This window comes from Phyllostomus discolor, chromosome 4 (assembly GCF_004126475.2).
Source record: "Phyllostomus discolor isolate MPI-MPIP mPhyDis1 chromosome 4, mPhyDis1.pri.v3, whole genome shotgun sequence".
In the NCBI taxonomy this organism is placed as follows: domain Eukaryota; kingdom Metazoa; phylum Chordata; class Mammalia; order Chiroptera; family Phyllostomidae; genus Phyllostomus; species Phyllostomus discolor.
The window spans coordinates 126,243,471-126,387,649 of NC_040906.2; the positions used below are offsets into that span (position 1 = coordinate 126,243,471).

The window sequence follows — 144,179 nt, forward strand, 5'->3', positions numbered from 1 at the left end:
GGAAGTTAAGGTAGAAAAACACCCTCCCAGGCAGAGCAGCAAAAGGAAAAAACAACTTAAAAATTAAGAAGAGCTTAAGAAACATTTTGGACAATGTGAAGCATAAGAACACCCACATCATGGGAATACCAGAAGGAGAAGAGAGCAAGCAAAGGATCAAGAACTTATTTGAAGAAATAATGACCAAAAACTTGCCTAATCTGGTGAAAGAAAAAGTCACACAAGTCCAGGAAGCTCAGAGAGTCCCCAAAAAGCTGGGGACGTACCCAAAGAGACGTACACCAAGATACATCATAATTAAAATGGCAAGGCTTAAAGACAAGGAAAGAATTCTAAAAGCCTAAGAGAAAAGCAGGTACTTACCTGCAAGAGTGCACCAATTAGACTGGGACCTGATTACTCAACAGAAACATTCCAGGCTAGAGGGGAGTGGCATGAGATATTCAAAGTGATGAAAAGCTAGAAACTACAACCAAGGCTACTTTACCTAGCAAGGCTATCATTTAAAATTGAAGGAGAAATAAGGAGCTTCCCTGATAAGCAAAAGCTAAAGGAGTTTGTTAACACCAAACCAGTATTGCAACAAATGTTAAGGTGTTGCATGAAGAAGAAGAAAGAGAAGGAGAGAAAGAAGAAGAAGAAGAAGAAGAAGAAGAAGAAGAAGAAGAAGAAGAAGAAGAAGAAGAAGAAGAGAGGAAAAATAACAGAGGAAAACAGTCTAACAATAAAATGGTACTATATACAAATCCATTAATAATCACCTTAAATGTAAATGGCTTAAATGTTTCAACCAAAAGACAGAGGGCAGTTGAATGTAGACAAAAACAAGACCCATAGATATGCTGCCTCCAAGAAACCCATTTCAGATTGAAAAATACACACAAACTAAAAGTAAAGGGTTGGAAAATGATATTTCATGCAAATAGAAAAGATTGAAAAAGCTGAAGTAGCAGTACTTATAACTGGCAAAATAGACTTTAAAACCTAGAGTGAGGTTTTAAACCTAGAGTTGCTAGAGTGAGACAAAGAAGACCACTGTAATAATCAAGGGAAAAATCCAACAAGAGTATACCTTTATGCACCCAACATAGGAACACCTAAATATATAAAGCAAATCTTGTTGGACAAAAAGGGAGATATCAACAAAAATACCATAATTGGGGGTTTTAACACCTCATTGACTTCAAAAGATAGATCTTCCAGGCAGAAAATCAAAAAGGAGACAGCAGCCTTAAATGACACAGTAGATCAAATGGATTTAATTGATATCTTCAGAACATTTCACCCCAAAGCAGCAGAATATACACAGTTTTCAAGTGCACATGGATGTTTTCTAGGCTAAACCACATGTTAGGACACACAAGAAATCTCAATAAATTTAAGAAGATTGAAATCATATCAAGCATCTTCTCTGACCACGAGGCTACGAAACTAGAAATCAATTACATGAAGAACACAGAAACACCCAAAGACATGGGAGCTAAATAACATGTTATTAAACAATTAATGTGTTAACAATGAGATAAAGGAAGAAATAAAAAGATACCTTGAAACAAATGAAAATGAGGACACAACAATCCAAAATCTGTGGGACACTGGCAAAGAAATCCTATGAGGGAAATTCATGGCATTACAGGCCTATCTCAAAAAAAGAAAAAAAGCTCCAATAAACTAACTTTACACTTAAAGGAACTTGAAAAAGAACAACAAACAAAGCAAAAAGTGAGTATAAGGAAAGAAATAATAAAGATTAGATCAGAAATAAATGAAATAGAGTCTTAAAAAATGTAACAAAAGATCAGTGAATCCAAGAGCTCATTCTTTGAAAAAATAAACAAGATTGAAAAACCTTTAACCATACTTATCAAGAAAAAAAGAAAAAGGGCACAAATAAAATCTGAAATGAGAGATGAAAAATAAGAGCTGGCACTAAAGAAATACAAATGATTGTAAGAAAATATTATGAACAATTATATACTAACAAACTGGACAACCAGGAAAAAATGGTTAAATCCTCGAAACATACAGTCTTCCAAAAATAAATCAGGAAGAATCAGAGAATCTGCATAGACAGATTATACCTAATTAAATTGAAGCAGTAATCAAAAAACTCCCAACAAACAAAATCCCTGGACCAGATGGTTTCACAGTTGAATTTTACGAAACATTCCAAGAAGAATTAAGACCTCTCCTCTCAGAATGTTTCAAAAATTCAAAGGAGGTAAAGCTCCCAAACTTATTTTATGCCAGCATATCTTAACTCCAAAAACAGCTAAAGGTACTACCAAGAAGGTATAGGTCAATATCCCTGATAAACATAAATGCTAACATCCTCAACAAAATATTAGCAAACTAAATACAGCAATGCATCAAAAAGATCATACACCATGATCAAGTGGGATTTATTCTGGAGATGCAAGATTGGTACAACATTTCCAACTCATTAAATGTGATTCACCACATAAACAAAATGAAGGATATAAAGCACATGGCCATATCAATAGATGCAGAAAAGGCTTTTGATAAAATCCAGCATCTATTTATGATAAAAATCTCAGCAAAGTGAGAATAGAGGGAACATATCTAAACATAAATAGGCCATATATGACCAACTGACTGCCAGCATCCTACTAATGGACAAAAACTACATGCATCCTCCTTAAGATCAGGAACTAGACAGGGATGTCCACTTTCACCTCTCTAATTCAACATAGTATTGGAAGTCCTAGCCACAGCAATCAGACAAGAAGAAGAAATAAAAAGCATCCAAATTGGAAAGGAAGAGGTAAAACTGTCTTTGTTGGCAGATTGGATTTATTTGGTTTATGGGAGTACCCATAAACAAAAACTGTCAATGTATAGGAGAAGGAGGGTTGCTTCCCATTACAACTTGGAGTTAAGATTCTCTGTCAACCATCCTGCAGGCTGCTCTAGCCCCTGCTTCTGAAACAATTGCTTCACTCAAGTTTGCTGTAAACACCTGGAGAAGAGGATGGAAGGTGGGGAGAAGGTAAGCCTTGAAAATTACTTGATATAAGAAGAAAGAACTTTTCCTTTAATTTCTAATCAACAACTGATATTCTGGTTCATAACTATTTGTGTGTGCATATGTATGTGTGAACTCAATGTAGTAGATTTTATTAGGTTAACAAATGTAATTATTAGTCAAATTAACATATATTTCCCTGAACTTCACTATAAGAGAGCCATGATATAGTATTTATTTGCATCAATTATGTAGATTTTGGGGAAGTTTCATGGATAAATACATAATTTATATTTCAATCCTAACATTGATTCATAGGTATATTACAAATATAATAAATGAAAAGAACAAAAATAAAAAATTAACTTATTTTGTGAAAAAATAAGTATGCAATAGTTTTAAATATCTCCTAAACTGGTGGTTTCACAAATTTGCTACCTATCACTGCCTATTACAAACATCTGAGAATTTAACAAATTACAATGATCTGGTAAATATTATATAAATTAAATAAGAATGTCTTGCAATAACATCCAAATACTAGTATTTTTTCATCAGTAAATAGTTAGGATTTTTATCTGTTTACAACTGAAATGGAATCATCTTCTTTATTGAATACATTTAATATATAATATTGTATAAAATTTAAGATGTGCAATGTGTTCATTTGATATTTAGCACTGGTATTACATTACATAATTATATTTTCTTTTTAACGGTTGTGAAAATTAAGTTTCAGTCTCCCAGCAAGTTTGATGATTGTAGTACAAGTTTGTTGTCCTGATTCAGCTTACTGTGCAGTCAAGTCTCTATGGCTCATTTACTACTTGGTGCAAGTTGGTGCCCTTAAGGCACAAAAGCAATCTTATCCCCCATTCCCACCCCCTGATAACCACCATTTTAACTTCTGTTTTTTATGAGTTTGACTATTTTAGATTTTACATGTAAGTGATATCATTTAGTACTATAACCTATGTGCTCAAGGTCTATTCATGTTTTATATTGCATAGGGCAGGAATCCTCCTTTCTCGTGGATGAAAATGCTCCATCACATCATTTTTATCCACTCATCTGCTAATGGGCATTTAGGTTGTTTCCATATCTTGGCTATTGTGAATTGTGCTGTAATCAACATAAGAGTCCATATATATTTTCAAAATTCTGTTTGCATTTCCTTTTGGCCTATACTCAGATAGTGGAATTGCTGGATCATATGGTAGATTTATTTTTAATTTTTGAGAAATCTTTATATCATTTTTCATAGTGGTTGGACCAGTTTACATTCCCACTTATAATCTATATGTGTTTCCTTCTGACTACATCTTTGACAGCACCTGTTTTCTGTCACTTTCTTAATGACAGCTACTCTAACAGCTATGAAGTGACATCTCTTTATGGTTTTGATTTACCTTTTCTGATGATCAGTAATGTTGAGTATATTTTCATGTATCTATTGACCATCTGTATGTTCTCTTTGGAAAGATGTCTATTTAGTTCCTCTGCCCATCTTTAATTGGATTGTTTATTTTCTTGCTACTGGCTTATTTGAGTTCCTTATATATTTTGTATTTAATCTTTTATCAGATATATGGTTTATGAATATTTTTCTCCATTCAATAAGTTACTTCTCATTTAATTAACTGTTTCTTTTGCTGGGCAGATGCTTTCAAGTTGATGTAGTCCCAATTTATTGATTTTTGCTTTTGTAGTTTGGCATCAGTAATTTAAAAATTACTTTAATCTTTAAAAAGATTATCTGGTTATACCAATGTGCAACAAAATTTGGAACCACAGTCCTAAATTATCTCAACCTAAACTATTTTCAAGCCAGCAGCATTGGAATCACCTGGGAGCTTGCTAGAAAAGCAGAAACATGGGGGCTACCCTAGACCTATTAAATCGGAGTTTATATTAATAGATGCAATAATAATATCTCTATAATAGATATAAATGATCAGGCAATTAATATGCATGCTGAAGTTTAAAAAAGACAGACTAAAACTTGAAAGATAAATTAACCAAAATTCCTAAGCAGAAAAATATATGCCGAAAATAGTTTCAGCAAAAGTACTGGCATCAAACTTTCTGTAATAGTAATCTTAAGGAGAAAATAAAAATCTTTATTTTTTTTCACTAATTTTTACACTAAGCTAATATTCTGATTTTATTAATCCAACATTAGGTACTTTATTTGCAAGATTAATTATTCTAACTTCTTTTCAGTAAGACATTTTGCATTTTCCCAAGACTCAATTAGCATTTTTTAACTTAAATGTCAGTTTTGTTATAGATATGTATTGTGAAGATTAATGTCTGCAAGTCTTTTCAGTGCAATAGTAAGAATTCTATAACAATGTGGAGTTTTGTGCTATTATGTGAACAAATAGTTGCTTTTGCATTGATGCAAGTATCCTCAGGTTTTATAACAGCTAAACTAGATGTCTTACATTGAATATTGTTGCTTTTTAAGATAAATATTAAATATAAGCCCATTCCATACAAACCACAATTATTTTGTACTATTTAATAATTTTTGGCTTAGTATATTTTCTGCTTGTCTACTATGTACAAAAAAAATTTTACAGGGAAGTTTTTATAAAGTCTGTATAATTAATACCATATACAGTTTATCTTAAAACTTAGGCTCATATAAAACAAGTATTAACACATCTAAAGGGAGAAACAGACAGAAATATAATAAATGTAGAGCATTAAATACCCTACTTTCATCAACGGATAGGTGTTCCAGATAGAAAATCAGTATGAAAACATTGTACCTAAACACATGTTATATTAGATATACTTAACATACATTTACAGACATTCCACCAGAAAACAGCAGAATACATATTCTTCTCACATGCATATGTAACTTTTTCCAGAACAGATCATATGTTAAGTCACAAAACAAGTCTTAATAAATTAAATGAATTAAAAATCATATTACGCATCTTTTCCAAAGATAATATGAAACTAAAAGTCAATTACAAGAAGAAAACTGAAAAATTCACAAATATGTGAAGAATAAAAAACTTGCTACTAAAAAAATAATGGGTCAAAGAAGAAATCAAAAGAGAAATTTAACACAAACTTGAAACAAATGAAAATAAAAATATAACATACCAAAATGTTGAGATGCACAAAAGCAGTTCTAAGAGGATAGTTCAAAGCAATAATTTCCTGTATTAAGAACAAGGCAGATCTCAAATAAATAAAATACTGTTACACATGAAGGAACTAGAAAAAGAACAAACTAAGCCCAAAGCTAGTAGAAGGAAGGAAATTACAAAAAGAGTGAAATAGATAAAACAGAGACTAAAAACATAATAGAAAAGATCAGTAAAATTGAGTGAGTTTAAGATAAACAAAATAGAGAAAACTTTAGCCAGACTCACCAAAAAAAAAAGGGGGCAGAGAGAAGACTGAAATAAGTAAAATCAGATATAAAAGAGGAGATATTACAACTAATATCACAGATATACAAAAGATCATAAAAAATAAAAAGTGTCATATGAACAATTACAGGCCAACAAATTGAACAATCTAAAAGAAATAAATTTTTAGAAACATGCAAACTACAAAGACTGAATTGTAAAGAAAGAGTATTTGAACAGACCAACTATAAGAACACCAAATCAGTAACCATGTAAGTTCCAACAAACAAAAGTCCAATACCAGATGGTTTCATAGCTGAATTCTGCCAAATATTTAAAGAAGAATTAATACCAACTATCCTTAAACTTTTCAAAAAAAAAAAAAAAAAGACCAGGGAACACTTCCAAACTCATTTTATGAGGCTAACTAACATTGCTGTGATAGCAAACCAGAAAAGAGCTCCATAGGAAAAGAAAATTATAGGCCAATGTCTGTGATAAACATATAAAAAGAAAGAGAAAAAAACTTAAGTTGGGAAACATATAAATTTTTTAAAAATCAACATGCTAACTGCAACAGTAGGTAGAAGAACAGAGTGCTATAAGAGAGAGGGAACAATTTCCCTAATAATGGCTGTTCTTTTATGGAGGGATTATAATTTACATCATGAATAAAAGATGTAGAACTCTTCTGTTATAAGTAAACGGAGAGAGAATACACGAATAATGAACTATCAGAAAGTGAAACTAAAAAAATGATACAATTCACAATTGCTTTCAAAAGAATAAAATACATAGGAATAAATTAAACCAAAAATGCAAAAGACCTGGACTCAAAATTATAAGGCATTGAAGAAATAAATTGAAGAGCATACAAATAAGTAGCAGCATATACCATGATCATAGATAGAAAGAATTAACATCATTAAAATGTCCACATTACCAAAGGAATCTATAGATTTAATGTAATTCTTATCAAGATACCAACGGCATTTTTCAATGAAATATTCCAGAAATTTGTATGAAACCTCAAGAGACCCTGGATAGCAACAGCAATCTTGAGAGAGAAGAATTAAGTTGGAGGACTCACACTACCTTATATCAAACTATACTACAAGTCTATCATAATTGAACAGGCTGGTATTGGCATAGTACGCAACACCAAAACAACAAACAACCAAGTTAAAAATGTGCAAAAGACCTAAATAATACACTTCTCCAAAAAGGACATACAGAAGGCCAATAGACATTTGAAAAGATGCTCAATGTCACTAATCATTAGAGAAATGCAAATTAAAAGTACAATGAGATATTGCCTCATAGCAGTAGGAATGGCTACCATCAAGAAGTCAACAAGTAACAAGCACTGACTGGCAAGGATGTGAAGAGAGGGGAACACTTTTTCACTGTTGGCGGGAATGCAGACTGATTGAAACAGTGTGGAAAGCAGTGTGGAAATACCTCAAAAAATTAAAAATGGATCTGTCTTTTGACCCAGCAATCCCACCTCTGGGAATATATCTGAAGGAATCGAAAACACCAATTTGAAAGAGTATGAGTACACCTATGTTCATTGCAGCACTATTTAAAATAGCCAAGATATAGAATTAGCCCAAGTGTCTACCAGTAGATGAGTGGATAAAACAACTATGGGACATTTATACAATGGAATACTATTCAGCTGTAAAAAAGAAAAAAATACCCTTTGTAACAGCATGGATGGACCTAAAGAACATTATGCTTAGTAAAATCAGGCAGTCAGAGAAAGACAAATACCTAACAAAGGCAAAATAAACCTCGGTTTATCCCTAGGTATTTTATTCCTTTTGAAGCAATTTTGAACTAGATTGTTTTCTTAATTTCCCTTTGTTTGGTCATTTTTGGCATATAAAGTGTAACTGTGTTCTGGACATTAATTGTGCATTCTGCTATTTTGCTGAATTCATTTGTCAGATCTCATAGTTTCTTGGTGGAATCTTTGGAGTTCACTATATACAGTATCATGCCATCTGCCAATAAAGACAGTTTTACCTCTTCCTTTCCAATTTGGATGCTTTTTATTTCTTCTTCTTGTCTGATTGCTGTGGCTAGGACTTCCAATACTATGTTGAATTAGAGAGGTGAAAGTGGACATCCCTGTCTAGTTCCTGATCTTAAGGAGGATGCATGTAGTTTTTGTCCATTAGTAGGATGCTGGCAGTCAGTTGGTCATATATGGCCTATTTATGTTTAGATATGTTCCCTCTATTCTCACTTTGCTGAGATTTTTTATCATAAATAGGTGCTGGATTTTATCAAAAGCCTTTTCTGCATCTATTGATATGGTCATTTGCTTTATATCCTTCATTTTGTTTATGTGGTGAATCACATTTAATGAGTTGGAAATGTTGTACCAATCTTGCATCTCCAGAATAAATCCCACTTGGATTTATCCCAAGTAGGATTTTTCTAAAGTAGGATTTTTCCTACTTTATTCTTTATTTATAAAGTTAGATAATTTCAGGGGTGTGGAAAGTTAATATTTTTATTAAAAAATATTCACATGAATACTTTCAGCCTAAGGACAGTTATCTGGCTGATCACTCCAGTGTGAACTTAACAGGAGGACTTCATAAAAAGACTTCCCTGATAAGACTTTCAAATCCTTTTGTTCCCTGTCATTTCTTACTAAGTTTGTAATACTTCTAAAGTTCTGGTTTATTTTCTTTCAACCAAATACATAATTTATTTTGTAGGAAGAAAACACTTTAATGCTAAGAGTCCAAATCTGTTTGATAATAATTTTTATTTTATTTCAAAAAAGGTCATGAGTGCATCTAGTATTTAGACTAATGTGGGCACCCAACAAGCTTTATTACACAGAAGGGCCTTTCTCTGAAATATTGTAGATGTGGCCTACTATTTTTCAGAATCTTACCAACAAATGTAAGTGGACACAATTGAGAGTAGAAAATAAGGCAAGGAAATTGCTATTATGATTAATTTTAGCTGTGCTTTTGTTCTTTTTTCATCAAATATAATAAAAGAAAGATCAAGTGAGCATCCATCAAAACTTTCTGACAAAGCCAAACATGCCATCAATAAACAATAAATTATAAATTAAGTATAAACTCTTTAAACACAATTTTTAAATAAAGTGTGCCAGCCATCATTCATACTTTGGTATCATGACATCAATGTCTCAATCATACATGTAATTTTTAAAAATATTCTAATGATGAAAATGAGTTGAAAAGATTTAAACTATATTACGAGAAAAGAGGGCACTTACCTGTCCTGAATCTTTAATTATAGCCATATATAATTTGTACATTTTCAGAAATTGTTTGGATTACATTATTTAAGCAAGGCAAATGCACTTGGCTTTCTGAAGACTTCCATTTGGAAGTCATTTAGGTTATTTGATGAGGTTGGAACACTTTCATGCTACACTTTGCTAAACTTTAAATTTCTGAATTCTGAGCACTGTCTTTCATTAAAAAAAATAAAAATAAAAAGAAGCTAGTGATTGTAAGGACCCTGTCTTTGATAGAGGCACCAAGGAACTTTACCAGTCATGATGTCTCACTCAAGTCAATGCCAGTGCAGGGTGCAACCCAAACACATACTTATTAATTCACTTTGTAAAAGAATAAATAAACTCATTTGTATTCTGCTGGTGACACATTGACCACATTCCAATTCTGAGTCTCTTTCAAATTGACAAAATTGTATTTAAAAATGTTTTATACAATAGCATAAAAGCTAGTCAAGGGTGTCTAAATCAACTCCAATTCACATCATTACTGCAGATCAAAAAATAATTAGATCATGGCTTTGTTGTCTTTAGGGAAAGATATTCAGCTATTAACATTAAATGTTTTCTATGCATGCAGTGTTTATTTCAGAAGCACTTGTCTGAATTGCCAAGGCCTAAGAACTTTTATTGCAGAGGTGTGTGAGGATGGTAGTTAGACATTTTCAACATGAATATGTTAATTCTTCCCAGCTGTACAACAAAAAGGTTTTTAAAAAGTTAATTCTCAAAGTGATAGAAAAATTAGATTGACTCATTCTCATTTTAATTTAAATTGATTGGTTAAATGAGGAAATACATAAATTTTTAGAATAACATTTGAGTAAAATTTTATTCTTATTTACATAAACAACAGAACAACTCCAGGAGGAGAGTGAAAAATGACAGACTTTATGGGTATAACTCTGTTCTAGACTTAACTGATTTTCCATGGCTTCTGATCTGTGTGATCTTGGAAAAATTATCCAAACTTCAGGTACTATCCTCAGAAAATGAGGAAAGATAATAACATGTTCATTATGGTGTTATAAGGATAAAATAATATATGCCAACATCTTCAGGCAGTAGGTACTCAATATATATAGTGTTGGTAATATATTATTGTTGCTATATCATTATGCAGGGTGGGGAAAGTATATAGATTTACAATTGTGAGTATGTGAAACAGAGTTTATTCTTGTATTGTTATTTATTAATTATTGTATTATTTCCCATAAGAAAACTGCAAACCTATTTTTGTCCAACCCTGAGTTACAGTATTTTTATTAATATGGTTATTACAACACAACTAGAATAATGGTGACTCATTTTATAGATGATGTAATAAAGACCCAGAGAAATAAAATGTCATAATCTTTGTTAAGGTGCATATGTGTATAATTCTACCACTTCACTGGCTGCCATTATTCTTAACACTGACACCAGTTCTTATCACTTGATATAAATACTGTGATTAGCACTTTACAAAGCACACATAATAATCTTACTAAACCTTCACAACAGATTTGTATGGAGTTATTTTTAAGAGGTGAGTCTACAGCATTAAGTTACTGAATGACTACCTCAAAGAGCTGGTAACTAACAAAACTGAAATGAAACCCAGAAACCCTCTATGAAGTTCGTATTACTCTGATATCAAAGCCATCCAAAGATAAAACAAGAAAGAAAATGACAGACTCATATCGCTTTTGAATATAGATGCCCCAATTTTCAACAAAATTTAGCAGACTGAATCCAGCAATATATTAAAGGAATTAGATACCATGAACAAGTGGGATTTATCCCAGGAATAGGAGATTCATAAAACGTGATCAATCTATATAATATAGCATAGTGATAGCATAAAAGGGAGGGAAAAGCCATACATGATCATCTACCTCAACACACATCAAAAAAATTGAACAAATATCCAAAATATTTTTATTATAAAAATCTTCAACACACTAGAAATAAAACGGTTTCCTCACTTTCACAAAAGAACATCTTGAAAATCCACAGCTAACCTCATACTTAAGGATAAAATGGTAAGAACCTTCCCCTTAAGATCAGGCAGAGGACAAGGAGATCTACTTATTCTATTCAACATTTTACAGGAAGTTTTATCAAATTAGTCAAGAAAAGGAAACAAAAGACATCCAGATTGAAAAGGAAGAACTAAAACTATCTCAGGAAGATGACACAAACTTAAATATAGAAAACTCCAAGGACTCCAAACACACAGAAGCGCTAGAGTGGAACTCATTATTATGAGTTCCACAAAATTGCTAGATATAATATCATTATGGAAAAAATAGTTGTATTACTATACACTAGCAATGAACAACCTGAAAATGGAATTAACAAAACAACCTCATTTTACAATAGAATTTGAAAAAATAAGATGCTCAGAAAAATATTTAACCAAGGACATAAAACTTTACAGATGCAAAAATGTTGGGAACTGCCCTGCCTGGTTTCAGAAGCTGTAACTCCCACATTGCTAAGGCTGAGTGAGTGACCTTGGGACCATATGCCACTAAGGAGACAAAGCTTATCTCCTGGCAGGGGCACTACTTCTGCTCCTTTTTCTTCACCCAGCCTGGCCCCCAATGCTTGGTCGGTTAGCTAATGATGGGTAAGATTCTTCAAAGGGGGAATGACCTAAGACAGGCACGATCACAGGGAGACCTCAGGGAAGGACTTGGGGGACTATGGCAAAAGGGGGTGATAAACACTTGCCCTGCAGCTTTGACATAGCCTGAGTCCTCATTCTGTCTGCAAGAAGTCTCCTAATCTCTTGGCTGCCTGACTTACACCTGAAACAATGCTGGTGGTAGGTGCAGCCCTGTGCTGGAAAGGGTGGGTTCCCTAGGGTGATCAGACCTGAGAAAGAATATGTAAAATTCTGTGAAACCTGTTTTGTTTAGAATGCTCTCAATTAAATGATAAGAGTCCAAGTGAGAAGTGAGTTTGTTCCTCAAAGTTTTATGGCTCTTTAGCTATCTGACCCTGACTCAAAATAGGCCCTCAGAATTCTTTGTATGTTTGATTCTTACTGCCTGATAATGATTAATGAGTTTTACCTGTATTCTTGTGCAAAACAAACCCAATAAAAGCTTGTCAAGACAAGGGTCGCGGTGTCCTCCCCTTGAGAGAGTAGCCATGCCATCCCTTTTCCTCCACAGGACTCGGTAGTTCATGTGAATTTGTCTTGTGTCTCATCCATAATCTCTTGGACACTGTGGGCAGGTGTCTGCATCACAAAAATATAAAAATATTGTTGAAAGTAGTGAAAGGCCTAAATAAATTGAAAGACCATGTTTTTGAATTGGAAGAGTTAATACTGTTACTATTATAATACTGTGCAAACTGATCTACAAATTCAATGCAATCCTTATCAAAATTTTAACCACCTTCCCCTCCTCTTTTTTCAGAAATGGACAAGTAGATCCTAAAATTCACATGGAACTTCAAGAAATCCTGAATAACCAAAACAATATTTAAAAAGAAGAAGAAAACTTGTGGCCTCACACTTTTTTTTATCCTCACCCAATGACATTGTTTTCGTTGCTTTTTAGAGAGAGGAAGGGAGAAACATTGATGAAAGAGAGAAACATCAATTGGTTGCCTTCTGTATGCACCTGAATAGGAGGTCACATGCTTCCACACTGGGGATTGTAAGCACTCGGATGGGGGGCCAAACCTGCGACCTAGATATGTGCCCTGACTGGAATCAAACCTGCAAATTTGGGTTTTGAAAGGATGCTCCAATCAGCTGAGTCACTCTGGCCAGGGCAAGGACTCACACTTCTTAATTTTAAAATATACCACAAAGTGGGATTGTGTTGAATCTATAAATTGCTTTGGGTAGTATAGACATTTTTATGATGTTAATTCTTCCACTCCAAGAACACAGTATATGCTTCCATTTATTTGTGCCTTCCTAAATTTCTTTCTTCAGTGTTGTGTAGATTTTTGAGTACAGGTCTTCTTCCTCCTAGGTTAGGTTTATTCCTAGGTACTTAATTTTGTGTTATAGTAAATGGGAGTTTTTTCCTGATTTCTGTTTCTGATGTTTCATTGTTGGTGTACAAAAATGCCTTTGATTTCTGAATATTGACTTGTATCCTAATGCTTTACCAAATTCACTTATTAGACTGAATAGTTTTTTGGTGGAGTGTATAGGGTTTTCTATGTGCACTATCATGTCATTCTCACAATGATAGCTTTACTTCCTCCTTTCCAATTTGGATGCCTTTTATATCTTTTTCTTGTCTGATTGCTGTGACTAGGACTTCCAATACTATGTTGAATAGAAGTGGTGAGAGTGGATATCCTTGTCCTTTTCCTGATCTTAGTGGGAAAGCTTTTAGTTTTTGCCTGTTGAGTATGATGTTTGCTGTAGGTTTTTTGTATATAGCCTCTATTATGTTGAAGTATGCTTCCTCTATTCCTACTTGCTGAGTGTTTTTATCATAAATGGGTGTTGTACCTTATCAAATGCATTTTCTGCATCTATTGATATGATCATGTAATTTTTGTCTTTCCTTTTTTTATGTGATATATTACATCTATTGATTTGCAAATATGGTACCATCCTTGCAATTCCACTCCTGGGATTATACCATAAGAGTACTGAAACAACAATTTTAAAAAAACCAATATACTCCAATTGTCATAGCAGCACAATTTACAATAACTAAGCGCTGGAAGCAACCTAAGGGCTCATCAGTACAAGAGTGGATCAAAAAACTCTGGTTCATTTATGCAATGGAATACTACACAGCATAAAAGAAGAAGGAGATAGTACCTTTCTTGACAGCATGGATAGAACTAGAGAACATTATGCTAAATGAAGTAAGCCAGTCAGTGACAGACAAATACCATGTTATCTCACCTCTAAGTGGAACCTAATTAACAAAACAAACAAGCAAGCAAAATATAACCAGAGACATTAAAATAAAGAACAAACTGATAGTAACCAGAGGGCTGGGGGAGGGCAACAATGGGGGAAAGATGGGGTAGGGTCATCAAGGAACATGCATAAAGGAAACAAGGATAAAGCCAAAGGGGGGAAGGATTGAGTGTGGAAGGTGGGGGTGATTGGGATGGGAGAAAATGGTGATGGGAAAATGTAGACAATTGTACTGAACAACAATAAAATTAATTAATTAATTATACCACAAAACTACAGTAATCAAAACATTGTTATACCGGTATAGAAATAGAAATATAGACAAATGAAATTGAATTGAGATCCCCCAGATGAATTCATACATGTATGGATAATTGATTTTTAACAAGGGTGCTAAGGTAATTCAATGGTAAAAACAGGGTTTTAAAATAGTTTTAATGGTTAAATGGTTATAGACTTATTATAAAGCTATAGTAATTAAGACAGTGTAGTACTGGTAAAGGAATAGACAGAAAGATCCACAGGACAAACATAAACCCAAAAATAGACCCCCATAAGTATAGTCAACTGATCTTTGCAAAGGAACAAAAGGAATACAATGGTGAAAAATACTCTCTTCAACAAATGATTCTGGAACAACTTGACATTCACATGACAAAGAACCATCTAGACAAGGCCTTATGTCCTTCACAAAAATTAACTCATATCTTTCACAGACCTAGATATAAAATGCAGAACTATAAAACTTCTACAAAATAACATAAAAGAAAATCTAGATGACCTTAGGTGTGTTTATGACTTTTTAGATAGAACACCAACGGTGTGATCTGTAAAATAAGTTATTGATAGACTAAACTTTATTAAAATGAATTCAGTGCTGTAAAAGACTCTTTCAAAAGAAGGAGAAGACAAGCCAAAACTGGGAAAAATATATACAAAAGACACACATAAAAAAACCATGTTATGCAAAATATACAATAAAAACCTCTTAAAACTTAATAATAAGGCAACATACAACCTGTTTTTCAAAACGGCTAAAGACATTAACAGACATCACATAAAATAAGATATACAAATAGTAAATAAGTATGTACAAAGATGCTCTACATCATATGTTATCAATGAAATGCAAAGTAAAAAAATGAGATATCACTACACACCTATTAGAATGGCTAAATTCTGCAACACTGGTAACATCTAATGCTTGTGAGGGTGTAGAACAACAGAAACTCTCATTCACTACTTGTGGGAATACAAAATGGTACAAGCCACTTTGGAAGTTTTGTGGTTTCTTCTAAAACTGAGAGTAATTCCACTATATAATCCAGCAATCCTGCAGCTTGGCATTTATGCAAAGGAGTTGAAAACTTATGTCCACACACACAACTGCACATAAATATTTCCATCAGCTTTTTTCAAAATTGCCAAAACTTGGAAGTAACTAAGATGTCCTCCAGTAAGCAAATAGATAAACTGTGGTACATCCACATAATAGAATACTTTCCAGTGCTAAAAAAGAAATGAGCTATCAGCCATGGAGGAAATTTAAGGCCATATTCCTAAGTGAAAGAAGCCTATCTGAAAAGCCTACATAGTATACGATTCTAACAATATGGCATCCATAAAAAGGTACAACTATGGAGAAAGTATAACGATCAGTGGTTTCCAGGAATTCGGAGGGAGGAAATGCTAAAATAGATGGGGCACAGAGGATTTTTAGGGCAGTATGAATATTATGTATAATAATTTAATTATGGATGCATATTATACATTTATCCAAATCCATAGCATGTACAATACCAAGAGTGATCCCTAAGATAAACCATGGACTTTGGATGATTATGATGCGTCAACATACATTCATCAGTTGTAAGAAATGTACCACTCTGGTGGGGTTTTTAATGGAAGAGGCTATGCATGTGTGAGGTTGGCAATATGTGAACATCTCTGTGCTTTCCCCTCAATTTTGCTGTGAACCTAAACCTACTCTAAAAATAATAAAGTCTTTAGAAATGGAATTAAGTTAATCTTAGTAACACAATAAAATGGATTATTTATTTTATAGGAAAAATCAGATCGTGTGCCTAAATAAGCCCACTGCTTACCGCTAAGGGTACATTTCTGTTATCTTAACAAACATTATTATTTTCCAGGAAGAGCCCAGTCTAATAAGCTGAAGGAAAAATAATATTTATGGAAAGGGACACCTCAGTGAACCAAGGGTAAAGTACGGTCTCATGGGGCCAGGGACCAATCTTTGGGAAGGCAAGTATTGCACTTTCACTTTCCTTCTTGGGGGGTTATCCTTCAAGGTGGTTGAGGGTAATGTGCAGTTCTCAGGAAAGTATACTAAGAATGGGAAAGCACCCCAAAAGTTATGGTCTACACTTTACAACTGTATTGAAACCTATATTTTTCTACTCTCTATTATTACGTTTCCATTTTTTTTATTGTTCAAGTACAGTTGTCTCCATTTTCTTCCTGCCTCAGCCCCCCACCCCACCCATCCCTGCCTCCCACCCATGAACCTACCCCCTTTGTCTTTGTCCATGTGTCCATTATACATGTTCTTTGATGGACCTTCCTCTATTTTCCCCCATTATCCCTCTCCCCTGCCCTTCTGGTTACTGTCAGTTTGTTCTTTGATTCAGTGTTTCTGGTTATATTTTGCTTGCTTATTTGTTTTGCTGATTAGGTTCCACATATATGGGAGATCATATAGATTCCATGCACTATTAAAATACCAATGACATATTTCACATACATAGAACAAACATTTCAAAAATTTATATGGAACCATAAATGACCCTGAATAGCCATAGCAATTTTGAGAAAGAAGAGCCAAGTAGGAGATCACAATATCTGTATAAAACTATGTTACAAGACCACAGTAATCAAAATAGTCTGGTACTGGCATAAGAACAGACACATAGACCAGTGGAACAGAACAGAGAGCCCAGAAATAAACCCAAATCCCTATAGTCAATGAACATTCAACAAAGGGGACAGAAGCATAAAATGAAGTAAAAATAATCTCTTCAAAAAATGGGGTTGGAAGATCTGGACAGCTACACACACAAAAAAATGAAACTTGATCACCAACTTATACCATACACAAAAATAAATTCATGGTGGATAAAAGACTTAAATATTATGTTTCCATTTTAATCAATTAACATTTTAAAAAGGAAAAATAGCCTTTAGGTTATGGGAAGAACTCAATTAATAGATTAGCACATTAGATGAAGAGATGAAGTCCTTTCCTAGCTAAAGATTTAATAATAAGCAACGATATATACTTATATACTCAGAAATTCCCATGGTTTTCCATAAACCAGGGTGGCACATATTTATAGTTTTTCATAAAATATTTAACTTTTGAAAAGGAGTCCCTTCCTTTAATTCAGCTCGGGTCTGATAAAGTGACCGTGACTGACCTATAGATACGTGCAAATTGCTGTGCTGAGTTCCGGGATACAGAAGTGAGATGATGTTTACGCCCTTCGGTGCACAGCAGTGACAAAGATGCTTGTACCCAAGAGAACAGAAAGACACTGATTTGTTTTGGGGGACACATTGACTTGAGAAGTATAAAAGTTTCACCTGTGATTCTGCTCTTCAACATTACTTAAAATGTAATAAGAATTTTTAAATACATAAAATGTATATCATTATGCACATGCTTTTTAAGAATCAAAACTTGTAATATATTTACTACTAATAAAGTAAGCAGATGATCATACTAATATTGGGGAGTGGTGTTGGGAGTACTTTTTTTTTTTTTTTTACTGTGTAAACAGAATAGAGAATGCTCCCTCCCCCCCCCCCCCCACCAAAATCTGGAATGTAATCATGACTGCTCTGCTCAAGGACTCTGGCACTTTCTAGCTGTATGACCTTGGACAAGGTCTTTAACCTCTCCATGGCTCATGTTCTTCATCTGTAAAGTTGATACACTTCATAAGACCTCCTCAAGTTGTGAAGATTGATTTAGTTAATGCATATATAAGGTGCATTGCATGCATTAACTAAATGCAGAGCTTGGCCCATGTAAGCTCTCCATGAGTGCTGACTGTTCATGTCTCCCAAACAAGGAACTGGCTTTCAGCTGGTACCACCTACTTCTCCCAGCCCTTCCATAATCTGAATACCTTTCTCATTCTTCATTTCTGAGCTTAAATAATATGTCCTCTGGATAGTTTTCTTGACCCCACTTTGAAAAAGTAGATGGCTCTTCTTGCATTTCCAATCCTTTCAAGGTATACACCTAATGGCATTTGCTTTACTGAATTAAATTACTTGCCTACTTCTCCATGCTCTTCATGAGACAAAAAACTGAGTAAGAGAGGAACACTGTCTGTCTGTGCTCACCTTGAGATAGAATTAGAGCAGGAGTTTTTCATATTGTCAAACAGAAGCACCATGAGAGGGAAATGTCAGACCTTATAATACAGGATAGAAGACAAGAAGGAACAGAGAGAACCTTATCTGAAATAAGATATGATTAAAAGAGGGAGGGGGTAAAAGAGGAATAGAAAGAATAAGAAGCACAAAGAAATGTTCTGTAATAACTTGCAACAAATTAGTTTGTTAATTTCTGAGATTTTTAGGGCAGGAGGTTATTCATTCTCAGTAACCCATTCAAGAATCATTCCTGATAGTAACAAGTTATCAGAATCACTTTCTCTCCTTTTATCTGAAAACAAGATTTCTAGACTTCCCATGATTCAGGGACTTTTCCAGAAAAATTTATCTCAATGCTATATTGTAAGAAAATGTGGTATTTGATGCCTAGACATGTCAGATAATTTCCATGAAAACTAATGCGTTTATTCAGGAAATAAATAAGCTCAGTCATTACTGAGAGAGTTCAGGCTTGATTTGAGTTTCATTCTGACAGATAAGAAGAAAGGAAAACAACTTATTTTCAAATAACAGAAAGTCAACAGTGGGACACCTCTCTCTTTCTTTATTGAATGTATCCTTCAAAATAGACAGAGAAAGAAAACTAAACCTCCGCACACCATTTCCATGTAGTCAGCCTTCCTCATGGAAGTAATAAAAAAAGATGTCTGCATTCTAAATGATGCCTATTAAAAGTATTTGAATAATATCCACCTTCCCTCAATTCCCACAGCCACTACCTTCCTTCTGGCAGCAGAATCAACATATTAGCATACTACTTTGAACCCTTATCTCTTGCCTCACCCTTCTTTAATTATTCTCCACATTACTGCCCCAGGTTGTTGTAAAAGCCTGGCCTTGCTCACTTCGCTGTGCTTTCTCCATACACTTCAGGTTTTCTCCCGTTTCCACATCTCCACAAAATTCTGCTCCCTCTGCCGCCTCCCACCCTTAACCAGCTAGTGATCTCCTTTGCTTCAAGAGGGTCAGCTCAAGAGTGACTGTCTCTGAAGGAGAGCCATTGATTCTGGTTTTCTCCAGGCTGGGTTGGTGTTTTTTTTATTTTTTTTTAATTTTCTCATGACACTGTGCATCCTTCTACACTACAAGTTCACAGTTATTCTGTCACCCAGTTCACCAGGGGACTGTGAGATCACTGAGGTTGCACTACATCATATTGATCTTTATGCCCCCCAGTACTTAGCTAGACTCCTGGACACATAGAACATACTCCAAAATATTTATTGAAGTGCATCCATAAAGTTATCCATATTATAGAACTGTGAAAATATGGTCTCATACCAGGGATAAGAATGTAAAATCTGGGACAGCCCATATAATTTGAGATCTCGGAGCAGCCTAACTTCAACCACTGAAAGGAAAACACAATTAGTGTTGAGTTTTATTTTTCTTTTCTTTGTCATTTTTAATATATTTGGATTAGTGGGAAAGCTAAAATAAAAGTGACAGATAAACATTTAAGTTGGGTCATTATACAGAATTATGCAGACTATTGTAAACTACATTTAAAAATATTTTAACACTTAGAATAATTGGTATGTATGGCAAATAATATTCATGTCATGAGAGCATATAGTTTTACATTCATTCATCAAACATTTTCAGATCATTTTCTATGTAATAGACATAGTTCTAAAAGTATCAGTTCATTTAATTCCCATAACAATCTTAAGAGGTCATAATCAGACCAATCTGGAACTTAACTTTACTGTCTGGTGATATTAAGCTGACTCCTTTCCCCTACATCCAGCAGAAAGATTTTAAATTGAAGAGAATAAATATCTACACAACTAAAAATTCTTTTCAAATGTCCCAAATGACATCAAAAGATCTCAGAAAGAATGAGTGCTGCAATAGTTACCATCTCTAATGTACTAGCAAAAGATAAATAATAATTTGAAGTTTTGAGTAGGATTTTTGATGGCATGAGAGTGCCACATATTTAAAATAAATCACTTGATAAATTATGGACAGAAGGCAATGGATTAGTTTCAGGATCAAGATAAATCCAAGCTTGTCACAACATAAAGCAGGTGACAGAACAGAATCTTGAAAAGAGTCTTACTTCTCCTTATTTAACACATTTAGTAAAGAGTGATGATTAATTGCAGATAGAAGACTTAAAAAGAGCAGACCAAAGTCTAGACACATTGAAGTGCCACAAAATGAAAGTTAAGGGCACTGAGTCCTTAGTAAATGGCACACTGGGTCTGGACTTACGGACTGTCAACGGTGAGGAAGTTGCAGGCATTAATGTATATAGATTGGCACTGAAGTTGCAACAACCTTTCCAGTTTTGAAAGGAATAGTACATGGAGGTGGAAAATATAGATGTTTATAAATCATAGGAACACATACACCACAAGACAAAGTTAGCAGAGTTGTATCAATGAACATGAATAAAGCTACAGAGGGCCTGCTTGTCAAATTTACTGATGACAAGAGGTCTGGAGAAATGACTAATGCTTTGGGTAATAGGGTCAGCATTTAAGAAGATCTGGTTAAACCTCAAATTAATATGATTAAATTAATAATATGCATATATCATTTAGATATACTACTTACATACCCCTCTTCACAAAGGCCTCTTTAACCATCTTTTTCTAATATGGCCTTCGGGATTCTCCACTCACCATCACTTCACCTGTTTGGTTTTCAACATAGCACTTACCCCTTTCTAATATTTTTGTTATGTAATTATTAGGTGATTTGTTTTCTTTCTAACTTCATTGGAAAGGAAAATGCATGAAAGTAGTAACCTTTATTAACTTGTAGTATCATTGAGAGTATAACAGGAGCACTAAATAAATATATATCAAAAAAATAAATGCCTACTTATTTATTCCCTTCTCTTAAAAACAAATTTGGGGTCAAGATGGAGGCATAGGTAACCATGGCTCATCTCCTTGCATAACTATAGCAAAAATTATACTAGACTCCATCAAATATCACCCAGAATTATCAGGAAATCAAGCTAGATGGAAGTCCAACACCAAGGAATTAAAGAAGCCACATTCATCTAGAACTAGGAGGGGTAGAAATGCAGAGATGTATGGAGAGGCATGGAGAGGCATGAAGATGTGGAACAGGCAGTCCCACACCAATGTGTGGTGGATAAAAATCAGTGGGAATATCTTGGGAGTGAGGGATCGCAGCCCAGCACTAGACCAACCAGCCCAGGTCTCCAGTGCCAGAAAGATAAGTCCCCATAACATCTAGGTGTAAAAACCAGTAGGGGTGGGGCCACAGACAAAACTGCAGGATTTTCAGAAGTATCCTCTTAAAGGGCTCACAACAGACTTAGGGCTTTTGCAGACTCACTCTCTCTGGGATTCAGTACCAGGACAAGAGCTGGAAGGGTATCAATGGTATACGGGAAAAAATTGAAGTGACTGGCATCAGGGAAAGGGCTTCCTCCCACACAAAACTCCAAAGGTCAGGCAGTGGCATTGTCCCCTGTCTTAGCCTTCCCCCACACAGAGCCACAGAGTGACAACACAGGTTGCTCTGCCCTGGAGATTACCTAAGGTTCCATCCCATATAATTTACTGGTGTGCTTTTCTACAATAGGCCATGCTACTAAGGGAGTCTCAGCAGCTCTACCTAATACAGAGAAACACAGGGAGGCTGCCAAAAATGAGGAGACAAAGAAATATGGCACAGATGAAACAATAGAATAAAACTCCATTCATAAGAAAAACTAAATGAAATGAAGATATGCAATCTATCAGATGCAGAGTTCAAAATACTGATTAACAGGATGCTCAAGTAACCCACTGCATACTATAACAGCATAACAAAGACCAGGCAGAAATGAAAGTTACACTTAGTGAAATAAAGAAAAACATACAGGGAACAAACAGTGCAGGGGATGAAGCCAAGAATCAAATCAATGATTTGGAACATAAGGAAGAAAAAAAAACATTCAATCAGAAGAGCAAGAAGAAAAAATAATCCCCCCCCAAAAAAAAACTGAGAATAGACAAAGGAGCCTCTGGGACATCTTCAAATGTATGAATATTCAAATAATAGGGGCACTGGAAGGAGAAGAGGAAGAGCAAGAAATTGAATACTTATTTGAAAAAATAATGAAAGAAAACTTCTCTAATTTGGCAGAGAAACCAGATATACAAGTCCAGGAAGCACAGAGAGACTCAAACAAGTTCAACCCAAAGAGGACCACACCAAGACACATCATAATTAAAATGTCAAAAGTTAAAGAAAAAGAGAAAATCTTAAAAGCAGCAAGAAAAAAGGAGAGAGTTACCTACAAAGGAGTTCTCATAAGACTGGTAGCTGATCAAAAGAAAGTTTGCTGGCTAGAAGGGTCTGGCAAGAATTATTCAAAGTGATGAAAAGCAAGAACTTACAACCAAGATTACTCTATCCAGCAAAGCTATCATTTCGAATGGAAGGGCAGAAAAAGTGCTTCCCAGACAAGGTAAAGCTAAAGGAGTTCATCTTCATCAAGCCATTATTATATGAAATGTTAGAGGGACTGATTTAAGAAAAAGATCAAAAGTATGAATGTTAAAATGGCAATAAATTCACAGCTATCAACAATTGAATCTAAAAAAACAAACCAAGCAAATGAACAGAACAGAAACAGAATCATACATATGGGGATATTTAGACAGTTATCAGTTGGGAGGAGGAAGGGGATAAAAGGTGGGAAAGGTATAAGGATTAATAAGTACAAATTGGTAGGTACAAAATAGACAGGGGGTGTTAAGAACGGTATAGAAAACAGAGTAGCCAAAGAACATATATGCACAAACCATGGTCATGAACTAAGGTGGGGGGAAAGTGCCAGAAGGAACAGGATGTACTGTGTGGAAAGGGTGCAAAAGGGGGAAATTGAGACAACTGTAATAGCATAATCAATAAAGTATATTTAAAAAAACAAACTTGACTAGGAAAAATGGGTACATATAATAGTATTTGTTATGAAAGATGACATCTGTAGAATAATAGATGCACCAAGCTGGGATCAGAACTGGATGGCTTTGTGACTAGTCACTTGACCTTTGATAAATCATATAATTTCTTCAGGAACAGTTTTCTCATCTGTGAACAGGCCTAATAACAGCCCCCCCCCCCCCCCGGAGATTTTAAAGTAAAGTGCACAAAATAATTTTGTAAACTATAATGTACAAAACAAATGTGAAGAATTATGACTGAGGGTTGGGGTAGAAAGTGACTAAATGCTCAGTATGAATCCTCAATGTGTTGTGACTTTTGAAAAAATAATTAGGTACAAACATTGTTTGCATCTAAATAGTCATTTTGTAATGGCAAGACCCACACCATGTTCTCGAATTTCCTCTTAGTTGCATGTTATGCAAGGTATTGACAATTGTCTAAGGAAGATCAAGCAAATATAGGTTGTAGAGATAGTGACATTTAAAAAAAACAGTGGAAATAATTGGAGAAAAAGTGAATGCAAGGAGTATGGAAAGGGGAGGGAACTGTGGTGCTTATTTTGAATACGTGAAGAATTGTCTTGTGGAGGATTTATTCCATGTAGCACCAAGGTGCAATCTAGGAATTGGGGATTAAAGGCAAAAACGAAAAAAAAAAAAACCAAAACAAATGTTGGTTTTAGAGCTTGTTTCAATGTAAGGACCAGTTTTCTAAACTTTACAGCAGTCCTATAAGGGTGAAGATAATAAATTATGGTGGTGGCATCCAAATTAGGTAGGGACACATCAGCAATGTTATCAGGAGGCTTCTAATCTTTAGCTAAAAGTTAGCCTATGATTTCAAGGTCCTTCCCAGTCCAAATGCAATATTCCAAACAGACTCATTGAGAATGAAAGGATCCTGAGCAAAACCCAGACAAATCCCAAAAGACTTAGAGACCAAATAAATTAATGAGAGAATGACAGGTGATATCAGTAATGAGTCAATGAGGAGAAAGACCAGTGGGGTGTGGTATTCACCAGAGAAGGAGCACTTCTGCTTATTTCACTCCATCCTGCAGAGAATCTGTTTCAGGCTGTTGGGTATGTCTCCTCTGCTTGACAACATTAACTAGGAGCACACTTATGACCCTTAGTGTCCTTTAAAGGTTCGCTGCTGTATTTCATATGACATGCTGTTGTAAATACAAATTCCAACTAAATATATCTTATATAGGGTCTTATTCCCCAGCTCAGAGGATGGAGAGAGGAAGAGATGCCTTAAAGATTCAGCAACTGCTAAATTGGCAAAGCCAAACACAAATGTTAAAATACTTCTCTGAAATTACTTCTGCATAGTCCTGATGGAGGAACACAGTGGTTCCTCCCCATTACCTTTATATTTACATGAAGGAGACAAATGCATCAATAAACCCTGTGTTAATCATGTATTGACATGCGCGCTATGTCCACAGACCTACAGTATGTATGGTTTATACAAACTGCACGTGAGAAGTGGAGAAGAAAAAAGTAGAAACGAGGGAGAGCGAACCCACAGAGAAACAGGTTAAAATAATTTTCATTACTTTTTTTTTCTCCCACTTCAGCTCTCCGTCAGCACGGGAGGAGGCTGTGGGCTGCAGACTCAGTGTTGGAATGAGGAGTAATTGAGCTTGAGCACAGACTGAGGTAGCGTCTCCTCCTCTCGGTGTCATTGCTGCAGCCTCCGAGTCCCAGGGTGCAAAATCGTTTGCAAAGACAGCGAATGCGCCGCAGAAGTTGCCCAGCGTAGGACTCCGGAGGCATTGGCTCGATAACTTTTCACGTCATTTTCTGCTCTGGAGCCCCTTCTCGCCTCTCCTCGCAGCCTTTCCCACCGCGACTCACCAGTGCTCATGGGGAAAGGGAAGAGCAGCTTGCAGCACTGAGCCGACTGGACTCTAGCCCGTGATGTCCGGCACAGATTTGGAGGACTCACCTCCTTGTTGCAACTTGTCATCTGCTTCGGAGCTGAATGAAACTCAAGAGCCCTCTTTGAACCCCACCGAGTACGATGAAGACGAGGAATTCCTGCAGTACCTGTGGAAGGACTACCTACACCCGAAAGATTATGAGTGGGTCCTGATCGCTGGGTACATCATCGTGTTCGTGGTGGCTCTCATTGGGAACGTCCTGGGTGAGTGTAGTCTGGAGAAGCCCTCCAGAGGGCTATCACGTCCTCTTCGCCCCAGGCTGCAAAGGCTCGGAGACCCCTCCCTCGCGCTCAGACGCAAACAAAGAGGTCGCTGTTCTCGGGGTGGGGTTTTCTACTAAAAAAAAAAAAGTTTTTTGGTTTTTAGGAACCAGGACCAAGCCCTGGAATGGTGATTCCTTTTTTCTGCAGGGAGAAGCGGGGAACGGCGTTTCTTAGGCGACCACCTGGGTTACAAGTGCCAGCAGAGTGGCAGCGACGGGGATCTCCAGGTGGATTTTGAGTATGGGGAAATTAGTCATCCTTTTGTGTAACGTGGCTGTGTGTTTGGGGGTCTGGGGAGAAGTAAAGCTGGCAGAAAGCAAAGCTGTGCCTCTAAGGAGCAATCTTGCTTCGGCTTTTGAAGTCACAAAGGATTTGCAGACGAAGTAGAGTGCCCTTCGGCGCGGAGGTTTAGGCTCTGTCCAGAGGTGGTAATAAAAGGGTAGGGTGTAGAGACGGAGGAAAAGCAGAGGGTTCATTCATGCACTGTAGCTGATTTACACAGGAACCGTGCTGGGCTCAAGCAAGGAGGGGCCTCTGAGAAAAGTGCCAAAAAGATGACAATCATTCACCTATTCATTCATCATTCATTTATTCATTCACTCGACCAACACGGCCCAACCCCCCCCCCCCCCCACTACTGCCCCGGACGTTTGTTGCCACGCTTGGGGAATATTTGTAACTGATTTTTTTTTTCTCCAAAGATGAGACCAAGCTTAATGCTAGGCTCTCTCTATTTGTCTCTGTCTAGGTTTGAATGTAAACCTCCCCTCTCCCCACCTCTGCACAATTTCTGAGGTTTGGGGAGTAGGTGCAACGGTGATATGGTGGCTGAGGTGGTTGAGTTTATTAGGACAGCTGGGGAATCCACTTAAAAAGCAGCTTTGCAAGGGACAGGAGGACTTAGCATGAATTGTGAGTGGAAGGAGCCACGTACCTGGATGAATGAAGAGTAGGAGGCGTTTCCTATGCGGAGGGCAGTGTGGAGGGAATCTCTGTTGAAAATAACAGGAGGAAATGGAACTGTAAAGGGTGGACGGACTAGGAGAAGATGCTTTTGATTTTCAATTATAAAAATGGAAGAAGAGGAGTAAAGTGAGAGGCTGAGAGGCTTTGAAGCCCAAAGCAGAGAATTTGTAGCTGCAGTGGAGGATAATAAGGAATTTATCAGGCTTTCATCACTCACCTCATTTTTACCTTCTCTCCCCAAGTATGTCAGTCTGGTCAGGAGGCACTGAAAGCCTCTCACTCATTCAACAAGTGGAGTGGTAGGTAGTATGTTGATGGGCAGGTGTTCTGGGAAAGTTGGTAGAATAGTATGTGATAAGAAAAATAAGACTCCTCTGAGAACTTTAGTTTTGTTCATCCTGCATTATTTTGGACTATTTTTTGTTGGATTTTTAAAGATACACATAAGGGAATCTTTGGGGGATGTAAATAAGATGGAGAAAGGTGAAAATATACATGGTTAGGGCCCTTTGTTATAAGGATACATATATTAATATAATACCTTTCTTGTTTTCTTCTTGTCATCCTTAGTGTTACAACTTTTAAGACATGGCCACTAGTACAGCAACATTTCCCTGCATTATGCCAACACTTAATGATAAGTGAATATTCCAAATTGAATATCTGTTGAGTACCTAATGCATGACAGACCCCTTCATATACACTCTCTCACTTAAGCCTCAAACTAACCCACATTTGACAGAAGAAGAAGCAAGGCTTAGAGAAGTGAAAGGACTTATTAAGGAACATGATTCAGATTCGGTTCCATTTCATCTGACCTCAGATCCAGAATTCTTCATTGATATTCCACTCTATAGCTGAAACTATATAAGGAATAAATTCCTGACTCCTGATTGTCTGCAAGCCTATGAAACACACTTCCTGTTCTCTTCTGTACCTATGTTCACTGCTAATAAATTACCACAAGAGGTTAATGGCTCTGTCATTCTCTACAACAAAGACCTGGTCATAGAGAATTGTTATTGCAGTGCAGCAAACTTTTGACATGTCTTGCAGGAATAGCTACAAATCATAACGGTTTCCCTTCTCTGATTTTATTTCAGGCTTAATTTCTGTGATAAAAGTTGCTCCACTTTGCTGTTATTTCATTACAGCTTTGCACAGACCTGTGAGGCCTATTATATCCTAATTGAGTAGTTTAGGGGGGTTGGCTTACTAGCCTGGGGAATGCTTTAATCTCAAGAAGGAAACACCTCTACAGTAAGAGGACTTGTTTCATTAGGTAAAGGAAGAGAGCACTGTCCATAGTGCCAAGTGCTGAAATAGCCAATTGCATTCAGCTTAAAAAGAAATATTTACTCAAAGCACTCTGCTCTCAAGATGCTGACAGCTATTTTCCTCAGCATTGAATGACACTGAGATTGTCTCTGGCTGAACTGAAACCTATTCTTTGCTGACATATTCCCTGAGAGTTGATGAAGTTAAGTTTGACATTTAAACAAATGAGCAGTATCATTACTCACAGACAGCTTCCTGCTATTTGATGTCACTGTCAGATTTGCAAAATGGATTACATTGAGAATTGATTTTTCCTCCCTCTGGCATATGTAATTCTATGCAGAGAGTAATAGGATGTCACCTTATTTTGTAAGATAAAAAGGCAACATTAGGTTTGAAGGTGAAATACCACAGTGTAGGTAGCTTATGTAATCTCTGACCCTTTGGGTCCATTCACTGTTTGCACTTGCATGTAACTGAATACTTGGAAAATCTCAATCTTACTGAATTTACAAATGTAACACACTGGTTAGAAGGCATGCCCCCCACTGTCCTTTTGTGAAGTCATATAACAGGATGACAAAGTCTTGATCATTCCCACGTTATTTTCTTTACTCAACAGTTCCTCTCTTTCATTATATGCCCTCTCCACTATCAGGTGCTTTTTTCCAGAGATAGAGAGCAGTTTCCTGAAAAAAAAAGTGACAAAAGTCATTAAAAATAAGGCAAATACTCTGCTACACAGAATTTCACTAGTGTTGCATTCTAATAAAAAGTACATGTATGTGTAATTACAGAATTTAAGTCCTAGAAGACAAGGTGGGGCAGGGTTCTTTTTGGAAACAGTACTTTTCCCATATCTTTAAAATTATGCCCTGCAAAACCTATCCCCAAGTACATCTTGTACTAAATCCAAGTGGCTGCATTCAATTATTTAACCAGTATGCTTTGAGCAATATTATGTTTTTAAAATTAATGTGTTTTGGGGGACAAAGCTCTTGGGGACACTCAAAGGAAAATATTTAATTTCCTGTTTGCTATTCTTTTGAGTTGAAACTGGATGGAGAGATAAGTTCTAGTCAGTTCAAACATTAAACTTTGGAGGAAGTGAGCAATTCTCTGCCTTTTTTACTTCTGCATTTAAAGATATCTTCATTTTTACCTGGAATGCTTTTATTTCTCCTGTTGTTGTTTCATTATGAAAAATGAGAATATTCAACAAATGACATGAGTTCACCTATGCTTTTTGCTTCTTGTGTGACCATTAACAAGTTACTAACCTCTCCAAATCTGTTCTTTCCGACTTAAAATTAAGGCTGATAATATCTGCCTTATAGAAATCTGATGAGGCTATAATATATAGATATCTAGTATGTAGATATATAGAAAGGAATATATATGTGTATGTGTGTGTATGTATATGTAGGTATGTATACATGTGGACATACTAAACATGTGTGTATATTGTATATGTTTTCTCAACTCATAGTAAACACTAAATGCTGTTTTGTGTGACTTCATTCTAACTGTTGAATATCAGCCACTTTCTGTCTCTATGTCTGTGGTTCTGTAGCTCTTTATGGCCTCTGCTCTAGCCTTTTTCTGAATTGAATGCTTTACTAAAAGATAGTAAAATTGATCTTGCCTTTTCTCAATTGAGTATTTTGCTAACTAAAATCAAGTTGGCACATGTTACTCTCTTTTGTCACACCAGCTCTAACAGGTGCTTCGTGCCTTTGTACTGACTACTTAACATTGCTTTCCCACCTCTCTGTGAAAGTCATTCCTATCATGATAATTTTTTCCTCTGGCACACACACAGTTTCAGTGTGCCTGCACTGCATCCCATACACAGAGATTTGCATTGTTGGTGGGTTGGTCTACCAGTGTTAATGTTTTAAGCAGCACCCACATACACACAAATGCACACTGGCAATAATATGTTGGCTTAGCTCAGTTAAAGCACACTGCCTGTTAAGGATTTACCCAATAACAGTTAACCTAAGTTCAGTGGATGGGATAGGAAGAATGTCTGTAATAGGATTCCTTCTTATAGAGCTAATCTTATGCCCTGATTTTGGAAGTGGCAGTTACAGGTTCTCACTACTCCTCAGTCTAAGAAACACTTCTTTGATGGCTCTCCTAATCCCCAGTTCAGATCTGTCAGTATGTGCAAACCCTTTCCTATGCAGGAAGCAGAAAGAGAATAAAGATAATATATTACTCATGTCTTCCAGGACTCTGTAGAAGTCAAGAATAGTGACTGTAAAAGGTAATATAAATATACTCAATAAACTTTAAATGTGTGTTTTTAGTTACAGAGTGCAAAACATGCTTAGTTGAATAAGAATTAAAGTGATGCCTCCACATTTTTAGTAAAATCACAACCACTTAGTTTTACTGGGTAAAATAAATTGTGCTTTCGAGTTGCACAAAAGCTCAGTGATAATTTTTTAAATGTCTGTCTTAAATACAATAGCAACAATTATCATGAACAGACACTAATTAGATAACATGTGCTACTGATCATTTGAATGTAAGGGACTCTTTCTATATTTGAAAAAACATGAGTAAAGTGTGATAATATAAATAATACCAATTTCCAAAAGAGGCCAAATCTGACATTCAAACACAAATGTAGTACTCCAGGTTTTTAATTTTATTAGGGCATACACATGTATTTTATAGATATATATATTTTAATCATTGAAGAGTTTAGAATATATTTGCAAATCCTCAGGTACTGCAGCTATATTAGCATTCCAAAGTCTCTGAATTCTCACTCAGCTCCTACCATTTCAGGAGTATCCATCACTGGTGTTATTTCACTAGTGAAAGACGATCTTTCCATCTGTCTTCTTGCAGCATTCTGACATATTCCCCACCAGGAGTGATGTTGGCTTCATTAATTAATGGCTCACTGGTAGGGGTCAGTCAATGTCATGTGGTGGGTGAAGTGGAGGATATTCATCTCGAGTTCCTTCCCTCACTGCAAAGGAAAGCGAAGAATATTTATTGAGTACCATGTGCCAGGCTGCACAATAAATGTAACTATTTCATTGATGCTTTATAACAAGCTTTTAAGGAGGAAATTAATAGCTTTGTTTTACAAACAAGAAAACTAAAATCCAAAGAGCTATTTTAACTGATTCCAAAGTTTAGTCATACAGCAAGTAGCAGCACTAGGTTTCAAATACAAATTATCGGGTTCCATGGCCCTTTTGTGTTCCATTACTTTATCCTGTCTCTCTCTTTTGCTTCTGATTCTGATTGAGAAACACAGACAAACAGAAAGTGGAAATGATACTTAGGTGTGCCCTCTAGACAATTTACAGAGTTGTTCTGGCATGTTGCCACACCTTTTCTCTGACAGACTATAGCTGTGAGCTCATCTGATAAACTGATCAAGGTCAGGCTCGTGTTACCTCAAAAGAGAAAATTTCAAGGTAAAGTAGGTGCTGCCAAAAATGCTTTTGCCTGGTCAAGGGGTGAGTCACTGGATACATGTTAGATAATTCTGGCCAAGGATTACGTTGTCATTGAAGGTGCTATGTTTAGCCATGATTTAACACTGAGGGTGTAACACTCACTATCTCACATGATCTAAAGATCTTTTTTCCCTTTTTTTAAAATTACTTAATTAATTAATTTATTTTTAGTTGAATTTTTAGGGTGACACTGGTTAACAAAAATCATACAGGTTTTTGGTGCACAATTCTACAACACATCGTGCGTATACTGTATGCATGTTTACTTACTGCCCCAAAGCTACCCCAAGTCTAGTGTCTGTTCAACACCATATACGCCCCCCACACTTTCCTCCACTTCCCACCATCCCCCTCCACCTGCAGTCACCACACTGTCATCTGTGTCCATGAGTTTTTTCTTTCTTTTCTTTGTTGCTCAATCCCTCCACACCTGCACCCAAATCCCCTGACAGGTCAGCCTGCTTTCTATCTTTTCAAGTTTTCAATCCTATACATGCATTTTATTTTTTCCTTCCTGTGACATAATTAATGTTAACTTTGTAAAAATGATAAGTTTCTTTTGATTTGACTGAATAGGTCCATCTTTATATCGCACAATACATTACTAGAGCATAAGGGTGTTACCTTTAGACACTGACAATAGACCACTTTGAGATGCTACTAGATGAAATGTACAACGTATATGACCAGTATTTTAATAGACGGTTTGTGGGACTGAATTTGTTCATTTCACCTTTGTTTTGAAAGAGAGATGATCTCTTAACAAAGTAAATGTATTTTATATGTATATTTAAAATAGGTTATGTTTTCTCACAAACAAAAAAACAAACTTCAGAATAAATATGCACTTTATTCTTTAAAAATATTTTGGGATTGTTAACATTGAGTCATTTCCAGTAACCTGCTTTTAATATCAAATACGAATGAACAATATTCAATATTTACATGGCATTTCACTCTTCAGAAGATATTGTTACATATATTGTCTAATTTATTCTTCACAACAATATTAACAGGTAGGTCTTAATTAGTGAAGAAATAATTCAAGTACTTGAATCACCTTAAAAAAGTTTGAGTAGATACAAATATGAAAGAGTCGTGTGTCAGCCTGGGAGGAGTTTGTTAGTTTCCTATATATAAGAGGCCAGGATAGTGATGCTAACTATGCCTGTCTGGCCTTCAGCTGCGAAGTCTTTGATATCTGGTTTTTTTAACAGTATGTGTTCAAATGTATACTAACCAAACTCACAAACCTGGCAAAAAAAGAAAATAAGAGTTCTAATGTTTTAATTTAAAATAGGAAGTTACTCTCACGAGCTCTAGAATGCTCAAAGTCCTTTCAATCATCACAGCCTCTTTCTGTAGGCATTGCTTTATGAGAGCTTTATTGGTCTGAATAGCTAGACTATGCCATACTAGCAAATAAACCCTGAATTCTCACTGGCTTCGTGTCACAAAAGTTTATTTCTTGCTTATGTAATAGCTAAAGTGGGTTGTGGAGTCTGTTTTACCCACTAACTCATTGTCCAGGTGTCCTCCATGTTTTGTGCACCACCTTAACATGTGGCCTCTGTGGTGACCAGCCTCCAGGATGGCCTCACCTCCAGGTCTTCATGCCCATGTGTAGTCCCCTTGTCAGACTGTGCCAGGATTGGGCCATGACCAAAAACGTACAGCACAGGGGGTAGTCTGTCACTTTCAAGATTACATTATAAAAGGTTACAGCTTCTGCTTTGAGTCCCCACTCTTTCTCTTGCTCTTGGATTTCTTGTTTTGAAGAAAGTAAGATGTTTCATTGTTAGCAATGCATATAGTAAGACATTGAAAAACCCATCCAACAGCCATAGAGGAAATATAGCCTTCTGACAACCACATGTATGAATGTGAAAGCAAATCTTCCAGTCAGGTTGATTCTTGAGATGCCTGCAACAGCACCCTGAACTGAAACTTAATAACAGGCAGAACAGTCTAGCTGAATTTCTTCCTGATTCCTAACCCTTTAGAAGCTATGAGATAATATGTTTGTTGTTTTAAGATTTTTTTTAATTTGGGGGTAAGTTATTATACAGTCTCCTAAGTTGTCATGGTAGCAGAAATGTGAACTAGAAAAAGTATACTGGCTCTTAACTACCTTTGCCCAAAAGCTACACATGTCAACTGTACCCCTAATCATTTGGCCCAAACCAAACACATTTTATCACCCTACCTGCAAACAGGACTGAAAAATGTAAAGGAATCCTGTCTTTGTCATGGAAACCATACAATAGTTAAAAGTATTTTTAGCTTGTATAGACTCAGAATAAGGAAATTTAGCAATCATATTCTTAATGGCATAAGGCTAAGATAGCTGATAGCTATAACCACTTCACACTTTAGAGCTCTGCCAGTAAAAATAACTTATAATATTGGGAAACTTTTCTAAGTTGATTATCATCTAAGAATCTAGAGGAAAAGATAATAGAAACCATGAAACCTACACTCTAGGTGGAGAGACAAACATATTAATAGATTATTTCAATATAATGTGGCAAGTGCTCTGGCAGATGGTGATAGGATGTAGTGAAAGTATATAGAAAGAGTACTTCATTTCACTTGGGGGATTAGAGAAAGATTCAGGAGGAGATGACACATACCCTGAATTTTAACGCTTCAATTAAAGTTATACAGGTGAGGAAAAGCGGGTAAGGATGTCCTAAGCAGAGGAAACAACATGAGTGAAATCAAAGATGCGTGAAATAGCATGGGCTATGAAGAGAATGTTAAGCAGTTGGGTAACTCAAGTGTAACTGAGGATGAGGGGAGTCTAGAGATGAGGCTGGAGCATTAGTAAGGGTTGGGTTAGGGAAGGCCTGTGTACCTTACTGAAGGTCCTGGCTGGCTTTGATGCTGTAGTTTAAAGGGAGCCTTAAGAGGTTTAAAGGAGAGTGCTGCCATTGGTGTGCACTTTTCATGCGAGCATCCTGGGGTTAATGTAAAGAAAGTCCAAAAGGAGGAAGACTTGTGAGGGTTTTATACTGATGTTGGGGCTCATTAAATCAAGCTGGCTTCAGTAAAAAAATTGATAATAAAAGACAATAAAAACTATCTAAATAATTACTTCTATGAAGGTTTCTATATGCTGTATAAGAAAGAAAAGGAGAAAAGAAGAAAGTGAGAAAATGAAAAGTAAAGGAAGGAAAAAAGAAAAAGACTAAAATTAGAAAAAATGTTGGTATTTTTTGCTTTACAGAATATTTAAATTTGAGAAGAAATTTCTGTTTAAATTATTTTTATATTTTTCCTGAAGGATGCATATAAAAATCTTACATGCCATGGCTTTATTAATATTTTCCAATATTCTATATAGTTTTCACTAAAATCATTTTTATAATAAATTTTTTGGGAGGTTTCAAAAAGTTACTATATTCCTAGTCACCCATTATTTTGGCCTTTAGATAATTTTTTAGGCTCAAACTAATATCAAGAAGATGAAAAATTTGAGTTCTAATGAATTTTTTTAATATTGTCTTTTAAAATTTTTTTATTACTTTTAGAGAGAAGGGAAGGGAGGGAGAAAGAAGGTGAGAGAAATATCAATGTGTGAGAGAAACGTTGATCAGTTGGTTGCCTCTCCCAGGCCCCAGCTGGCATGTGCCTTGCCTGGGACTCTAATCTACAAACTTTTGATATTTGGGACAATGCCTAATCCTCTGAGCCAGGGCAGTCAGGGTGAACTTTTTTATATTTTCAAATGAAATCCCTATTTTTTTACTGCAATGTACTTAGAATTATCTAAAGATGCTCATTTAAAATTTATTCTAAATGGCATTTTTATCATTAAAATAATCAATGAGAATATCACATTGACCCCAGGTGAGTCATGAGGGAATTACAAGAAACATTTCTCTACAAGTTGACTTGACATTTCAAAATTTTTAAAACTGTGGTGGCTTAAAAAACTTTTAAACAGTGGAGTAGCAAGATGTTGTATCATAAAGTTCTACACCAGAAATTTACACATTATTAACAAATGTTACACCCAGTACATTTATTTTTAAAAATTAAAATAAAAGTATATAGGAAGTTTTAAAATGGAAAATAAATAAATAAATACTTTAAAAAAGCTTTATTCACTACTCTTAGTTGACAATAGGAATACAGTGGAGATTAAAAATTATAATATCCTTTTCTAGGTTTTCAGTGAGTTTTTTTTCCTCCTGAGACACTCTAAAATGAATTTATAAAGGACATGGTTTGTAACCATGTGAGGCCTTCATTTTATCACTACATTTCTAGAAATGGGGTCAAAAATGTACTGTCTATATTAATTCATTTCATCAATTCAGAATGAATTTGATAAGTCATCCACTTTGGTAGAGAACTATATTGCCTATAAATTCTATTCTGAAGTAAATTTGTCTTTCTTAAAATGTGCAAATTGTGCAAATATTTCTGGATAGATGTACAAAGATATGCTTAAGTGTTTATGAAACCATTTGTCATTGGGTAAAACTGAGTCAACTTTTCATTATGATAAAATAGCTTAAAAGTTAATCTTTCCAATTAGAATACTTAATATAAAAAATCCCTAATTTTAGAAAGCTTTAAAATACACATTAACAAATCTCACTAACTGGTATAAGAAAGGACTTCATAACTACTGGGACATTTACACGCTCGGGCTTTATTTACACCTCAGACACAGGAAGCCTAGAAAGACCTTGTTCTTTGAAGTCATCAGAGATGGTGGTGGTGACTCATAGATTCCTGAAAGTCCGTAACCCAAGTTTATAGATTTATGTGTTTTGTTTTTTCCAGGCATAATGAACTTTGCAACTAATCACTGAAAAGAAGCCAAACTATCTCAGTGGAAATTGAAGAGTAAGATTTTAAGAACTAAAAAACTCATAACTAAAAACCTGTGTGTGTGCACACAGACACATTTGGGGAACTGTCCTGGCTGGGGACTGAACCCAGGCATGTACCTTGACTGAGGATCAAATGGCAACCCTTAGCTTTGCAGGACAACACAACTAACTGAGCCACATTAGTCAGGGCCACCGGAGTTTTTTCATGCAAGAGTAAGAAGCTACCTTCTTTGAACGTTAAACATGCCAAAACTGGTATAAGGCCTTGACTTTCCTAGAGTTAAGAGCTATTTTCAACTACCAGATGCATAAGTCCTTGAATTAACATTCCTAAAAGAAGGAGTACCTCTTGTTCTCATTGATTGTTGTGGCATAAGTTCATTCTCTTGAACAGACAATATATTTCTGCTTTAGAGCCTTCACTGTTTCTAACCTCTCTGACCCTCTCATGGGTGGCTCCTCCTCAGGTCCCCTGTCACATCTTTTGACAAGGTCTCTATGAAGACCCAGTCTGAATTATCAGCCCCTTCATGTACCATGACACCACTTCATTTTATTTTGTCATAGAACTTACCACTTTTGAAAATATACTCTTGGTTTATTTGTTCATTTTTCTGTGTCTCCCTTAAGTATCATGTAAGCTCTATGAGGAGAGATCCTTTATTTTTCTCTTTTGTGGATGTGTCCTCACTGTCTAGAACAGTGGTAGGCATGCAGCAATTTTTAGCTACCAAATAAAGTATTAGATTTCCACCAAGAGAAATGCTTTAATTATGAGTACATTAAAATAGGCAATAGAGGCTTTACATTTTTTCAATATACAATTTTAAAATAAAACCTTGGTAATCTGAATTATGTTTGTGATAATTTTGGTCAATATCTTAAGGAACACACTCTTTAAAATGAATATTATATAGTTACTAAAGAAATGTTTTGGGGACCATTTGCAAATCTCTCCCCACAACTGAAATTCCCTTAACATTACCAAGAAACTGTCTGTCTCTTGTCAAGTGGGATTTAAGACTGTGCTACAGCAGGTTTTTTGTTTTGTTTTTTTCTCCTCAAGGAAGTTATACCAAGATCCTTCCAAATAACATGATATATTCTACAATAACTGCAGAGAACACGTAATATACACAATTCTTACTTAAGCCCTCTTTGCTCTTTGATTTGAAGTAATTCTTGGTTGTTTTCTTTTATGTTTTCATAAAAGTCTAAGGAAACATTTGACCATTTGTGTCCCATATGCAGGAAGAGAGCTGAGGCTGAATGTTACCAGGACCCCACACTTTCTGCAATAAAAAGAGCCAAACATACCTTCATGCGAGTCCCAGGTGTTTCAAGGATGCCCACAGAGACTCAGCCTTAAGAATCCTTTTTCATTCTGCCCATTGCCAGTGACATGACAATTCTAGTCACAAGTACACTAGACAGTGCAGACAATTGAAAAAAATCTATTTTCAGATGGAGCACAAGAGCAGTGTTGGTAATAACTGAATAGTTCAGATACTTCATTTAATGGGGAATAAGAGGGAAAAAACCCTTTTGACTAACTCAGGACCTCAGTTTCCTGAAATATCCATTAAAGTTATAAATTTTAAAAAATGGAAGTGCTGTCTTGCTCAGAGAAGGGAGACATTGCTAGAAGACCCTTGACTAATTAAACCAATTTAACCAAAATTTCTTATTGCTGTGAATGAAGTAAATTATAATAGAATTTGCATGTTATTTTTTTGGAGTTGTTATATTGCCATAATTACATAACTCTTTAACATTTTAGTTAATCCTACAACAACCTGTGTAATTGGGCTATTATTCACCCTTCTTTCCAGGTAATGAGTGACATTTAATATTAGAGAGCTGCTTTTGTGTCACTTGTTTGAATAGCTGTCCATGTTATCACTTTGTTTCCCCATTTCTGAGTACTAAATAAAAACAATGCTCTGTTCTCCCTTTCCATTCCCCCTGGGAAAATGCAACTGTGAAAGTGTGTGTAGCAAGTTGAGAAACAGAATGTGTGTAGTTTAAGAAGAATGCACAAATTTTTATGTGCATTTTTTGGTAAACTCAACTGAAAGAGTCTGAAGATTCAGTGACTAATCACCAGGGCCTCATTGGTCTGTAACTCAGTGCAGGAACCTGGATGCAGAGAAGGGAAGAGGAGCATCAGCAAAAGTCAAGCCTAACACAGATTTTCTCTGCTAATACACAGGAGTTCTTGAGACTTCTCTGAGTGCTCAGTCACAATGGCAGTATCTACCAACTGTTGGTGTGATTTGATATCATGCAAATATATCTTTATCATCCAAATGCAAGTAAAGGCAACTCAGTGCAACTGTAGCAGCAAAAGGTGCACAAAATATAAAGCAACCTGAACCACCACACAGGTTTTCCAGGGCTTATCTAATTTGGAGCTATTTCCTTTTCTTATTTCATTCAGCAAATATTTATTGAATGCCTTCAATGTGAAATCTGTTCTATTACATTCTGTGGAGGAAACGGAGAAGTGAATGAGGCCTGGATCTTACCTACAAGGAATTTCTAATCTTGCAGGAGAGACTGACATGTAAACCGTAGACCATACTGTGAGGGTTACTGAAGAAGCATACGCTAAGTGTTAGAGCATGGAAACATAAGAGTTAGATTTGAGTTGGGGTAGGAAGTAGCATTTGAGGTATTGTTGGTATATGAATACAATTTGAAAAGTTCCAAAGGATGAAAAGAAATTGTACCTAAGTTGATGCAGTAACCAGAGTAAATTTATGATTGCTTACAGATATATAAATAACTAAGCTGAAAATGTCATTCAGGGAATTCCTGAATGTAAAACATAGATTTCCATGAACTTTTCTGAGTAATTTCAAGTAACAGAAACTTCAAGTAATCTCCTCTGATGTTTTGTATTCTTTTTATGGCCTTCTTTATTTTGTGGGTATCGCCACACAGATACCTGTGATGTTATATTGTGGTAGATTCAATGTAAAAAGTCTTAAATCCCTAGAGTTGTCTGAAAATAAGCTCTGCTATATCAGAGCTCCCAAACGAAGATTAATATAGGGCAATGGTAAGAAGTGGAAGTTATTTGAGACCAGATACTGGGAAGCCACTTAGGAAACTGTTGAGACTTTTCAGGCAAGTGATTACAAAGGTGAAACCAAGGCAGCAAAGTTGAATATGGAAAAAAATTAAACAAATATACAAGACATTTTGGAGATAGATATTGACAATTCCCAAATGTAGGGAATTGAGCGGAACATAAAATAATCTTATGATTAATAGACATTTTTGCCCAAAGAAAGAGTATTGATTGTCTTATTTGTCATTTTCTTAATATAGACAAGCACTGTAGAAAGGAAATCAAGTGTTGTGAGTAAAGGGGTCAACATGAATTTGGCCAAGGCAGGAAGAGTTATAATAGGAGTGCACTTGTGGAGCTGTTCAGTAGGAAATAAGGTTTGCTTCCCAATATGCCACTTAGTTTGCTAGTCACAGATTTTTTTTCCTTGTGGCTATGCAAGCAATCTACACAGTTTATGTGAGGGTTATTTAGACAGTGTGTTCTGGAATAATTAGAAGTATACAAGGAAATAGAAATTTGTTACCAGGTGAATCAAGTTGCAAGAGCTTTTTTACAAACTAAAATTCATTAGTTAAAAAAAAATAGCTATAGTGTGCCCATACCAGCTACAGAAAACAGGCAAGGCTCCTTCGCTTAAGAAACATATTCTAGTGGTGATATTTAAGACACATTTTGATAGTAGGACCAATGGGATTTGCAGAGGGATTGCATACCAGTGTGAGAAAAATAGATGAGTCAACATTTTCATCACAAGTAAGTGAATATTGGTGTCATTTATTGAGATATGGGGTGCTGGGGGAGGAGTCAGTTTCCTATAGGGAAGGAGAGAGAATCAAAAGTACTATACATTTAAGACAGTTAAGGGAGATGTACAGTGAACATTTGAATATAAAGTCAGGAGTGTTAAGTTAAGCTAGATGAAGTAAACCTGTGATTTATAACAGTCATCTTTTATGTTCGTACCTTTTTACATATTCCTGTTATGGCCTCCGATATGAAAGACTATAAAAGGGACTACATAGTGAATACAAAATTCTTTCTTACATATATTTCATTTTTGGCTTTCTCCTGTATGAAATCATCACAGTTTCCTTAAACTGGGGAAAGAATAATCTTGAGCCATACATCAAGAAACAAAAACAAAAAATTAGGGTACATGGTAAAAAATGTTTGTGTTCATTCCTGACTTACTGAGTTAGATTTTAGGAGCTGGTAACTCTAGAATTGACATTTAAGGTAGTGTACCAGTACACTGAGTATGAGAATCCCTGTCATAGAAAAAGGGTAAAAGGGAGCTTCTTATTATATGGGACTCCTGCTTTTGGAGACCAACTTGAAAGCCAGGAGATGTTACAATTTGACACAAATTCAAGTGTGCCTGTAAGAGCTACCAGAGGAGAGAAGATTAAAAGACCTACTTTGAAAAATGATTAGACAGAAAAAAAAGAAAGTGCAACATAAATACTAATAGGAGATATTAAAGGAAAAAAAGGCAGGTTAAACCAATAGGAATCCCAAGACTTCAGTGATAACTTTGAAATAATAGTTACATAACACTTCAAACAGAGTTATTAGTGGGCACATTGTCTCAATTTATTATCATAGCAGTCAGTACACACGTTTTTGTTATCCAACTTTGCCAAAACAAGGACATTTCAGAAGTCTGTCATGACAGACAGAATTCACTGCATGTGTAATTCACTGCCTACAGAATTAGTAATGCAAAGATTTAGAAAAATTCTAGAGAAAAATTAGAAAAAAATTAGTAGTACAAAGATATACTTCTAACTTGCATGTTTTTATTTACAATTTTTCTATATGAAGTCAATGTTTCAGGATTGATGTGAAATTTAATTCCTTTTACCATGTCCCTTGAATCATTAAACAAAATCTACACATATACTTCTATGCATAATAAATGTAGTTAATCATTTATGTCAGAAGAAATCTGAGTGTTGCTATGAATAGGTGTTAGGCACACAAAAGTATGTGAAAGACTGGCTTTGATTTAGTTCTAGTGGATCTAATTTATTAAGTTATAAATGTGAGGAGCTATTAGTCACAGAGTAGACCTAGGATTATGTAAAATTACAATAACATCAAAAGCTTGTTATCCATAATATTGATAATATTGGATGGGTATGGATTAAAACAAAGAATAAAAGCTTTCCTCCAAGGGTTTGTCCACACTGAGGTTTTAGAAATTCAGTTTCTCACTGCAATAGCCTTATCTCTGTGTGTAAAGAAGGAGGAAACATAAGACTCTAGCAAGCTCTATCTAAATCCTTTGCAGAAAGATGCTTACCTACCTTTTTCTTCAATATATTAAAGTTTGCAAATATTCTACTTCCAAAGAGTAGGTGTTATAAAAATATTGTGAAATGTTTATAAGACTTGAGATATATTTGGTGATAATAGGTTAGAAAAGAGACATTTTTATTATGGACTATAATGATACAGACTTAGAATATGTAAGTCTAAATTATTTCCTATACTTTGCATATATTGTATATATACCTGAAATCCTGGGTATACTCACCAGTATTTTAAGGGGTCAGTGGCATTAGTTATATATAATTTGATTCTCCTTTACATTCAGTTCAAGGAACTCACATTTAAAGTTTCTGTTTTCATTTAAAAAATATTTAGGATGTGCCTTGGCTTTTATTAAGAAAGCCATTATCTTCAACTTTCCTGCAACTGGATCCCAGGTTATTACTTTTTATCTCCTTAGAGTATTGATTAAGATAAATGTTGATTACTAAAACATGTTCAATTAATTCTTTACTAAATCTAATTGTCTTCCTCCTTTTTGGGGACTCTGTGTTATAAGTTAATCTATATGCTCTGAATATAACCCAGGAACAGGATATGTGTTGTAGTTTTATGAGCATTTTTTCTATTCAACATTCTAATTAAACACTTAAAGTTCTATTTTTAGCATTGTGTGAGTATAAGAAAACATGGTCTGTGCTCAGGTTTAAAAAGTAAAGAAAATTTATTGAGGGTTTCTGGAGAACAATACAAGGCCTTAGGGACAGATTCCTTTGGAAGGCCATGGGCTGCCATTTTCTTGAGAGGAAATGTCGCCTCTGCAGCCTGAATCCTCATGTTCTCCAGGGATCTGGTGTGGCTGGTCTGCTATTGTTGAATGGGTGTAAGTGAAAACTGAACAATGAGAGAACATTCACTCATTCATTCACTCATTCATTCACTCATTCACTTGCTCACTTATTAATGAAACAATCTTTGAGCATCTATTTATTGCCAGGCATTCTCCATCATACCAGCAAGAACAAAGATAAAAAAAAAAGACAGCATTTTTTTTCAAGGGGTTAATAGTCTTCTGGAAAGGCTAGAAATACAATATATTACAGAAAAACACAGTGTGGTATTTACTATTAAATAGATGTGAATAGTGCACTGAAATATAAGATTGTACATATAATATTAGCTTAATGAATGAGAAGGAAACATTAACACTGTAGTTCTCCCTGGGTATCAAGAAGTGAAGGGCAGGAAGGACAAAAGATGAGGTAAAAAATGTTATTGAGGCAGGGCACAAGCAAGCTAAACTTTGCTACCTCCAGCTTTTAGTATCCTCAGAATGATGGCAGGACAAGTCTGTGTCTTAGAGAATGTTTTGTCCCTCTCACTCCAAGAGGCAAGCCATGGGGTTTGGTCACCTCTCTGGCAAACCACAGTTTACGGAGGAATTTTCACTGTCCCCATCTCAGCCTCCTGTTGCCCTGTGAGAGTTAATCAGAGTAGCATTAGCTCTAAATTTCTCATCAAACATAATAGTTTGGTTGCTTTATTATTACTGTCCTTTAAGTTTATTTTTTAGAAATAAGTTGTTTAGTGTTAGCATCATTAATTTCATCAGCATAGGACAGAGTTAATTCCATTGATGAATGCAAATAGCGTGTGCTTTCTGGCTTCTGCATGGCTTGTTCTCTTCTGTTGCCACCTGAAGTCTGGTTCTCAACTGGTTACCTCCTTGGCAATGGAGCATAAATTGGTAACATTTGGCAACATTTTATTTTTTCCATAACAGGTTTGAAAATAGTGGCCTGAGAAGGACTTTGTTCATTTGTCTAGATTCCCTTTATTTTTCACGGTCACAGCTAGATGAGCTACAAGAACAGTATCTCTTACATTTCTGTTGTTAACTTATGATTAGGATCATGGGCAGTAGAACATTACCAATCTTAGAATGGGGGTTTCTGTTGCTAGCTTAAAGACTAAGGTTTCTCTTATTTTCAGTAGCTTTGGGATGAATATATTATTGGAAATATTGGTCATTTGCAAGTTTTTTTAATTTAAAATTCTACTAGAAAAATATACAGGGATAGGCAAAAGTAGGTTTACAGTTGTGAGTATGCAAAACACAATAGATTCTTATATTATTATGATCATAATCTGTAAGTCTTTTTCCATACGATCAACTGCAAACCTACTTTGCCCACCCCTGATTTATGTTAAGTAACTGTCACATCCCTTTAAAGAACAATGCCTTATTTTTGAACAACAATAGTAGATGAAGTAGAATTCTTTTTTTTACCTTAAATGTATACTTCATATTATAAAAAATAACAATATGTCATCTGGCAATGCAAATCATTTAGTGGAATTTTTTTAAATGATTTTATATATATAATTAAATATGGATACTCATTTTCAAATTTCAAATCAGAAAATATATCTGAGATGCTAACTTATCTCAAATTGTTATTTTTACTTCACTATTAACACAATAGGACTTAAAATATGAATATTAGAATCTAACTTAATAATAAATGTGGTTAAAAAAGTGAGAAATAAACTTCAGATTTACTTCGGGAAATTTGGTTCTGTTCAGCTTCAGCGTTTAGTTTCCATGAGTCTGATGTTTAATTATGTTTCTTTGTCATTGAGGGGGCTGGAAGTATGAGTATTGAAACACCAAAACAATGAGGTAGTAATGATAGCTCTCTGTTTTTAAATCTGGTGCTTTCTCAATGAAAAAGATGTTGACCTCTTGAATTTCTATAAAACCAAAAATGTGGCTTTCAGTGAAAATATAATCACATGGGAAGACAAAATTAGATTAAGACACAAACATGGCATGATTCATATAAAATATTTAAAACCCAATAGTGCAGACAGAGACACATTGTTTCCTCTAGTCACGTTTTCTGGTGTCTCACTGAAAATAATTACAAAGTCATTAACTTTCAGAATAAAGGGCAGAAATAAAAAGAAAGAAAGAAGGTACCTGGCAATAAAACAGAACAAAAAGCATACATGAAGATAAAATGAAAAGTCAATAGGATATTGACATCTTTTTTAAAAGACAGAAACAGCACAATATAAAACACCTCACGAGGGAAACATCACACACATGCACACAATGCCAGAATAATAAAACAAAAGGAAAAGTGTACCAAAATGAACACTGACTTAAAACTTTTGAAATGTATTTAACTAAAGGTACCACGAGGAAGTGTTTTATCAAGGTGTTCCCAGCATCGATTCAAGATAAAACCAGAACAAATGGCTCAAGTTAAAATCAGAGAGAATTACAATAGCTAAAACAGGCATAGAAAGAGTACAGAGGAGAAAAAGGCACACTGTCCTGTATATCCCGAAAATGCCTGAATTTCAAAAATGTCAAATGTCACTGTAGCACAGGGGTCTATAATAGATACCCAGTGCTTTTTCCAACAGCCACATCTCCCGTTCTTCACATAACAGCATTACCTCTTCCTTTAGGAAGCTGTGCCCTTACCATTCCATGGAAGTGTGGTGGAGAGAGGAAAGAAAATATCAATCACAGTAACACCCACTCCTCACCCACCCCAACCACTTCCACCCAGCTTGTGAGAATCAGAGAGAGAAAGGACCAATCAATCATTTCCTGTCTCCCAACCACAGTGCTTGGCGAAGGGGTGATAATCTGATCCCAATGAAAATCACCAGAGTTCCTCTGTTTTTTGCTACTTGGGATGATTAGACCTAGAGATGCCTAAAATCCTCTCCTTTTACTACTCAGAAGAAAATCATACCTCCTAGGAGATTTAAACCAGCCTGCAGAGAAACAGATCGAGAGATGGAGAGAACCCTAATGATAATGTTAGAATACCAAGATCTAGTTAGATCAACCCTTCCCTAGTATACGAGGTTTATTTGTTTACATTTACTAGATTTGGATGGTTGTACTGCAAAGCACTGATTAAGACAAGAACCAGTCTGCATGATACAGGTAGTGAGAAGGAAGGAGAAGAGAGAAAATGAGAGTGAAAGAAAAAATAAAAACAAAAGCAAATGGAGAAGGACATGAGGAAATCTGACTACTTTTATTCTTTGACGTAGTTTACACTCTTCTGAGATTGTTCTTCTCTAAATTAATGAGGATGAAGATGACACCTACGCTTGCAACCTGGGTGGTCCTCCAGAGTCCTGACTGAAAGGGTACATTGTTCCCTCAGGAACCTTACATCTGCCTTTCAGTCTAACCATGTTGTTACACCAACATGAAACCTGATCCTTTCTACAAGCCTAACTGTACCCCAATACTAACCATCCTAAGCCTAACTTAACTAGAACCCCCAAACTAATTCTTTTTTTTAAATGTTTATTCACAACTTTTTTTAAATTTTTATTTATTTATTTTTAGAGAGGGAAGGGAGGGAGATAGAGATAGAGAGAGAGAGAGAAACATCAATGTGCAGTTGCTGGGGGTTATGGCCTGCAACCCAGGCATGTACCCTGGCTGGGAATCGAACCTGGGACACTTTGGTTCCCAGCCCGCGCTCAATCCACTGAGCTACGTCAGCCAGGGCCCCCCAAACTAATTCTTATTCTGGTTATAGCCATAACTCCATTCATCAGCTAACTTGGACCTGAAAACCAATTGTAAAACTAAACTCAACCTTACCTCTAAAACTTAATCCTAAAACTAACCAAGAAACTCACTCCAGCCATACTCTAACTCAAACCCTAACACTTACCCCAAACCTGTCCTTAATGCTGCCTCTAACCATAACATTTACCTCAAACCTATCTTATATTACTTTACCTAATCCTAACTCTAATCTCAAATTTACCTCTAATTTTATTTATAACCTGAACCCCAACTTGCCTGAACACTAACTCTTACCTCAAACCTACTTCAGATCCCAAGCATAATGTAAATTTCAACCCTTCTCCTAACCCTAACCCTGACACTACATATAGCCCCAAATGTAACGCTGACTGATGATCTAAAACTAAACACACTATCTTGACCCCCAACCTTTACACTAACCTCCATTCTACCTGTAGTTGTAACTCAAATATTGGCACCAAAACTATCTCTAACACTTGTATAACCCTAACTCTAATCTCAAGCCTAACTCTAATTCAAATTAATTATAATCCAAGTCTGCCTCAAACTATAACCCTAAAAATAATCCTAATCCCTTTTTTATACTAACACTAACACTAACCCCAAATCTAACTCTGATTATAACCCTATCCCTGTGACTAACCCAAGATTTATCTTTAATCCTTTCAAAAAACTCAGGCCTACCTCTAAAGCCACCCTAATTGCAAATTACATCAAATGCAATTTGATATAACCTAATGCAAAATTTACCCCAAAATATAGCTTTAACCAAAACTCAACTCCTACCTACAACCCTAATCCCATACTATCAATTAACTTAACCCTAAAACTAACCCCAATCCTTATCTCTACTCCAGCCCTAATACTACCCACAATCCTGTTTTTAACACTAACCTTAAATTCCAAATTAACTCCAAAACTGTGTCTAATCCTAGCCCTAACATTAACCTCGGGTCTGTTTTTAACTCTATGTCCAAGTCTAAAAGCCCAAACCTAATTCTTACCCCATCTTAAAATTAACCCCAATGCTCTCTTTAACTCTAACCCTAGCATTAACCTCAAACCTACCTCTAACTAACCCAAATCCTGCTCTAACCCCAACCATAATTGCAAACCTGATCCATAACTTAGCACCCACTAGTGTTCTGAGCATCGCTACTTTGCTTTACACTCTTCCAACTTTGCTCACTGCATTTTGATAATGAGTCAGCAAATAGCACTGTGGAATCAGTCTTAGAACTATTGTGTGATCCAGATTTCTTCTCTGCAAGTGACAAAACACAAAAACTAGCTTAACAAAATTAAGCAGAGGCATGTGTTTTGAGGTGGGATGAGGAGCAGGAGTGATTGACTAGAGGAACTGAAAATTCCAGATTACATTTCACAGATGCTGAGAGATTCACAGTTCCCAGGAGCGCGATCAGGCATTGGTCTGTCTCCCACTCCAGTACCCTCTCTGTTGGCTTCCTTTGCAAGTTTCCTGTGACTGCACAGCTGCCAGAAACTTCAGGCCTGTAACTTACCTGGACCAACTCAGTGGTTAAAAGTCCATAGGAAAAGTCCTCTTCCTCATCATTCAAGCATAAATCCTAGGCACAACTGTCCATTATGGATTTTGAGGAAGAATTTTCCTTCCTTATGTTTATTTAGCCCAGCTTTGTATTCTTAAGAATGAGGGTATTGTGGGTTTGACCACTATTTTAATGCAACATGTCACCAAGGTGGGGATGGATCATCATCTTGAAAATTTGGAGACTACTTAACTAAAAATGTTTAGAAAGGAAAGAATTGAGTACTTCCAGGAATGGAAACAGTGGCCTATCTTGGATCATGTAGGTGCTTGCTAGGAAAAGTTGACTCATGCCTGTGTTTTCTTTCTAACTTTTGATACTATATTTTGTTTGTAAAGTTATCTCCTTTCTTTTGTTAGTTTATCTACCACAAGTACACATATTCAAATTTATGCATTAGATTGATTTTCCTAGTAGTACATTATTTTAAAAAGCAATGGGAAGGTATACACCAAATACAATCACGAGCTTAAGGATAATAATGTTCAATGTCTCTTTTGAGAATTTTTTAAAAAATTACACTTGTTTTATTTTGAAAAAATAACAAAAATGTAATCAGGAGATAATTTAAAGCTAGCAAAAAAAGACAATTCATGATCATTGATGATGTAAGAAAAGTATTATATTAAAACTCCAGGTTTCTCCTCTGTTTCTGTGAATGAAATGAAAATTTCATAAGGGAAGGATTTAATCAGTCTGTCAAAAATCTAAATCCATAACAACATTATTCATTCACTGTGTACTCTCAATGTGTTCAGGACTTGAATGAATGCATTTTAAAAATCTACATTTTGTACTATGAATGTAGCAGTGGTTAAAGGTTGGTCTTTGGTGCCTAAGAAAACCACGCCCTGCCTCTCACTGCCCAGGTGAACATTCACACCCCTCTGATTTCTACACCTGGAAGATCCACTTTGATTGCAGCCATCAAGATGAAAATGTTTATGATTTATGACCTTTTTACAAAGAAATTTATGTGAATCTGGATGCTCTTTTACTATATGTATTCTCTATCCTTATTTTTTTTTCAGTTTTACTATGTTTTTGTGCCTGTTTTCTTCCTAAAATCCTTTTTAGTGATTTTGAAGGGGGGACTTGCAAGCTTAATTCTACAATGGTTGTTCTTAAATATATCAGCTGTTTAGGAAAGGTGTCCACTGCTCATTCTCACTCTGCCCTGCTTGTAATTTTTCATGATTCCATATATTTCTTTATAATTTTCTTGATCCTATTTCCAAAATTAAAATCTATAATTTTTATTTTTTGCTTTTACATTTAATATAACTTTGACTTTCTTTATCCACAATTGTAAGCTCAATATGTTTTTACATATTATATATTCTATAAATCTGACTGTGAAATAGCTTTCAGCATTCCCTTTAAATTTTGTAAGCATATTTACAAATTATTTTTTAAAATAATATATGTGGTCATACTATTTAACTATACTTTTGTATACTTTGTTTTTCCACAGTTGATATCTTATTTTTTATATATTTATTGGTTTTGTGGATATAAATTCCTCTCTCCTGGCAGACAGTATAATTTTGTTATCTTTGCAAGTGAATGTAAGATTGATTGAACATAAAATTCTTTAATAATAAAGTTTTAATATCTGAATCTGTGCACATTTTTCCAAATGTCTTTTCTCTTTAGTGCTGTGAGGAAATGATTTTAGTCAAACCTGCTCATTTTGTTCTTTGAGAAGTAACATGTTTTTCTCCCTCCTTGGTAATTGGTCATATATGAAATTGTATTATGAATACAGTCCTGATTTGAGTCTATGTTTGGAAAATATTTCTATTCTTTTCTTGGTGCTTATTTTTGTAATAGTGCATATATTTCTTAAACTGTATATCTATTCTATTATCTTCTCTTACATAGTCTTATCTCATTCTCTTTTTCTACTGAATCCTGGGATGCTTCTCTGCACAGTATTAGTTCTAGATTCTAGTGCCTCTAGTGTGTTTTTAAGTTCTTCCCCTGAATTTCATGTCTTATTGTGCTATTTTTAATCCATCTACTTTTTGTTCTCTATCTTAGCTCATTCATGAATCCTTACTCTTTTCTAGAAAGGTCACCATGTTCTTCCATTTTTGGAAAAATTCAAGCATAATGTTTCCCAAGACTCTCATCTTTTTCTTAGAATAATATTTAGCTATGCCCTACTTTTCATCCTTAGGCTAATGTTTTGTTTTGACTCATGTATCTTTCTCCCCTCCATCCATTTTTAAAATCCTGGAGTTATATCCATTCCCCCCTAATGGTGTTTTTAAGAGCAGTTTTACCTTCCATTCCTGCCCACTTGACTGCGGGCAAATTTCCCTTGTCAGATTCAATCTACAATGTCAAGTTTATGAGCACATAACCTATCTAAATATATGAAATTCATAAAGAAGTCTTTCTGGTCTAGTATTGAAGTCTTTTCTCTACAATTTATGAGCTATTCTAACAAAACTAGAATTAACTGTGGTTTTGAATTCTTGAAATAAAAGTTGAGCCTGGAAGATTAAAAAGATTGAACCATTCAGCAAACACTGATCCTACCTCATTCTCCCTTGCCTGAGTACCATTTGCATTTTTTTTAACTTGGATAAATAAAAATCTCATTTCCTTCCTGTTTGCCTCCACATCCCATGCTTGTGTGGGTGCAGAAGGAGTTGAACAGATCAGAGTAGCAATTAAGGAGTCATGTTTGGTAAGTTTTCTGAAATTTTCTAGGATAACCATCTTCATTTCTTGGTCATTGAAGTTCTTTATATCTTATAATTAGGTACAGACAGAGCAGATGTCTCAGACTTTGTCTTCCTTAGTGCCATTTGTCCTATTGTGCTTTAGGCAGAGAAGCGTATGTAGCCCAAGAATGACCATCCAGCTACATCAATGATGCAATTAGTAAAATTCCATTCAGATTTGGATGTCTGCTGTTCTCTTTGTGGTGGTTAGGTCATCCAATCATTTAGGCAGTCATGAACAGAAGGCTTAGAGAAGGTACATCAAAGTACACATATGTTCAGTTAAAAAACTTGTGTGTGAAATTCTAAAAGTAAATTGTAATGACACAATTCTAATTTATAATGGGAAAATGATATGATTTGGGGTAATTTTTCTGCATTTATAAATATATTATTAAATGACAGATATAATACATAAGTTATTTTTATTGCTTAATGACATTGATTTATTAGTAGGAAAAGAAAAGCCCAGTCAAAATAATTTTTCACAGATGTAAATGAACCCATAAGTGATATACATAGAATGCTTAGGACTTTACATAAATTTAAGAGTTACATTTCACCTCCTACCTCCCTGGAAGGTAATTTAATATTATATATTTCATGAAAATTTTGGTAGATCTAGTTTACCAGGTTATTTAAATCCACAAACTGAAATTTTATAGCAAGCATCTAGAAAATTAAGCCAGAAACATCTATTAACATCTTATATCACTCAGATTTATAATATGATTACTGTTTTTGTTGTCTTTGAATAGTTTTGACCATAAATGTAAATAATACATTTATTAAAGAAACAATTTTAAGAGTCTAATATCAGAAAAGAACTAGAGATAAAACAATATTTACAGATTAAATGAAAGTGCATTCACAGTGGAGGTAAGTTCTAGGTTATATGAGGGTCTATAGGATTTCAGATTTGGGAATAAGTAGAGAAAATTTTTCAAATCAAATATGTTAATTAAATTTTAAAGAAAACCCTTGATAATCTGGTTAAAATAAGATTGTTTTGTTTCTATTTTTGCTATCCTGGCAGAAACTAATACTTGCTACTTACAGAGACCTGTTTCTTTCTACCACCTATTTTTGCTAACACCGTTATACCCATTCACAAAAGTTAATCTTACTGGAAAATATTTATTGAATATGCATAAGTGCAAGATGTGTTTTTTTTTGGAGGTGATATCTCCATTAAAGGAAGAGTCCATTTAAATTCCTCATTATCTTTGCCTTATATGTACTTGTATGACTTTAGGAGCTAAGCTATTTTCATGAAGTGACATTTCTCTGGATAAAACCTTATCAAAAATATGGCAGGGACAAAGAGTATGGCTGACAATATCTCCCCCCATACATAACACCCCATTTGAACTTCAGCAGCTCAGATTTTGTCTACATACTATTTGACTCAACATTAAATTTGTTTTAAATATATTTCCATTGCCTTAACAATGGGAAAACAACTGGTTTAGAAGAAAAAGTCACCTTCCATTACTCCGAGTTTTCCGGGTTTTACTCCTATGTCAAAATTAGAATTAGAAACACCAACACAATTAGGTCAAGATACCCTAGAAAATCTCTCTCTAAAATTGCCTCTATAAAGAAACAAACTGTGTGTCCTGAGCTTTATATTCTCTTAGTACATGAGTGTATAAAATTAAATTCCTCTCAGGATAGAAAATTTTCCTTTGTCCTATATATAAAAACTCATTTGACAAAAAACATACATACCTCAATGCTTGAGGAACAGTTTATTTTTTCTGATTGCTTGCTATACCTCTTATTAAACAATGGTATTCAATGCTGTAGTCATGGTATGGGTTTCTTGTTTCTTGTTTTTCCCTTGTGGGCCTATCATGTCGTAGTTTGTGTTAGGAGTATGGAGGATACAGGAATGAACAAGCAGAAACAAACCATCTCCTTATGGAACTTATTTCTATTGGGAATGGAGAGACAATGAACAAACACAGTAAGTAAATATGCACATTAAAATTCTAGATGAAATTAAGTGCTATAAAAAATAAAATGAGAGAAGAGTTAGGGAATGCCTAGTGAGTATAAGTTCATTTTACAATTAGATGGTTAGATATGTGCTCAATGATAAGGTTACATTTGAGCAAAGATCTTCAGAAGGGAGAAAACAGCCCATGCAGATAGTGCAGGAAAGAACATTCCCAGCAAAGGAGGCAGCTAGTAGCCATGATGCAGAAGTGCACCTAGAGTATGTGAGGAAATGTAAGAGAGGTAGGGAAAAGAGTTAGTGAGTGGTAATGTTGAGGACTATAAGGGATGCCTGATAAGAACTTATAAGCCATTGTAAGAATGTAAGTTTTTTGTTTTGTTTTTGTTTTTGTTTGTTTGTTTTGGTTTGGGGTTTTTTTTTGCCTGCAAGTGAGATGGGAATCCATTGGAAGGTTTTGAACAAAGGAGTGAATGATCTGATTACATTTCACATGATCACTCTGTCCTGGATTGACAATAGACTGCAAGGGTACATATCTGATGCTGTTTTGACTCTACCTTATCTTCTTCGTGTTAGCTCTCCAACCTAACTTTCCATTTTTGTGACATTTTGCATAAAGCCTTTTTATTTGCCCTTTCATGAAGGCTGTACATGTTTTACTTACTGCTTTTGTTTATTGTCTCTCAATTCCTGGTAGAATGAAAGTACCGTGGAGCACAGACCTGAAGCACTCCCGACTCATGCCTGAGTAGTTGCGGGGTAAATGCCCCAGCTTTCTCTCCCTCCTGGGTGGGAAGAGGCTTAGATGGGTGCTCTATGGTATCATCATGAAGGCTCCCTCTTAATTAAGCTCGAATTCCTGACAGCAAGCAGTATGTTGCTCCATGACATTATTTTTATTAATGTTCTCCCCTTCCAACCTCAATTCCCTATTTCTTGACAGTGTTTCTGGGGAACACTTTCCAAATAAACTACATTTACTTGAATGTTTTTCTTAGAATTATTTTTAGGGGAACGTGAGCTGAGACTGAAGTCAAGAGTAGAAAAGGAGGGGGAGAGAAAGAGAGAGAATTCAATGATGTCACCAAAGTCGTTGCCCTAAGTAAATGGAAGCCTAGATTTGGGAGAGTTCAAATGTTCATATTCAAGAATATCAGAATTTTACTTTCAATTATTTGAATTTGAGATGTCTATTAGATATCCAAGTGGAGAAGCCAAGTAAGTACTTAAATATGTGAGAGTCAAATTTGGTAGAAAAATCCAAGTTGAAAATATACAGGGTCCAGTAGAAGGAACACCTGCTTGATTGTGGTTGGTAGGATAATAATATGACTGTAATAATTTGTAGTTTTAATTTGAACATTTCACCTAAATTGTCATATGGTGTGATACTTGAGTGTGATATTGTTACATCAGAGAATACCATTCTTATGATTTTGTAATAAAAGAGTTTATAATTAAAAAAAATTGGGGGTCATTGTTGTCTGTGCCGGACCCTATATATTTAAATGTCAGCAGGTACTTGGTATTTAGTAATGAGCCTGGATGAGATCACTAAGTAGGTGAGTACAGATGAAGAAGGACTGAGGTGTTAAGTACTCTAATAAATGTTAAGAAAATAAGGAAGAGACTGAGAAGAATGGCCAGTGGAGAAGAAATCTAAGGGAGCCAGGATAGTTAATTGTTTTAAGAAGAGTTCAGTCTTAACTGTGTCCCATGGTACTGATAAGTCAAGTGAAATATGGAATGAGGGCACTAAGGTTTAGCACTGTGAGGATAATTAATGATCTTAAGGAAAATGCTTTCAATGTGGTAATGGGGTAGGGGAGTATACGCAAAATGAATTCAGGAGACAATAGGAGATGAATTAGATGTAGATGATAATTCAATGATGTTTACAATTAATGTAAGAAACAAGAAATGGAAAGTACTTAAAGAGTACAATTGTCTTGAGTGATTTCTTGAGTTTTTGTTATTGGTTCACATGTTTGTTTTTGAGATAGGAGAAATATCACCATTTGTATTCATATTCATATTTTTAGCCTTGTACTGGCTGCCTGCTATCACACAACTGTACTTATTCGTAGTCAATTATAGTTTACTTAGCCTGGGTTTCCTCATGTGCTTATTATTATGCTTGTACTTTCATTTTTAAGACTTTTTATGATCTTGCCCTGTCTGGTGTGACTCAGTGGACTGAGTGCCAGCCTGTGAACCAAATAGTTTCCAGTTCGAATCCCAGTCAGGGCAAATACCTGGGTTATGGGCCAGTTCCCCAGTAGGGAGCGTGTAGTAGGCAACTACACATTGATGTTTCTCTCCCACTCTCCCTCTCTTCCCCTCTCTCTAAAAATAAATAAATAAAATCTTTTAAAAAATTTTAAAAACTTTTTATGATTTTTACGTGTTAAATAATGTTAATTAACTTTATCACTTATTGAAAGCATTCTTTCTTTTGTTTTTTTTAAGATGGAGGCTTAAAAAAGTGTTTAATATGCTTGAGGAAAATTTAATAAAACTAAAGGAAAGCCAAGTATTGACTGAAGAAAATTTTAGATATTTTGATAATAGAAAGGACTATGTTCAACCAGTTTTAATACAAGTGTATAGGTATAGTTATACATATTACCAATTAATTTTTATAAAAATTAAACTCTTTCGATTCCCAGCCAGGGTACATTCCTGGGTTGTAGGCCATAACCCCCAGCAACTGCACATTGATGTTTCTCTCTCTCTCTCTCCCTCCCTTCCTTCTCTCTCTAAAAATAAATAAATAAAATCTTTTTAAAAAAATTAAACTCTTTATTTGAGTTTATATTAGAAAGTATTTGAAAATTAGAGAACTGGCAATAATTATAAAGAGGTAATAGTAATATTGCAAAATAATTATAAACAAGAAATGATCACATGGCTGAGATTATACCTGGGATTTTTCTTTAGTGTTTTAAATAAATGCTTAAACTCATGTTTATATTTTTTAATGAAACTATGTGTTCAAAAGACAGCTAAGATTAAGTATGAGAAAAGACAAATTTTCAAAGAGAAACTGGAAGTTGTGGAAACTGTAAGGCTAGTAAGAATTCAATAGGCATTTGGTTTATTTTAAAAGAAAAGTGACTACAGGGAATATGGTGAAAATAATATCTTATCTATCAGGATTTACAAAACCACTAATCTTTTAAAAATGTCAACAAATTGAAAATTAAGGTTCATGTCCTTGATTCATTCTAACTAGATAAAAAATAACAGCTGCAATAATAAGATATGTGACATTTATAGAAAACAAAGAAGGTTTTATATACACCATGACATATTAGGCAGATTTTATCATTTAATTAATTTCAAAAAAAATTTTAACATGACCTGTTCCTCTTGTAAAGATCACACCAGAGAAGGGAAAAATAATTGAATGATTAGAGTGATATAATTTTTTGTGTTATTGACTTAGGGCCAATTTCCAAGTTCAGGATTTATTACACAATGAGAAAAAAGTACTGAAGACAGAAGACTTCATTATATTCCTGCCTTTAAAACTAACTGATGTGTAACCATATAAGATATGCTAACCTTCTTGGTCTTGATTTCCTTTCCTATAAAATGGGAGGATTGCAGATAACATCCAAATTACCCCAAAACTCAAATAACCCATTCAGTTATATATAAAAATTTATAATCATCAATAAACAAATACATTTTGCTGAAAAGTTAAGAAAAATTTATTTTACTGGTGTTTTTCTAGCTTGTAAAATAAAAACAATTATGAAATATGTAATATATAGAATAGAATGTTTGCTTTGCTCTGAACTCACTTATATATAGAAGCTAATAAGTTAAGGATTCAAGTTTACCATGAGTTTAATAATTATTTTCTCTTTTCAATGGTTCCCATATCAAGTCTGAATATATGGATATGATTTCTTTTAAACTTGCCATTTGAAAAAACCTAAAAGTCTAATTAGATTGAGTATGTAGGAGACAAGGACCAAACTGATACTTTTGTGGGGTTGTATTAGGACCAAAGGGTGGAAACAATAAGGGGGAAAATTCACATTACAATGAAGAACTGCTAAGAATTATTGCAAACAATGTAATATGCTGAAGTTATGACTTTACTTCTTAAACAATTTAAGCATTTAAACAATTCACTATAACAGGGACATTTTACTAAACATTTTTGCTCTGAGTGGGAGGTCAAACATGGTGACTCATAAAGGTTATTCCCACAGTAAAATAGCACCACTCAGTTTTATTTATCCTCTAAAAGTATCTGGTATCAAGAGAATTCATGCAAGAGACCATTGCTGAAATGTCAATTTATCTGTTTTTATGAAAAAATATTGCTCCAGATATTGGGAAAATGTTTGTAATCTATATAATCCTAGAACAAATTTAACTTTTGAAACCATGCTAGCATGTCTTGTTTTAATATCTCTTTTGTGGATATAGCTGAACTTTAATGATAGCATACTGGGATATGGTTTGAGATTTTTATTTGGAAAAGCTTTGAACAACCTGGACTGCTACCTTAATAAAGCACAACAGTCAATCTTTTTAAGAAGGGCTGATGGGGCAAGGAAGGGGAAGGGTCCTCAAGGAACATGTATAAAGGACCCATGGACAAAGACAACGAGGGGGGAGGGGAGAATTGAATGTGGAGGTTGGATGGGTATGGCAAAGGAGAGTAATTGTGGGGGGGGGGGACAACTGTAATTGAACAACAATAAGCAAAACTATTTTTTGTTTAACAAAAGAAGCAGACTTATGAATTTTATCTGTAATCCCCCATTTAAGAAGGTATCACTCATAAATTTGCCTAATTGCTGATTAATCTAAAGCCTCAGGGATATATATTTTGACAGGAACAGGAAAGTAATTGGAGGTTGTTTTCCATGCCATCTATTGATTTCTGTCCTGGTGCATTTGGATGAAGTTGCACCTCACACTTGAAGCTGCTGTCATTCTTCCCTAGTGTGTGTGTGCGATGTGCATTTCAGGACCTCCAGATTAAATGTGGACTAGAATCCAGTGATGATAAATATTTTATAGGTATATTTAGATAGACTCAATGATGAGCTATGTTTTAATCAACATCAGCCTTAGATGAGCTATGAAATGAAAGAGTTATGCATTAAATTGGCATTCATGCAAAAGCATTACTTACTAAAGTTGAAATGAAGCTGAGTACTTAAAATAAAAATGAGAACTATCTTAAATTACACTATTACTTAAATCATGTCTTTTGGACGTAACTCAAGTTCCAAATATGGGCACTGCTGCTGAAGCATAGCTCAGAAAAGAGATATGAAGTACTGTAAAATATTTGCAAGTTGAAAAATTATTTTTTTATGTTTCTTTTATTATAAATGTATTTTTAAATGAACTCTTTGCATATTAACATTTGCAATATGTTAACATAATGATAAATAATCCAGGCTGTCTTTTAAATCCATTCAAGTGAAGGCCTCCAAGGAAATTATAAACACTTATATTCCTTATGTTATTGGTATACTTTATAAGACATGATTTAATCTCTAGGCTACCTGAAATCACATACTAAAGAATCATATAAGAAAATAGGCTTAAACATGCTACTTAAGTATCATCTTAAAAGGTGTATTGATCAACAAGACTTACTTAGAAAAAGATGATATGATACCTCATTAAATGGAATAGTTTTCCCAGAAAATGACCTTTGGTTTCTTTCTCAGACTGATACCATTTGAAAGTATGTAACATAGCATAGCTTCTTCAATATTTAAAGTGCATAGATAAGGAGGATTATTAGAAATGTGTTATTTTTAGGGTGGTATGATAATAGATATAGTATGGCTACATACTTTAGATTACTAAATACAATTAATAACACAATTATTAGATAAGAGAAGTCTTTATTGTGTTAGCACTATAATAAAACTTTTGGGCCATTCCTACCTGAAACTAGCATCATTTGGGCACACCTGCTCTCCAAAACCGTAGGACTGGATGGCCAGCAGATATACACTGTATGTGATTCTGACCCTTGCTGAATAGACGAAAGGTAGATATCTGCCCTGGGGCCCTCAGATGTTTTTTCTTTAAATTTATGGTATGAACTGAGAAGCTGTGGCTAATCTCTGCCATCACTCCCATTAGAATAAGACCAGCACATATATTCCACTTTTTCAGTGCAGATCTGAGAAACCCAGATTGCAGGGACTTCCAAAGAAGAGAAAAAATAATAGTTAAGCAAGGACAGCAATGAAAATGAGATCTACAGAGATGGCCCTGATGGTTTCTATCTCCTGAACACAGTCCCTTTCTGTGGCCAGATATAAACATGACTCTGGGCTCTGAAAGATGTGCTTGTTTCTTTATAGCACACTTTTTATCTGTTTTCATAAGCTAGAGTTGATTTCTTTAATGCAACAAAAAGACCTTGACCAGTACAGCCAGATTTTGCCACATTCTCCTGGATTTAGAAGCCCTTTTGGAAATCAATTGGCATGATTTTAACTTCTTAAGATTATTATGAAGACTGTTTTATTTTATATCACTACATTTGGTAATGAGGTCATTGAAAATAAATAAATATTTTGAAAGCACAGTAAATTTTCAACAGTGAATATCCTGGATCATCAATCTCACAAGTATTTTGCAAAGCATAAAATGATAATAATTCATATTCCTGCTAAAATATCTGCAATTAATACTCTTCTTGGTTCTGGAAAAAGCATATTGCATAAATGTTTTTAGGAGAAGACAGCCCTTATTTCCCTATCCCTATAATCTCCATTTTGCTTAGTACCTCATTTAATTTAAGGGTTAAATTAAAGGCCTATCTGTATCTGCTCTGAGTGGAGTCAAATTCTGAGTATCTTGGTATTTTTAAGATCCCTTCATAGTCTAGCCCCATCTTTTATGACTTTCCTTTCCAACTCTGTTCTTTACCTTTATGGATTTCCCTCAGATCATTGAATACAACATTTACCCCAAAGGTCGAGGCTTTGCATATATAACAGTTATGATATGGAGCTTTGGGGTCAATTCCCACTCCTTTAGGTCACAATTTAAACATCACTTCCTCTGGGAAGCTTTCAGTGATTTCCAAGGTACTGGGCTGTATGTCATGATACCTGCTCATTTGATTGTTATCATTTATTCAGTGATGTCTTATGCTAGGCATGAGTGGTGTTAGAGCAGAAATGACACTGTCTTGTCCCTATTTAGCACAGAGTCTCTTCATAAATAAGTGCTCAACTACAAAACAACAACAAATGTTAAATTAATTAACATTCACATAGAGAAATACCTGTCTTTACTGATATGCCACGAATATGTTGAAGGTCTAGAATTTGTTCACAAATTTCTATGCCTATATTGAAGGTGAAAGGTGAATAGGACACCTCCCAAGAACCCCATCAAGGCTGAAGTTTTATCCTGAGTATGGGGTTTGGTTCCAGTGTGATTGGAAGAATTTTGATCCCTCAAGACCACACATATTTGGAAATGACACTGGGTTGGACATAGATACATAGATACTGACCCAAGTCATTTCATCTTTTTCCTTACTATAAGCATCCCAACTTTGTTCAAGCAGCAATATGTCGAGTTTGGCAATGAAACATGATTTTTCCAAAGCAACCATGTGAGTCTTATTTCCCTCTCCCAATGAATGGCACAGAGGTAGACATGTCAGCAACTTCTATCCATGAAACTTAAAGGGAATTCAGTTTTAGGGATTTTGATAAAGATTTTGCTTTCTAAAGGAAAACAAAAACAGTATCAGGAGAAGATACTTTTTAAAGACTTTTTTTTCCTCTTCCTGACTTCAATGCTTGGAGAAAATCTGATACTGAGATTGGAGGTAGATGTTTTTAATTATCCAACAGCTAACTTGAGAAAAAAGAATCATGCTGAAGTGGCAGAGTGGAAAAATAGAAAGAAATTGGGTTCTTTTTAGTTCACGAAGTGCTGACCAAGACCTGAGGAAGAATTTACCAGGATTTTGGTTAAACAATAAGTGTCCTTGTACTTTAAGCTGTTCTCTACAAATAAACACATCATAAATGTGCAATCTTACTTTGGTCTAATCAAAATATAAGAGGTCTGTCCTGAAGGTATCCAGCCATATAATATGAAAAATGGAAACACTTATTGATGAAGATACAAGATACAAGAAACATTGTACATAGGACAATGACTCTTCAGCCCCCTTCAAAGTAGGCACCTTGGGACCTCACACAGTTCTGCCAATCACCATCAGCTGCCCCGTCGTATTTTCCTGAATCTTATTGATTGTCTGAATGCTCTTCCTCTTCAAAGGTGATTTTAGTTTTGGGAAAAGACAGAAGTTGCAGGGTGCCAAATCTGGGCTATAGTAGGCTGAGTCACTTCGGTGATTTGATGTTTTGCCAAAAAATACTGCATGAGATGTGATACATGAGTGGGCATGTTGTCATTATGAAACTGCCAATCAACAGTTGCCCATATCTGCAGCCTTCTGAATCATCCAAATAGTTTCCACAGAGGAATATTCAAGCTTCACCAAAATTTGATGCAGATTTCTTGCTTTCCTCACTCATTCATTTTGAATGCAATGGCCACACAGTACACATGCTCACTCAGTGGCATCTACCACCCCCACTGACTAATACAGTGAATTCATCATTGTTCATACATGTGCATTCCAGTCTACTCTCCTTGCCGCCAGGTTATGTTGATGTCACACAAACCATTCTTGTTATATTAACAATGGCTGAACTTTTTTCCGGACACATCTCATACCTGACAAGGGGTCACCTAGTTTGAAAGTCTCAGAAAAGATACTACCAAGGTGTTCATGTGTTCAGTGGAGATAATTTCCTATGCTATTTTCTTAGTGTTGTAACTATAACTCTTTGTTTCTATTCTGTATGGATCAGATCTTGACTGGTTGCCTTTCAGGGAAAAAATAAAATTAAAGCACATTAAAGGAAAGAGAAGTAGGAAGAGAGAGAGCAGACAAGGAAGAAAAACAGCAAGACAAGGTCAAACCCTGGGTGGGAATAAGAAGTTGCCAGTGTGGAATGTAATGGCCTGAGGCACTGGGGAGCTAGGGAAGGTAGAATGGAGTGAAGAGAAAAATAAGCATGTGGAGCCTTGTAGAGCAAAGAGGGTACTCGGCTCTGTAGTAAGGTCAGGTTTCAGTACGGTGACAGTCTCAGGACATCTTAAAATTATCAACATGTAAAGCAAACAACAATTATGTAGATGGTTTTCAGTGGGTCTTGCAACCTATTAAAAATTTGAGGAGAATTAAAATTGAACCAGCAACTAGATGATGATATCAGCTGAAAGGCAGAATAAGGAAGCCTCAATCCTCTTCACCCAAAAGAGATGTCAACTCAATGACAATACATGGACCAATTCCTTTTGTGAGAAGTTCAGAAAACAATTAATAAGCTCCTACATCTCAGGCAAACATGAAATGAGCCATATCAAAACTGGTAGGAAAATCTGTGGTGCTCCCTCACCACAGTTCATCTTCTTGACTCACAGCAGAGCAATTGGAGGGAAATTCCCTGATCCTAACGTTTCTCTGGGAAAAAAGAAGGCTGAGGCAAGCAGATTTCAGGGACTGCCCACAGGAATTGTTTCTGATTTGCCTGAATCAAAGCACTGATAGGAAAGAGAACCAAGTGGGACCCCTGAGAACAATGTCAGTGTTTAGACTATCAGGTGGTCCCTCCCCCAGCTCAGTGTGGGATGAGCACGTGACAACCCCCAGTCCAGCTTCACCCTGAGAAAGGACTGAGTTAAAGCACCTGTCCAACGTTTCCAACTCAACTCTACATTAAACATTTTTTAAGATGATAGATTCTGTGTTATGTGCTTCTTACTACAACTGAAAAAAGGAACCAGTTGCTAAAGACTTTGTGAAATATTGTAATAATTTGAGTTCACACAAGATGCTGTTAAAAAAAATAATAGAATCTACTTAATTTATCAATATATCTCTATTGTTATTTTAGGGGATTTTTACTGAGGCAGAGTATATAAAATTTTTTTTCTAATACATTTTTCCAGTTTATCATTTTTTGAACTACTAGTTAATTTACCTAAATTATTGACACCATATTTGACATTTTATTAAACTCTCCATTAGTGCCTGGAATCATTTGAACTATATCTAAGTAATGTCATGCAGTGAGTAGATTTGGTTCATTAGTGACAACAGTCCATCTGGTTACCTTGGAGAACAGGCGCTTATTCAACCCCCCTTTATGCCTTCTCTGAATTATGAGCATCCTGTAAGCATGGACTAAAAATACAGCATCACCTATGAAACTTCCTGAAGGGATTTTTACACCAGTAAATGGGACAAATAACTTCTGTTCAGTGTTCTTTTATCCTAATTAACTTTACGAAACAAACTATCCTGGCAAAATCATTGATAGTAGACTGGGGTCAGGATGGCTCTTTTTCTATGCATTTATCATTACTTTTGTTACTTATGTTATACTGGTTTTTATACCTAACTCTAGGTTTGTTACTAATGATCTTTTATCACTTTAGTACTTTCTATACTATAGTGTTTCAAGTTTCTTATCAGTTATTTAAATGATAAGAGATTTTTTCAGATTTAGAATTATCTTGTATTCTTTAGTCTCAATTTAGAATTTTTTAAAAATATTCTGTTTTCTTAAATAATTTTGGTTTCTAAATATTAATATTGATGAATAAAAAAGTTAGAATTAGAATGTGAAAATTATAGTATACACTATTAGTCTGCATTCACATAAGTTTTCTACAACTTTATTATAGAAATATGCAAATAGAAACATGACTTACAAAATGGTGCATATGGTCATATATCTCTATAGTTTTTATAGAGATATTTTAGACTACATCTTTTTTTGTAAAAAAATACTCATGTTCTCATTCTCACTCCCAATTCTCTATGAGTTGAATTATTCACCATAGTCCCAAGCAGCAGAGTAGTGTTCTAGTCCCAAATGGTGAGCCAAAGGCCTGAGTTGTTATAAGCATGGGCACTGTAGCCAAAAGAAATAACTCAGTAAATGCTTCTTGAAAGGTTCTAAGATGATATGTTTCAGAACCTGTACAAGACACAGAGGATAAAAATGTGAGCACAACTCAGTCACTCCCATTTATTTATTCGCCAGTGTTCCAGTACCTGGAAATGCCAACACAGTGTATTATAATCCTATATACATATATTTACATTTTTCAAATGTACAAAGAATGATGTTGTAATAACTGTACATACATTTAAACATTACACTATAGTCAAATTGCAATAATTTTTAATCAACAGAAACTGAAAGTATAATTCTGTTAAGTATAACTTCTGTTATGTGTAGCTTCTATTCAATGCCCTTGATGTTTTTTGCCTTATATGAGGGTCTATATACTTGAAATGTTTGGTAAATCCTAAGTCATATGATTATCATTGACAAAAGTATGTTCATTTGGTCCCCACCACAACAATGAAAGAAAGACAGCCTGGGCTGGTTTGTGCTTCTTCCCTAGTGGAGCCTTACTGTGTAATGGGAGGGCGAACAAGATGGTTTTAAGTTCAGGGACACTGGGTTATGGAATCCTTGGGAGCTTTATAAGAGCAATAGATATCAAGTGTCACCAATGCATATATCCTTAGAGGGTGCTGATCCTCATGCCTTCTCCATTATTCCTGATTTTCTCCTTTCTTACTCTCTTCTTTCTTTTTCTTTTTCCTTCTGTGGCTTCATGGTCTTCATTAAACCTATATTACAATGTAAGATGAATTAAATTGCCCTAAAATAATTTTTATTTGTTGAGGATGAACTCTGAGAGAAAAAAATATCCTTATGGCATAAAGAAAATATAAGGATACCTAAATTCACTGGAATCTGTTCAGTGTCTGAACTGTACAAGTTGTGGTGTGATATCAAATCCCAGCAGATTTTTTACAGTATAAAAGAACTCAAGAAAACAGGATGTGGGGATTACTGAAGATCTTTTTTTCATTAAAAATGTAACATTCTATTTCAAATGTAAGGCATCTATTTTACAAAAGTGATAGAGTTTAAATTTTAAAATATGGGTGCTAAAAAACAAGACAAAATTAGCATAACCTAATAATTATAATTGATATTTACTGAGTATTTCATTAGATGCCAGGCGTTGTTCTGTTACTTGGATTTCATCACTTACCCCTAACAACATTCTATGAAGTCAGCACTATTTATATCGAGGTGTTAGAGATAAGGCTTAAGAGAGGTTAAGTGACTAGCCAAGGTTATACACTAGTAATGTCCTTGATGACCACTCAGTTGGCAAATGTTTATTGATTGTTTACTGGGGATACAGTCATGTAGATATCAATATACATTACTGTAGTTAATTTTTACATGGATTATCTGGTGTAGAAATTAATTTCTGCATTGTTATTAGGCTATTAAAACAGGTTTACCAAAGTCATAGAGCTATTATATATTGGAACCTGAATTGGAGTGCGGTTCTGCCCAACTCCAGTTTCTCTCCCCCATTTCTTGAATGTGTGTGTGTATGTTTGTGCATGCATGTGTGTGCATACCACATAAAATCCCATCCTATTGTTCTGTAATCCAAAAAGCATTAATGTTTTAAGATATGTGTTTGAGTGGGGGATTTGGTACTGCATAAAGAGCTCTCTTTTAAAATATACCTAGCCAATCACACAAAACTAATATTTGACTATTGACTGTCCTTGTGTGTTTCTACAGTAGTTTTCTATTCCCATGAAAACTATACTATTCTTGGGACTGGTTCTTCATCATCTCTGGTTTCTCCATGTTGTATAGTATTTGATTCAAAACAGATGCTCTTGGTTACACTTGATAAGGAAAATGTTGGGGGGGATTAAAAATGATGAGTCAATTTCTATTGATCAGGAAGTTGAGAAAGGAGAAAGGAGAACAAGGAAAGACAAATGGAATTAAACTAAAAGTGAAATTGTGATTTAGAAGTACAGATAAATATAAATAATGAAGATATCAAAATCCTGAACAGATAGTTCAGAGAAGATATATGATCATAACAATTATTACTTATTCAATACACAGCAACTTGACAGAAGACAGAAGGTTATTTACACACTGGTTAGAGTATGAAAGATGATTCAGTAGGTTAGTTTGTTCAGGCTTAAGGCACTATGGTGAAAACAGACAGGAGGTGGGGAGTCAGCTAAGACGCAGAACAAACGTACAAGTCATGGTTGAAGTAGTAAGAGAATTACCAGGACAGTGATGAATAACAGAACCACAGCAGAAGGAATATGTGGACTTATAAAATGAATAATGAGAAGACCAGGGAAAATAAGTCAAGGAGAATGGGGAAAGAAAAAAGGTTCGAAATGTGTATGTAAAAGCTCAAAGAAGGATCTTAAAACCTGGAGAACAATGGATTTTTAGTTCTAATTTGGAAAGAAGAAAGTTTAACAAACAAAAATCAAAATGCAAAAGTTCAATACATGGTATTGTAGGGTTTGGCCACCCTGAGCACATAAATGTGGTTTGTGATGCTGTTTCACAGCATCTTCAGGTTGGAATGTAGATTGAAATGTTAGGACTTTCTGCATCTTACCGTCTGTGACTGTTGAAAAGTCAGGGCTGTAATATTCATTATGCTCATTTTCTCTCCTTGGGACCACAGTGATTTCTTCAGTACTCCACTAGTTCTAATCCTGGTAGACATTGTACGTGAACCAAATGTTTTCCAGTAACATGCTCCTGTCTTGTGCAGCAAACAGCCCTGAGGTCTCATCTGCATTCCATTTATCTGTTGAGGTCTCCTTCAACTTGCTGGATCAAGTCGAAGCACCTTTCTAACACAGGTTCATTTGTATTCATTCCTAAACCTTTTTAGATTGAACAATTCAATGTCTATCTTTTTTCTTTAAAGTCATAACACTTTATTATAGATCTAAATATAATAAAACTACTACTATTTGACCACTGACTATAAACTTAATAAATACTTTGTTTTCATGGGTGCTATTTGCACTAATATTTCTAGTAATACTAATAATAACAAAGTAACAAGAAAGACCTTGAGATGATAGGGTCCTTAGAGCCACAGTATTTAAAATATAGTTCATAGACCAATAGCAGTAATTCCCAATCCCAAAACTCTGAGAATTTCTTCAAACTATGTAATATGAATTAAAAAAGAGTTTATACATGGATATAAATTAAATTGATTTAATAAATGAAAGCAAATTTTAAAATGTATAATATGAATTCATTGAAAGATGAGTTACAGAAATGACATTACTTTTCCTGAATTTATGTCCACAGATATGGAGGGGGGAGTATTGAAGAGATGGTATCAGAATATATTTCACCATCACTTAGTGTAGGGATGCACAGCATAATAGCATATATTAGTATATAAATTTCCACTTAACATTAATGGATGTATGAATCCATTCATGAAAACAGATTTTTAAAAATCCAAACCACAGTACATAGTTTTGTGTATTGCACAAAATGAACAATCATATGTTAAAATATGTGTAAGTTCTTATTGAAAACTGAAATATTATCTTGAATAAATATGTGTTGAAAGAATGAATTGATGAATGAGAATTCAGCTAAAAAATTCAACTGTGGGTCAGTAATCTTAATGTCACTACCCAAGTAAACAATTTCAAAGATTTCTCTTCTAGTTTATTTCTAGGCAGAGAGACCAAGGCCCATTCCACATGTTTGTCCCTGTACTTTCCTGACATCAGAACCAGCCACTCACTCCTTACCCCAGTTTTAGCATATATGTCTGGAATGATAGAGAACTTACTTCACCTCTGTACAAAGTCTTTTACTGAGGGTTGCGGCTCAGTGAGAAAGATTAGGTAATTTAATATATGCCATGATTAGCCCAGGTAATTGCTACTTCCCATAACATCTATGCCTCTAGGCTCTTTCCCAGGCGTCTTCCAGACTAAGGTGTCATACTTTATAAGGTAAGGTGTGAGTAAGCACCAAGAAAAAGGCACACTTTTTACTCTGAAAAAAAAAATGGTCCAATCAATATCTTATTTATACTAGTCATCTACACATATTTTGATAACTAAGCAAAAGTGCATAAAATTTATAGATAATAATTTCTTATTTTTTAAATAATAAACATAGACTTGGATATTCTATTAAGGGTACTTTTAATCTTTGACCAGCAAAAATTTCAATATCCATGTTTATTATTTTATAAAGTTAATGGAACAAAATTAGACCTGTGTGGGGCAAATATTCTTTTTTAAGAAGAGAAGCAAGAATAAAATATCTTTATAATATTATACAGGGGATCTTTTCTTGTTTGCATTAATGGAGAACAGAATTAAAAGAAACACCTACTTTACAACTGAAAGTGTCAGGGTTGTTGATTTCTAATTTAAGCTATGATTCTTGGAGTGTTTAAAGGAAAGAAAGCAGATTTGTAAAAGCAGTTGTTTTTAAAACTAAGAAACTTGTCTACTTTCTGTCTTTTCAAATTAGAAATATATGACTCTAATATGGCAGATTCAGTTATTATAAAGTATTATTTAACCAAGAACTATGAAAGGAAAAGAATAAAAAGCAATGAACCATTGCTTTTAATGGCAAATAGCCATTAAAGGGAATAGATCATCAAGGCAGGGGTGAAATGACAAAGTAAAGAAAAGCTAAAATGGGCTATTTGACAAGCCCTCCTTTTAATAAATGCCCTGTCATACATTTTGTTGTCATTGCTCTAAATTTCACTACAGCACAGCACATTCCCTGATGTATGTTACTTAAGCACATCATATTTTAAATGTCCCAATTAAAACCCACAATCTTCTCACCTCCTCCCGGCTCCTCCTCCTATGATTAATTTCTCCATTGCTGTTAATTGTCCAACATCTTCCATGGAACAGATGTGTCCTGCCCCATTTTCCTAAACACAATTTTGTATATCAAATTATTTTCTTTCTTTATTTCTGAGATCTATTCTAACAGAAACATTTGGCCTCAGCATATAATTAAAAGCTTAACAATACTAATAGTTGCTTCAGAAAGCATCCCCTCTTTGTCAATGTGCAACTATTTACATTCATTTGCATGTAATTCACTTTCATACCCATTCACTGGGGTATGAATATTACTTAGTCAAATGGACAATTAATTAATACAATCTTTACATATTCACTTATTAAAATGCACCGTGCAATTCCTATTTCCTTGGGAGTTCTCACTGAATCCATGGGATGTGAATTTAGAGCAGCTGTGGCCATTTATGCCATTGTTCTTGTTGTCTAGAAGAGCCAGGTAGACATTCATTTTGTCTTCTCTCCTTACATACAGTTGAAATTTAAAGATCTCATTTTCTCTGACTTGCTGTCTAAAAGGATGTTACCTTCCCTTACACAGTGTGAGCCTTAAAACTATGAAATGTTTATTGATTACTGATTGCAAATCAAATTTTAGTTATCAAACAGAGATCAGAATCTTCAGTGAAATTTTAAAAATAGCTGGTGCTAGTTGTCTTTGTTTTTGGATGGCAAAGATAACTTATGGAGAATTTTATTAAGTTTCACTCTGTTGAAAATATAATTTTTAGTGGATTCATGTTGCAAGTGCTGTATCAAATACTTGTATATTCATTAAAACAATCTGTAGACACAGGTTCAGGTATCTTAATCTGATATATGTCAAAACTGAAGCACAGGGAGATTAAGTAACTTTCCTGATGCTAAAGGATATTGAAGCTAGAATTTTAATTAGGTTTTTAAACTCCAAAATATCCCTGGCTGGTGTAGTTCAGTGGATTGAGCACAGGCCTACAAACAAAGGGTTGCTGGTTCGATTCCCAGCCAAGGGCACATGCAAGGGCACATGCTTGGGTTGCAGGCCAGGTCTCCAGTAGGGAACACATAAGAGGCAACTACATATTGATGTTTCTCCTTCTCTTTCTCCTTCCCTTCTCCTCTCGCTAAAAATAAATAAGTAAAATCTTAAAAAATAAATAAACTCCAAAATATATTATCTTTACCTTTTGTCTAAAGAGACTATTTATAATGCAAGTGGTATGATCATTTAAAAGCCAGACTTTCTTTTTTCCTTTCAGAAAACAATATTTTTCTACCACTCCAGACTTTTAGCAGTGATTTGAAGAACTGAGTGTTTTATGTCCTAAGAATAGTGAGATATAGCCACATGGAAGACAAAAGTTCATTTTAAAAAATTAATTAGCTAGTTTAAAAAAAAGGATTATTATACAACATTATCAAACACCATTTAAATGTCATAATCCTGGGCAGCCTGAAATTAATAATATTTGGGGAAGATACAAATAATTTTCCCTTGTACTTACTCAGTTACTGCAACTGTATTCAGAGCTAGGAAGTGAAATATGATTTAAAATTATTTAATAAAGTTAAGCAAATAGCAGATTCACTTATGTCCATTAAACATAAATTACTATAAAATAGAAATCAAAATGGTTAGTAGCAGAGATTGAAGTTTTCCTAATTATAATGTACCTATGCCCCAGCAGAAAGGTTTCCCTTCAGTCCTTAGCATAGGTGCAAACACGTTTAATGTGGTCCATTCTGTTTTCTGAAAGATCATCCCATTTTTTCCAGTCTTTATTCAAGACACTCTTAGACACTACCTATATCAGGGATGTATGTCAACAGACTGACAAAATGCCACAGTGGAAGTAGGTTCTACAATTTACATCTATTGAATTCTTTCTTTTTCAAGATTAGATAGTCATGATAAATTCTGCAATGTAAAAAACAAAATCTGAACCATGCAAATTTTATGCAATCAAGCAATCACTTAGCAAACATTTATTGTACATCAACTATGTTCAGAATAGAGGCCCTGAATTTAGAAAATAAAAATGATAAAATATAGGTTCTTTAAAAATGACACAAGCTTAGGAAAAATAAAATATATTAGATGATAAAAAATAAAAATTGACAAACTATGGTAGGAAGAAGGGAGGAAAATGGCTGGAACAATTTGAAGGCTACCAAGTTTTAAAACAAGTACAGATTTAAATCAGGGAACTGTCATGTTAATTTTAAAGGCAGTTATATCTACAGTAGCCATCAACATGCTCATAAAAATTTTAATAAGATTATTTAAAATAACAAATGCCCTGGAGAATAATGCTCTCTTTTATTTCCAAATAGCCAATAAACATAAAAATGTTAAACTTGAATCTAACATAAAAAAGTTGGACAGTACCTAGTGTTGGCAAAAATGTAGTGAGTGAGATACATACCTTCACTTGTGAGAGTAGAAACTAAGACTGCAACGGCAGTTTGGAGCTGGTTGGCAATTGTGTAGTAATTGTGGTCACACACACACTCTATGAAAGCGGTTTCACTCTTATATATATAATCAACAGAAACCCATGTGTATGGCTGTCAAAAGCATGTTAATTATGGCCTTGCTTATGATAGTCCTGAATTAGAGCCAGCTGAAATGCCCATCAATGGTGGAGTAGATAAATGGTAATATAATCACACATTGAAATACTATCCAGCAATGAAAATTATAGAACTGTATCTAGATCTCAGGCAGGAAGACAAACAGAAGTCAGATGTCATGGGAAGCATAGGCTGATTATGAGCATTGATTAGTGCAAAGGGGCCAGGGATGAGGACTGATCATGTATCTATACAGCTCTGAGTACAGCACAGAGGTCCAGATGCAATTCTGAGAGGCTGCACTGTGAACAAGCACCTTTAGTGACTTAATCTATAAAGAGTAAAAAGGCATGGGTAGCCAGGAAGTTGTATTCCTCTACAAAGTCTACAGAAGTGAAAGTTTAGCTACTAGGTGTAGCCATCAATGGAACTGCAGATTCTAAGACCATGGAGCCTTCCACTCCCCTAAACTTCCCACAGACCAACTGTGACTAGGAATGCCTATTAGTAACAGAGCTGTTGTGGTCTTTGACAGCTCCTTCCATGCAGAAAAGCCTTGGTGCCCAGGAGGGAGCCCCTCTGTCTGAGGAACCACACCACACAGACAGGCAAAAAGTCACCCCCAGTCTCCCACTCCCCTCACTATGTTGTTCCTCTCTGAAGAATTTTTTTGGACTTGATTTTTATAATTATCTTCTTTGAATTTCATTCTTCCATGTATATTTCTCCCAGCTCATCTGTGTATGAAGACAATGTTTTTGTAAATCCCTTTCCAGATGAATTGTTAATTGTGGAGTCTCAATTATTTCCCACATCGCCCCACTGATAAATACCACAGTGCCATCTCCTAGTCTCTAGGAGAATTCCTGCCCGTGTTAATGTAATGAGCAGGTGCCGATGAAAACATGTTTGTCAAATTGTAGACTTTTATGTTTTCTTGAGGAAACAAAAACTGAAATGCACTTTAGACATGTTGTTGTGTGTACATATATAGTAACTTTCTAAAAAGTTCTCTTTCTGTTAACATTTGATAACCTTTTGGGTGACACATTTCACACTACAGATGTGGTTCTTGGCAGTGTCCTGTCAAACTTGTAAAAAAAAGTAGTGGCATATTTGCCTGCTGTTCTTCTGAGTGCAGACAGAGGGATGTATAGACATCCTGCCAAGGTGTGGAGGTGGAGAATGGGAGACTGAGCTTGGCATATTGGCATGTTGGCCCAGGAAGAGAAGGCTGCAATACTAAAAATAGGAAGGAGAGCCAATGCCAGAATGGTGGGGTGCAAAGAAGGTGAGAAAAAGAGGGAAAAAACCTTAGGATTTCATGCAAAGATTGTAATGCCTTTTTAGGACCACTAGTCAACTTCCCCGCTTCTTCAGTCTGTATTCAGGAATGATTCTGGATGACTTCACCTGTACGTGCTTTCTTACGGGAGTTAAGTACAGGTTCTTTTCCAACATGTATTCAATTGTTCTATTTGTTATTTTACATTTAAAACAATTATTTTAGTTCACCTTAACTCATTCATTGGTATTTAATTGAGACAATAGTTACCATTTTATCATTTTTAAAAATTGTATTTGGTCTAGAAAAATCACACTTGAAAAATATATTCATTTATACATTATAAAGAATATTAAATTACTTTGATATTTAGAACTCATCCCTGACTGGGCAGGGCAAACAGTTTTAAAGGCCTCCACTGACACTTTGTGGCAAAGGGTGGAACTACAGTATTTTTCTAAAGACGTTTCCTGACATGTTTATTTATCATTTTGTATGAATGTAATATAACAAATAACAATCAAAGAATTTTCTTACAAATCCATATGCATATATTTGCAAACTAAATTTTTAAAAAGTGTACAGTACTTTACTAGCATATCTTAAATGTATCATAACCAAAATAAGTATTCTGATTTCATAAATAAATAATTAAAATTGAATATAAAAATCATGTATATATGATTTTTATACATGATTTTCTATAACACCGCCATTAATATTTTGGAATATAGTATTATTTAATAATTGTGTTTTCTTTGACTATTTTAGTGGTTTGTAAATCGTAAAACTTCATAAAATAAGGAATTAAGGTTCCTACCAGGCATTAACGTTCTGTGTTGAAAATCATTGAGGGACATTATCATGTTTCAAAACATTATTCTCCATTATATAGCCTCCTTCTGCATTGAAATTGATTTTTAATTGTAATAAAATATATGTAACTTAAAATGTATCATTTTAGCAAGTTTTGAGTGTATGGTTCAGTGGCATTAGGTGCATTCACATTGTTGGACAACCATCAACGCTATACACCTCCAGAACATTTTTCATCTTGTAAAACAGAAACTCTGATTTCCTTAAAAAATAACCCCCTATTCTCCTCTCCTCTCAGCCCTGGCAACCACCGTTCTACTTTGTATCTTAATGAATTTATTTGACTGAGTACTTAACATAAGTAGAATCATACCATCATCATCCTTTTGTGCCTGACTTATTTCACTTTGTATAACATCTATACCTTTTTTTAATGTCACAGAAATTAAATAAATTTGAAAATCCTTAAAATAAAATTGACATATTTAATATACCTTTTCAAGATGCTCAGTAACATACAGTATACCATGCATAATTACCTCTTGATATAATCAATTATTACTTGACATTTCAAGATATAAGTATACGGTTGGTAGGAGATGTAATCTCACCTGTTCAGTTTACATGTTTTTAACTAAGTCATACCACCAACAGATTAAAAGTATGTTGCCTTATATAGTGTTAGATTAAAGCTTTCCAAGTACTAGTATCAATTTGCAATTGAAAGTAACTTCTTTCTTATGTGGGTCTGACAGATATTAAAGTAAAAAAAGAGTTTAAGTGCAGAGTAAAATGACAGAGATATTTTTAAACTAATATTTCCTTTTCCCCTTTGAAAGTCAGTTAAACCTTTTGCCCATAGAATAACAAGAAAATAGCTAAGGTTATTTCTAAACACATCACAAGCTGCAGACATTCCCATACATCCTAAGCCACTTTTCCACCTGTCATTTCCTGCAGAGAAAAGACAGGAGATGTAGATCTTCAGATTCTTACAGAAGGAGAGAAGGTAAACCAAATGAGGATGAGAGAGAAAGGATAAATAGATTTTTACCTTCTTGGCACCTCTGCATCTCAAAAATCTCTGTTTCATTAAAGTTGTGTAAGAGCTGGAGTTTCACTGGACTTCATTGTCACCTTCATTTTGTCCTTTTACCCTTATGCTCTCAACTACTCCTCCCTTGTTCCTGGTTAATGAGGGCAGACTTTTAAGTGCAAACTCACTACAAAGGGACTTTAATATCAGTGGATCATGACCACTCAGAAAACTGATTTCAGAAGTAGTACCAAGTTCATGTCTTGGGACCTACCAAAGCTCATCAGAATGTTGTGTATGAAGAACTTAAGCCAAAGAAGAATTGACAAGCAACTGAGTTTTCTGTCAGTTGTCAGACTTTACTCAAAGACCAATGAAGAAAATCAAGGCTTTATTCAGCCTGAGCAGCTTTTCTCTCCTTTTAAAGAAGCTCATGGATAAGTGTACCATACCAATGGCAGCATGCACCATAAGTTTATGAAAAAATATGCCATGAATATTTATTCATTGCAAAGTATGCTCTAGGCTGTGTTTGTGTTGGGGGAAAAGCTATCGAAATGGAGAGTGTGAAAGAAAGAAGTACCAGCTCAAAATGATAATGAGCCTTTGTTCCAGTAGGAAAATATGAAAAAAAAGATACCCATAATAATTCATTATAATTTTAGATTATGATTCCTGAATAGAAAAGATACAACATGCAATAGGGTTTTTAAGAAGAACAATGCCATACAGTGTTAGACTAATTGATTTTGTGAAACAAACTTTTTTATTTGTTTGATTGATTTTGGATGGTTTGGTAGGTTTGATGGTTTTGGTTTGGTAGGATGGTTTTGATGATTTTGGATGGTTTTCAACCCTCGTTTCATTCATTGAAAAGAGAGTTGAAATGGGTATGGTCATATACAAACAAAGCAATAACATTTGCAATGTCCTTGGCATAGAATATGTTTATACCAAGTGAGACATGAAACTTCTACTATAGCTCTGAGTGATTTATAGACAGCACTGCAAGAGGTAGGAACAAGTTCAATGAGAACTTAATGGTAGAATGGCTATGTTTTTTTTTAACCCAATGAAGAAGAAAATGAGAGATCTTACTGAAGTGAGTAAGTTACTGCACCTGAAGTGAGTGCTCTCAAGGGATAAATGGACAGGAATACAGATAGGCAGGGTGCAAGGTGAACTATTCCAAGATTATTACAGTTTCTAGCTAACAATTACCAAAATGTGACTGGATATTCGCAGTAAGAATAGAAAGAAAATTACAGAAGCAGGAGATTTCAAACATAGACAATGGGGAGAAAAACAAAGGATATTAAACTCCAGAGAAATATAAAGTCCAAGCTGAATATTTTGGAAAAGATGGTGAATTTAACATTGCATACGATTCATGAGCTATCACGAGAAGGCAGTGTTAACCTTGTACCTTTAAAACTTTGAAAGAGTGGATGAATGAATAAATGGATATTTGTTTAACACAAATATAGAAAATTATGTACTTGAAGATCTGTGTGTAGTTCTCAATAGCTCATTTTGGGATATCTACTGGTAATATATGGAATTTTCAAAATAAAAAGACCAAGGTATAAGAGGGAATATCCTGCTAGTGTATATGAAGGGTGTGGTGAGATTTAGCCCAAAGAAGCAATGTCATGAGAAATAGGCATGGCCATAGTCTTTAATATTTAAATATACATAAGGTAAAGACCATACTTAAAGTATTTTAAAATGGTACTATATAATTATCTAACATAAAGTTCAAATTCATTTTTTTTCAAGTGTGCAGATAGTGTTCTTTATAGATTTTTTCATTTTTCTCCTCGATTCAAAAGTAAAGAAACATCTGTACAGAAAACCAATTTTTAGTACTTGTACACATAAATAATCTCAAAAAGTATGACCTGGCTATTAGGGAAGCTAACACCATCTCAGGCTATCTTCATAGAGAGATATTGACCAAAGCAATCATCCTGCTCCTTGCTGCCCTGGTTAGATAGCACTTGGAAACATGTGTGCAGTTACAGATAGCTCATTTTGAGCCATTACTGATAATCTTGAGTAAGTTCAAGATAAACGTATCAGGGTGATGTGGGATGTAAAACCTGCAGTTGAGCAGGATAGTTTGGGAGATATTTAGCTTGGGTAAACAAAGCCTTGAGGTATGATCATAGGTGTGATCTTTAATCAAATATGAATGACTACTCTTATGGGTTGAATTGTATCCCTACAAAAAGATAAGATAAACTTCTAACCCCCAGGACCTCAGAATGTATCCTTCTTTGGAAATAGGGTCATGCAAATATAATTAGTTAAGAGGAAGTCATACTGAAGTAGGTTATACTGCTAATCTAGGATGGCTATGTGAAGACAGACACAGAGTTTGTAAGCCAAGGAATACCAAAGATTGCTGACAAGCCACCAGAAGCTAGGGAGAGGAAAGGAAGGACATCCCTACAGGCTCCAGAGAGTGGGGACTCTACCCTGATGGGCTAGGAGAACAGAGTACCAAGCCTCAGAAAATTATCCCTAAACTTTAAAACTAATGGGACTTGCCCTACTGAGTTGTAGACTTGCTTTAGACAAGTGACCCCCTTTTTCCTTCTAATTGCTCACTTTTGGGGTGGGAACATGTACTCTATGCTTGTCCCACTGCTATATTTTGAAGACAAAGAATTTATTTTCTAGTTGTCACTGGACCACAGGTCCCTGGGAGGAACCATACCCCAAATCTTACCTATTCTTGACTTAGGTAATATTTAAGTGAAATTTTGGATTTGAAGTTGATGTTGAAATGGATTAAGAATTTGGGGATTATATTTTGCTTCCTTGTTTGTTTTGTTAATTAGGTTCCACTTATAGGTGAGACCATATGGTATTTGTCTTTCACCACCTTGCTTATTCACTCAGCATAATGTTCTACAGTTCCACCGATGCTGTCGAGAAGGGTAGGAGCTCCTTCTTTCTTTCTGCTACATGGAATTCCATTGTGTAAATGTACCACAGTTTTTTGATCCATGCATTGACTGATGGGCACTAGGCTGTTTCCAGCACTTGGCTATTGTAAATTGTGCTGCTACGAACATTAGGGTGCATAGGTTCTTTTGAATTGATGTTTTAGGATTCTTATGGTATAATCCCAGCAGTGGAACTGCTGGGTCAAAAGACAGTTCCATTTTTAGTTTTTTGAGGAAATTTCATACTGTTCTCCACAGTGGCTACACCAGTCTATATTCCCACCAACAGTATAGTTGGGCTCCCTTTTCTCCACAACCAGAGACAATGAAATAAAGAACAAACTGACAGTAACCGGGGGGGGGGGGGGGGGGGGGGGGGGGGGGTAACAGGGGAAAGATGAGGAAGAGTCATCAAGGAACATGTATAAAGGACCCATGGACAAGGCCAAACAGGGGAAGGATTGAAGGTGTGGTGGGTGAAAGTGGTGGTGGGAAAATGGAGACAACTGTACTTGAACAAAAAAAAAAAAAAGGAAAAAAATAAATGAAATTGAGAAGAAGAATTTGGGGATTATTCAGATGAAATGAAAGTACTTTGCAGCCCTGGCTGGCGTAGCTCAGTGGATTGAGCGCGGGCTGGGAACCAAAGTGTCCCAGGTTCGATTCCCAGCCAGGGTACATTCCTGGGTTGCAGGCCATAACCCCCAGCAACCGCACATTGATGTTTCTCTCTCTCTCTCTCCCTCTCTCTCTCTCTCTCTCTCTCTCTCTCTCTCTATTCTTCCCTCCCTTCCCTCCCTAAAAATAAATAAATAAAAAAAAAAAATCTTAAAAAAAAAAAAAAGAAAGTACTTTGCTATAGAAAAAAACACAAACACAAATTTCTAGGGACCAGAGGACAGACAATTATGACTTAAACGTGTCCTCCTCAAAAAAGATATTGAAGTGCTAATGCTCTATACCTAAGAATATGACTTTATTTCATTGAATGGAAATAAAGTCATTGCAGATATAATTAATTAACATGATATCATACTACAGCAGAGTGGGCCCCAAATCCAATAGGATTGGTGTCCTTATAAGAAAACAGCCATGTGAGGGTGGAGATACCAAAGAAGACCATGTAATAATGAAGGTAGAGGTTGGAGTTATTTGCATGTCAAGGAATGCAAAAGATTGCCAGCAAACCACCAGAGCAGGGGTGTCAAACTCATTTTTATTGGGGGCCACATCAACCTCGTGGTTACCTTCAAAGGCCCAAATGTAATTTTAGGGCTGTATAAATGTAACTACTCCCTAACTGTTAAGAGAGAGCTTGGTGCTGCTGCTGGGTAGAAACAAGGTGCTGGGCCAGATAAAACAAGGTAGAGGGCCGGATCTGGCACACAGGCCTTGTGTTTGCCACCTATGCACCAGAGGCCAGGAAGAGTCAAAGAAGAATTTTTCTACAGGGAGGGAGGATTGCCCTGCTGACTCCTTGAATTTGAACTTCTGGCTTCCAGAGCTGTGAGACAATAAATTTTGTTGTTTTAAAAGGCCCGATTTGTTATGTTCTGTTACAGCAGCTCTAGGAAATTAATATAGGTATAATATAGAAAAAAATTATAAGGTTTTGTTACAGAACAGACAGGAGTGGGGGTGAGTGATATACTTTTACCAAATGGACCCAACCTTGTGCTCAGGGGGTCCCCCACCCTCTACTAGGTTTGCCTTGCCCGCTGCCAGGGAAAGACGTCTCTCAATGCCAGAGATTGGTGAAAAGGAAAGGCATTATTTATTTAAAGAGTTACATAAACTTAAGAGTAATGACTTAATGTCTTCACTGGTATTCCAAAGTCCTTTAGAATACCCACAAACGCACAGTCCTTCCTTCTCCCTTTGCCCAGTCTGGGGTACTGTATCTCAGAAAAAGAAATATAAGTCAGTGGTTCTTCACTGCCCAAGCCACATGATCCCAAAGAGATGCTGCATGGCTGCCACGCCTGGGTTTAAATCCCAGCGCCAATCTTCCTCTACTGCACCATTTCTGACTCCTCCTGAATTGGTCACAGCTGCCAGCATAGTCCGAGCAGGTGTGTAGCCAATCATCTCCAAGCTCTTACACAGGCTCTGTAACCAGTGGAAGTTGCCTCCCAGTTATATCACATGTTGAAGTTACTCACATCCGCCTGGCTCAAAGCATAGCCGCAGCTGTTTAACATATCTGTGAAACCAGTTAAAGGTTATAGATATATTAAATGACCATTCTAGAAGTTATCTGCAAAACTGTTGCTATGCAAAACAGCTCTCAGTGGCCCTGCTCCATGCGTTCCATCCCCCAGCTCAGATTTGTGGGGGTGAGGACATCTTGTATATACATTTTCAAATATTTCCCAGACACCCTGAGTTTGGGACCCCATTACAAATCCCTATTTGCCCCTGCACTCTGCACTTGACTGCACCCTGTTACAGTTTATTCCTTCAGTTCCTGGAACAATTCTAAGAAACCATGAGCAGAAAGAAAAGGAAAGCAGACATAGCCTCACATAAACAAGAACTTGCTAGTAGTTAAAGGCATGGCGATATGAAGTCAAGGTCTCTATCAAGTCATGAATTCTCTGCTGTTAAAAATGTTCAAGCAGGATAGAACAGTACTGAGGTGATCTTTGCATCAAATGGCAAGTTAGACTGAATGATCTTCGACTCTAAAATTCCATATGAACTGCTGTAAAAATTCTTGTCAAATCAATGCTGGCAGCTTCCTTTTCATCTCCTGCTTCAGTAAAGAGCATAATATAAAGGCATAGCATGGTGCATAATATATAAATCTAAGCTCTAGCTCTCAACTAGCTATTTGTTCTTACATAGTTTCCCACCTGTAAATAGCAATATTAATGTAACAGGGTGCAGCCAAGAGCGGGGGGCCCAAATAGGGATTTGGAATGGGGTCCAGAACTCAAGGTGTCCAGGAAATATTAGATATATAAGATGTCCTCACCCCTTCCCCCCACAGGTGTGAGTTGGGGGAAGGTACACATGGAGCAGGGCCACTGAGAGCTGTTTTGCACAGCAACAGCTTTGCAGCTAACCTCAGGCATGGTCATTTTACATATCTATAACCTTTAACTGGTTGCATAGATATGTTAAATAGCTGTGACCATGCTTTGAGCCAGGGGGATGGAAGTGACTTCCACCCAAGACATAACTGGGAAGCAACTCCCCCTGGTTACAGCACCTGCATGAGAGCTTGGAGATGATTGGCTCCACACCATGGGGCCATGCCTGCCCAGACTTACTATGGCAGCCCAGTAAAGCTGAAAGGATATGGGAGTGCTGGCAAGTGTAGCTGATTGTGGGAAGAGTGGGAAATGGGGCTGCAGAGGAAGATTGGCACGAGGATTTAAACCCAGACATAGCAGCCCTGTGAAAGAGAACCATGTAGCTTTGGCTGGAGTGGGGACTCCTGCAGCCACGTGAGGGAGAACCATGCATCTTTGCCGGGACAGAACTATGCAGTTTTGCCAGTATGGGGACCCCTGCGGCTTTGTCTAGAGTTAAGGCCACATGGCTTTGGGGTACTCCCTTTGGCCACCTGGTTTAGGAAGCAGGAGAGACTTTGCCTGCAAGAAAAAAGGTGAAAGGACTTTTACCAATGGGCCATGAGAAGGTGCCACATGACTTTGGATTAATTGGAGATCCTGACGGCGACACAGCTGATGGTGCCAGGAGCCTAAATCACAGACTTCTACTTTTCCTGAGATACAGTATCCCAGATTAGGGCAGAGGGAAAAGGAAAGACTGTGTATGTTTGTGGGTGTTTTAACGGACTTTGGGATTTTGATGAAGACATTAAGTCATTGCTCTTAAGTCTGTATAACTTGAATAAATAATTCCTTTCCTTTTCACAAATCTCTGACATTGAGAGATGTCTTTCCTCTGGTGGCAGACATAATGAACCTAGTAAGGGTCCTTTCAGTAGTAGCATATCATGCCCCCCTTGGACCTGTTCTGTAACAATATCACTTTGTAAGCTAGTTGATAACTTAAAGTACTTAGAACAGTGCATAGCAGATAGTAAGTAATATGAAAGTGTCATTTGAAAAAAACACTTGCTTTTATGTTGGTTAAACAAAATGCATTCACAATGTCTTTGTATCACTGCCATTTCTCATCTCCAAACATGGAAAATCAGGAGACAAACTAGAACTGCTTTTATTTTTTCAGTCTTCTTTTTGTTTGTTTGTTTTTTAGTTTCAAAATTGTACCGTTTAGACTATTTATTGACCAAGTATCAGAAGTATGATGCTTTTCTCAATTTTCTTGTAATAAGCCATGATGTGCTTGCTGGTCACTGGCTAGGGTGGGTTTGTGCATGAGTGTGTGTGTGTGTGTGTGTGTGTGTGTGTGTGTGTGAGGTGTTTCCGAAAAACAAATAATCCTGCAGCGTCATTTTCAGATAATAAAAAACAGTTCACCCTAATAAAGCTCACCTGAGTTTTAGGGTCCCACAGTGCTGAAGTTACATACAGGTGTGAAGTCTCTCAAAATTAAATTCTCAGGCATTCAGGTATTTTATTAAGTTAGCATCTGTTGGTAACTGAAGGGTAATTTCAGGAGCTAATAAAACCATTTTTAGTGTATGAAGCTCTTCATAAATGGAACATAATTATCAAAAAGATATCTTCATTCAATGATTTAAATTTAACACAATGTGCTTTTATTTCTTCACTATATAAGGTTACTCATCACTGCATCATTTGGGTGCATGAGAGACAGCTTTGGCAGGTTAATGATACCCCAGGCAAATTCACAGTTCCTTTCAATGAAGCAAACGATCAATGCATGTGGTAGCTGTGCTTGTACCCATATAATTCTGAAGCCAGTGATTATGTAACCTTCAGGCACACCAGACAGAGGGAGGGAACAAAATCAAGGACAGAGTGTTCCTTCTACAAAGAGAAACTCAGTGAGATAGCACAGCTCTTAAACTTAAGGATATACTGAAAGGCAGCAAGGAAGAATCAGCTGGGGAAGCATTGAAAAATATGTTTGATTTAAGGTGATGTTTAGAGGCCATCAAGAGTAATGTAATGGAGGATTGCATTTCTAAAATATATATGTGCTTTGTGATAGGTCTTTTATTTTCACAAAGGAAGGCAACCAATGTAGTGAAAGACCAGCCCTTCACTTGGTGTTTAATCCCAAGGGTCCTTAGACAAATTCCATGAACTCCCTGTGTCTCCATTACCTCATGTGAGTAATGGTGTATTCTGCTGGGATTGCTCTCCAGATTAAATGACCAGAGTATGTGAGCCATCTAGCTCAGTATTTGGCAATAATAGGAGCTGAATAAGTATTGACTTTTGTCTTTTAAGCCTCTTCATCTTTCCACGTTTTGAATGCAGAGTTTGAGATCAGATAAGGGTAAATGGCATGGAGGAAGCAAACACAGTTCACTGAAAACAGCTGCCTCCTAATGCACCTCGATTCAGTAAATATTTCTTGGTTATCTACCAGATGTTGAACACTGAGGAAACAAAAAGAAGAGTCATAAGTTGTGTGTCTTCTGGGAATCACAATTCAAAGTCAAGTGAAAGTAAACAGCCTTATCCATTGAGAAATGTCTTACTAAGGGAATGAACTGGATTTTAAGCATATATTCAGCATTCATACAGATTGACCAATTCAGTGAAAACACAGCATGATCTTAAATACCTTTCCCTTTTAATATTCATGGGTGGACTTTATAGGAGTATTAATTAGCTTGATAGTGTTTCCTCATTAGCACCTATTGTTTTTGTTTGTTTGTTTGTTTGGTTGGTTGGTTGGTTGGTTTGCTGTCTTATTCTGTATGGGCTACTATAACAGAATACCATAACCTGGTTGGCTTACAAACAACAGAATTTTATTTTTCAAAGTTCTGGAGACTGAGAAATTCAAGGTCAAGGTGCTGGCTGGTTTGGGTCTGATGAAGGCCCACTTCCTAGTTGAGGGTTAGGATGTAAATGTGAATTTCAAGAGGATACAAACATTTAGTCCAAAAGAGTTAATATTCCATTTTCTTTGTAAATTAGTTTGTGTGGCAGTGTGGAAGAACCACCACATGAGGACGGTAACCAACTACTTCATAGTCAACCTTTCTCTGGCCGACGTGCTCGTGACCATTACCTGCCTTCCAGCCACACTGGTTGTGGACATCACCGAGACCTGGTTCTTTGGACAGTCCCTCTGTAAAGTGATTCCTTATTTACAGGTAACTATAAACTAAATGTCTAATGCATTTAAGATTCTTTGGACATTTACTAATTTTCTATGATTTATAGGTTCTTTTTCTTCTGAATATAATACAACACAACATTCAGATTTATGAATGATTTCAATAACACTTTGGCAAATGCTAAAATGTCACAAACAAATATTTGATGAGTAATTAAAATTAAATTCAGTATCTTTAATAATGCTGCAAATTCAAGACCATTAAAATATATTGGGCTGATTGCTGAATAATTATTATGAATTCTTTGAAAATTCTATGTCGTTTTTTTTCTCCTACTTACAGGCACAGTTAGCTCCTTTTTCAAAGTGATTTTTTTAACTGCAAAAAAGGCTCTGCACAGGAAATTCCAGAAAAAGAAAAAAAAACAACTGAGACGTGGGTGGTGGTTGCTGAAGGGTTGGACGGCCTCCTTCACTCTCAGTCACACATCTCCACCTTCCAGTCTGTTAGTGCCTATCCTCCACATCTGGGACATGACAAACTTCCACTTCTACTTGTCTTGGATCTCTGAAGTACATTTGCCATTTCTATATGAAAATATAAAACAGACTCATTCTCCTCCGAAGAGCGCCTCCACGATGACGCTGAACCAAAGGTGTACCTGGCAGCAGAAGAAATTCACATCATCTCACTTCACTTCATTCACAACATTCACGATCCCCACTGGATTCATTTTTCAAATGATTAACTGCCTGGTTGATTTGAGCTAATATCAAAATCTAAATGGAAGAAGGTCCACAAGTGCACTCCTAGATTCGAAAAGCAGCAATATAACTCTCAGTTGTAATCATTTATGATAAGATGCAATTTTATATCCCCCAAGAAAATCATGTAAATTGTTTGCTAGTGTGTATTATACACCAACAAATACAGTCATCAAACAGTAAAAATTAAATCACTGATTGCCAAGGGTCCAGCTAATGGATTCTATTGCTGTATCAGCCATACAGCATAGTCGCTCACATTGCCACGTAACAGACAAGGCATTGCACCTCAGCTCAGCTAACTGTTGGCAGTGGATGATAGTCTTTCAAGTGAACTGTTTTGAATTATTACTATCTAATGCTAGGGGAAGTACTAGAATGACTTCATAGTTTGAACCATACTATGTCTATCTAATTCACCTATTTTGATTAGAATTCATGAATAACAAATCACTAAGCCTTGTTGAATATTTTACTCTTGGTTGGTTAAATATAGAATGTGGCACAGCAGCTGTGAAAGATCAACAGGGCAGATCTAAGGCTGTAACAATTCTACCCCCAAGTGAGCAATGATACTGAGGGGCCTTGTGTGCTTGGCATATAGGCAGGGGAGTAGTGGAGGTTGGGAGGAGAAGGGAGGAGATTTGGGAAAGAGATTTGAATGCACTCTGAGGTGGCACCAAGGAATTCCCAGGAGTCACCAACCAATCTAAGCCTACCCTGATGGATTTCAGCTCTTTAAGATTATACTTAAAATGAAATTAACCCCTAAGAATTTAACATAGTTTAAGCTTTACTTGACTATTTCTATGACTGTTCTGCACTAAAATGTGGTCTGTTCCAACTAAAAGATAGAACTCCAAGTTTGAGAGAGAGAAACCTGATGGTTCACTCATCATTATCATTGCCATAATTATAATGAGTGACAACAAGCACAGCATGCCAGTGTGCCAGCCCAAAGCTAGACATTTCACATCTCAAATGATTCTCCCCACTTTAGTGTGCAATTTCACAGATGAGAAAACTGAGGCATAGAAAGGTTAAGTAACTTACCAATATCAAAACAGATGGGATTCATGTCCAAAAACCCTGGTTGCAGAGCTACTGTTTTTCCCAGAGAGAAGCAAAGTCCTATCAATCTCACTCTCTTAAAAGAAAAAAAAAATGACAACACATACACATTAAGCCTAAGGTAATGTGAGCGACCCAACATTGCACAGCTAGCTGGTGGGAGAGTGAGGGTGAAGATACTCGTCAATAGGTCACCCTGATCCTTGGCCCAGAGCCCTCCCTCATGCTCTGCTCTTAGAGCCCTTTCACTCACTGTTCCTATAGTCAATGCATCAGCAAGGAAGGTCCTGATGTATGAAGCAGAGATTGCTGACCTTCTACATTCTGTGGGATCAGTACAACTAGAAAAGAAAAAAAAAGAGGAAGACGACTGGACCGCATCTATATTATTACTTTAGATTGAGGCTTACACCTATTTACTAATGCAAAATAATATTTATTAAGAACATAAAACACCATGCCCAATACTGAGTATATAGTGGTGGAGGAAGAAAAAATACAGTAGCAATTCCTTTTGCTCTAGAGATTTTCCCAATAGAGAAGACAGATAATAAATTAATTAATTAAACAAAATAATTATACTAAAAGTACTGAAAAAATAAATAAAAATTGTCATGAAAAATAACAGAAAAAAGAATGAGGCTTGGTTTTAAAGATGGGATTTCAAGAGTGATATCAGAATCAGCAATTCATCCAGTGTAGGGAAATAACTTAAATATAGTTGTATAAACTGATCATGTGGAGGTAGGTATGTTAAACATGTTTCTTTGATATTTCCTTAAGTCTAAGTTAAAATGCCATTTATGATGTTATTAATTATAGAAATCTTGACTAGGGGAATTTATTTGAATTTTAGAAGCAAGTTGCTCTTACCTGCAATGAGCAAACTATGGTACAAAGATCCATATACAGAATTTTCTTTTACCATAATTAATGACTTTCTTTGGTTACAACTTGTTGGAAGTAAACTGATATACAAATAAGATTTATTATTTGAAAATATAGAATGGTTCTACAATGTCAATTAAATGCAATTACAATCAAATTCCATATGATAGTTTAAAAGAAAGACATGTCATACTATTCTTTATAAGTGAGAGTTTTTCAGTTCAGACTAAACATATATGTTTTATTTTTTCAGTTGAGGATATGATTTCTTCTATCAATGGAAAGGTATTAGGACTAGTAATCATGCAAAGACTACCAGATTATAAATGAAAACATTTGGCATAAAAAAAAGGTTACAATGTTTTCATAGTCCCTTTTATATGTTTAAGAATAAATCTTTTTTCTTAACACATTGTAAATATTCTTTTGACAGAGTTTTTTCTAACTAGAAAACACTGCACAAGTTGTTTTTCGGCAAATTTAAATACATCTATTTGTTGTGACTACCTGTCTAATAAGGTAACAATATTAAGAGTGACCCACTAAATAGTGGTGTTCCTTTCACTGTGTCCTTTTTTCTAGACCGTCTCAGTGTCCGTGTCTGTCCTTACACTGAGCTGCATCGCCTTGGATCGATGGTACGCCATTTGTCACCCTTTGATGTTTAAGAGCACAGCCAAGCGGGCCCGAAACAGCATTGTCATCATCTGGATTGTCTCTTGCATTATAATGATTCCTCAGGCCATCGTCATGGAGTGCAGTGCCACATTCCCCTCCATAGCCAATAAAACCATCCTCTTCACCGTGTGCGATGAACAATGGGGAGGTAAGTCAATCATGGCCCACAAGCTGACATTTCTATTACAGCTGCAAACTGAAAACTGTACTTGCATAGCCATTGTAAAGCTGGGCTGGTATATTTTGTTGGCATTTGTTAGCATAGTTTTATAAAAACATGAAAACCAAGTTGAAACCCAAAGTAGTTTCATAGAATAACTCCACCTGTCTTGGTCCTGCTGTGTATTACTATCTAGTCTTCAGATAGAAAATGAAAAGAGGAGTTTATTCCATAATTCATGTGATTATGTTAGTTTTCCTTACATTGTCTAAAACAAAAAGGACTCATGTATATGAGTCCAAGTGTGCATTCTGGAATGATTCGCACTTTATGAGATGGTAGAGCATTATACTGCCTCAAATGTCAAGTTCCCTAATGAGTTCCAAATACAATTGAATTTTTCATTTGAAAACCTGTCCTGCCTGGAAACTTGACTGCAGTTGAATATGCAGACCAATGCTTTTCTCTGAGTCAAATTATCCAAATTTGCTTTCTCTGTTTATAACAAATTAAATTGCTAAAAGTTATCACTGGCATAATTATTATATACTTTAATAATGGTGTAGATGATGAATCATTTTTCCCCATCTGGTATGCATAGTAGTTAAATTTAAACAAGCAAGAGCTTGGAAGTCTTATGCTCCTATGACCCAAAACTCTCAGAGACAGTCTTGGAGGTTTGTCTGTGACAGTGGACATACTTCTATCAATGCCTAATGATGACACAAACTTGAACCCAGCAACGAGTGACAGAACATGAAATAGTCCTTCATTTCAGCACAGCATACGCCAGTTGCATAATTATTGCATGAAATTTGAAGAAAAAATTGGCCCACTTCTGAATAAGTATGTATTCAAAAATTAGCAATGCACTCAAAAATTGCTTATTAATATATTTTCAAGTGTTTTGCATTTTTAATTAATGTTAATTCTTACCCTGGTACTTTTGTTGGAATACTAAAAAGAAAAAAAAACTCAGTAACTAAAAAATTAGGCATTTACTTTCACTAAAGCAAGATAAAATCTAAAAGACACTAGGATTATTTTGTACATTACCTAAAGTCCTATAATAGCTAAAATGTCACAATTTACTTTTTCTATTTTCCCAAACATTAAATATCCTTTATAAATATTTATTCCAAAAATATTATATCCTTTTTGTTGCTGAGATTTACTCTTATTTTCTAACATTTGGACAAGAATTTACAGAGGAGCTAACATCTCAGCAAAACAGTAAAGGTGAGCAGGGAATCACCCAACAGGGAAGAGGAAAAAGGGTGTCCTAGGGCAAAAAAAAAAAAAAAAAAAAAAACCCTGTACAGTGGGCAGCATCACTGGAAAAGAGAGAAGGGGGGTCCCAAGTGACAATTTCAGGAATGGAGGGTTATGTAGACTAATGAACTGTATTTGGGAAGAAGGTGGGTTGGGGGCCGGTTGTGATACGTCTCTTATCCAATTGCTTTACATTTGGAGTTATATTTGGAAACAGCCTAAAGCTCTCTTGGTCAGAATTACTTAGTTAATTCTTGATGAAACTGAGCCATAAATTGTTTGCTCAATATTGGGAAGCAAACAAATATATCTAAACCTGGGCTTCTAACTCAAAAATTGGGTTTCTTTAGGTTTATGGAGATGGGTATTAGATAAAATGCCCACCTACTATTCTATATGTGTCAGTAATATTTTCACTATGGTATTTTAGCAGTTTCATTTATAAATCTGTAGGCAGCTTTTATAAATTTTTCCTTTCCCATGTTGGCCTGAATAATTAAGTAACATTATTTCCCATTTTAAAAAGTTTACAAAATTAGGGAAATTTGACAGTTGTTATGGCTAAGTAAATAGCCACATCACTTTCTAATTGCTTTTGAGAATAAATATCTAAAACTCATTTCAACCTGGAGTATTTTTATTTTCTAGCTAGAGCAAGCACATTTTCCCCCCACAAAGCAATTATTGTTGAGTACCTAAAAATCCAAACTCAGTCTTCAAGAGTCACTTAGGCTGAGTTTATAAACTATTTAAAGTCATTTTATATTAGCCACAATTACTTAAAATTATTATAAAGGCTAAAATTAAGTGTTACCAAACTAAATTTGCTCACCCTCAAAACAAACAATAAAATCTAAGAAATTAGCTTTCAAATATTACATAAAATTGTTACTCCGATGTTTTTTAAAAGAGTATAAAAAATTTCAAAGCAGAACTTTATTTTGCTCATTAGACATTTAGTTTATAATAATTTTTACATAGCATAAGCTTTGTTAATTTAGGCTATTTATGTTCAACTTAAAATGTTATAATTCAGACCAAATGTGATACTTACAATCTTAAAACATCATAGGAATTATATCTTAGAGCATCAGTTCTCTAAAGCTTAAAGATCTTTAAAGTCAGAATACCATTTAGCACAATTTTTAAAACTTTGTTGGGAACTGTCTTTCTTCTCTTTATCTTAAGTTATATGAACAGAATATTTATAAACGCAGACAGTGGTATCGTAATCATCTTATAACTAATATAACAGTGTGAAAAGAGCCAGTGAACAGTGTGGCCACTTGATTCATATCTGTCAAATCACATTTGGGAAACTCTGGAAAGTGCTATCTCTCTCCTGGTGCACAATAACCGAGAACTCTGTCACACTGAAAATATTACCAGAACAATGTAATATTTTATGAAACTCATTATATTTATCATTGCCTATGGCCTGTTCAGAAAAAAACGACCACAAACCATAAGTTTTGGCAGGCACACTTAACACTCAAAACCAAATAAAATATATTAATATTTTTAATGACCTTAAAATATGTCTTTGTATTTGTTCATTGTTTGCTTCAATCACATCAATTTGCACTTTTCAAATTTAAAAATTCTTCCAGAATTATGTTTATGCTTTCTTGCTTGCTTGGTTTATATATGCAGTTTCACAGGACAAATTCTACTGGGAAGGATTCAGCTTTCTTTTTGCACTCCATCAGTGATATTATGGTCTCAGTTTTCAGTTATCCAGTGTTTAATGAGCTTATACTATTTGTCAAACATTGTTCTGGACACTGGGAACTCACAATCTCCCCCTTTTTAGATTTTATTGCCAAATTGTTGTAGTAGACTGAAAAAAAAAATAATGTATCTCTTCTTTACAGCCAAATTCATTATGGCATCTGGTCTCCTAGGAGATTTTTGAATATATACATATATATATGTTTGTATATGTATTAATAGGAACATTTATTAATATATTCATTAGGGAAAAGATAATAAACTATATTAAAGATTCAGGTAAACATTAATGGATCCATAAGCTTCTATAAGGCAGTCCAAATTAAATATTTGAAAAATTATTTTTATTTGTCTATTAAATCCCTGATTGATATATCATGAAGGAGAAAATGTTTGCAGTTTTTAGGTAATTAGATTAACATGTTGGCTCAAAAATGGACCTTAACTCATCTGAGAGAAATTAAATTTGGTCTAATATATATTATTTAATCTCTGATTTCAAAGTAAAAATAAATATCCACATTTGTTCCATTTTTGTTAGTTTGATGTATGTGCAATAATTTATTCAGATATGTCCATTCATCAGTTCAGTGGAAACACCAATTTTTAATGGCTGTCAATCTTTAAAATGACATTTTGTCATTTAGATTATCCTTAAGTAGAACAAATTTCATGTAGCTGCATTCTAGGTTATATATAAATGTTTTAAAGTGTATTTAAGACATTGCTCGCACCCTGGCTGGCGTAGCTCAGTGGATTGAGCGCGGGCCATGAACCAAAGTGTCGCAGGTTCGATTCCCAGCCAGGGTACATGCCTGGGTTGCAGGCTATAACCCCCAGCAACCACACATTGATGTTTCTCTCTCTCTATCTCTATCTCCCTCCCTTCCCTCTCTAAAAATAAGTAAGTAAAATCTTTAAAAACAAAAAAAAAAGAAAATGTTTCTCTCACACATCAATGTTTCTTTCTCTCACTCTAACTCCATCCACTTTCTAAAAAATTGAATAAATAAAATATTTTAAAAAAGACATTGCTCATAAAGTACAGAGAGGCTACAAAGATAGTTTCAACCATATGATCTCACCTGTAAGTAGACACTAATAAAGAAAAAAACAAGCAAAATGTAACCAGAGACATTGAAATAAAGAACAAATTGACAGTAACCAGAGGGGAGGTGGAAGGGGATAATGGAGGGGAAAAAAGGGGAAGGATTTCCAGGAACAACTATAAAGGACACATGGACAAAAACAAAGGGGGGTAGGATTGAGGGTGGGGGTGGGGATGGCTAGGGTCAGGGCAGTAGTGGTGGTGGGGGGAAGGAGACAACTGTACTCAAATAACAATAAAAAAATGAATTGAGTGGGCCTGTAGGGGGAGCCCTGCTCCCTACCTCCATGGTAAAACACAACAGAGAGAACTCCTGTTTCCATAGTCCTCCCAACTTCCTTTTCCCTTCTAGAAAAGTTTCATTTCTTCCATTTTAGTGGCCATGCACCTGAATCACCATGGTGTGTTCCAAATTGCAATTATTTGTTATTCCCGAATAAATCCATTATGTTGGGGGAAAAATGATTTAAAATTTCAATGATATTTCTGAGGAATTTAAGACTATCATGTTATCCCTGTTATTTATAATAATCTCTTTATTAAGACAATCTATCCTAGACTGAAAGTATAATATCACTTGATCAACTTTTCTGTGTGGCTGTTCATTATCAAAATACATGTTTAGCAGCCAATTACACATTTTCCGACTATTTATATAAATATACTGACCTCTGAATGAGTTTTCTGTCCCATCTGTTTAAAACTTCAAACTGTTATCATAGTGGTGGTATCCATAGCTGCAGTTAAGAGAAAAGAAAACAAAACAAAAAAACTATCAAAATCTACCTTCCTCTTCTCACTCAACTTAGCCTATTGCAGACATCCAGGCTTCACAGGTATGTAATCTTCAAAGCCATATTTTTATGTGGGAAGCTCATGTGATGCCTCTTCAAAACAAACAAAAGTTCAAAGCCACTTAGGTGCCTGGAAAGTGCTGAAGTCACTCTCTGGTGCCTTTGAAACTGGCTCGCCAAATGCTGGTCAGGCTATAGCACTTCAAAGGGAAAGGCTGTTTGTTATTCCTCCAGTAAGGCTGCTGGGATTCTATTACTTTTTAGGTAACTGGCCTGTTTTGCAGGATCAACTTGAAAGGGAGTTAGAAACTGATGAGATAGGTGTGAGCCACGTGGGCCACAGGAAGCTAAAAATGGCACATTGGGCTCTAGCAGCACACCCACCCTGCTGTCCCCTCTGAAGATTATGGTGGGGGAAACACTGTCAGAGAAATGAGAGAGTTTTAGAAAGAAGAACAAGGAGAATATTAAATTAAACTCAACTGACACTAGAAGATAAGGCTCTGAAATCAAAGTGAGGCTATTCAACTCAAAGATAGGTTTAAAATATATGCAGTAAGAATTAAATGAATGCTCAATAAATGTTATCACTACTATAGTGATCATCACAATTATTATTAGCTGATACAATAAGTTGCTCTTATCTCAATTGATGGCATAACTGAGTCTGCATGCTTCTAATGCCCTTTCTGAAGTAATGAAAATAATAAGTGCATGGAGGTAATGGAATTATCGTTCAAGTAGGGAACCAAATTCATTGCCAACATCAAATTCAAAATAACTTGTGTAATTTTTAGAAGTGAATTAAAAAAAACTTTGTTTTGTTAGCTTTCAGGTAGAATTATGTTTAATTTTTTATTAAAATATCTATGGAATTCATGTATGATATATTCTGTCATTTGTTTTACATTCAAGTAAAAGTGGCTAGATCACTGTAATGTATTCAAATATCAGTGTAAGGAAAATATCCTTTAAAGCATTAAAAAAGTCAGTGATGGATATATTTTTGAAAAGCAATAAAAATTAATGTTGAATCACAATGCCATTAATTAATTGACTACCTGCCTCTTTAATGAAAGTGTTCTGTGATAGGTATCACTTGTGTTTATATAATTAATGATAAGTAAGAAATAGCCACAATCTTAGAGATGCTTATGACTAATAAGTGAGATTGATATAAAAGAGAAAATACTCATATTGGTTTAAAAACTTTAAAATACCCTAAAAATCTCATTTTGTTTTTAAAAGTACATACATACATACAACATACTTAACGATTAATTTTGTATATGACCTAGTAACTCAACAAAAATATTATCAAATGTTTGCTGTATTTATTTTTGTTTTTTTTTTCCACATTTGAAGGTACATCTGGGAATAGCTTCCCATTTCTCAGGAAAGTTATATTCTAATGAGGAGGAATCAACAAAGATTACATTCTCTTTCTATTTTAACAAAAGCATTAGTAATTAGGTTTTGATTGAGTCATGTCTCTTCTTATAAAAGCAAGTATAGGACAAACCAAATTAATCTTGTAAATTAGCCACATGTAATGAAAACAAAAAAAGGCCTCTGTGTTAAATGAACACTTGACTGGATAGACTCTGGCAGTGCAAATTAAGAAACAGCTAATTGTTATTCCTCTCTGAGCATATTAAATTAAATTAAGACTTCACTTTTAGTACATATATACTGAATAAGTATAAGTAGTTAATATTGTAAATTATTTTTCCTTTTTCTGTATGTGTGTGCCTGTCAAATCATGTAGAAGGTAAATCTATACTTTGAAAGCAAAGCACTGACAAAGTCACCTTTAAAAATAGCTTTGAATGGTAAGATTTTATTATTTTGACTTTTGTTCCAGGTGAAATTTACCCCAAGTTGTATCACATTTGCTTCTTTCTGGTGACATACATGGCCCCCCTGTGTCTTATGGTGTTGGCCTATCTGCAAATATTTCGTAAACTCTGGTGCCGACAGGTATGTATTTCAAATAATTTCCTTATGCTTTCTTCAATATGTGCTTAAAAGTAAAATTTAAGAGTGGATTGAACCAACATAGAATGCTTAGCAAAGGATTGTGTATGTTGCTAAAATAATGAGGCTGCAGCCGTGGCCATATGTTCAAGCATTCTTTAGGGTCATGTTTAGGGAATATATTTAATGAACTACCTAAATGATTTTAAATTTTAAATCTCTGTGATTAATTAACTTGATTTTCATCTGGGACTAATATTATAAATTTTACTTTTTATGAGGAATAACAAATAAAATTCCATTAGTTTCCTGAGATTATAAGTAAAGAACATTATATGTTTGATGAGATTTATGTAGTACATTTGTATTATACGGGTTTGATCTCCAACTTCAAAGACTTTGTTTTTTGAAACAGCAAAAGAATCAAGCAAAATTTAGTGTCTTAGAAACTGTATATAGTGCTAACTTGTGAGGCCTAAAATTTGTTAGATAAGTTGTTTTTTCCAGTTAGTGTATTAATTCTCTCAGTTCTTCATTCATGAAATACTTATTATAGTTCATTTCCATGCATATCTGATTAAAAGCTAAAAATTATAGGCATTGATGAATTCATAGTCTGCAGGAGGAAAACAGTCAGGTGCAGAGTGAAAATACCTTAATAAACATAGGCACAGGGAATCAGAGGACAGCGAGGTGGGAGAGGGATGTGATTCAAAGCAGGCAGCAGTTAAGCTAAACCTTGACTTGTAGGACATCAGCAGCAAACACATGTAATGGTTTGTAAAAGCATAGAAAAAGGATATAGCTCAGCCCCTTATATTGGTAAATTGTATATTATAATGACACATTACTTACAAATGTATATCTCTGTCTCTAAATATTTTGCCACTACTTTAAGCTTACCTGGCTTGGAAATTTATTGCCAACACTTTCAGCTTCCCTTAGTCTGTTTCCTCTGATGTATTTTACAGAACTTAAGTAATTTGCTGGGCCACTTTAATTCATTAAAATTATTTCACAAACCTTTTATTTGGTCATTGTCTGAGGATGAGCCTCAATTCAGGTCTTCTTCAACCCTTGTTTTTCAAGGCAGTTTTCTAGATCATTGGTTATTGCTTGGATATGAGCAATGGTTGCATTTTCAACCCTATGTGCATCACAATTCCAATTTTTTTCTTTTTCTCTTATTTTTACAAAGAAGCCCTTCCATAAGCTCATAAATGCAACCTGTACCAACACTTACTAACCTTCTATTGTCCAATTTCTTAACTAAAATAACAAATCTGTACTACTGTAAAACATAGGCAGTGATTTTCTAGATCCTAATGATAGTTTCCTCAACACTGTCTACCTGACCGTGAAACCAATACCAAATATTTTAGGCTCTTTGTTATTATTGTACCCCACTTCTTGATAACTGTTATCATGCTAGTCAGTTTTTGTTAGGTTATTTAGTTCTTAAAGAAACCCAAAGTATATGGGTTGTAACAGTGGTTTGTCTCACTCATGTTGTGTCACTGGTGAGGGTGAACTGACACTACACCCCGCTTGTCCTCTCATTCCAAAATTCAGTCCAAAGGAGCAGCACTTCCTAGAACATGCCATTCTGGGACTGAGGGAAAGGGCAAGAAAGCTGCAAAAAACATGTAGTGTTGCTTAAAATTTCTGCTTTGAGCTTGCATTGACTCCTCAGTTTTCATTTGTCAAAACAAGTCATGTGGTTAAGCTTGACCATGAAGAATGACCAGAAGTATCCTTTACTCACTGACACTACAAGGCAAAGGACAATGGGGGTCTTCTTAGAAGCTGGGGAGTGGAAGTGATAGGGCACAGAGAAGTCATAAACACAGACTCAAGGTCCAGACTGTACGAGTTTAAATCCTGACTCTACAACTGAATCAATACATGAATTTTGTTATTTACTTCAATAGCATCTACATCACAGTGTTGTTACATTTAGTAGATGGATATATTCAAGTGTCTGGTACATAGAAAATGTTTATTAAATAAAATACTTGAATAGCATATGCTGTTAATGTAGCCTTTCAACTAATTATGTTTGCATTTCTAAAATCACAAGCATCAGTTGAATTGAGGTATATGACTGCTTTCTTAAATAGATCACTTCTGCAGTAAAATGACATTATAATGTGTTTTTTATTTGCCCACCTCCCCTACTCTAGTAAGTAGAAAACAGTACACTGTAATCTTCATCTTGTATCCTTCCAGTTAGTACACACTTCTCACATATCAGTTGCTTAATAAATACTTTATAAGAAAAAAGTGAGTAAAAGAATAACAGAAAGGGCTAAAAAAAAGTTTAGATGTAGGAACACAAGGCAAATCCATTGCCTAGTTACTCAGAAAAAATTTTTCTCAGAGGAAAATTGGAATTTGAAAATGTTCTTGGAAGAGAAAAAGCATTTATATGAGCATATAATACTAAAAATATTTTAGATTTATGTGGAGATTTGGATTTAGATGTTCAGTGAAAGAGCATTTCCTAGTTCTATATTTTTACTGGTTAGCAAGCATTACATAAATAGGTGCTTATGTTTTATTCATTTATTTACAGATTGACATAACTTTAAAACTCTTTGGGTGTACCTGAATCTGTCTTGTTCATAATCGCAACCCTAACACAATTAACAAGGTTCCTTGCATACATAAAGTGTTCAAAAATGTTCGTTGAATAAATGGGCAACTACCAAACCCCAACCAATGTACTTCTCTGTTATTTAATCCTATTAGTTCTCCATTTCTCAAACTCTAAAATATGTTGGAAATTGTATTACAAGTCTAGAAATAATCCACATTCCTTTGATGGATTGTCCTGGTTGGTACAAGCCACATAATTCAAAAGATTTGCCGAGGCTGTGAAACTAGAAACATTTAAAAAACGTATTGCAGTAGAGAATGGAAAGTTCAGCTGAGTTCACTCTAGCAGCCACAATAAAGAAAATTAACCACAAAGGAGTGATTATATGGAATTCTGCTTGAGCATCTCTCAATCTGCAACTGTTAATGTCTGTAAACACAGTGGCAAGGCAAGCAGTCCCATAGGCTGAATCAAATGAGCCATCAAATGGAGGCCTATCCTACCTGCTCATATTACAAAGATGCACTAAACCTGTTACATACTTTGGAGTTAATAAGTGTAAGATGATTCGTGAGCAAAGTGTGTGCCCTTCTCTGACTTTCCCAAGAACTTTTAGCATCATTAATAGAATTATCCAGTGCTTTGCTATAAGCAGTGACTTAAGTTCTGTCTTTGATAGTGTGATTCAGAACTCAGTCTTGAAATGCTACAGACTATTCTCTAAAACTCCTCTTTTTTTAAGACCTACTTAATCTTAGTTTACTTGGCCCTGTGTGCATCTGTAAGCATTCTTTCCAGTTCTAGGCCTCATATTTCACCTTTAATGCTAATCAAACATGTGGACTCATGTTAATTATTGCATAAATATGTATTAAGTGCCTATATGTCTGGTACTATATGTGGATATGGGGATGAATTAGAATAGATATTTAAGTATGAAACTAAATTTCAACACTATAATTTCTTTTCAATTTTGAAAGACCTTCCCTTCTCAACTTTTATCGGTCTCTTCTACATCCCTTTATTGTTCAACACTCTTCTAAGAAAACTTAATATAAGGTGATGACAAGTCAATCTAGAGTGAAGAAATAGACAGAAAATTGTAATTGCAGCAGCAGAATCAAAAGTAACTCAAGTCCACACAAAGAAATAAAGGGCATCAGTAAAGGTAACCATGTACATAAATACAGAAGAGGGTATAACAGAATCTTGTTTGTAATTATTTTCCCATTTTGACTTAAAAGATATTTTTGCATGAAACAATAATTATAAAACTCTAAAAATTCAGCTTATAATGTATAAAGAGGTAATTCAAAGGAAAAATGGAATTAGAGGAAAGTTTTTACACATTGTGGAAACCATGTTAGCATTAATCTTGTGGTATTTGTTTTTCTCTTTCTGCCTTGTTTCACTTAGCATAATACCCTCTAGGTCCATCCATGTCACTGCTAATGACATGATTTCATATTTTATGGCTGAGTGATATTTTACTGTGTATATGTACCAAATCTTCTTTATCCATTCAGCCATACAGAGGTTCTATTTTTAATTTTGGGGGGAAGCTCCATAGTGGCTGTACCAATTTGGAATCTCAATAATGATGCACAAGGGTTCCCTTTCCCCCATGTCCTCTTCAACATTTGTTGCTTGTTGAGTAACAAAAATTGGAAAATACTTTGAAATGAGTGAAAATGAAAACACAATAACCAAAATTTATGACATACAGCAAAAGAAGTGCTTGGAGGGAAATTCACATTTTTAAATAGCTATATTAAAAATAAAGATTTCAATCAATAACATAACATTCTACCTTCTGAAATTAGCAATATAAAATATTAAACACTAAAGCAAATAATAGAAGGGCAATAAAAAGATTAGAGTGAAAATAAAGTATAAGAAAACAATAAAAATTCAATAAAACTAAAAGTTAGTTCTTTTAAGAGATAATGACAAACCTTTACCTAAATAGCTAAGAAACAAGAGGGAATTCATATCACTGAAATGAGAAGTAAAAGAGGGAAACCATCATAGACACTACAGAAATAAAAAGAGTAAGAGGATAAAGAAATGCTATCCATCAGGAAAATATAAAAGTTGTATGCCAACAAATTAGATCATGTAGAAGAAATGGACAAAATCATAAAAAGATTCAAGTTATAGAAACTGACTAATGGAGAATTAGAAATAACTGAATAGACCTATTACAAGTGAAAAGATTTAATTAGAAATAAACTTCCCACAGAGAAAGACCCTGTTAGCTTCACCATTAATATCTACCTAACATTGAGAAGAGTTAGCTTCAAATCTTCACCAGGTCTTTCAAAAAATAGAAGATGGGGGAACACTCCCAGCTCATTCCTTGAGGTAAGCATTACAGATATTAAAACCAGACAAAGGCATCATAAGAAAACTACTGATATGCTTATGAATATATGTGTTAAAATACACAAAAACACTAGCAAACCAAACTCAGTATATAAAAATGGTTATACATGATGACCATGTGTAATTTAGTTCAGCAGTGCAGCATGGGTTTAACACATGCATATCAAATAATGTAATACAACATATTAATAGAATAAAAGGTAAAAAACACATGATCATTTCAATAGTTGCAGCAAAAACATTTGACAAAATATAACACTCTAAAGATGAAAGCACTATCCTGGCTGGTGGTCACCAGTTGGATTCCCAGTCAGAACACACGCCTGGGTTGTGGGCCAGGTCCCCAGCTGGGGGCCTGTGAAAGGCCCCCAACCTATCAATGTTACTCTTGAACATCAATGTCCCTCTCTGTCTCTCTCTCCCTATTTCCCCCTCTCTAAGAAATAAATAAAATCTTTTTTTAAAGATAGAGGCACTAAGCAAGTAGGAATAAAAGAGACTTCCTCAATTTGACAAAGAACATCTAAAAAACTTTACAGTTAACTTGACACTTAATGGTGAAAGGCTATATCTCTAAGACCAGGAATAAGACGAGGATGTCTACTCTTACCACTTCTATTCAATATTTTGTAAAACTAGATTTCATCCAGGTCAACTAGTCTAGAAATAATATTAATAATAATATACATAAAAGGCATAAGATTGTACAGTAAAAAGCCAGCTATCATTTTTTGTAGATTATATGATCTCATATATAGAAAATTATTAAAAATCCACATGCAAAAAATATATTAGAACTAATAAACAAGTTTAGTAAGTTACTAGGATAAAAGACCAATAGACAAAAATCAATTTTATTTCTCTATACTAGCAAAGAAAAACCAAAGACTAAAATTAACAGAACAATTTGATTTAAAAACCAAAAATATAGATTACTTAGAAATAAATTTAATAAAAGAAATATGCATCTTCTAAACTTAAAACTAAAAAATATCATTAAAATATCATAACTTTTAGTTAAAGAAGGACTAAATAATAGTCCATGTTCATGGATTGTAAAACTTAATATTATTAAGATAAAAAAATTCCCCAAATTTATCTAAACACAATACCTACAAAAATCCCAGTTGTCTTTTTTTTTTTGCATAAACTGGCAAACTGATACTAAAATTAACATGGAAATGAAAGAGACAGAGAATAGGCAAAATAATCTCCAAAAACAAAAAAAGGACAAATTGGGAGGACTCACTTCTTAAATTTAAATCTTATTCTAAAGGTAGAGAAATCAAGATAGTGAGGTATTTACATATTTATGATCATATAGGTCAATAAAATAGAATTCAAAGTCTGCAAATAAACCCTTACATTTATTGTCAAAGGATTTTACAAGGGTGCCAACACAAGTCAACAAGGAATATTATAGTCTTGTCTACAAATGGTGGGGCAAATAAAGGACTTATGATCTTCATAATAGAAGTTGGCATGTGCATATCAAGTAACAGAAGTAAAAAAAAAAAGCTCAAAAAGTCTTTGGAAAATATCACTGAGTTTTCTAACACAATCATCCTCAAATGGTACCCAGTATAAGAAACAAGAAACTAGACCCATTGTTCCTGCCAGACAGAGCAATGTAAGGAGATTATAATTTCATATGAGACAACACCTGCAAGTGTCAGTTTTGCTCTATTTAAATAAAGTGGGTGATACATTTAAAAAATAGAGGAAATACAATGTCCTGTTTTCCTGGAGCAGGCATTTGGCAAATACTAAGAAAAAGCATCAACCAAATTAGCATATGTTTCCAGCTGCCAATTTAACTCCCCCCCCCACCCCTCCTTCTAGCTAAAATTCTGACATTTCCACTTGTTGGCTCCTTTTTCTCAACACCTTCCACCTCCCCTGATTTCTCAGCCCACTTCATTCTGATTCAACTTCCACCACTACACCGAAACAGCACTCCCTAAAGTAACCAGTGAGTAACTAAATACAAGCTCTGTCCAGAAAGTATCCAACCATGTAATGAAAAATAGAGACATTTATTGAAGATACAAGATATAAGAAACATTATACATAGGACAATGACACCTCAGTCCTCTTTAAGGTATGCACCTTAGGACCTCATACAGTTTCCCAATTGCCATCAGCTTCCCTGTCATATTTTCCTGAATCTCATCAATGGTCTGACATCTGTTCCCTTTCAAAGATGATTTTAGTTTTCAGAAAAGCCAGAAGTCACAAAGTGCCAAATTTGGGCTGTCAGGGGGCTGAGTGACCTGGGTGATTTGATGTTTTCCCAAAAACTGTGCACAAGATGTGATGCATGAATGAGCATATTGTCATGATGAAGCTGCCAATCACCAGTTGCCCATAGCTGCAGCCTTCTGAATCACCCAAATAGTTTCTGCAGTGGCATGTTCAAGCTTAACACAAAATTTGAGCAGATTCATTACTCTACTTGCTCAGTCATTTTGAATGTGAACGCCACACAGCACATATGCTCACTCAATGGCATCTACTGCCCCCACTGACTAGTACAGCAAAGTTGTCATTGTTCACCCAGGAGCATTCCAGTCCACTCTCATTGGCTTCTAGGTTACATGGATATTGCACAAACCATTCTTGTTATGTTAATAATGGCTGGACTTTTTTCTGGACAGAACTCACATATCACATGAAGTTTATAAATGGAAACCTTGCACCCTGATGGGAAAACATGAGCTTTGCAGTCAGACAGACCTGAGAGCAAATTCTGTCTTGTTAATTATTAAATATATAGACTTGGTATTTTTATTTAATTTATTTAACACTTACTTTATTTAATCCTTCTCAGTGCCAATTTGGTTATCTATACAGTAAAATTTATAATAATCTACCTTTAGAAAGGCATTAATGATTACTCAAGACTATGCATAGTTCCTGGTGCTCAGTTAATATCAGTGATTTTTGTATACATTATGCTTTCTCTAGGCATAGACAGCTGACCAATGGCGTCATTTGTACATCTCCTCATATAAGTGCAGATTAAATGTCTCCTACCCTTACTTAGATCATCTTCTGAAAGGATGTTACCATGACTTTTTTTCCCTGGTTGCATGACTAGAGCCATGCTCCCTGTGACAGATTTTCTTTAAGGCACAGGTGGCAAACACAAGGCCCATGAGCTGAATCCGGCCCTCCACCTTGTTTTATTGGGCCCAGCACCTTGTTTCTACTTGATGGCGGCGCCAAGCTTCTTGCTTCTAGTTAAGGAGTAGTTACAGTTACACAGTCCTAAAATTACCTTTGGCCCTTTGAAGGCAACCACGAGGCTGATGTGGCCCCTGGTGAAAATGAGTTTGATGCCCCTGCTTTATGGGAACTGTTGCTGACGGTTACAGAAGTCATCAGGTGCAGATGGTCAAATCTCTCCTTCAGGGGAGCACACAATAATACAATTGCTAAAGTTTAAGTGATCACTCAGAGATCATTTATAAGATGGATCAAGACCATTTAGCAGACATTTATATGGTTATTCATCCTAAAGTTCTTCTGGAACTTTCCATTGCAGTTTTTCCTCATTTTTTAAAAATATCAATTTAAAAAGTGACTCAGAGCAGGAAAGATCCTCAGCACCTGTCTCCTGCCAACCCGCAGTAGGAAGGCCGAGGGGGGCTATCAACCTGAAAAGATCAGTCTACAGGACAGGACAGACAGATTTGGAAGAGAAATCATTTTCTAATTTGTTCTGTTTAAGGGCAGATTTTCATTAACTGTATATGCTCCTTTTCAAGAGAAAATAGTTTTGGCCAAAAGGAGCATTATGTTAATTCACCTGTGTGAAAGTCAAAGTAAAATTCTGTGCTCAAATTAAAGATTATCTAACAGACTTGGATCTTGTGATGTTTAAAGCAACAGAATCCGTCCAGCATCCCCTTGGAGAGGCCACCAGGACACGCTGATCTGTCTGGGTGTGCAGCACAGACAGAAGAACAAGAGCTGAGTGATCTTAATGGAACTGAGATGGCCATATGGTGTGCTCACTGGGACAGTTTCCTTTTTAAAAAATTATACATGCTGAATTTTATTGTTTTGCTCACTAAACCCTATCAATCTCTATGAACTTATAGTTAAGAAAGTATTATACTTGGAGAGACTCCCTCATTTTATCAAATAACTTTGAAAAGAAATGGGAGAGTACAAGCTGTATAACTGTTTTAACACATTTCAGGTATTCGAAATGTTAATGTAAGGCCACAGGGGTGTTTTGTGTCTGAGCATGTTAAAGTGCCAGACCATAATACTAGTCTCAGGCAACTTCATAGCAATACATAGTAAGTAACAGAGATTTTTATTTTTATTTTTTATTCCCTTCATTCAAAGGTTTGCATTGGCCAAACTTGAGAAGCAGAAAACCTACTAAAAAGCAAAAGGTAGTTAACTCCTATTTTTCCACCTGGCAGTAGATGGCAGTAGTGAAACATGAAAAATCCATTCAGGTGACTTGCAATTACCTGCTAGGTTTTCCTTCTTTCAAACTTGGGAATCTGAGCTGAACCAGGATTCCTAAGAAGATGGTATGGTTGTTATCCCTTTACTGTTCTAAACCAGCTTTTATGCCTCTCTCTTTTTAAAATTAAGAGTTTGTCTTTGTTTTTTGTTTGTTTTGTTTAGAGCAGTTTTGGTTCACAGCAAAACTGAGTAGAAGGTACCAGAGAATCCCTACTTGCCCCAGCTCCACCTATGCACAGCATCCCCATAATCAACATGCCCCAGAAAAGTAGCTGCACTTGAGGAATCTACTCAGACACATCGTAATCACCCAAAGTCTCTAGTTTACCTTGTGGTTCATGCTTGATGTTGTACATTCTGTGGGTTTAGACACTGTACCCAAATACTTTGTATAATATCCAATGGCATGTGGCATGTACCCATCATTATGGGTAATACAGAGTATTTTCACTGTCCTAAAAATCCTCTATACTTTGCCTATTCATCCCTGCCCACTTCAGCATCGCTGCTCATTTTAGTGTGTTCATAGTTTTATCTTTTGTAGGATGTAATGTAGTTGGAATCATATCCTATGTAGTGTTTTTAGAAATGGCTTCTTTTACGTAGTTTTATGCATTTAAGGTTCCTCTTTTTTATGGTTTGATAGCTTATTTCTTTATAGCACTGAATAATATTTCATTGTCTGGATATATACCTTTTCTTTTTATAAAGAGATATCTTTTCCATTTATAGCTCTCTTTAGACCTTGATAATATTTTGATGTTTCCACATTTTCCCATTCAAACTCCTATTTGGCACTTGAATGTATTAAGAACATGCTCCATTCAGCAAATGTTCAGGAAATAGGCCCTCAAAGCCCTCCAGCCTCTCAGAGCATGGTGTCTGGGACGCTGTCCTCATTGTGTCTTAATTACTTCTCCAAAGTGGAACTTTCCTAGTCAGATAGCAATAAAGGGTCTCTGCTTCTTTCAGATCCCTGGAACATCTTCTGTAGTTCAGAGAAAATGGGAGCCTCTGCAGCCTGTTCCACAGCCTCGAGGGCCAGGACAGCAGACCAAGTCCAGGATTAGCGCTGTGGCTGCTGAAATAAAGCAGATCCGAGCCAGACGAAAAACAGCCCGGATGCTGATGGTTGTGCTTTTGGTGTTTGCAATTTGCTATCTACCAATTAGCATCTTGAATGTGCTAAAGAGGTAAAAAGTTCATCTACTCTTTGAAAATGAAGTGATCTGTCATTTCTTACTTCTTATGAATTCTTTTTAAGCCACAGAAAAACCTAAATCCTTTGTCTAGATAGCTTGTCAGGCTTGATAACTTGGTGGTGTTGTTACCGACAGGTAAGGCAAACATCCTTTTAGATGTTCAGACTGTAAATGCTCTTGTTCATGTAAATTCTTTGTTGAATGGCAGACACAAAACAGATGTTCCCCTGACCTCTTCAAGCTAATTGCAGAAAAAAGTTCTAATGCAAAAAAAAATAAAAAACAACAACAACAAAAAAACTCATTTACAGCTTGGAGTTCTCTTTTGATCAGAACAAATGGGTTTTTACAAAACATTACTTGCAAAAATTTGGGGAATTGTGACACAATTTTATCTAAATGATGAAAAGAGATAAGAATGTTTTGTTAGCATTCTAATTATAGTTGAAAGTGCATTTGTGAGCAAATGCACAAAAAATGAAACCACAACACATACTCTATTTTGAATGTTTAAACAGAAAGAAAATATATTTCCTAAAGTCAATGAATCAAGCTCAGGGTGAATATTAATAAAAAATCAGTACAAAACTTTTCAGCCAGGAAAAGTGTGTTATGAGTTACACTGCTGACACACTATTAAGTTAACACAATTAACGAACGCAACACAGCGGATGCAGGGGCAATGGTACACTTGAACTTCATGGCCAGCCAACTTCATTGAGAATCATCAGAACTATTGGACACAGGCTGGTCCCAAGGTAATATTAATTCTGTTTATAATAGATTTAGAACTAAAACTAGGATCGTTGCTCTCACTTTTCCGTGATTCAGAATCAGTATCATGTTCCTCACAGCTGGGGACTCTGGAGAGTGTTTTTGGCTGGAATCTCACAGACGAAAGGTGATAGACTCAGCTGCAAAGATTTCTCATTCTCTTTGGCCCTTTTATAGATTGCTTCATGCCTTTTTCTGTGGAGAAAAAGAAAAAATGCACTTTTTTTAGTAATATTATTTACTATAGACGCAGTCTTAAAGGTAAATGATGTCAACCGCTTGAATCCTTGAGACATGTACTGACTCATGAGAAAAGGAGTGACTTTACTCCCCATATCTCTTCATGATTTCCTTCTTAATTTTGCTTGTCCACAGCCATCGTGTACAAATTCACTGTGGTCTTTTGCTAGATGACATGTTCTGCCCTTAAAAACTTTGTAAATATGCTGTGAAACTAGATGGACTCTTCTTTTTTTTTCTTTTTTGTACTTTTATTTTAGTCTAAATTCAATGAAAATTAGATTTACTGCTCTCTGGATTATTCCTTTGGATTTCCTGCATCGCAGCCCTTGTACTTCCCTTCAGCTATTTCCAAATACCTCCTTGTCTATAATGTTTCTCTTATTCTTTCAACTTAAATACCTTCCTTTCCAATGAAAGGAAATTGCTTTCTAAGGAGAAAGTACATGTTTAACTTAAAATATTTGAAATTTTTGAGCATCCTGCTCTTTTCCACAAACTAAAAAAATAAATTAATAACCTCAAAATAATCTTTCTCTTTACCATGCATATTTTCTTTAAATGTGTATCTCTTTGTTTGCCCTTATACATTATACTTATCTTCTTCCTCAAATAAATTTCTCAATTCCTTTTCTAGAAACTTAAATTTTTGCCTGAATAATTCAAACCAACCTTTTTAAAGCAGCTCTGATTTGACTAGAATTTCAGAGCTAGGCTGTGGTAGAGAGGCCTATCATTACTGATTCCATTTGTTCATGTCCCACTCCACAGAGCATCACTTTATTCTGGAAATGCATTTCTATCAGGGACACGAATTACACAGTTAATGATAGAATTCTGGCAGGGAATGCCTTATAATCTTCATCTATAAATATATGGAGTAATTGCCAGTTACCTGCTATTGGCTAGTGAATAGAATTAGATAGATGGAGTATTTCTAAATATGGAACAAATGTTTAAGATTTCATTAAGAATATCAGAATGAGATATTTTTTAAAGTTAAAAATAATAAAAACATTAAAACCCATGAATTTTAAGAAATTACCAGAATTTTGCCTATTGAAAACCAGTTCTTCCCTGGGTATAAAAAAGTCCCAGAAGCAAATTTCAACACACCTGGAAATATTGGAGTTGAAGAAATTAATACTTTGATCAATGCACAAATTAAAGTAGGAAGACCTTACAGACTACCATTCAGGACTGCTTTTTAAATGCTGCACACACAATGGAATATTCACAAACTTGCCATATTGTATTGAGAGACAAAATGAAAAAAGGGAAACAAATATGTTTAACTATATGGTCTTGTAGTCTTTACTATAAGAACTATTATTGCATTTGCTGTTTAGAGGAGAGAGAGTCCTTCTCTAACCTGATTCGACATTTGATTTACTGATGGTGCCGTACAGTTTCCGTCCATGTGCTGAAGTTTTTCTAAACCCACCAGCCATAGTGCCATAAACCTATCAGTGGTAAATGCAGCAAGGAAGACAGGGGTTGGGCAGTTTCTATCAAAGGTTGTGTTCACCTTTGAATTTAATTATTGAAAATGTATTCTCCAGAATCAGACTAGATTTCCTGTTATCGTTATTTTTCTTGCAGAGTATTTGGAATGTTTACCCATACGGAAGACAGGGAGACTGTATATGCCTGGTTTACATTTTCACACTGGCTTGTATATGCCAATAGTGCTGCGAACCCAATTATTTATAATTTTCTCAGTGGTAAGTTTTCAACTTTTTCTTCTATATAAACCACAGTTCTAACCAAGGGTGAGGGACCAACGACCAGAAGTTTTGAACACCATTAAACTGGATGAAGAGCTTAGATGCTGTACAATAAAAAAAATTTCCCTGATCTGATTTGTCTTGAGGCTTTTCCCTTACAAGCAGAACACATTACCTAAGTCAGCCAATAAAATTATCAAAGGGATATTTTCCCAATAAAATTTAGAAAAAATTTTGAAATAGGAGGAAAGTGAAAATTGTGAGAGCTGAACAACACAGAATCTTGCTTGTCATACATTAAACTTTAATTTATGAAAATGTAAAATAACTTTATCTGAAAATAAAACAGCTTTGCTGTAATATTTCCTTGGCCAACATTTGTAGCCTAATTGAGATTGAACTGGGAAATTTCCACTTTCTTGTACTTTTCTATTTACATTAATATTGTAGCTAACATCTCTTAGGTTTTTTTCAAGAATTCTCACTGACCATAAAAAAAATAAATAAAAAGATATTCCTCCAGAATAACACCTAAGCCAAATGACAAACATACACACATCTATAAGTTATTTAACCTATTTATGAATCAATACAATGATAAAAATCATTTAATTATTGTTTTATATAGAATTTGCCTCATTGACCTTTAGAACTGTGTTTTAATTAACTACATCTTTACATTTTCTTATACTCAAAGTGGTTGACTATTTCCTTTTCATTTCTATCTCCAAATATAATATGATAAATATATAGTAAAATAAGCAATTTATTTTATTGCATATTTAATAAAGTATGTATATTTTGTAACTCTCCATTTGGCCTTATGGATTATAAAAATAATAAAGACAACCAGTCAATTAGATATTTTTAAAATAACTTTTTCAAACATTGCATAGATCCTATATGTTTATTTTTATTCCATCTTTCAGAAAATCAGGTGGTGTTTGTGTGGAGTTTGTTCTATATTCAGTTGACCCTTTTCATGGCTTCCTCTGCCACACCCAATTCCAGTCTCTGAAACAAAGACTTCATTCAGTCTGAGACAACCAGATTGGACTGCTGGCGCGTGGTGTTTGAAGGGACAAGGGGCCTTGTGGAGCTGTAGCTTGGAAAGCAGTAGGGAAGCAATTGCCAAGAGGTTAGGTTTGACTAAAAGTCTGGGTCTTGCACTAAGCATTTGAAATAGAAGACCACTACCAAAGTCAAAGTGCTAGTTTGTGGTTAAGAGTGAGTTAGGGAAGGCAGCTGAGGACTTAGGCCCCTGCTATTGTCTTGGCCCTTAACCTTGCTCTTTCCATTTGACCATTCAATAACCCAATTTGGTCACTGAGGCTCGAAGAAAATGAATTATGATTTCCAACACTGCCATTTACCCTTAAAAAGGTAAATGTTTCATTTTCATACCTCTCTAACTTCATGCCAGTAATTTAATGGCAAGAGATAATTTCTTAATTTTTTTTTCAGTTTGTTGTGCTGCCCGTGCAGATTATGAAACTTTAGAGACTTTGTAGATATTTTCTAGATATTTTGACAATTGATTGTTTTAGTAGAACAATTTTTTTTTCAGAGTAAAATGGGTAATGTCTGTATAGTTTGGGCTGTGTACAGCATGAGTTTTATTATTTTGAAATAAATATTTCTAGGTATTCTGCTGATCACTTTTATTATAGTTAACTACTTAAAAATAACCCACATTCACAAACATATAAGGTTTAACTAGAAAGGAATGAAACACACTGCAAATATCACACATGAAAAGCAGTCTCGTTATTTTATGAAAATACCTCATCGTTTCAAGAGTCTACCATACTTCCACTAACGCAATTTCCTTTTCCTAATTTCCCCATCTTTGCAAAATGTGACACCTCATTGTTAGTTTGGCTCAAGGGAGCAACTCGGTTGTACCCTACTCATGATTTGTTAAAACATATTTACGCACAGTTCTTTTTCCTTTCATTTCCCTGGTTTGCCAGGAAAATTTCGAGAGGAATTTAAAGCTGCATTTTCTTGCTGTTGCCTTGGAGTGCACCATCGCCAGGAGGATCGGCTCGCCAGGGGGCGCACGAGCACAGAGAGCAGAAAGTCTCTGACCACCCAGATCAGCAACTTGGATAACATATCCAAACTCTCGGAGCAAGTCGTACTCACCAGTATAAGCACACTCCCAGCAGCCAATGGAGCGGGGCTGCTTCAAAACTGGTAGAATATTTATTCATATGACAAGGATACCTGAGTAAAACTATTCTTTTTTTTTTTAATCTCTGTACACAGAAATTTTATTATCTGAACGATCTGAAGCTAAAATTACTTTGTGGACCCATTTTTTGAAAAAGAAAAACCTACTGCTCTTTGGAAATAAAAGTCAGTTTAAACTAATTTCTCAATTTTTGATTTAAATATCTTAGAAATTTAACCAACTGAATTTATTTCAGGCTATTTCACTTTTAGTTTCCTGTATTATGACTGTGTCAATTAAATGTTTAAGTATTTCCTATTCTAATTATTTCAATCTCACATTCAGATTGGTTGCTAAAATTAACAAAAGTTCTCCAATAATCTTTTGGCAACTAAAAGAAGTAGCGATTACTAACTCTGAATTAACAAAACATGATAGTTGACGTTATAGTTTTAAAAAATCACAAAAGACTGTCATTATGATGTGAATCTCAGAGAATATTTATACACAAAATAGCGTATTAGATAACTCAAAAGCTACCTTTCAGATCTATATAAAAATAAATGCTATTAAACTTTATTTTCCATTAATCATATCACTCAGTAACATGATTTTCTCAGGTTTGTAACTCTACCATTTCTCATCTCAACATATGGCCAGTAAGACACAGTATTAAAATACAAATTTGGAATAACTTACAAATACATAATAGTTTTCATCTCTAAGACTCCAACATTTACGTAAGATAAAATCACATTATTATGCTCTTCTAACCAGTGAAAATGATGCAGTTAGCCTTCGTGGATTAAGTTAAAAAGTGCAATTTACAAAGAAAAAGAGTAGTGGACTATTAAATCACAGCTGGGTTCCGTATTGCACAGGTTAATACCATGGAGATTTGATGGTAAACATTTGCATTTATTGAAATCCCATACACATGTATCAAAGACGTACCAGAAAGCACCCTCTAAACAGGTTATTGCCATGGAGATTTGATGGTAAATATTTTCACTTATTTAAATTCTATAAACATTTATCAAACACCTACCAGAAAGCACCAGCTGTGCTAGGTGCTAGGGAATGAGGTGGGGGTGGATGTAAATGTGCCTTTAACAGAGCTCAGGTCTGCTGAGGGAGACAAGGGGACAGAGTCTGCAGGGCAGGAAAGCATTGTGGGGGACGGGTTCCCACACCCAAAGAGCAGCGATGCAAGCTGGTGGTGCTGTTCCTTACCCGGGGGGTTGGCGTTTTTTGTTTCTATTTAATTATAGTGACAATGCTGATGTCCGAGAATTCCACCTGGGCTTGTGGCTGGAAGCCAGGTGATTAGGCTAATGGAGGGGCTTGCCCTTAATCTCCACACGAATGAGTAGGAGTGCAGTATATTTTGTACAAATGTAAGCTCTGGGGTTCAAAGTACTGAATAGCCCAAATTTGTTTTCCTGCATTTTTTTCTGATTCAAATATTCACTTCAAAGTTAAATTGAAAATAAAAGATATTTTCATGAAAACTTGCTCTCATATGATAGTAGCAGGTGTTCTTATTTTAATTGAAACAAGGTCTGGTGAACAATATTTAAGACAGATTTTTCACAGAAGATAAAAATTACCTTGTTCTTTTTTTTGCTTTTACCCAGCTCATCCCTTTCAGAAAGAAGTCATAACAAACAAATGATCCACTAGTTGTTTTTATATTTTAGAACTGGGGATTACCTTGTGCTTTTTACTACTTAAAACAAAAACTACTCTCGCATATGAGGTTTATTAAAATTATATTGCTAGTTAGCAAAATAATGGCAATGAACCTAAAGCATTGTAACTCTCTTCTCTACCCCCTTTGTACATTTGAGAACTTTTTTCTCATTTATACTGCACGAAAGGAGAGTTGTAATTTTTAGGTTGTGATGGAAACTAGCACTTTAAATAGTTTGAAGATATCTTCAGATAATATTGATAATATGCCTTAATAGTTAAGTAATATCTCAGAGTAAGAGCTAACTCCTTTAGACCCTACTATATCTAGTTCTTTATCATGCAAGAATGAGAGAAATTGAAAGAAGAAGAGAGAACAGGAGGGAGAGAGAAAGAGAGAGGCAGGGGCTGTGTGATTGTCTACTAAGTTCAGACTCAGAAGTCAGAATTCCTTTGCTCTAAATCCATGACTCCCAAAGTGTGATTCCTGAACCACAAGCATCACCTGACATTGTATTAGACATGCGAATTTCCACCCTATCTCAGATCTGCTGAATCAGAAACTTTGGGAGTGGTATCCAGGAATCTGGGCATTAACAAGCCCTACAGGTGATTCTAATGCAACTTAAAATTTGAGAACCACTGCTCCAAATACTACCACCTGGCACCTGTTGATTAGTCCATGTGATGTAAAGTGTTTTACCTCACAAGCACCGACAACAGGGATCATCGTCATCCCTACTGTCAGCCTGGTTGTAGGTCTGAAAGAAGAGGCTGAGTATCAGTGCTGAATGTCACTCAGTGTTACCTCAGTCAAAGAGATGATGGTTTGTGAAGCGTTGTCCCTGAGTTACAAGTGCAATGTAAAAGGCAACTGATTTTAAGGCCTGCATGTGCTTTATGGCTATTTGGATGACTTGAGTTTCTTTCAAAAACTTCCCAATTTCCAATTTTATTAACACTTACTAAGGCTAAGTTTGAGGAAACAGTTTCTAAGGGGGAATATTAACTGGGAGGAGAAGCAAATAAGCACCAGTTCTTACGAGAAACTGAGAGAGTGGAGGAATAATAGAATATGCATATTGCTCTCCACATGTTCAAGCCAGAATCCTTCTCAGAGGTCTAGATCAAAATCCTCTTAATGGGAAAAGGTAAAGGAATAGGTGTTTTCCAAACCTGCCAGTCTATGGAATAAAGGGTCAACTACTTACCTCATTATGTGCTAATAACACAAATGAGAAGACTTCTTATAAAAAGAATGTGTTCTGACTGTTTTATTCTATACAAAGAATGTTATTTTTATATATTTCAAAGATTTAATGTAAAATGTCATTAATGTTACTGAAGTTTGTTATTAATGGTATGAGATAATAATTTTATCTAATATAGAATCCACTTGCATTTCATTATTTTTGAACTACAAACCCATGAAAAGTACCATAGTTGAATTTATTTATTCTTGGAAAAATATGACTGTAGTTTCTGAGGAAAATGACTTCTAAATTCTCCAGGGCTTGAAGCTTTTCTTGGATATTAAATAACTGTTACAAATCATTGATGGGTTAATTTCAAAAGTGTTAGGCACAATACTAAATTTTATTTCCAAGGTATACTGTTTTAATGAAGATACAGGTAAAAATGCCCATAACATATAGTTTGAATATACATAAATCTGGAATATCAAGATGACAAATCCTGAAGACACTTAGGGAAACAAATGGTGAGGAGGGCTATTATTATTTTATTACTAGTGTAATAGTAGAATGTTTCACTTGATAAAATAATCGTACTCACTTGCATTTCAAAAAAGTCTGGGTAGTCATAATTTAGGAAGCTTTTCAATTCTAGTTAATTTTACAACAGATAACTTTTCTACTTCCTATAGGTTATGAGTCAAAAAAGGAGACAATTTTATTAGGTCATGTGCAACTAGTTTTCAAATGGCATGAAGCAAAATAATAGAATTTTTTAGAGCAGATATGTAAACAGAGAAAATACTGTTAATATAAGTCTATTCTATTACCTTATGTACCACAAAAAATGAACTGCAAAGGCATGAAAAATGCTGTTATCTCCCCAAATTTGAGGGAGATTGTTTTCTAGAGACTATTGAAATTAAAGAGGAGGCAAAAAGCTCCCTCCCAGTTGCCACGTATTTCTATTATCGTATATTTTCTTGATCAACTTTGGAGTTAGAGTGTCTTTAAGTGTCTCATGAAATGTATTTATACAATTGTTGTATGCCGTGTGTGTAGCACGATGCCACTTGTTGAACCCTTACCTTACGTACTTCAAGTTCTTTCTGCCTGACTTACTATGTCTTCATGAAAAAAGTTTTATCACATTCAACCATGATAGCACCCCCACAACTGTGAAGGATGCTCATTGTATAGTTTTTCAAGTAAAAAACATTCAGAATTCAATAATCACATCCACTTTGTCCTCTGTATTTTATGAAAAATCTTGTTGTTGTTGATTAGATAAGTTGGATATTCACTCATAATTAGTGTCAAATCATTGCAGTTAAGGATTGAATTAAGCCCTGTGGTACAGTTCTTAATAACCAAAATATTTTTTCCAATAAGTTTATGTAACCAAGGATAATCATGATATACAAGGTTTTTAATCTTGTTTTAAGAACAGGGACTATAATAAAGAGGGTGAAGATTAATACAGAAATATTTCATAAAATTATGTAAAACCACATGTACATGGAGCATTACATTTTGGAGTTTTTATCTGAGTCAAGAGACTTAAAGAATATGATGACTTGTGATTTTCAATTTAGTAGACTAGTAACTATAGCATTTACATAAGTAAGCAAGTTTTGGGGGGGTGATTATATGTAAAACTTTTAGCACTATTTTAAGTTTAATGATAAATTAAAAATGTATATTTTCTACTTTTTATTTACCTAAATGATTCTGAGAAATGACAGAATCAACTATCAAGGATTTTGATTTAAAATTCATTTTTATTCAACACTGTTTGTTTTTATTTTTTAATATTTTATTTATTTATTTTTAGAGCAAGAGGAAAGGAGGGAGAAAGAGAGGGAGAGAAACATCAAAGTGTGGTTGCCTCTTGCACACCCCCTACCTGGGACCTGGCCTGTAACCCAGACATGTGCCCTGACTGGGAATCAAACCTGCAACCCTCTGGTTTGCAGGCCAGTTCTCAACCCACTGAGCCACACCAGCCAGGGCAGCACTGTTTATCTTGACTTGTATCAAAAATGAAGCTGAACTAACTCTGAATTAAATTAATCTGACTCCTAGAAACTATGATCTGAAGATGGGGGTATTTTCTAAATACAAAGTGAAGCTCTAAGTCAAAATCCCAAGGAACACTAGCTATTTCAGTGGGAGGATGCTTTGCTTTGAGTGATCCATTATCACAGACTAAAGACTCACCACTCCTTCTCCTCAGTCAGCCCTGGAGAGAGGACAGCCTTCTTCACCTTCACCTAGATCAGTGGCCATTAATGGGAAGTAAGGTAGCAAAGGAAAGTTTCTTAAAGCATCTCTCTGACCTTGCCCTGCTTTCACAGTTTCTCCCTCTCCAGGTACAGTTCCTGCCCCTAGTCCTATCCCCAAGCTAAGCATGGGCTGACCTGCCTCCACAGCCTGCCACAGCCCACCGTTGGCCTACAGAGCTCCCTGGCCTTCCCTCAACCCCACCCCAGCCAATGAGTATGACTTACTGTCTTAGGTCCTCATTGTCTCCTGTGGTAAACCAATGGCAAGTGGCAACTTGAGAACAAAAATGAAGCAGAGCTCAAGGAAAAAGGAAAAAAATTACATTTTTATACTCAAAAATTTGCAATTTCACATCTTTGAAAAAGCAGTCTATTTTCTTCCCAGAATATCTGCAATTGTTAGTGGCCTTCTGGGTCTGTGTCAGCTCCATTTCCAAGCTCCAGCTAAGTTTGTTGCCTCAACCTGGAAGGGATCCCCATTCTGAGATTCTTAGGCCAAGGTCATAGCAGGTCCTAGGGACATATGCCTAAGGAGGTACTGCTTGTGCCACTTTTGGGAACAAACATCTGTTCCATCCATTCCTGTTCATAGGCTCAGTCTCAAGGCAATAACAGAAACATAATACTCAATTCAAAAAATACAAACTGTTGTTTGTTATGCTGTTTCTAATTAGTTTCATAGCATTTGAATTAATATGATAATTTCCAAAGGGAGGATGATACAAACATAATGTTTGTGGGAATGGAAAATCCTTAACAATATATGGCAACATGAAGCTTAATTTACTGCAGATCTATTAAGAGCATCTCAAAAAAGAAGTGGTATTCCCTTGCACAGGAGCATAGATGTAGAAGCTCTCCTTAGATATAGTTCAGGTCAATGAGGTGGGGAATTTGTGTATAAAGCTGTGTCTAGATCATGTAGAAAAGCCATTAAAGAATGAAAATAGGATTGTTTTAGAATATTACCAACATATACATTAGTGTATGCATTTGTGTGTATAACTGAGTTATAGGTAACTGATTGTGATCCTTCTATGGATAAATCAATAGATAGATAGATATGTAGATGGATATCACTCAGTTATTCAGTCTGAGAGTATCTCACAATGTATATTAAGTTTATATACTGGCATTTTAAAGAGTTCCCTTTTTCATCTAGTTTACTCTCGCTCTTAAATTATAACTTTTATTTTGATGGCTAGTTTTCCTCAATGTTTACAAATACCTAGGTTCCATATTTCTGCTGTTCTAGAAAGACTTTTCCCTAACACAATTTCCTTCTTCCCTCCCTCCCTTCCTTCCAGATAGAAGTTACTGGATAAATATCTCTTGAATTAATGAATTGATAATCTACACATGACATTTTCCCCCATTTGGTTTGTTTGTTCCATTTTTCTCCCAATTCTTTCCATGTGCCTTCCGGAGCTTCCTTTCCACTGAGAGCAAAACATCTTATATTCTAAGAGTATACATCACTCCTACTTTTTTTCCTGTACTAAAATTAAGCCATATGTTGAGAATGCCAGTGACCATTCTCCAACCACCCTCCAGAACTCTCCTCCTCACCAATCCTAAACCCATATGACTACTCGTCCATTCATAAGCAGAAGTTAGCCCTTTTGAAGGACTTGACCACTATTGAACTCTCTCTGTTGCTGGCCTGCCAGTCTCTTGATCTCTTTTCCCTTCGCTCACATACATCAGTGCCTAACTTGAAGTCCGATTCTCCAGCCCTGGGTCCATGTAGATGATACACCCAGAATCCAGCTTTATATTTCGTTGGTCTTTGATTTCCACTATTTTTCATTAAACCATTCTCATAGTTTTACATAATATATCTCATAGGCTGCACCTTATATCTATTACTTAAGACAACAGATCCTTCTCTGAAATGCAAACCCTAATAGTCTATTCTGAGCCAGCAATTGCTTATCCATCCTTTAATATCACACTCATGTTCCCACTACAACTTTCCTTCTGAACCCCAATGGGAGTCCTGGATTTTTTTTTAATTTAATCCCAGTTCACTAGTCTCATCCTGGACTTACCTTCTTTCCCACCCAGAGACAAACAAGAACATCAGATAGCATTGTACATGTTCCCATGCACAATTTACTTAAAAAAAATTCTTGTCGCCCTGATAAAGATCCTGACAGTTCTCATACAACCTAGAGCCTTCTGTCCTGTAGTGTTAAACATCAATGCATCAAGCAAGGTGTAAAAGCCTTACTGAATTCGATGCCAGGCCAGCCACTCTTCTTTTACATGGGACTTCACTCCAGAGACTCACAGCTCCTGGTAGGAAGTCTGCTGTGGCACTAATTACAGCACTTTCTTTACCCCAGCTCTGCTATCATTGGCCCTTATTATTCTTTCTCCTATGCCAGAAGCTGTTCTGAAAATGTCATTATTTACAAATTCTCTTTAAAACCATATATCTTTGCCTAATTTGATTTTGCCAATCCTTTTAAACTCTTCTTATTGTCTTATGTTGGCTTTTAATGGTGTGTGGGAGCAGGAGTAAGTGACCTCATTTTTTCCTTAACTATTAATAATTTCCTTATGTATCCACCTTTTTTTAAATAGTAAATTATCCATTTCAGATCCGTCTGCAGCCAGGACTCTTTTACTTTATGCACCCTGTGGATTTACTCCTTCTTTTGAGAGCTGTTGTAATAGGACTCACCTTCCCACCCTCGGCCTTTGGAAAAGGATGATGGGGCTCCATGGATTTCATTATAAGGCTGATAATATTGCATTTTCCTGCTCCACAAGGATGGTTCTCCATGTGCTCCATCAAACATTTTGGCTTTTAATAATTGATTTAATTTATTAAAATACTTATTAGAAAACTCTATCTCTTTACAAATTATGTCTCTTTCTTTGCATCTATATTCTACCAATTCTAAGGGCCCACTTTCCTCACGTGAAAATCTAGTCTAGGCTTTTAGGATGTATTATTATAAGGAAGCATCTGTAAACTGTGTTTTTGTTTGTTTGTTTTGTTTTACCAACAGAATCATTTAATTTTAAATGATACTTCATGGTTTTTACACTCCTGTTGCTGAGAGGGGATTTCTCTTTACTTCCTTGACCATAAATTGTGCTCATACAGTGATTTATTTTGCACATTCCTGGAATGGAGTGAGATCATGTAGTTCAGATGATTAGGAAAGACACAATATTCTCCTCATCCCGTTGGCAGGAATCTGGGGTTCAAAAGTCAATAACACTCTATATATTCTTGTGGGAGGCTCTTTCAGGCTTATGACTCATCAACAACTTACATGCAGGTGAAAGTAAGCCCTGAGTGCAACTTGTTCCAGAAACCAAAAGCATCTCCCTATCTCCTCTTCAGAGTTCAGGTAAGCCCTGCTGGAGATGCCTGACTGGTTCTGAAGCACACTATTTCTCGATGTGTCAAGATGTTCCCCTGACAAGTTTTTCCAGTGGGGCAACACATTAGAGAGTGCTTCCCCTCACAATATTTGAAACATTTGATTTAATACAGTGTTTGAGTTTCATAAATATGTAACTCCTTCCCCCATTACATAGCATAGAATAATAGTTAATATTTTATACACATATGACAAAATCACATCGCTGATAGGAGTATCCAAAATGGACAAATGAAACAGCTTTCTAATTATTACCATCAAAAAGAACTTTAAATAAAACATTTTAAATACACATCACATTGTATAAGTGTGCCCCAATAATGCCACCAACAAACAGTTGTACAATCTGATGTTCCTGACCTAAGATTGTAGCAGTGTAAATTGCGGTCACCCATATAACAAGACACCTCATCCAATTAAGTTTCTACTTGTTTTTCAACCATGAAGTGTATTTATATAATTGGAGGGTATATCAGCATAGTGATGCTTAACACTGGCATTCAGTGTGATTGCCAGTGTTTTACTAGGCATTTGCAATGATTTACTAGGCCATTGTAGAATGACTGCTGTGTTTGATTATACTTTATTTCCCAACTAAAATTACGGTGGCCAGACTCTCATGGCAGGGACCACCAACCCATCTCTGATTCAGGATCCCCCGAGGGTCTCATTAAAAATGTAGATTCCCCAACACCATCCCAATTCCCTGCTTTAGCAGGTCTGAGGTGAAACTTGGGGATTCCAACTTAGCCAATCCAGGGTGGCATTTGGCCACTGATGTATTTCCTGGGACTCTAGGAGGTCAGTTGCTCACTTTTCTGTTTTAGAACCAACAACTCCATCATATTTTTAGGAGAATATTTGTAATCATGGGCCTCTCTACCCACTTTGGACTTAAAATAGGCAACATTTCATTTAAGCCATTGATTGCTATTATTTGCTTTCTTATTTTCAGAAAATACCAGCCTAACACCAGTTTCATGATAGCTGTGTTATATGACTCTGCTCTTTTCTGGTTAACACAACTGTTTCAGGCTCTTGTCAAGATTCTCGGGTGTCCTTCCAGTTATACATTTTCAACTAACAATATTTGATAACAAAAAAGTTGTAAGCCAAAGCAAAACTCTATCACCACCAGATGGTATCACTTTGGACGTGACTATAAATAGACTTCCAAATGGCCTTCCAGAAACTAACTGGAGATAATTAGAAGAACTTATAGAGCATGCTATTGTCCTTTGCATATTAAAACTGAAGACAGGGAACAATACCCTAAGAGAATTTTCTGTAGGATATGCAGTCTTTTTTTTCCCTCCAGTTACTTTGAAAGTGATCCTTAAATTATTCCCAAGTGGAACTGTGTCCTCTTCTTCTTTCTTAGTACAGTAAACATAGACACATGCACAGACTTTGTATATCTTACCATACTTTGGTATGAAGATAGCACCCCTCACTGAGAAGCATTGCAAAGAAGTGAACAAAGAACATGTCACTATGTTTACTTAACAGTGTGGAGGGTTTGTCCATAGCATTCCAAGGTATATGATCAAGGAGAATATAAAGAAAATTTTCTGCCCTGGCTGGTGTGGCTCAGTGGATAGAGCACCAACCTGAAAATCAAAGGGTTGCAGGTTTGATTCCAAGTCAGGGCACACACCTGGGTTGTGGGCCAGGTCCCCAGTAGGGGCATGTGAGAGGTAACCACACATTGATGCTTCCCTCCCTCTCTTTCTTCTTCCTTTCCCCTCTGTCTATAAATAAATAAAATCTTAAAGGGAAAATTTTCTGCCTAAACTTAGTCCACAAATACTTGCTTTCATTTTAAGAACATTGCACAATTTGCTATTTTAAAAAATTGTACTCACTTTTCAAATTGCCTGCCAGAATCATTAGAGGCAAATATCTTGCTTGCCCACTCACACCTGGACAAGTATAAGTATACAGAAGGTCATGGCCAACATTGTATGGGCTAATCCACATGTAGCTTCACATTTTTTTTTATCTCCATTCTTTCTGATTTGCCACAATTCCCTGCATTTTATGGTTGTATTGGACCTAAGTTATTTTTGACACAACTACATCTGTTTGAAAGCACAAAAGACAAACATACCTAGAAAAATTTAAAGAAATTACTGTTAAGCAAAACTAAAATTAGCTACAGAACTACATATACATTTGTACACTTCAGCAAATGATTTTTCTAAAAATTAATAACCTGTAACGGAGAGGGAAGACACAAACTTACAAAAACTATGAATAAGGTATAAATGCAGATTTTGGTCCCCAGGCTCTCTGACTGTGGCTTCTGTGGTAGACATTGTACTGGCTCAACATTGTCTCTGCCCATGTCACAGCTGAAGAGTGAGCATCTCTGCTTTATGTACCTCAGGCCCCACCCCCACAAGGTGGACTTTGGTAACCCTCTATACCACAAGGACTCTCTGTAATTATTTTGTTTACAAATATCTATCAGAAATGATTTTTGAAATGTCAAATTCATTTAAATACTTTCCCAATTATTAATGGCTTTCAAATCCTAATGGACATCACTTATGATTCTTTTCACAGCACTATGCAATAAATCTAATTTTTTTCACTTCCAAAAAATTTCCTCCCCAAATTAACTTCTTGGCCAGTAAGTATATATTAGACTTAATATTTACATTTTTTTCCTATCCTCTACCCTATCCCCTTTGAAAACTGCCAGCTTGTTCTCTATACCTATGGGTCTATTTCAGTTTTGGGTTTTTTACCCATTTATTTTGTTCTTTTAGATTCCACATGTAAATGAGATCATATGGTATTTGTCTTCCTCTAACTTATTTCACTTAGCATAATATGCCCTAGGTCATCTATATTGTCATAAATGGCAAGATTTCACTTTTTATTGCTGAATAATATTTCTTGCACAAATACATATACATATATACATATGTATATATACACACACACACAAATACCACTTCTTCTTTACCCATTCATCTATTGGCTATTATTAATAATGCTATGATAAACCTAGGTGTGCATATATCTTTTCAAATTAGTGTTTTTATTAGTATTTTTATTCCACTTCTCAAATTAGAAGTGGAAACATTGGGCATGTGACAGACAGCTTTATTTTTATTTTTTTGAGGAAACTCCATACTGTTTTCCCCAGTGGTTGTACCAGTCTGCATTCCCACCAACAGTGCAAGACAATTTCCTTTTCTCCACATCCTCGCCAACACATGTTCATTTATTTATTGATGATAGCCATTCAGATAACTGTGAGGTGATATCTCATTGTGGTTTTAATTTGCATTTCTCTGATGACCAGTGATGTTAAGCATATTTCACATGTCTATTGGCCATCTATATGTCTGCTTTAAGGAAATGTTTATTCAGGTCCTCTGTGTTAAGTCGCAGTCGCTCAAGAAACTGGACAGACACAGTGAGCTAAGGAGAGCAAGGTTTATTAGTGGGGAATAAGAGGGAAAGTGTAGCCAACCAACAGAGATTGGGGAGCCAATCAAGGGAGGTTGTTCTTAGATCAGGGTTTTTAAACACAAAAACCTATGGTTGGGGTATTAGAGTCTGATGGGCTAGAGCTGGTTGCTGGGTGAAAGCTGCATCCTGTTATGCTGGATAGGCTGACTCCAGACCCTAATATTCCTGGGTAGGGCCTGCAGGAAGCTTCCCATGGTGTCATTTTCTTGCCTGGTGATTTTCGTTCCCCCTAGGCCTGCCTAGATCTAACACTCTGTCCATTTTTTAATTAAATTTTTGTGTGTGTGCTGAGTTATATGAGTTTTTTATAAAATTTGGATATTAATCCTTTATTGAATATATCATTTATAAATATTTTCTCATTTAGTACATTATCTTTTTGTTTTGCTGATTATTTCATTCATTGTGCAAAAAATTTTAGTTTGATATAATTCCATTTGTTCTTTTTTTTTCTGTTTCTCTTGCTCAAGGAGATAGACCCAAAAAGATATTGCTAAGAGTGATGTCAAAGAGTTTAATGCCTATGTTTTCTTCTAGGAGTTTCATAGTTTCAGGTCTATGATTTTTCTTAAGGCTAACATGGTTTAGGAAGTATAAACAACCACTAATTTACTAAATATCCTTCAGAATCCTGCAGTACCACTTATCTTCTCAATAAATTGTAGTTTAGGTCTTTTTATTTAATTATTTTCTTCCCTATTAGCCTTTAAGGCAGGGCTATATTCATAAGATTGGTGTGTCAACCTCTGGGACTAGCACAGTGTCTTCTAAGATGTAGGCACTCAATGAATCCTTGTTGACTAAATCAGTAAATGAAGAACACCTATCCAACATTGTACTTTATACCACTAAATTATGAAAAGAGTTAGGATCAATGTGGACACTGTTCATGAAGAAAAATAAAATATTGAGTTTTTACTACTTACCTAAACACTGCAGTAAGAGGGAATACAGATGAAAAGAACTAAATCTTTGCCCACATTAAGCTAATCCTTTGGTGAAGAAGAATATAAACAGAAATTTAAAAATCAATTTTTAGATGTTAGATGTTAGACAGGATATAACTTTTGGTTCTGCCTAGAGGAAAGTGGATTTAGAAGAAAAAAGCTTTGTTGGAATTTCAAAGCAAAAATGAGGATGACATTTGGGGCTGAAGGGACAGGTCCACAATGGGAAAGGTGTGTAGGACAGTATGACTCCTTCAGGAATGACACATATTTTAAAGGGAAAGTGGGGGACCATGACAGGAAATGGCATTAAATGGGTAGGAAGAGGTAGATGGTATAAAGCTTTTCATAATGTTCAAGGAAATTTGAAACTTGTGTTATATAATAGGGAACAATTTAGGAATTCTATCGAGAGAAGTCATATGATTGGATTTTGTTTCTGGAGAGTACATTAATAGCCTTGTAGCCAGGAATTTGAGAGTGGGATATTGAAATTTCAGATATCAGGTAGATTTTTATGGAACTATTCATCTTCAAGAATAATAGTTGTATCTAAACCAAGCCAGTGGCAATGGGGCTGGAAAAGAAACATTAGATTTAATATATAGATAAAGATTTGGGAAATAAGAGAAGAGTCACATTAATGTTTAATTCTTTTTACAATGAATCCAAGCCACCAACCATGTTAACAGAGGTACTGCTCTTCTAGTAGCTGAGATGATTGAAATGCTTTTTTAAATCTGCCCTCCTTCCTTGGTAACATGCTCTGTTCTGATTGTGTATATTTATGAGTGAGGCAAAGTTAGGTAGATGTTCACTCTGTGAGTTGTCCTTTTTCTCTTTTACCCAAAACAAATGACTCTCATCTTTCTGTAATATGTTGCCTCAAGTACCACAAAACTACTGCCAATGTGCCACTCTTAGAGCCAAGAATCCTGCTACTAACCTTGACCAGCATGCTTTGCTAGCTGCTGCCCGGCTTACAGTGGTCTTGGTGTACAAGCATGGCCACTGAGGGTTCTCTTCTCTCCCCCTCTCTTCCAGTGTGTGTTTGTGGGTGTATATTTGAGAGTGTGGGTATGTCTAATGAATATATAGGAAAGAGTAGGCCAAGTTTTCTGCTCTTGTGTTTCACATCAAAATCTGTCTCAAGTCCAAGTCTTATGGGCTCTTTAATGGCACAGTTTAAACTTGGGTTATTATTTCTCAAGGGGCCACCATTTTGTCAATTGAAATTCAAAATTCCATTTCAGTGCCCCAAGCCTGTAGTCTCCTAGATGTGATAGATTATGTGGCTAGGCAGGAGCAGAAGTCAAGTGATATCATAGTTATTGGTGAAAGGTTGAAAGCTTTTCCTCTATGATCAAGAGCCAGATAAAGGTGTTCCCTCTTACTACTCCTTTTCAACATAGGACTGGAAGTCCTAGCCAAACCAATCAGGTAAGACAAAGAAATAAAAGGCATCCAAATTGAAAAGGGAGAAGTAAATTGTTTTTATTTGCAGATGGTATGATCTTACATATGAAATATCTTATAGATCAACACACACACACATAAACCTGTTGGAACTAATCAATGAATTCAGTGAAGGGCAGGATATAAAATCAACATACAGAAATCAGTTGGGTTTCTATGTGTTAACAAGGAAACATCTAAAAAGAAATAGTAAAGAAAGCTATCTCATTTACAATAGCATAAAAAAAGAATAAAATAGTAAAATTAAATTTAACCAATGAGGTGAAAGATCTATGCCATGAAAATTATGATACTTTGACGAAAGAAACTGAAGACACGAAATATATGCAAAGGCATATTATGTTAATGGATCAGAACTGTGATTGTTAAAATGTCCATACTACCGAAAGCTCTCAATAGATTCAGTGTGACCAATATCAAACTTCCATTGTCATTTTTCATAGAAGTAGAACAAAATCCTAAAATTTGTATGAAACTTCAAAAGATCATGAATACCCAAAGCAATCTTGAGAAATAATGAGAAGCCAGAGGCATCAAAATCCTCATAACAAACTATATTGCACTGCTGTAGTAATCAAGATAGTAGTATACCAGTGTAAAAACAGACATATAGATAATTGGAACAAAACAAAGAGCCCGTCAATAAATGTATACTTATACAGTCAGCTAATATTTGACAAAGGATCCAAAGGACACAGTGGGGAGGAGATAGTCTCTTCAAAAAATAGTATTTGGAAAACTACTACATCTAGAAAAGTAAAATTAGACTCCTGTGTTACATAACTTATAAAAATTAACTGAAATGAATTGAATATTTAAGTGTAAGACCTGATATCATAAGACTCCAAGAAGAAAACGAGGAAATGAGGTGTCTGACATCAATCTTGGCAATAATTTTTTTGGATATGACATTAAAAATACAAGCAACAAAAGCAAAAAATAAACAAGTGGGTTATAGCAAATGTAAAAGTTTCTAAAAAAAACAAAAGAAACAATAAGAAATGAAAAAGCAACCTATGGAATGAGAGATAATATTTGCAAAACATATACTGGATAAGAGAATAATATCCAAACTATGTAAAGAGCTCATACATCTCAATAGCTAAAAAATAAACAATCTGATTTAAATGGGCAGAGGAACTGAATTCCCACTTTTCAAAAGATGACATCCAAACAGCCAGCAGGTACATGGAAAGATATACAACATCACTAGTTATCAGGGAAATGCAAATCAAAACCATTCTGAGATGCCTCACATCTATTAAAATATACTCTCATCAAGGAAACATGAGATAACCAGTGTTGGTGAGGATATGAAGAAAAGAGAATTCCTGGGCACTGTTGGTGGAAATGTAAATTGTGCAGCAACTATGGAAAACAGTATAAAGATTCCTCAGAAAACTAAACTGGAACTACCATATGATCCAGCCAACCACTTCTGGGTATATGAGGTCTGTCTGTAAAAGTCCAGCCGTTGCTAATATAAAGGGAAAGGTTTGAGTGACATCTATGTAACCTGGCAGCCAAGGAGTGTGGACTGGAATACACATGTGAGAACAATGACAACTTCACTGTACTAGTCAGTGGAGGTGGTAGACACTGTTGAGTGAGCATGTGTACTGTATGGCCATCACTTTCAAAATGACTGAGCAAGTAGAACAATGAATCTGCATCAAATTTTGCATTAAACTTGAACATTCTTCCACAGAAAGTATTCTGATGATTCAGAAGGCTGCATCTATGGACAGCTGGTGATCAGCAGATTTATCACAACATGCTGGCTCATGCATCATGTCTTGTACAGAGTTTTTGCCAGAACATCAAATCACCCAGGTCACTCAGCTCCCCTACAGCCCAGATTTGGCACCTTGTGACATCTGGCTTTTCCCAAATCTAAAATCACCTTTGAAAGGAAAGAAATTTCAGACTTTTGATGATACTCAGGAAAATATGACAGGGCAGCTGGTGCAATTGGGAGAACTGTGTGAGGTCCCAAGGTGCCTACTTTGGTGGGGCTGAGGCATCATTGTCCTACACATAATGTTTCCTGTATCTTGTACCTTCTTCAATAAATGTATCTATTTTTCACAGTACATGGCTAGATACATTCTGGACAGACCAAAGGAAATGAAAACAGGATATCAGATGGCTATCTGCACTGTCATGATCACTGTAGCATTACTTAATGTTACAAATAACAAAAATATGGAAACAATCTAAATGTTCAACAAAGAATGAGTGGATAAAGAACATGTGTGTATATATATACAATGGAATGTTGTTCATCCATGAGAAGCAAGGACATGCTACCATTTGCAACAGTATGAATGGACCTTAAGAACTTCATGCTAAGTGAAGTAAGTCAGAGAGAAAAAGACAAATACTGTATGAAATCACTTATATGAGGAATCTAAATAAGGCACTCTCATAGAAACAGAATATGTTGGTGCTAACCAGGGACTAGGTGGGTGAAAGTTTGGGAAATAATGGTCAAACTGTACACACTTGCAAGTAGCAGATAAATAAGTTCTGGAAATGTGATGCACAGCTAAGTGATTATAATAAATAATACTGTATTACATACTTTAAATTTGCTAAGAGATTAGACCTTAAATATTCTCACACAAAAGAGAAGTAATAATTATGTGAGATGATAGAGGTATTAGTTAATACTATGATGATAATAGTATTAGGATATATATCAAATGAGTACATGGCATATATTAAACTTATATGATGTTATATGTCAATTATATCCACTAAAAAAAGACTAGCAAAATATAGTATAAAATAAGAAATAATACAATTCAAATTATCAGGCAACACTAATGTGTTCATTGCAGAAAGTAATATATCAAATAAAAACAAAAATAAAAATATCCATGTGTATTTAAAATATACATTACACTATTCAAAATAAGAATATAAATCAATTTTTAAGAAGCTAGAATATTTAAATTGGTAATTTTTAGGTTGCTCAGAAAACCTTAATAAATCTAGAAAGGTACAGATATCAGCCAATTTAATAATAATCTAATAGCATTAGTTATAAATGGAAGTAGTGTGATATAGTTGTGAATAAAAACTATATAGTTAACCTAGGTTTCTGATGGAAAACTTGAAAAGCTATATGTCTTATCTCTACCTCAGTTTAATTAACATAGTATAGGGATAGTAATATTAGTTTCTGTAACACAGGATCTTTTGATTCTCAGATGATTGACTGCCTTTTGACCCGGCAATCCTACTGCTGGGACTATACCCTTAAGAACACCAATTCAAAAGAACCTATGTACTGTAATGTTCATAGCAGCACAATTTACAATAGTCAAGTATTGGAAGCAACCTAAGTGCCCATCAGTAAATGCGTGAACCAAAAAGCTATGGTACATTTACACAATGGAATACTATGCAGCAGAAAAAAGGAAGGAGCTCCTACCCTTTGCAACAGCATGGATGGATCTGGTGAATGTTATGCTAAGTGAAATAAGCCAGGCAATGAAAGACAAATACCACATGATCTCACCTATAAGTGGAACCTAATCAACAAGACATACAAGCAAGCAAAATATAAACAGAAACATTGAAATTAAAAACAAGCTGATAGTAACCAGAGGGGAGGTGGGAGGGGATAATGGGGGGAAACAGGAAAAGCATTGTCAGGAACATGTATAAAGGACTCATGGACAAAACCAAAGGCAGGTAGGATCAAGAGTGGAAAGTGGAGATGGCTGTGATGGAGGGGAGTGGTGGAGGGAAAATGGAGACAACTGTACTTTAACAACATTAAAATGTAAAAAAAAGAAAAAAGAAAAAAATAAAGCACTTAGAACCATTTTTTGGCATACAGTGTGGGCTAAATACATCTTAGTTTAGAAAGTTAGGAATTGTGCTTTTAAATAATACTTGATTTAGAATAAAATTAAATATAAATTATATAAATTCAAAAGTTTAAAAGAACACTTCAAAATCAATGCACAAAAAATAGCTATATCTATAAAAAGGAAACATTAGAGTATTATTTCTTTTTAAAATTATTTTATTGTTGTTCAATTACACTAAAATTTATTCATTACAGTATAAATTTCTGTTAAAAGGAGACCAACATTTTTGTTGATAGGGCAAAGTTGTGAAAACTTATATTTTAGATAAGTGGTAAATGTTTGCAAAAGCCATATTTGAGAGTGGGGAATATATACATATATTTTAGTTTAAATAAAGATATTTTACTTAATTTTTTAATTTTATATTTTAATTGCAGTTGACACAAAATCATTTCTTATTAGTTTTATGTGTACAACATAATAATAGCAAGATAATCATGTACTTTACAAAATAATCCCCTCAATATTTCAAGTACTCACCTAGCACCATACATAATTATTACTATAATATTGACTATATTCCATATGATGTACTTTTATATTCTCATGACTATTTTGTAACTACAAATTTGTACTTCTCAATCCTTTAACTTTTTTACCCAGCTCCCCAATCTCTCCCCTCAGGCAATCATCAGTTTGTTTTCTGCATCTATGTGTTTGTTTCTATTTTGTTTGTTCATGTATCTTGTTCTCTAGATTCCACATGTAAGTGAACCCACATGGTAGTTTTCTTTCTCTGACTTACTTATGTCACTCAGCCTGTTACCCTTCAGGCCCATCCATGCTGTTGCAAATGGTAAGATTTCATTCTTTATATGGCTGAATAATATTCCATTGTATATATGTACCATTACCCTTTTATCCACTCTTCTATGGGCACTCAGGTTGCTTCCATATCTTAACTGTTGTAAATAATGCTGCAGTGAACATAAGGGTACATGTTCAAATTACTGTCTTGGGTTTCCGCTGATATATATCTAGAAATAGAATTGCTGGATCATAAGGCTGTTCCATTTTCATTTTTTTTAGGTAGCTCCATGATGCTTTGCACAGTGCCTGCACCAATCTGCACTGACACCAACATGCATGAGGATTCCCTTTCCACCTCATTTTCACCAACACTTGCTGTTTGTTGTTTTATTGATGATGGCCATTCTGACAGGTGGGAGGTGATATTTCACTGTGGTTTTAATTTACATTTCTCTGATGACTAGTGGTATTGAGTGTCTCTTCCTAAATTTACTGGCTATCTGTACATCCTCTTTGGAAAAGTCTCTTTTCAGGTCCTCTGCCCATTTTTTAATTGCATTGTTTGTTTCTCTGGTCTTGAGTTGTATGAGCTCTTTATAAATTTTGGATACTAACCCATTATGGAATGTATCACTGACAAATATATTCCCCCATTCAGTAAGTTGTGTTTTTGTTTTGTTGGTGGTTTCCTTTGCTGTGCATAACAGTTCAGTTCTATGTAGTCCCATTTGTTTATTGTTGCTTTTGTTTTCTTGCCCAAGGAGATATATCAGAATAAATATTGCTAAGAGAAATGTCAGAGAGTTTACTGCCTATGTTTTGTTCTTGGAGTTTTTTTTTTGGTGGGGGGGGGTTGAGTCTCACATTTAAGTCTTTATTCCACTGTAGTTAATTCTTGTATATGGTATAAGAGGTCTAGTTGCACTTTTTTTGGCATGTACCTGTCCATATTCCCAACACTTTTTATTGAATAGATTGCATATAACCCATCATATGTTCTTGCCTCCTTTGTCAAATATTAATTGATGATGTAGATGTGGGTTTATTTCTGGGCTCTGTATTCTGTTCCATCATTCGACATGTCGGTTTCCATGCCAGTACCATGCTGTTGTGATTACTATAGCCTTGTAGTATAGTTTGATGTCAAGTATTAATGAAACATTCAGCTTTATTCTTTTCTCAAGATTACTTTGGCTATTTAAGGCCTTCTGTGGTTCCATATAAATTTTTGGATTATTTGTTCTAATTCTGTGGAAAACATCATTGGTATTTTGATAGAAATTACATTAAATCTATAGATTGCTTTGGATAGTATGGACATTTTAATGATGTTAATTCTTCACATCCATAAGCATGGTATATGCTTCCATTTATTTGTATCATCTTTAATTTCTGTTTTTAAATGTCTTATAATTTTTAATACAGATCTTTCACCTCCTTGGTTAAATTTATTTCTAGGTTTTTTAAATGCAATTGTAAATGGCATTGTTTTCTTAGTTTCTTTTCTGATAGTTCATTATTGATGTATAAAAATTCAGAGAATGGGGAATATTTTTAATTAGTTGACAAAGAACACTGCTTAGTAGTATCATGTACTCTGGTTAAGGATAGAAATTAATATTACTACCACTAATAATAATGTCAACAAGCAGTAATGGAATTTTTTGTTATGATTCAGCAGTGCAGAGGCAGAGTTCATTTGATTTGGGAATTGACATATTTATTGTATTTAAGGATCACAAGTAGAAGACATTTGAGGATAGTGAAGACTGTAAAGGAATTTCTTACCACGGGCTTCAGAATGGGAGGCAAGACAGTAGAGTTAGGAGAATAATGAGAGAATAAGAAGATCTTGAAGAACTGGAGATTACGATGAAGTATAAGAACATAATTATAAGGAAAACATAGTTTGAAAAGGAAAGAAATTGGCATGCTTGGGAGGTGTAGCAGGCTATAATCTTTCTAAGATGGCTGGACCAATATATACCAAGTTCTCTGTGCTGCTTTTATAACAATACCATGATGTTCCTCCCTTAGAAGGTGAGGGGGCGTGTTCCTTTCCCTTGAAACTAAGTAGGATTGTGTCATTCTCCGGACCAATAGAATACAGTGGAAGTCTGGTCATAATGTTTCAGAGGCTAACTCACAAAAGGCAACACTGTCTTCCATCTGATTTTCTCTTGGGACATGCACCATGGGAGCCTTGAACTGACATGTAAGACTCTCAGCACCCTGAAGTTACTGTGCTGGAGAGACTATGTGAAGAAACTACATAGAGAAAAAAAGACTATGCTCAAGAAGTACCAGCTGTTCAGGGCTTCACAATACAGGCGCCAGACACATGGTAAAGAGGCTTTCAAGATGATTCCTCCTAAATGTCTCTCTCTAACATCAATGGAGACCTGAGTCACAACCAAGTAGCCAAACCACTCTTAAATTCCAGACCCACAGAAAGAGTAAGCTATAGTAAGTTGTTATTATTGTTTTAAGACACTAAGTTTTGGGGTGATTTTTACATTGCAGTAGAAAAAAACCTGATGAACTAAAACATGGATAAAAATGCAAAGTAAGAGGAAATAGGGGGAAATAAAAGAAGGGAAAAAAATACAGTACTCTGCAGAAAAAAGCTTTCAAAAGGAAAAGTTTGTTCTAAGTGTCGTAATGAATGAAGGGTCAGATTACATGCACAGCTTCAGGTCCAAGTGCCATTATTCCCAGGCTCTATTTGTAGTAACTGAACTATTAGGAAAATATGATTTGGAAATGAACATTACATCAACAGATATGTTTAATTTATTCAGAAATCTATAACAGAAGAGGAAAAACAAAAGCTTTTGGAAAAGATTGTTTTATGATAATTCTATTAAAGAGAAAAAAGTTTCTTCCAGGAAGGAATTAAAGGGGAGTAAAAATATGATGATCTGTTTAAAGTGACATGACACATTAATAGTTCCCATAAAGCAGCAGAAAGATGTAGAATATGGATGATAGAGAAAAAAATAAAAACTAGAAATGACACCACAATGGAGGAGGAGAAACTAACCTCAGGTGAGTACTTCTAATTTGGGAACAGAATGGCTATAGGAAAGGGCCAAAGTGAAGTTATAGCTGTGACTCAAAAACTCATTGCAATTTTATTTGCAGTCAGGAAAAATGCTTTAGGTGTAGAACAAATATAATTTAATATCCCCAATATCTTTCCCTTGACCTCACATCCCTCCCCAGATATTTCCCCAATTCTCTGTTTCAGTACAGCAAATTCCCTTGAAAGAGAAAATACCTATCATCAGAAATTCTTCTACTTCCATTTTATTTTGAGTCCACTCCAAATTTAGCACTTAAAGTTTTCAAATATTTGTATTATCATCACCAATGATCTCCGCATTGCTAACTCAATACTCTGTTCTTATTGTACTTGAGTTATTACTAGTTGATTATTCCCTTCTCCTCAAAATTTTTCTACTTGGCTTCTAGGATGCCCTGTTATCATGGTGTGCCTTTGACTTCATTGGCTATTGCTTCCTATTTTCTTGTTGTCTTCCTGACCTTGTATTTCAGTGCACTACAAGGCAGTGAACTAGCCTCCCAACTAGGCTTTCTGCTTCCACCTTAACTCCCTTTATTCCATTCTCCACACAGCCAGAATTGTAATCCTTTCTTTAAAAAGTAAATCAAACTCTGTTACTACTGACCTCAATACTTTCTACTGGCTTCTGCTTTTACTCAAGTAAAAAAAAATCAACGTTCTAACTGTAAGCCTGCATATATGATCTGGCTCCATAGCCACTTGGACCCCATGTCCTATTACTCCCCTTCACTCATTCCACCCCAGCCACAGGGGCCTAATAGCTCATCTGTGAACATACCCAGCACTTACCCATTTCAAAGTATTGCACTTGTTCCTTCCCTGCCTGAAATCTCTCCCCACTTGTTCTGGGCATGTCTTGCCTATTTATTTACTTATCCTATAGAAAGTAGTAATTCTTTGGCCCACAACTTGGGCATTTCACATCTCATTTACTCTTCCTAATTTTTCTTCTAAGAGTTATAGATATCTGGTATAGATGGTATTTAGTTTTTATTTTCCTTTAACTTGCACATCCCAACTAGAATATATGAAGACAAGAGCTATGTCTCTTTTATTATCCTCCCAAATAAGAGTTGTGCCTGGAATGTAGTAGGTGCTCAATAAATATTTGTTGAATGAATAAATGGATATTAGACTAAATAAAGCTTAAAATATCACCATAATAGAATACTCGGTGGAAATAAATATGACAATTTTAATATTGACATATGTATATGGAAAGATGTTCATGGGCACCTTGAACACATTGTTAATGGAACAAACCAAATTATAGAGCAGCATGTGAAGTATAATGTTAAAATATATGTGGTGTATACTTATAAATATATCTAGAAAATTTTGAAAGTTGTACATTCAAGCTTAGCATGATGTGTCACAGGGAGTAAAATTACAAAATATTTTTATTTCCTTATTTATATTTTCCTGTATTTTCCAAAATTTTAACACTGATTTTAGGTTTATTTTTACATTTATGAAAGACAACTGACTAATTTCCACATACAGGAAAAAAGGCATTAATTGAACAAATGTTTATTTTATGTGCTACTCATGGAATTTCTATTCCTGTTTTAACACTTAGGATTTAGAAAGCCTGATTAAAAAATAATAATATCTTAAATTCAAATAGTAAATGTAGAATTTTAATGGAAGTAGCTGAAAATTCCTAGTAGATACTAACTTTCACCCTCTTTTTTCATGTTATTGCCATCTACAATTTATGAGTAATACTGTGCTCTCAATGCTTTGAAAATGGTTTATAGGGTACATATATGTATATAGGTATGAAAAAAACTGGAAAAATGAATATTTACATTAGTTACCCATAAGTCATAAGATTATTGTGATTTTTTCTCCACATTTGCAATCAGAAAAAGGATGGTTTTAACATTTTTGTACAAGTGTGTATACAATATGATAATGATGCTTTGAAAGTAATTAATAAATACAAAGTGAAAGAATTTTTACAAAAAAATACACCAGCCCTAACTGGTGTGTCTCAGTGGACTGAGTGCCAGCCTGCAAAGCAAGGGGCCACAGGTTCCATTCCCAGTCAGGGCACAGGGTTGCAGGCCAGGTTCCTAGTAGGGGGTGTGTGAGAGGCAACCACACATTAATGTTTTTCTCTCTCTCTTTCTCCCTCTCTTCCTCTCTCTTTCAAAAATTAATAAATACAATCTAAAAACAGAAGTTTAAAATAATGAAAATATACCAAAAAGTAAATAATGGATATCTCTTAGTGATTTAAATATAAACATTTTTAGTTGTTTTTCAAATGCTATACTTAAGTACCAAATATTTTGAAATGTAAACAAAATTTGCCTTGAAAAGGAAAAGAAGGCAATTTAAACAGTATAATCTGTTTCCAGTAGCCTTAGCAATATTAACAATGGCGTGTTCCTGGGTGTTATTGTCATGTGGGATATACAAATCCTTTTTCTGATGCTTCTCTGGGAGAACTGATCTTACAGAAATTGTTCAGTCTGTAAGTTAACAGGAAGTTTTCCCTACCTCCAATCATTTATTTCTCTGGAGGACAATCCCTGCACTATGAGAGGATGACCTGATTTCAAAGGCTACTCTATTTTATAACAAAAGGAAGAAGGTATATTAAATTTAAATATAAATATATGCTGATTTGAGGTTATCTAGTAATAACTGGTCTTTCCTCCATTTTATAATAAAATGGCCAAATCAGCAGATACATAACAACCTACCAACGTGATGATCTGAGTGTGCAGCAGACTCCAATATTAACATGAAATGGGATGCAGAGAGCACAAAGTTAGGAAAACAAAATTTAAAGGCATTAAAAATATTTTTTAGCCCTGGCTGGTGTGGCACAGTGGATAGAGTGCCCGCAGACTGAGAACTAAAGGCTTGCTGGTTTGATTTCCAGTCAGAGCGCACGCCTGGGTTGCAGGCCAGGTCCCCAGTAGGGGGTGCACAAGAGGCAACCACACATTGATGTTTCTCTCCCTCTCTTCCTTCCTTCCCCTCTGAGTAAAGATAAATAAATAAAATCTTTTTAAAAATATTTTTCAGCAGTTGGTCTTGATTTTACTTTTAGAGGTGTCATAAATTCTTCAAAATTAGACCCAACTAATAGATTTTCCTGGAAAAGTCAAAGAAGTGCTACAGAACTGCTGTGTTCTGCTAGGAATAGGAGCTACTTTATAAACATTGTCCATGTCACACATCTGATTCTTATGATTGGCCCAATTGTAAATGATGTTTTAGTATAAAAATTTTAAATTATCAGTGTCAAAGCAGTGGATATTATTAGTATGTTAGGGTTTCAATATTTCTCAAGGGCTTGGAAGAAAGATTATGTACCAAAATTTAAACTATAAAATCAATAAAACACAATCACAAAGAGAGATGAGAGATGTTTAATTTTAGCTGGAAGAGCAGCTTGGGCTGCTCTGTTTGAGTACATTAATTTACCCAAAGAAAGCAAAAATGTGGCATTCACCTCATTATCATAAAGAATGATATCTGAGACCATTCTAACCTGATGCCATTAAGTATTCAGGTAATATAGAATTAACTATAGAACGAATCCTCCTCAATCTAAATCTTTCATCTACCAGCTTTCCCCTGTTGGCATGCCTGCATAAAGTAAATATACTACCTAGTAATTGAAATTCTTTTTGTGAATAAATAAATTGGCAATCTAATTAATATTTCCATTTTGATAATCTTTTTTCATGTTTGTAAAGTCCTATAGGGCAAATCCATCCTTGACCCTGTTAGAGTAAGCACCAGACCTTGTATGACAATAACAACCCACAATGATGCTGTCTTGTGAAACTGTTCTGACCCTTTTGGAAATAGCCAGCCTATCCTCCCTAGTGACACATGGACCATGGAAACCACTGTCTCACTCTAATTATAAGTTTTTCAATGGATAACCTTATATTGTATATAGAGTACCAAATTTTGAGCTGGCATCTCAACAAATGACAACAATGAACATCAAGTTACACAAACCAGAAGTAAGGACACGCCCTGGACTCCTCCATCCCACCTCCACCTCAAATGCTCATCAGATCCTGTAAATATCTTTTACAATGGAGAGGATCTACCAGCTCCTCTCCATTATCACTACTACTTAGTTCAATCATTCCAATGTGACTATGAAACTGCTGAAATAGCCTCATTACTGGTAATTATCTTTGTTTCCAAACCATCTTCCATAGTATTCATTGCTCAAGCAATTTTTCAATACACAACCTGGTTGCTTTCTTTTGAAAACTCACTAATATACTCCCTTTTCTCTGTGGATAGACTTTAGCTATTCTCCTTGGTAAGGCATAAAATTCTTCCCATAATACAATTATTCATCTTTTTTCCCCCACCCATCATTTCAGGGAATTTAGTCCTTCTGAAGTCCCAGAACAGACCTCAGGGTCCTGTCTCTATGGTGTTTCTCAGTTTCTTCCAATCCTGGCTGTCCTGTCTCCCCATTCATGGCTACCTCACATCAGAATTTCAGGGAGGATACCAGCAGGCAGCTCATAGGAAGGTGATTATGTACACCATCATGTTTAACTCATTTTTCTTTTCTAGAGAAGCCCTCCAGTAAAGATAATAAGAATCTCTTATTTCCCTCTAAAATACTGTATAATGTCTTCCTTTATTACTAAGTGTCTTAAAATAACTCTCTCTGTATGTATGTATACACACACACGCACAGACACATTCATTCTTTCCAGAACTGTAAAGTTTAGGTTGACTCTAAATCAGAGGCTGATTAGATTTTATTTCTCTCCTCCAGATGAATGTCTTATGACATTTTAAGTAGACAAGTACAGTAAAAATTCAGGGGTGATTTTAGATGAAGTCAAATATTATTAAACACAAAGTAGTTTCCTTGTTTTCATTCCAAAAGGAAATGTATTCTAATGTATAGATGTTTCACTGATTTACTATCACTTGTTTTTCAACATTTTTTTTTCTTTTCTCATATGTAATTTTATTGGCACCCTGTTTTATCTGATCTGTGAAACAAGGGACCATTCCCCTCTTTTGTTTTTGCATGCAGACTTGGTTGGATATAGTAGGCTTTTTAGTAAATATGTGCTGAATAAAAACCCTAGGGTGATAAAGTATGAGGTCTTATGCATTTCACTTATCTTTTATAAGAATAGATTCTTTATGGGGAAAATTAGAATAATTAAATGAGCTCAGTGGGTTTGAATAGGAGTCCAGAAAACTTTGAATGCTCACTGGCAGCTGTGGATGGTGATGGCAAAGGCTACTGAACAGAGGCAGGGCTTCCCACCCAGATTTCAACCAAATCAACTCTACTTTCTCCTGTTTTATTTATTCATTACTGGCATGCTGTTCAAAACATATTTAAATGTCATACCGATTATCATTGTAAACTATTGAAACTGATGATTTTTTTATTACCTCTCACCTCTAAAATGTTCTGATTTGATGGCTGGTTTTCATTTGAGTAATTGAGTTAAAAGTACTGTTTTTGTTGACATTAGAATAAGGCTTATTAATTTGAGGTTTCTGCGGATTTTCCTGGGGCAAAATTATGCACTGTTTTACTAAACTCCAACTGAAATTCACTACTTCTTGTGCTATCATTGTCATCAATAGAAATTACAGATGTTTTTATATGACACTGTTTATGCAAATTATCCCAAATTACCCTTTTTGTCATCACCACACTGAAATTACAGTATTATTTAGACCCATCTAGATCTTGACATTTATGCCTGTAGTAAAGTAGCATATATATTACTTTCTCACAAATTTGTTTTAAAAATATTTTGATAAATATATTTCAATATGGTTAATGCTCTTTGCGATCCTTTTAAAATTGTACCTTTAAAACAGTCATGGCAATATGCAGAAAAGGTGCTGCTGGCACACTGAGATGCCAAAAATTCCCCGATTTAGACGGTGACACAGTTGATAATTATCTGGGGATAAGCAGCTATATGACCACAGGTGCTTTCTACACCTGCGTGATAGGCCTCAGCAGCTGTACCTGTGTGGTGAAGATCAGCCTCACTCACCCAGGGTCATATCTTCACGCCTGGGTATCACTCTAGAAAATCATAGTTATATCCTCTCCCTTGAACAGGACTTTGTGTTTTGGCTGGTGTTCTTTTCCTTTGTTTCATCAGTTTATTTAGCTTGTGGTAACTCTACATAAATTCACCCTTTAGATGCTTTGCTGAGTATGTTTGCTTTTTCTCCTTCCCAAGATCCTTTCAAAGACTTCTTTTGATACAGTGATTATCCTTGGTGATGTACTGCTCTCCCAACACAAGCACCTGTGGCTGGAATAGGGCCAGCTCCACCTATACCTGTAATGCTGGGCAGCAAGTAGGATCAGTTTCGACTGGTGAAAATGATGGGCACAAGACACATGTAGAACTCAGGTGACTCAATTCTGGAATTTTAATAAGGAAAGAGTCATACTTCCAAGTCTGGCTTCTAAGAGAAAAGAATGCATCCCCAAGACTTGAAAACTATCTTCCCCCTGAAGGAAAGAAGCTTCCCAGGAATGAAGCTAATGAAGAAGAGAGCAACTCAGAGACAGGAAGGGGAAAATGCCCTCAAGCCCAAAAGACAAGGTTTAAAACATGCCTGAAGTCAGTTCTACACCTGGACTCTTCAAGTATGGGAGCCTGCTGGAGGAGGTCAGGAAGAGGACGCGACTGCCTGTTGACCCTCAGGCTGGACTCGGCAACTGCAGGCTCCTCAGCCCTTCCCCTGTCCCTGGAATGTGCATTCTGTTCACAGTTCCCACAGAGGAAGCTATTTCAAGCACATAACCATGAGAGAATAATGCATTGTTGAGACCATCTGGACTGAATATGTGACTGAACCCAGTAAAAGCTTTTCTATAAACTTTGACGCTTCTGGCAGATGGATGCAGAGATCTGCTAATCTTTCAGTCACCCAAGACAAGCGTCATCACAGGTAAGTTCCCTCACATATTAAATCCATCATGTGGCCTGCTTCCTTTAGGTCTCTCCTTGCCATCCATGTTTGGGGGCCAGTTTGTGAAGCAACAGAGCCACCAAAACCCTCTCTGGCTTAAGCTGTTTTTAGTTGGCTTATATAGAAAAGGACAATTATCTTAGTAAAAGTTATAATACAAGTTTAGTGACTCAGTGCCTGTAAAAGGAAACAACTGATTAATTTTGTGACATTATAATTATTTTGTTAAATAACAATTAGGTTATTGGGCACCATATAACTGGCACTTGCTGCTCTCTGTGATATAAATCCTATCCATGTACTTAATATTTATAGGAGCCATGAATACAATTAGCTCATTTTTACAGAGGAGTAAATTCCAATGTAACTTCCTATGTAAAGTCATTTACCTATATTTGTAGAGAAAACAGTGTTACAGTTTCAGTTTTGGGGGATCCAGAGACTGTGTTTATTCATCGTGCATTCTGAAGACAAACTATAACTTATCTCCTTGTATAAAATAAACATGAACAATTGCAATCAACAACTCTTTCATTGCATAACTATATACACAGATGCTTCCTCCCATCCCAATAGTTGGTTATCTACACCTATTTTTTCCTGATCTCTTGTCCAAGCAGCATTTTACTATTTCTAAGCATCCATTACAGAAAGGTCTCAGGGGGGTTAAAAGTGGAAGTCTCATGACACCCCACAGGAGATGATGTGTTCTGGGTTCTTGTGAGGAAGAACGCAATCAAAGGATGAAATAAATAATTCCTATCTAGCCCAGGCATTACATATTTGCTATAGCAATATATTACAGACTCGGAGGAATATAAAACAATGGAAATTTAGTTCACACAGTCCTGGACACTGAAGTTCAATATCATGGCACCTGCACAGTCATGTTCTCACAAGGGCACTCTTCCAGGTTCACAGCTGGCACCTTCTCACTGTGTCCTCACAAAGTGGAAGGAAGGAACAAGGGATCTCTCTGCAGCCTCTTTTCAAGGCACTAATCCAATTCATGAGGGTTTCATAGTGACAACTTGAGTATCTCCCAAACTCGCTGCCTACTCGTACTGTCACCTTTTGAGTTTAGGATTTCAACATATGAATTTTAGGTGGACATAAATATTCTTCTAGACAATAGCAATGCTTCTCATTGAAGCTAGCAGAAAAATAGTTGTCAAGTGATGAGCACATGTGGAAGATTACATTCCCAGTGAAACAGAGAATTTCCACATCATGCTCACTGCGTTTGGAGGCTTTGAGGGATGGTAGCTGGAACAGCACACCTCTTAGGCATCCTGGGGCTTATGGCACATGTTGAGAGCATCTCTAACTTAGGAAGATAAAGTACACTAGTCTCAAACTAGTAGGTCTGGAGTTCCCCATACATTTTCTTGGGATGCTTCAATGCCTTGTCTCTTTTTCATATCCTCAAATGACATAAAATTGCCTTATTGAGGCTAAATAATAAAGTGGAAACTAAGCAAGCTGATGTGTCTAGGAAAATTCTGGGTTGTTATTGACAGTCTTTTATACTGTTCAGTATTCTAGTTGTGGGGGGAAAAGACTTTTCCATGAAAGTGCAGGGTATGTATCACTTTTAGTATCTAGCTTGTGGGCTTTCTTAGAAGTGTAATATCTGAGGTCAGTACACACAGAACAAAATAATTGAATTTGGACATAATTAGGAAAGTTCGCAGCTCAAAAAAGACTGGTGAGGAAATGGTGACATAGGAAGATGACTTGAATCAGTAATGCTTTTAGGAAGCAAGGGCAGAAGCTGAGGACTTATTCTGCACAATTACTGTTAAGAGGGTGGTTGGAGGAAATACAGCTGCCTTTCTTTCAGGAGAACAGCCCAAGTCGTACAACATGATAGTCTTCATTTTCCTGGGTAAGTGAACTGTGCTTCAGGTTTCCCTGAATTCACAACACCGGTTCTTCATAATGCTTTCTGTCCAACTGAACTGTCAATTAGCTAATAGGGGATTATAATATGAACTATAAATTACGATTTTATATTTTAACATGGTTTATTACTTTTTTGAAAATGGACACTTATTTTTATTTATTTATAACTACAGAAAGTGCATAATATAAGAATTACATTTATTACTTGGGTTGCCTCTGTTTGATCAGATAGAATAATCTGATTACTTTGAGTTATTTATTAGGATTTATCGAACTCACATATATACTCCAACCATTTTAGAAATGAAAGAAAGCTTCCAGTATCTATTTACAAGTTATAAGTTGCCAAATGCCAAATTACTATTTTTATTTGAACTTAAATAAAAATGAGATCAATTTAAACCATTCAGTTCTCCTAATTTTATGGTGTTAATATTTAAAAGGTAGGAGTAAGTTAGTAGAATAAAACAACAGCAAAGCAAATACTTCACATTTCAGTCAGTTTCTGTGACATGGAGATATAGTATGGATGTATTCCTCTTATATTGCAGAGTGTAAATATACTGTAAGATGCTGGTAAAAAAGAATTCCAACTCAGGCAGAATTCATGAAATCTACTTGACATATATGTTACTTGAGAAGCTATTATATTTTCTTTAGCATTTAGTAGAATCTGTAAATTGAACTTAGAAAAAAGGGATATTTATGATTATAGCTGAATATTAATAATCCACTCATTAAACCAAAGCAAGTATATTTTCTACTTACTATATGCTAATAAATACTGGTGAATAAAGGCATAATGGTGGGCAAGAAAACAAAGGTTATTTCAAATTATGTTGAACACAAAAGGACAGTTAAAATTAATCAAGTGAAAGAAATTAAGGCAAAAAGGAAAAGAATTTATATATATATATTTTTAGTTTCTCTTTGGTTTAAATAATATTTATTCAATGTTCCAATATTTTGCCTCTTGTATTTATTTCTAATGATAGTAATGTATTACTTATACTTCTTATTATAAAGGGAAATATAAGAGAGTTTAACTTTTGTAGATCTGTTATATTGCAGTTAGCAATTTAGCAGAACACCCAAAATATATTACAATCTCATTATGGTCCCATTTGAAAAGGTAATGATGGCCTCTTGTTTTTTACTTTTACTTCTAGATTAACCTTGACACTGGTTTGCATGAAGGATAGAAATCATCTCCAAAATCATAGGGTCAATATTGTACTATTTGATTATTTTGACCAATACTTACCATAGTTCATTCTTCAAAATACCTTTTTAACATTATCTAAATAGGCCTCGTGATGTGGGAAAGTCCAAAGAAACGGGGGACATAGTGAATTACTAGGAGAGTAGTTAATGTCCTCACGAGCCTTTTACATTTTAAGAGAGTGAAAATAATGTGCAACATTCTCCATCTTATTTATTTTATTAAAAAAATTATTTATTGTCATTCTAATACAGTTGTCCCATTTTCCCCATTAGCCCTCTTCTGCCCAGCCAGCTCCGACTCCTAGAGTCAATCCCCTCACCATTGTTCATGTCCATAGGTCCTTCACATATATTCTTTGACTAGCTCCTTCCCTTTCCATTATCCCCATCCCCCCCTCCCCTCTAATCGCTATCAGTCTGTTCCTTGTTTCCATGTCTCTGGTTCTATTTTGCTCGTTAGTTTATTTTTGTTCATTAGGTTCCTATTATAGGTAACATCATATAGTATTTGTCTTTTACCCACTGGTTTACTTCACTTAGCATAATATTCTCCAGTTTAATCCATGCTACTGTGAAAAGTAGGATATGTTTCTTTCTTTGTGCTGTGTAGCATTCCATTGTGTAAATGTATCATAGATTTTGATCCATTCATTTGCTCATGGGCACTCAGACTATTTTCAGTACTTGGCTATTGAAAATAGCCCTGCTATGAATATAGGGATGCACAAGTTCTACTGAATTGGTGTTTCAGAATTTGTAGGGTATATTCCCAGCACTATAATTGGTGAGTCAAAAGGCAGTTCTATTTTAAAATTTTTAAGGAAACTCCATACTGTTTTCTACATTGGATGTACCCATCTGTGGTCCCAATAACAGTGCACTAGGGTTTCCTTTTCTCCACATCCTCACCAGTACCTGTTGTTTGTTGATTTATTAATAATGGCCATTCTGAGAGGTGTGAGGTGGTATCTCATTGTGGTTTTAATTTGCATCTCTCTGATGGCTAGTGATGTGCATCTTTTCATATGTTTATGAGATATTTGTATGTCCTCCTTGGAGAATTGTCTATTCAGGTCCTTTGGCCATTTTTTATTTGGATTGTTGGTCTTCCTAGTGTTGAGTTGAATAAGTTCTTTATATATTTTGGAGATCAAACCCTTATCCAATATATTATTGGCAAATACATTCTCCCATACAGTCAGTTCCCTTTTCATCTTGATGACAGTTTCTTTAGCTATGCAGAAAATTTTTAATTTCATGTAATTCCATTTGTTAATTTTTTCCTTTATTCATCTTGTCCTAGGAGTTATTTTGGCAAAAATATTGCTACTTGGGATATCTGAAATTTTACTGTCTATGTTTTCCTCTAGGGCTTTTATGGTGTCATGACTCATAGTCAAGTTTTTTGTTAATTTAGAGTTTACTCTGATGTATGGTGTATCTTGGTGATCTAGTTTCTTTTCTTTTCTTTTTTTTTTTTTTTGCACGTGGCTGTCCAGCTCTCCCAACACCATTTGTTGAAGAGACTATTTTTACTCTATTTTATGATTCTGCCCCCTTTGTTGAGTATTAATTGATTGTAGAGACATGGGTTTATTTCTATGCTCTCTATTCTGTTCTATTGATCTATGTGTCTGTTCTTATGCCAGTACCAGACTATTTTGACTACAGTGGCCTTGTAGTATAGCTTGATATCAGGAATTGTGATCCCTCCTATTTTGTTCTTTCTCAAGATTGCTGAAGCTATTTTGGGTCTTTTGCAGTTCCATGTAATTTTTGAAATATTTGTTCTAAATCTGTGAAACATATCACTGGTGTTTTAATAGGAACTGCATTGAATCTATAGATTGTCTTGGCTAGTAGGGACATTTTCATGATGTTAATTCTTTCAATCAATGAACATGGTACATGCTTCCATTTATTTGTATCTTCCTTAATTTCTTTCTTCAGTCTTCTATAGTTTTCCAAGTACAGTTCTTTTACGTCCTTGGTTAAGTTTATTTCCAGGTACTATATTTTTCTTGTTGCTATAGCAAATTAGGAGTTTATTTCCAAGTTTTTGTCTCTGATATTTCATTGTTGGTGTACAAAAATGTCTTTAGTTTCTGAATATTGACTTCGTAGTGCTCTATTTTGCCAAACTCACTTATAAGGTTAAGTAGTTCTTGGTGGAGTCAGTCTGTAGAATTTTCTATGTACACTATCATATTATGTGCAAATAGAGACAGTTTTGCTTCCTCTTTTCCAATTTTGAT

The 144,179-nt window shown here is 35.3% G+C and overlaps 1 protein-coding gene across 1 annotated transcript; it reads left to right on the top strand.

The window, feature by feature from the left end:
• Positions 1 to 25,401: 25,401 nt before the first annotated feature.
• HCRTR2 (hypocretin receptor 2) lies at positions 25,402 to 109,824 on the top strand. The gene is made up of 7 exons (XM_028510089.2): positions 25,402 to 26,051; positions 83,448 to 83,626; positions 86,896 to 87,139; positions 93,921 to 94,036; positions 104,478 to 104,698; positions 107,324 to 107,445; positions 109,422 to 109,824. The coding sequence occupies exons 1-7, from the start codon at positions 25,826 to 25,828 to the stop codon at positions 109,649 to 109,651; spliced, it is 1,338 nt and encodes a 445-aa protein (XP_028365890.1). The 5' UTR covers positions 25,402 to 25,825; the 3' UTR covers positions 109,652 to 109,824.
• The last annotated feature ends 34,355 nt before the right edge of the window (positions 109,825 to 144,179 follow it).

Bases quoted from the DNA above. Each gene is read 5' to 3' on its own strand.
- HCRTR2 (XM_028510089.2), top strand. From the start codon at position 25,826: ATGTCCGGCACAGATTTGGAGGACTCACCTCCTTGTTGCAACTTGTCA. The intron at 87,140-93,920 runs GTAAGTCAATCA...CTTTTGTTCCAG, and splicing joins GTGCGATGAACAATGGGGAG to GTGAAATTTACCCCAAGTTG. The intron at 104,699-107,323 runs GTAAAAAGTTCA...TTTTTCTTGCAG, and splicing joins ATCTTGAATGTGCTAAAGAG to AGTATTTGGAATGTTTACCC.